Here is a 144,179-nt window from a genome sequence, read left to right as displayed (position 1 = left end):
TATCCTAGCCATGGAACTTTTGCCTCTTTTTCTTTTTTTTCCTTTGACTGCGGACTATAGTTGTATTGTTTACTAACCGTCAATTGAAGGTCTCATATCTTTCAATTTGGGACTTTTCAGGTCATGGTCCATGGTGGGGTCCATTAGTTCAATGGCCTGGATCACGAAGCAATGGGCCCTACATGCCAGATCAGAGGGTAGTACATTGCTGAGGCTCAAGCCACTCAATACCCTATAAATTCTCCAAGTACATAACTGCTATTACATGCCTTTGCGCTAGCATACTGCAGAATGACAAACACTAGGTTGGCAACTGGGTTGGGCTGGCATGCCTCTAGTCCAGCCACCTTGGGCCAGGTTTGGGCTGAGCCATGGGGCCCATTGATTGGGTCTGGGCATGAATTTTAGGCATGATAGCTAATTGGGCTGGACCTGCATTTCCATCTTGCCTGAAGGCCCGACAAGTAGGCCATACTGGCCTGACTTATTTAACATTGAAGAGCTGGATATTTGTCCGGAGGGCCTGGAACAAGCACAATTCCTTAGTTCATGGGCTGGGCTTGGCCTGGAGGCAGGTCATTGGTCATGGGCTGGACTTGGACACAAGTCGGCGCAACCTGGCCCAGGTGCTATCCTATAAAATGCTTAGCATTTTTCTAGTGGAACCTCCCCCTTGTCAAGGTTTGCATATTCCATGCTCATCTAGATCTGGGTGCATGTTGAAACACGTGTGTGAGATTTGAGCTATGCATAAGGTTGGAAATAATTGCTTAGATCCTTGGCCTAAAATGTTAGTTAATTTAACTTTTAAAGTGGGCCATAATGTACAAAGTAAATTAATGTCAGTGTTTGAAATATCGATATTGCTACAAGTTTCGCTTGCCAGGGATGCAGAAACAATATCGGTATCACTAGTAACCAGAAATGCGGGGAAACATTGGGAAAACATGGGGAAATGGTGGAATTTTTTAGTGAAACTCCAAGAGTTGCTAAAATACATATAATTGCATATTTAGGAATAAAAAATTTGCAAAAAGAATGCATACATAATAAGTTTCCATTTAATGAGGGCCTAAAATCACATGTTGTCATAAGAAATCAGTCCAACCATCCCATCTATCCATACAACCATCCCATCTATTCATCCAACCATTCATCTAACCATCCAAATATCTATCGATATTTCAAAATATCGACACAACATGATATTTTGCTAAGAAATCATTAACAACTTGAAATGAAACGAAAGATTGTAGTCTCGATATTGTCCATGTTGTAGTAACGATAATATCACAATATTATCATTTTTTTTTTTTGAAACCTCAAAATATTATCAATATTATCGTCGGCAAATTGAACACCGCATACAACCATGTGCCCATAAAAATTTTGAAATGGATTTTTTTTTTTTTTTTAATAAACAGAAATTTGGCAATAGCGATATATATTGGCGATATTATCGAAATATCGCTGATACACTGGCGAAACAAGCGACACCTAGAATTTATATGGTCGAAAGTATTGGTGATACATTGATGATATCGATACATTGGCAATGCAAGTGACACCTAGAATTTACACAGGTGAAAATATTGGCAATACATTGGTGATATCAATACATTGGCAATACTTAGCGATACATCATTGATACTTGGAAGTTTTGATATTACCAATGTTATCGGTATCGCTACCAATGTTATTGGTATCACTAAGTTGGAGACACGGATAATATTGGAGATATTTCGATAATATTAGGGATACTTCGAACAATGATTGATGTTTCAAATTTTTAGCCACCCATTTGGTTTGGTATGTTGTGGGTCACCTGAGGTGGGGAATGACCTTTTTTCATGCTATAAGATCTAACATTGTGTCTCACCTGATTGAAACCTCAGATCTCATACACGTGTTGCATTATGACACATGCACCTGCATGTGGATATGTACAGCTCCCAAATGTGTGTGGAATTAGCAAACCTCCTTTGTCAGTTCACATTAAATAAGACAAGTAAAAACTAGAAAGCCACAGATGACTCGGCATTCAATGCTGCAATGCATGCTCCAGTGGAGGCACTGTCACATGTAATACATGTGCTAACATAGCACATGAATGGGACATCTGATCTGTGAATAAGGTGGGCCTCAACTGCAGATGATCTGGTGCAAAAGTCCAGTAATTCCACATCAGCCACCTATCCTGTTTGAAATCAGTGGTTGGGGCCTCAAATCCTTTTACTCATTCAAAATTCAATCTTATCTGATAGTGGATGGGGCCTAGAAACTTCTCCAGTGGTTTAGATTCAATCATACATGTGTGGCCCACCTAATGACTGGACTGACCTGTTTTGTGCATCAGACGCCCTTCACATCAAGGCACCCATTATTGATAGATGTGATGTCCCACATGCATTCCATGTTGGCATGTGCACCACATGTATAAGCTGCTTGGGTAGAGTCGCACATGTAGGTCTAGCAAACCTCAAAGAAAAGAATGCTCTTTTCCACCATTGGGTCATTCTGCTAGCCTAATGGCTTCACTGAAATGGCATAGTGCCTTTCTAAATGACCTAATTACTCTTAAGATCTTGGCCTTTCAATGGTATAAAGAGTTTATAATGCGTGATTATGGGGAGCTTTTTTGCTTTGATATGAAGCGGAGTCCGTAATTCATTGAACAAATTTTATTTTCATTGCTTTGATATGAAGCAGACATAACTCAGTTCTGACTTTTGATGTGGCTCCTTGCAGGATGACGGCTTGCTTCATACGACATGTGGAACACCAAACTATGTTGCTCCAGAGGTGCAAATAACTTTTCTTACTGATAATGAGTTAGATATGTAACATGATGCTTGACTGAGAGACACCAAAATTTTCTCTCTGGTCCAGCAATGGTATTTGTGGTGCCCTCCTTTGGAAACATTAACCAATGATCTGGTGGGCCCCATCACAGAATGGGCCATGCCCCAATATCTCCCCTATCCTCCTATCCATCAGATGAAAATGAACACTGGACAGTTACAACCAAGGTGTTCCAAAACGGTAATGGTGGCCGTAACGGCCACCACCGTTACTGTTATGATACGGGCCGTAACGGCCGTTACAGTCCCTGTATCGGCCATTACGGCCCTTTTTTATTTTTTTGAAAAATCTGTTACATGATCATTGCAAGGCCGTTATGGGACTGTTACAAGGCCTTTACGGCCTTTTTTTTTTCTTCCTGTAACGGCCATAACCAGTTTTGAATACCTTGGTTACAACTGTCAATGTTTAATGGGGCCCAGATTCAGACGGTTAGTATCGTCTATGGATGAGATATTCTCCATGTGGCCCACCCATATGAAAGACTTTGGTCACCAAAAGGTGGACCTGCATGTACAGTTTGCTTGGCCAAACTCATCCTTGATCAAGAATTTTACATGATTTCTTTCTGCCTTTCATTGTTCTAAGACACCATATAATCTGCTCTCTTCCCCTGATCAGGTCCTTAACGATAGAGGCTACGACGGATCAACGGCTGATTTGTGGTCATGTGGGGTCATCCTATTTGTATTGCTTGCAGGGTACTTGCCTTTTGATGATTCTAATCTTATGAACCTGTATAAAAAAGTGAGCATTGTACCGATTTTTGGACTGCTGTTCTCTTATTCTATGATGGATGTTTGTTTATTAGATATGCTTTTGTATGTGCAGATTTCAGACGCTGAATTCACCTGCCCGCCTTGGCTCTCTTTTGGCGCTGCGAAATTGATTACTAGGATCTTGGATCCAAACCCCATGACTGTAAGCACTTCTCCTTAGCCAGCGATCAATGCTATAAGAAAAGGGGTATTGAAGGGTCTTCAGTATTGTGATGCATTTGGTCTGTATGTTTGGAGCCCATGGTTCAATGATCTGGGCCATTGCTGTTTTTAATCATCTATTTGTGGGCCATTGATCATATGTTAGGGGTCTCCTGATTTGGGAGACTTTTGTTGCATCCCCCATCCGTTTTAGGGGCCTGTCAGATCAATGGTCTGGATCATGGAATCAATGGCCCGGAGTGTATTGATTGGTTTTGGTCAGGGCATCTGCATGGTGGGGCCCACACGTGCGAATGCAGCCAAACTCTTCATGTGGTTTTGGTGCCTTTCCATCTAAATAATAAGGTTTTTTTTTTTCTCAATATTTTACACTTATGGATGAATTGGTGTGTCAGCTTTGACACGGTCGTGGTGTCGGATTCTCATACTAGTGTATGGTGTGCTGTAATGGCTGTTACGGGGCTGTAAAGGCTGTTACGAAAAGGTAATGGTGGCAACCGTTACACATTACAGGATGGAAAAATGACCTATAACCACTCTTACAGCCCCTTTACAGTCCGTTACGGGGCAAATACAGATTTTTTTGGGTTTTTTTTTTTTCCAATCAAGAGAGAGAGAGAGAGAGAGAGAGCCTAACGGCCGTTACAGGAGCCGTAAAGGTAACGGTGGTGGCCGTTGTAGCTACCGTTACCATTATGGGATCCGTAAAGGTAACGGTGGTGGCAGTTATAGCTACTGTTGCCATTACGGAATACCTTGGGTCTCACCAACCCCAACACTACATGTCCCACTCACATTGCTGATTCAATGATGATAACCTTACAGCTCAACCACATATGCAGGAACACCTTGCAATGGTGCTCCTAATCTAAATTTCTCCCTCAAAAAAAAAAAAAGGAAAAGAAAGAGAGAAAAAATTGAGCATGTGGCACAATAGTCAATGGTATCTTCCTATCTGGATCTGGAGTCGGCTCATGGGGAGTGTCCCATAGTGGATCAGCCATGGCAAAAATTCTCTTTCATTGAATGTTCTTAACTGTCCAATCACCAACCTCCAAATGGATGGTGGAAAGGAATAATGTCATTGGTTGGATTTGAATGGGAAATGGTCTACCTCTGGGATGTGTTGGATTATCCAATCTGTGAACGGATACTCATCCATGGTGGTGCCCGCACAGTGAACAATCTTAATCACGGACCGTTTTGCGCTGTGTTGCGGTGCACCAGATAAGGAAATTGGTGTGCCGCGCTCAGGTAAAATGTTATGATTGAACTGGGAAAACCAAAGCCCTTATTATTTTTTTAATATCTGGCAAATGCATGAAACTACCAACATTATTTAAGCAAATGTGAACTTACCATTTTCGTTGATTTGCCTGTTTGTGGTGGCATTTGATGTATGGTTATTGATGACAGCGCATTATGATCCCTGAAATTTTGGAGGATGAATGGTTCAAGAAAGATTACAAGCGTCCTGTATTTGAAGAGAAGGATGATACGAATTTGGACGATGTAGATGCCGTTTTCAAGGACTCGGAAGTGAGTTAATGACGATCTTCATTAACATCCAGTATAAGTTCTTTCTCGGTGTTGCTGAAGGCATTGTTTATGGAGGAATTATACAAATGTCTGATCCAGTACATTCGGGACCCACCTTTTGGCAATTCAAATACTTCATGTGGTGGGTCCCACAGTGGATGGGAGACAGCCCAAAAATCTCCCCCATTGAATGTGGTCCTGTTAAATGTGGACCATTGTTTATATTTCTCTATTTCAATTGGCTGCAACAATGCTGGGTTCTTTCTCCGTGTTGTTAAAGGTATTGTCCATGGAGGAAATGCACATCTAATCACACTAATGGACTCTACATTTGGGACCCACCTGTCAGAGATCCAAATGCTTCAGATGGCAGGTCCCACGTGGATGGGAGCTAGCCCAAAATTTCCCTACTGAATGTGGTCCTGTTAAATGTGGACCATTGGTCGTTTTCTGTAATTCAATTGGATGGTTTGGATCATATGACACAGGAGATATTTGGGCACAGCTCATCCATTGACAGGGGCCTCCAGCCTGATCAACTGTTTATGTTAAAGTGGGTGGATCCCTCCTGTACTGATTTTGGGTTGTACAAAAAACACTGAGGGTCATATATTACCTTATGAAAAGTGTTTTCAATGAAATGAATGTCTGCACCGTGTCAGGAACATCATGTGACAGAGAAGAAGGATGAAGAACAGCCGGCAGCTATGAATGCATTTGAATTGATTTCAATGTCAAAGGGGCTGAATCTTGGAAATCTCTTCGAGATCGAGCAGGTTTGTCTACTCACGTACTTTCTGTTTACTTGCTTACATGTATGTCCGTGCTGGTTTTTGAATTGGCAGTGCTCAGACTATATGTTCTGAATTCATTTTTAAGATTTAATTTTGCTGATGAGAGATGTGAATGGGACCCACATCCTGGGACTAGTATACATGTTAGTGTGGCACACAGTTGCAAGATATAAGCCGTTCATCAGATGGAACCCTGTGTTGATGCAGCGGCCCAAAAATCAGGTTTGTCTGCTCATCTGGCGGGCTGCTTCATGATGGGCCACTCTTCTCCGTAGAATGTGGACTGCTCTCCATTTTCTCCTACCATCCATTGTTTCTGTAGTACATGTGTGGCCTCTTGATGAGCAGACCGGCCTGCCTTTCTGGCCTGGACATCTACACGTGGGGCCTGCCTAAGGAGTGGCTTGGTTCTTGTGCACACTGTCAAATAACCACTTGCTCTAAAGCACGAGCTATTAGAGGATGGTGTATCCCCTCCCCCCATGTCAAATAACCACTTGCTGTAAAAGCTCGGGCCGTTAGAGGATGTTATATCAATGTATATCAAGGGACTTTAACACGCATGTTGTGTTAGCATGTTTGACTGTGGGTGCACCTACAAGTACTGTAAACGGCATTGTTTTTTGCAATAATCAATTGGGATTTTCCTTTTCTTCCAATGCAATGGAAGTTGCAAGTTTCCAGCTCATTTCTGATTAACTCATACATTTCATCCTTGTTAGGAATTCAAGAGGGAAACGAGGTTTACATCAAGATGTCCAGCAAACGAAATCGTTAGTAAGATCGAAGAAGCTGTAAAACCACTTGGCTTTGATGTTCATAAGAAAAACTATAAGGTATGGTTTATGTAGAACAGCAGAAGGATGCATTTGGTTGCGCCAGATATCCTGAAATTCTATGATATTAGACTTGATTAATCATGAAATTTTCATGATATTTGGTGCACTCAAATGCATTTATTTATTTATTTTCTTATTTTTAGTTTTCGTCTATCAGAAATTGTGTGTGGCCTTCATCCATATGCAGCTGATTGGGATACTTTTACCTGTTAGAATGCTGACAGTTGGTGGAACTGTTTCTGTTAACCACCCAATTGTAAGAGTAAAGAATCAGCCGATCATCGGCAAGGATTACCGGGCCTATGTGGATTTTGGGGTATCGCCAATCGATTGTAGAGTCCAACTGATGACTGGGTTGGATCTCATGCATGTGTTTTACATGAATGGAGACACGGACCATTGGGTGTTTGTGAAAACTTTGATATTTTTGTTTAGTACTAAATGCTTGCTCATGAATAAGTACATTTTAAATCATAGTTCAAAACCCAATAATTTGACTGAATACGTACATTTTAAATCATAGTTCAAAACCCAATAATTTGACTCGACTCGATGCTCAGCTGGGTTGGGTCAACTTGAAGATTCGACTCATCTTGACAACATATTTGATAATTATAAATTAAAAACATTGGGAATAGTAATAAATATTTAAAATAGTTATCTCCACCATCGGGGATATAAAATAGGAAAACAGACAACCGTGCAGTGCATAGCTTGCTGGCCTATAGCTCATGCAGAGGTTGCGAGTTCAATTCCTGTTGTCCCCCTTTTTTCACGTTTGTTGATAAAACAATTTGGAGAGGCAAATAACTTAGTCTGAGTCATCAGGAGTCATGTTGAGTTGATTTCGACGAGCCTTCCCAACTTGGGAGCGAGTCACTTCGAGGACTGAGTTTTCCAACAACTCTGCTCACCAAATTGAGTTGACTACTGAGTTTCGAATACAGTTGGTGAGTTTTAGAACTGTAAAATTCATGTCTGTGACATCAATGGGGTATCGTGATTGTACTTTCTGAGGTATTGCATGATGCTTGATCATAAGACATGGCAACTTCTCGTTCGCCCTCCAACCGAAGCCGATCTAGAGGGCATCATCATGGGATTTGCCTGTCCTAATATCTCATTTATCAGATGATCCTAGCCAGCCATGGTATTAATAGCCGTTATGACCCTATAATGCGTAACGGGGGCCACCATTACCGTTATGTAACCATTTTTTGTTTTTTCTATAATGGCCACTGCATAACTGTTTTTGCGTACCTTGTAGCCAGTCGATGAAGATCGGCAGTTACAACCAATGGTCCGTATTGGACAGGGTCCTGTTAGATGGTGAAATCATCCCAACCGGACACTGTTGGGCCACTGACCATGGGCCTATCATGTGAACTGGGCCAAGCTAATGCTAGTTCCAACATTGTACATCTTTCCCTTTTATTTTAATGTCCAATTTCTATGAAATGATGGTCCCTTATTTTCCTCTCAGATGAAGCTGGAAAACGTGAAAGCAGGGAGAAAAGGAAATCTCAATGTTGCAACAGAGGTTGTTTCTATTTTTGGTAAAATTCATTTCGCATTGACTTGATGAGTGCCATTTGGGTTCTTACAATTTCCTTCATATATAATCAGGTATTCCAAGTAGCACCGTCTCTTCATATGGTTGAGGTACGGAAAGCGAAAGGAGATACTTTGGAGTTCCACAAGGTATTTTTTGTTTTTTTTTTTCATGTTTTTCTCTCTCTTTTTGGAATATATGAATGATATTAAAGACTCCATACAAGATATCATGATCCTTGCTACATGATGTGTATATGCAATCCGAACGGTCCACTAGATGAGTCACCTCGTGAAACCCCTACGTCCCAAAACTTAGCCCAATCCAAAAATCTAGTGAGCCATAGCGAATTGAGAGGCAAATCAAAGGAGGAAATTACCTCTCACTTTGCTATGGCCTACCAGGTTTTTAGATCAGGCTAACTTTTGGGTTATGGGGGTTTATGAGGTGATTCATCCAATGGACCGTTCAGATTTTGTGCACACATCATGTGTCAAAAAAGTGCTCACGAGTTTTTGTGAGAGCCAGTTCCTATGTGATCACTTCACTAACTTCTAGTGCTCTAAAGGCATTGGAGCATTTCTAGGGAGATGATCCATTGCTCAAGCCATATTGTAGTTATAGTGCTCCTAGTTGCATGGGGACACTTGGGCAGTTCGGTTGATCGATCCATACTATACATTAGGTAGAGTATACATTCAATGGGCTACGATGCGAAAATCATAATGATCTGATCTATTTGTAAGTTGTCCTGTTTTATAGACGTCTGTTTTCCAAGCCATGGATGGGATGGTTCGGATTCATTGACAATGTAATGCTTTATATACTTAAGCAATCCATAAAGGGCTCTAATAGATTAGATGGCTCAAGTTGTGGGTTACGCCCATTTTACCACATATGACCTTGACCATCCATTTTAGAGACCTCATATCCATCCAATGCCGACACGTGTTGGGAAGACTTGACTCAATTCATTTTACCACAAATGACCTTGACCATCCGTTTTATAGACCACATATCAATCCAATATTCGATTTCCTGCCGGGTTGGATTGACTCGAAGACTCGATCAAATCTTTACTTGACTTGGTATGTAATAATTCAATACAAAATTTAGTGGTAGTTGTAAATAAGTACAATATAGTAAAAGAGATAAATAGCTAGTGTAGTGCATTCGTTAAAGACCTTGTCTCTCTTAATAAGGGTGAGGGTTTGAATTTTATCTGCCGCATTTTAATTTTGCTAACAAAGAGGTTTTGATGGGGCAAGTGACTCAAGCTCAAGTCATCGTGAGTCACGTCGAGTCGATCAATTCAACTCGATGAGTCTCACTGAAACTTGGCCGAGTCACACATGAAAGCGAGCTTTTCACTGTCAGCTGATTTTCGAGTCGATTTAGCTAGTTTTAGAACTTTGTTTGGCGTAGTTTTAGTGGGCCGCCTCCAGCTTTTTATTGATGGCATGCGTTGCATTATCCTCTTTGCAGTTCTATAAAAACCTTTCAACCCGCCTCAAGGATGTTGTTTGGAAAACCGAAGATGACATGCATGACGATAATAATCAAGGGTGATGTGGTTTGAAGAAGCCAGGAATATTCGTCTCCACATGGTATTTGCTTTTCAAATATTATACAATTGGGTTGTGAAATTGCTGTCGCGGAGCTTCCTTTTTTTTAATTTTTTTCCATTTACAAGACCTTATTTTTTTCTATTGTAAAAGCTATCGTGGACACGGCTTTTCATCCTTGTTTTCCACCTTGTTATTATTGTTGGAAAGTGACATAGGAATTTCGATGAGTTCGTGAAATTCATATTTCTTGATTCTCCACTGTTGAATTTGTGCAATGTAAGAGTATATTTGGGCGCCATGTGGGTGGAACTTTCATGAGATCCACCCGTTCCATCAGGCACACTGCCCCATGTTCCACTTCTAAATCCAAAATCATGATAATCTAGAACTCAGGTAGGCCACATCCTTGGAAAAAGTTGGGATGAGACCAAGGTATTCTGTAAAGGTAACAGCCGTAACGGCCACTGGCATTACCCAACGGTCTCCTTTATTTTATTATTGAAAAAAAAAAACCCTTCAAAAACCAGTATCGCCCCGTAATGAACCATTACGGCCTCTATGGGGCTATAACCGCCATTGCAGGTCTTTTTTCCATCACACCACATTGGGATTTCACCCACAATGGTTACTCGAACCCATGTCCTTGTGTTGAAACCCTTGTGAGTCTACCTCCCAGGCATGAGTAATGACCCTTTTTCAGTATTACTTACAAATAATGTAGGATTGTGGAGTGGAGTCGAGTTTTGTTTTTTCAAGTTCTTTCTGAGTTTAGTCTTATTTATTCGAGTTCTTTCCGAGTGTCGTCGAGCTTTTCGAGTTTTGTATGGGGTCATGACCAGATAAAGATTTTTGCGAGTTTTGATGAAATCTGGTCTAGTCAAGTTAAAACCGGCGAGTCGGCTCATGGGGCCTACTTGTGGCAACCACACGTGAGTTTTTCTCTGTATGTCCTTTTTTACCAAGAGAATAGAGGAGAGAGTTCCATATACAATCTGTCCTTCTGGCTCATCCCACATACCATCCTAGTTATTGATTGTAATTCAAAGCCATTTTAACTGTAGAATCAAAAGGGTAATCAGACCTTTCTGCTCACACAGTAGTTAAGGTGAGGACCCTTGGAGGTGCATCATACCTCTTCAGCATTTGTGAAGGTCCCAAGATCGTGTCGTGTAGACTGTCGGATCCTGTGGACCCATCCTGGCCGTCTTTCAGATCTAGCAGATATTTGGTTTTTTTTTTTTTTCCTGGTTGAACATTTCCATTTACTGAAGAGATTTTTAATTGTTGATTTGATGGTTACTAATTGAAGGGTTAGGATTTGGCTATTTTGGAAGCATTTTTGGTGCGTTGGCCTTCAACAGTCGAGCCATCAGACAAATGGTTTGGATCACTGAAACATGGACCCCACTTACGGTAGGGTCTAGGGGAGTCTGGGTCGGTTCAAAAGCAAAACAAGCGATCCATTGATTTTAGTGGTGTGCTCCAGCGGTTCTGGGGAAATGTGGGGCCCACATGAGGTATGCAAGACATCCAATCCGTCCATGGATGTGTGAGCTCATGTTACTCTCAAGGCATAAAAAATCTGCCTGATCCAACCCTAAGGTGGCCCACAACAGGGGGGAAAAGATAGGAGGTAACACCCACCCTTGATTTGCACTGGCCCCCACCTGAGTTGCAAAACAGCCTGATTTTCTGCCTGAACCTTCATGCCTGTGGTGTGGCCCACCTGAGTTATGAATCGGGCTGATTTTTGGGCATGGGGGTAACTAGAGGTCATGTATCTGATGGATGGGCTGGAAGTCATGAATAAATCGTGTGGGCCCCCCTTATTTCTGCTGGGACTCACCCCTTCTTTTAATAGGTGACTGAGACCATTTATCTCATGGGTCGGGTTTGGATATTGGACAATCCTATCCATACAAGATTTGGCCGTTTTTAATTAGATCATGTGGACCATTGTTATATTTTCCTAAGATGCCTATTTGATGGACACATATTGAAGAGCTTGAGTTTTCCTCATTCCTTCGCATGACCCATTTGCAGTGAGGTCAATCCTACCAACGGTCTGGATCACTGAATCATTGAGGCCCAATTGTCCCATCCAGTATAACTACCACCGTATTAAGCTAGGTGGGGCCCACCATGACTAGGCAGATCCAAAACTCAAGTGGGCCATACGACAAGAAAGTGGAGCCACAAAAGTTTTGGGTCAGTTTCAGTTCATCCAATGGGAATGACCTTATGAACAGTTTGGATGGCATATAAACATCACAGGTGGACCCCGGGAAGGTTTCAATGGTAAGCATTTCCCTCTCCACTATCTTGTTGTATGGCCTACTTGAGTGTTGGATTTCTGAAATCATTTCCTAAGATGAGCTAGCAAAATGGATGGATGAGGTGGATTTCTCACAAACATCACGGTGGGACCCATTTTTTCCCGGGTTTTAGTAATTATTTTATTTCTTGGACCCGAGTCGGCTGAGCCCATTTTAATCGGGTCCGAATTGGGTTCTCTTTAGATCTAGGCACTAGACAAATCGACTCGCCTAACTCAACTCATCCTTGACCCGAACTGAATGGGGTTAGTTGGTTTGAACCGAGTAGGCTTCACCCAATCCGACTCAAACCGAGTCGAGTTCGAGTTACCTAATAAGTCGACCCGAAACTCGATTCAATCACACCCAACTCAATCCGAAACCAACTCGACTTGGATTTGAGTATATATATATAATAGAAAACCCTAATTTCTAAGTATTTCTAACCCTATACGCCAACTCTGAACCCACCCCAACCCGATCCCAATCTCTCTCCCTCCCTCATCCTCCTCCTCTTCCAAGTTAGGCAACCACCCACCACCACCCTCCTCCTCCTCTCTCTCTCTCTCTCCTCTCCACTCCCTCCCTTTCCAAACCCAACAGCCACCTACCACCATCACCACCCTTCTCTATCTCTCTCTCTCTCCTCTCCACTCCCTCTCTCCTCTTCAAAACCCGGCAACCACCATCGCCACCCTCCTCTCTCTCTCCTCTCCACTCCCTCCCTCATCTTCGATCTGAATCAGTGCCAACTCAAACTAATTCGGTACTTTTGACCAGGTCGGACTCGATCCGGATTAATCCATGCTAGATCCGGACTTAGATGAGTTAAGGCATGCTGGACTTGGTACCTTGTCGAGTTGAGTTCGGGTCAAGCCTATTTCAAAATCGGATTGAGTCGGGTTAGCCGTAACTCAGTCCGAATCGATTCGCAGCCCAACTCTAGTTTTCTTTTAGAGGTCATGGACCCCGCCATTTTGTAACAGGGTTTTAGGACCAGATGAGCGCGCAAGTCTTTGTAGTCCAAGCGCTTCACTTTGGAGTGAAAGTGGGCCAGCGTTGTGACCAATGTTGCTTGGTCTAGACTTGGAATCAAGTTCGCAATGGGACCAGGCCTTCCCCAATCCCCAATACTTCGAGCCTGGCATGGGCCTAGCGCAGTAGGCCAAGCTTGGTCGGGTCTTGTCCAACTCGACTGGCTGGCCTAAAAACTGATAAATCCATATTCCACTTGAATGTTCCTAATTTATCCATTGATGAAGTAGGGTACATGTTGAGGGTCAAATACTGCATATTAGACCCCAATTATTACTCGAATTTACAAGTATAATACTGTTTAATGGCTCCTCTAATCGTATTTGTGATGCAGGTTGTATTTATGAGTTTAGATCGAAATAAGGTGCTAAAAGTATGGAGTTAACACTCGGAATTTATTAAAGGCAAGGGACGGACTCCAGGGAACAAAGATCGAAGGAATTACACGCCAAGGGTCCGAGAAAATTGAAAAACTGAAGCTCAAGCGGCCTGAAAATCAGCCAAAATACAAGATCACTGGGTTTCCATTATCTGTTTGGCTCGAAACTGCATACATGGCTTGAGGGCCCTAAATAAACCGTACACGTCAAATTTCAGTAGTTGGATCATCATGGAAGTGGTCCAATGGTCAGATCAGCCCATGAATGTGTGATTTGGGGCCCACTTGAGATCTGGATACGCTACAAAGTTGGTCTCGCCCCATTTTATGAGGTGACACAACAGATGGTCGGAGTAGATTTCTCGGAATCATCACCGTAGACCCCACCTGTGTTGAGTGTACATCGTGCACTATTGCACTAGCCGTGCACGGCATAAAAGAAAAGTCCCGCTCCGTCTTTGACCGAGACTCCTCCCCGCACACGGACGTGCGGACGGATCTTTGTGGGCCACACCATACATCAACGGTCAGATCCGGACCGTCTATGAGACCCACATGTCCCCTATCACTCAGGCCTAGGTGGATAGATTTCAAATTATTGCGTAGATTGGTTTTTCACCTTTCAAACGCAGCTCGGACGGTGGAATAAGAACTCTGGTGGGCCACTTCAAATACAATCCAAAAGCATCCATCTCCGAACGTTTTTTCGAGGGGAATCGAATGGACGGACTGGATTTCGAAACCGAAATCGATCATGGACCCCACCAACTTGAGTGATCCATACCGTCCAATGTGTCCACAGGGAGGCCAATATTCTAGCCAAGATTTCAGAATTGTCAGGTAGGTCGATATCACGCCGCAAATACACCCCAAACGCAAGTCGTTTTGCGTTTTTACTGCGCATACGAACTCAGTTGCGGAAACAAAGTGCGAAAGCTCTCCTGGTGCGGAAGGGAAACTTCGACCGAAGTGTTCAGGGGGGTCTTCTATAAAACAGGGGAGAGAAAGCATTGAAAGGAGTTTTTTTTTGGGCAGGGACGTGAGAAGCAAGACAAAAGGATAGAGAAAACGTGAAGGATCGGTAGAGAGTACAGGGGGCTGGACGTGAAGCTGGTTCTTCCTTGCCTTCTTGTTCTTTTCTTTCTATTTTTTTCTATCTTCATTTGCTTTGTTCAGCCCATTCATGTGTGGCTAAACCTCTTAGCTAGGGCTAAGAGGTGAAGCTTGTAGCGAGATGGGAGATATTATTTCCTGCTTTTCATTTAAATTCATGAACTGAAGTTGATTTGTATTGATTATTAAAGGAATATTTTCTTAGTCTTTAATGGTCTGTTGTGACTGAAATTACAATGGGTTTGCAATGGTTTTGAATATTTCTTTTTCCCCTTTGAAGTTTATGACGTCAGGAGGCCCTGTTGTTCACCATCGTCTCCTGGGCATGGTTGGATGGCGGTACCCTTCCTAACCTTCATAATCATCTGATTGGTTGGAAATTAGTATAATTCTGTTGTTGACTTTGTCTCCTGGGCATGGTTAGATGATGGAATCCATTCTAATTCATATACCTTTCATCTCTTGAAAACCAGATCAAGTAAGTTCAGTTTAAATTCAATAATTCTTGATGCAGGCATAAGATCTCCCTGATCTCTACAAGTGGATCCTCTGAATCCCTAGTTTTCTTCCTCTGAATTCCTTAAGTTTTCAATAATTATTCCACAATTATTCATTAAATTCTATTTGATTGAGAATACATCTTTTGCTAGCTCTAGATCTAGTTAGTTCCAGATCACGTACAAGTTTCAGTCCCTGTGAATTCGACCTCGGTCTTACCGAGTTTATTATTACATCACAACCCTATACTTGGGGAGTGAACAGTACATGTGTGTGTGTGTGTGTGTGTGTGTGTGTGTGTGTGTATAACATTTTAGAGGAATGAAACTGTCTACATTCAAGATGAATGGATTGCCTAATTGAGAATTGGGATGGCATTAGAGCTAGCACAGACAATTCGACTCGTTCGTACCTCACTTGACCCAAACTAAGAGGGTGTGTCAATATGAACTAAATAGACTTCGTCCAATCCGAACTCAAACTAGGTCGAGTTCGGATCATCCAGTAACTAGACTCGACCCGAAATCCAACTCAATATTGACTTGACTCGATTTGAAACCCAACTCGTAAATATAAAAGAAATTTAATTTAACATTTTAGATATGAGATACCATGTGGCTGATGGAAATGTTGCAATTCTGGCACGTGCACTTAGATTCTGAGCTATTATTTCAGCCCATGGATACCTGCCGCACCCCACCTGACTCGGTGCTGACTCGACCCGACTCAGTACCTTTGACCAGGTCAGACTCAGTCCTGATTAGTCCAGGCTACACCTGGACTCGGATTGGGTCAAGCATGCAGAACTCGGTACCAAGTAGGGTCAAGTCTGGTTAGCCCTAATTCAGTCTGACTCGACTGGATGCCCAACTCTAGACAGCCTAAAAACTTGTTCACACCCTAAGTATAGGGTTGTGATGTAGTAATAATCTCGGTAAGACTGAGGCCATATCCACAGGGACTGAACCTTGTATATAATCTGAAAGTAACTTGAACTAGAACTAGGCGAAATTGTAATCTAAATCAGGTGTATTTAAGAGAATAATAGTGAAATCTTAAACTAAAATTTGTAAAATCCAAAAGTAGAAAACTAGGGTGCCAAGAATCCACTTGTAGAAATCAGGAAGATTTACGCTTGATTCAAGAACACAATTGGATTTAGAATCCTATTTTCATTCATTTGGAAGATAATCCATTAAAATCAGCTATGATCGTCCTTTGATCTAGTTATCAATGGATAAAATATATGAGAATTAGAATTGATTCCATCACAAGGCCATGCCCATGAGACAAAGCAAACAATATAATTTAGCCAATCCACATCCAATCTAAGAAATGTGTGTGTGTGTTAAAGTCGAGCTGGACAGGGCTGAGTTGGGCTGGATTTTTCTTATTGACTTATCTTGAAGGCCCAAAAGGATAGACCGGCAATCTTAAAAGGTGGGCCCCTCTAGAACACTTTATGCAAAGTCCAGGCTTATTTATCCATCGTGTGGGCCACACCATCGAAAGCAATCAACAGCCACTGATCTCATCCAAAGAACATTCGTTGCCCATCTAATGACTGGATCGGCCTGATCTTTGTTTTCATGGTGGGTCTAACCTTTTGAACGATTGGCAGGCCTGAAAAGATCTCAGGCCCCATATTTTAAACGACAGGTATAAGCCTGTCCAAAATTCATTATTCTAGGATAGTTTGGCACATGGTATTAGAACATATTTAGATGGTATAGACTTTCCAATCCCATATTTTAATCCTACAAACCTGTTTGGATAGGACAATCAATTAATGACAAATCGAGGCTTTGGAAACTGTACGTATTCGTTGATGATTTAAGATGAATACGGTATATCAATATTGGATTTGCAATATCCACCGCCGCATCCAATATCGAAAGCCACATCCAATGGCCAACTTGCATTGAAATTTTTTTATTATGTATTGTGAGGTGTGCAGCATAATGAATGTGTGTGATCCACACCGTCTATCCATTTTATGAGATCATTATAATGCATGGACCCAAAAAAAGATATAGATCTGATGCTTAAGTGAACCACACCACTAAAGGCAGTGGGGATCGGATGTTTACCATTGAAAAAGTCTTAAGGCCCACTGAAGGTTTGGACCAATCTGATATTTGTTTTTTCACTTCACCCAGTTCTACGTGACCTAATGGACAGTTTGGATGACAAATAAACATCATGGTGGGCCCTATTAAAGTTTCAACGATATGAATCATTGTTCCCACCCCTTTTTGTGGTGTGGTCCACTTGAGATTTGGATCTGCCTCATTTTTTTCCTTATGACCTAAAATGATCTCTCCAAATGAATGGATGGTGTAGATATAACACATTCATCATGGTGGGACCCATATAAGTTGGTGACGTAAAGTACGTTGGTGGTGTGCAGGCAATCTGCTTCACGGGAATAGCACCCGCTCAGACTCGCTCGATGGTCTGACTCAGGGACTAAACACTCGAACTGAGTCAACTCAGTGTTTACTACAAGGAGCAAGGATCTATGTAGTGTGCTGAGTGCGGATCTACGTAGTGTGCTGAGTGCATGGGAACCTTCCCATGCATATAGTTTCATATGGACTCGGTGGCATCCACATCGGCTATCTGGACCGTCCATTGGGTCCAGTGCATTCCTCGTAGGCTTCCTTGAAAACTTCATAACTATCAAATGATCCAAACCGTGTAGTTAGTGGCATGCGAAATGGACGTACAAGATTGTTCATAGTAGATAGGCCATGCCACGGACGTTTACAACCATCCGATTGCTGTGATTTTGCTCCTAGTTGTAGAACAAGAGAGGCTGGACCCAATGGACGGATCAGAAAGGTGATGTGGATCCCAACAAGTCCAAATGTAACCATGTGCATGGGAAGGTTCCGAGGCACTCAACGAATACCTAAAACCCTGCTGTCCCGCTTTGGCCGTGGTCCAAAAACCGCCATACACGTGAGCTGTACAAAAGTCTAGATTGACACAACTTGGCCCGCTAAGCTAGTGGCTAATCTAGCTTGAACTCTGCTCGGCTTGGTCCTAAGCTTGATTGGCCGACTCAGCTCGGTTCGGTCAGCAACTCGCAGTCAGCACGGTTCAGTCAGCAACTCGTCCCAGATCGGCCGGAGTTCAAGCCTATGCAACACTTTTTTAAATACATAGAGTGCATCTTTATTTTCTCACAAAATACAAAACAATCACAATATTTTATAGATATTTCATCAAACACTTGGTGAGTAACATCAAAATCAAGATATGAATACAGTTTTATAATGTAAAGATTTTTTTTGTATCCATTCCTTCCTTACCACCAACTAATCCCATGGAGAATGTATGCACCTGAAACAACACTTTGTTAAGTCATTTCATTAAACATTCCGTGAGCAACATTAATATCAAAATAATGGAGTCACCGAGCCAATTCGATCCGAGTTGATTTGAGTTAAGGTTCAACCCAAATCGAGTCGAGCTCGGGCAAGCTCGAACTCGGCTCAAAATTTTTCGAGCTCTAAAATCCCGCTCGACTCCCGAATCCAATCTCAAGTCGAGCTTTTCCAAGTTGAGTTGAGCTGACTGATCTATCCGGACTCATCTACAACTAATAATCAACACGTGCCATGGTTGAAAATTCTAGGAATTCCAAAAAAATCATTCTTTACCCAAAAAACACCAATGCTCTTTGGGGCCAAGATATTGTATGTGTGAAATCCAATCTGTTCTTCATGTGCACTCCTAGATAATATGCCCCTGGGAGAAAGAACATCCAAAACCACAACTCAAGTGGGCCACTCCACAGGGAACAGTGGGGATTATGCCAACCATAGGTTTGTCTATGGATGCACCATACTCTATATCTCTCATCAAATCCGTTCATCAGGTGAGATTAGGGGTGTACATGGAGTCGAAACGAGTCGAGCTGGCCTTAGCTCAACTCGGCTCGGCCACTAGATGACCTCAGCTCGAACTCGTCTTGGCTCGGTCCTCGAGCCTGACTGGCCAGCTCGGCTTGGTTCGGTCAGCAGCTTGGGCTAGTTCGAGCCAAGATCGAGCCGAGTTCGCCATTGCAACATTTTCACAAACACCTGCATTGCACCTTCAAAACTCACTATATTTGAGGCAGCATCAATGGTTTTACAGGTATTTTATCAAACACCTTCTAAGCAACATAAAAAACAAGAAAAAAAAAAGAGTGTTGGTTTTATATACATACCTTCCTTACCACCAGCCACACTTCTTTGAGTCATTTCATCAAACACTTGGTGAGCAACATCAATATCAAAGTAACCGAGGCACCGAACTAGTTCAAACCAAGTTTGATTCGAGTTGGGTTCGATCCGAGTTGAGTCGAGCTGGGGCAGCTCAAACTCATTTTCGAGCTCAAAAAATCAGCCCAACTCGGCTGGAACTCAGCTTCGAACGGAGTCGAATTGAGCTTTTTCGAGTCCAGTCGAACGAGCTAACCACGAACGAGCTAACCAAGCTAGCTCCGTTCGTGTAAACCTCTAGGTGAGATTCACCACAATGATGGGAATAAACAAAAATCAGCCTAGTACAAAAATTAAGTGGGCCGCGACGTGTGAACCTAGAGGTTTTAGGCACACTTTTACATTGTTTCCATTTTTGTGGCCCATCTAAGTTTTCTTATCAGGCTGATCTTTTGAATGTACAGTGAAGATAATGGGTATAACATGATCGACGGAGTGGATTTCACATATACAATATAGTAGGCAGCAAACAGCCTGAGCTTTGCCTGCACTTCGGATGTCGAAAATTGGTTTTATTAATGGCATTGAAATTTCAGCCCTGCAAGCATCCGTACGTCCATGCCCCAATATTATTGGACAGTCCAAATTAAATTCTAGGCAAGTAAATGAATGAACAAGAACCTCTTGCCTGACTACAAACATGCGGTCATTGAGCACAACTTGGCGAAGAATGCACTCCATCCATCAAGTGGGCCACACTACAAGGAAGAGATGGGATAGGATGCCTGCGGTGGTTTATACATACCATCCAATCCATTCATATGACTCTTCTCATGAAGATGAAGATACTTTTCAAAAATCATACTATTTTGAAAATTAGGTGGACCACACTACTTGAATTTGTATGTTTTAGGAAGATTGTACATTGTTTTCCACGGTCAGGCTCACCTGTGTTGGATCAGCACAATGTGAGGATCAAGGCCCAACATGGGAGTGTATCTCACCCGCATGAAGTTGAGCTGAAGCGGATTGCCTACTCAGTAAACTCTGTGGGGCCCACCGTTATTTATATCTTCTATCCACACTGTCCATCCATTTTACTAGATCATTGTAAGACAGCATCTCAAAGTTGATGCTATCCAAAGTTCAAATAGACCACACCTCACCAAAACAATGTAAATTTCACGCTAACCGTTGAAAATATTTTGTGGGCCACGAAAGTTATGGATGATGCTGATGTTTTTGTTTTCCCTTCATTAATGTCTGTGTAACCTCGTAAACAAGTTGGATAACAAATAAACATCATTGTAGGCCATAGGAAAGTTTCAACGGTAGATATCATTATTCCCATTATTTCTGGCGGTAGTATGTACACTTAGCTTTGAAATGCTCCAATTTTGAGCTCATTTTCTAAAAGTATCTTTAAAAAATGGATGAAGAAAGTGGATAAGACGCATATATCCATGGTGGCTCCATAATGTTTGCTCAATTTGCAATCCACTTCCCAAATGAGTGATACATTGGTGAGCTTGGGATACTCGCTATCCTACCTTGACGTAGACATGACATGACAAGATTTGATTAGATGGATAATATTATAAGATGGCTTTGAATTGCGTCCTATCTCTACTTGCATTGAGGAATGGATTATAGCTTTGAGTGGCCATTGTGATGTATAGGTCTTATGCACACTGGCCATTTATTTTTTTTCTATATCATTTTGGGATATAGGCCCAAAAATGAAGTAGATCCAAGGCTCAAGTGGACCACACTACAAGAAGCAGCGGTGATACTAATTTTCACCTTTAAAACTTTTCTATGGCCCACCATGATGTTTATTTGTCATCTAACCTATTCATAAAGTTACATGGACCTTGATGAAGAGAAAACATAAATATTAACTCCATCCAAAACTCATGTGGCCCCCAATGAGTTTTCAACAGAGTTTAATCCTCATTGTGTAGTCCACTTGAGCCTTGGATCCACCTTATTTTTAGGTTTATACCCTAAAATGATATGAAAAAAATGGATGGACATCTCCATCCAATTTGTTCATAACGTCTCACAAAACATAGATGAAGAGAATAAACAACTATAAGATTGATCCAAAACTTCTATGACCCTAAGAAGACTATAATGGTAAACGTTCAATCTCCCATTGCTCACTACGATATGGTCCACTTGATCTTTGGATCTATTTTATTTTTGGGTTCAAACCACAGAACGATCTCTCAAACTGTACGGATAGTTTGAATATAACATGTACCTCATGGTGGGATTCACAAAACTTAGTGACATCAACACACCAGCCAGGTTGTTGGTGTAGTACACTAACCGATCTCCTTTCATTTGAAAGTTGTTCCGCACATACACTTACTTATGTAGGATTATTTTTCACAGCAGCCTATTGTTCAATTAAATTCTACTAGTATAAAAAATACCATTAACTTAATCATGTTGAGGGCATTTCACAGTGAGCCGGCTATGCTTCTTTCCCACAAGCGTTGCTATCCCATCCATAAAAAATGTGGGCCACATCAAAAATGTTATGGGGAAAATGGATCGGCTAATAAGAAAAGGTCAAGTCGGAACTTTAGGCATTCCACCTGGTTGGACAGCACCAAATATGACTAAAGGGTCAACCTCCTACTCCGAGACCAAGCAAGAAGTGAAGTTGAACTCTACCTCCCGCTAACAAATGTGAACATTCACCAACCTGCCCAACGTCGAAAAAAGCTCAACTACTCACCAAGAGAGTCAGGTCAGTATATTTTGAAATCGACACAACTTCAGGTCGGCATGACTCACCTTTTGTCAATTCCAACCTGGCCCCGACTGCCTTGATTCCAAATCACAGCCGAAGATTTAGGAGTTTAACCAAGATACGGATTTGCATCTCAGGAAGATTCTCGCGACGTGTATAGAATTTGAATCCTATTACGATTCATCCTTTTTTTCTTTTTTCTTTTGGTTAGCTTGTTAGTACACCCACTGTCAGTTCACACTTCACTGTTAGCCACCCCCTCTAGGGAATCGATACCAAGACCTCAGTGTTGAAACGAGGTATCTTTCACTCAGTTTACCACTTGAGCTATAGATCTTAGGTGCTATTACGATTCATCCATACTAAATAGGGAGATCTCTTCTACACCGCCGCTCATCCTTACTCATAAATAGGAGCACACCCTGTGATGAAAGGGACACACAATCTTTAACTCTAAGTCTTCCGTTCAACTGAGACCATGATTCCATTCCTGATTTAGGCATCGAAAGGTCTCTTGCATGAGCCAAGGTTTTCTTTGTCCGTTCTTTATGCAGGTTCATTGATCGAGAGAGGACTAACCAGATTTCTGCATCAACAATAAACATTAATTAGCGTCAAAGACCCATCTACGTATGTGGTGGCCACACCATTACACTGTGCCAGACCATAAGTTGTCCATTGATTCCAAACCATATGACCATCCCAATGAGTGGACCATCTCGAATTTCACCTCAAGTGAGTTTTATGGCATGGCCCACCTTTTTATATCTGTGTGTGTGGACATTTTTCATATTTTTCATTTCCAATAAAGACAAGACCTGATTAGTGGATTTGCTTTTGCAATAAGCTTCAAGTGGGAAATTTCCTCTTCTTTTATTTTCAAAGGGTCTTGATACTTCCCACCTACCTAATAATCTAATCATCTACCCCTCCAACTACTACCCGTTTGGACTTTTATGTGCAATTTTTTTATTGGGTTGGTGCATGCATGGTAGCGCACATGCATTATATGATCCTCAGCTCATGGATATGTATAGCATTTATGTACCGTTGATTCAGTCTTGATTTGTGTGCGAGTGTGAAATCCAGTCCATGCATCAGGTGTGTCCGGTGATTTTGAGCCATGGGCCAAAAATCAGTCTGGTCAATGTTAATAGGGAAGAGAACGCCAACCGTAGGTTTGTGCATGGGGTAGACAATGGTGTGTATATTCCATCCACTCCGTTCATCAAGAGCATCTCAACAAGATTAAGGGATGAGCAGAAAATCAGCCTGATCAAAAACTCTGTGAAGTTTCAGGCGTGATTTAAGTTTCTCCATGTTGTGGTCCACCTAAACTTTAGATTAGTCAGGTTTTTGGGATGTACGGTCAAGATGAGGGTGGATATATGATGTGTGTATTTGATTTTACATAAGCAATATTGTGGGCCCCACAGCACCGTAGAGGAATCTAAAACAACCCAAAGGACTGAGGATGAAATTCCTGCTTTTGTAGAGGTTTACTCGAATACATCCCCACGCATTGCAATACGATACATCGCAGCTTTAGCCGTTGAATCTGGGTCATCATCGAATGATCCGAACCGTTTATTAGACGATTCCCACATTGTAAGGTGGAAATTCAACAAATAAAAGCTTTTGGATTACTTCAACCCTTTGATAATTTGGCTTATTCGTTTGAACATGAACGGTCTCCATAACCCTTGTATAATCAAGGGCTTGAAATATTCATTCTGAGATTTGCATCACCCATCCAAGGGAAGCCCTGTCAAATGAACGGTTTGTTTCACTGAAATTTTCAGGCCCAAATCCAACGGCTGGAGTCCCACCCTATCTTACAGTAATACAACCGGATGTATTCGAGTAAACCTGGCTTTTGGATTAGTGCCAGGTGATCGTATACGCACCAACCATGATTATTGGGGAGCGGATTCCTGCGGGGCCCACCTTGATGTATGTGTTGTATATCCACGCCGTCCATAAATTTTTTCAGATTATTTTAGCGCATGCTTCAAAAATTGAAGCAGATCCAAATCTCAGGTGCAATATACCACAAGAACCCGTGGTGATTAACCATTAGAAACTTCTTGTGGGCCATAAAAGAGTTGGATCAAGCTGATATTTATGTTTTCCATTCTTCCAGATCTTTGTAACTTTATCAACAGGTCGGATGTCAAATAACCATTACGGTGTGCCCTAGAAATATTTTAATGGTGGGCCTTCAATCACCACTGATTCCTGTGGTGTGGTCCACCTGAAATTTTGATCTGCTTTATTCTTAGGCCCTCCCCATAAAATGATCTGGAAAAACGGATGGACAGCGTGGATATACAACATATACATCAAGGTGGGCCCCACGTCATATCCTAACGAATTCCTGTTGGCCCGACAATCCGCTCCCCAATTATTGTGGGTGGATTATTGGAACCTCAGGCTGAGGATACAAACAGTATCCTCAAGACCTGAGTACGGACAAGTGGGCCCCATTGGTTAGTGATCCAGACCGTTGATCTGATCGTACCCGACATGGAAAATCATGGCCCCTAAAAATTGCCCAGGCTGAATGCTCATAGCCATCCAATATTCTGTCTTTTGACTCTGCTCAAACAAAGACCGTTGCTCTATTTTCATCTTAACCGTTCATTTCATGCCACTGGAGGGATAGGTCGGATTGGATTTCTTCAATCAATACGACTCTTTTGGGTATCTCCCAAACGGTGGGGCCCATTTGGCTAACATTCAGGATCATCAATCAATGGGCCCCACTTATAATTGCTTTATTGTGAAAGTGCAATTATTTTGGTGATCCCAAAATAGTTAATATCCCTTAAATGGATATCATGAATCTGTGGTGGAGTCCTTACTTTCTGATTGATTAGATGGTGGGGCCAACCACCTACTGCGTCGTACAGAGCACAAAATGTCTCTCTCTGAGCACAATTAGAAGATCTTTCTCCTTTAAGAAAAACTCCGATGCTCTGGCAGAGTTTGATGGATGATACACAGGCACTTAAAATTACTTAAGAGTTGCATACTTGGCATGTACGTTAAATTAAATTGTCCAAATGATGTTTTCAATTTAGATGTATGGTGATCCAAATATTACACTTATTTGATTATTTAATTATCAGGGTCATATCTTGTTGGGTGAGGCTGGGGTAGCACCTAATCTATTTCCATTTATGGGTAAGGTTGTCAATGGCTGACGTCGGGCCTAAAAAGTAAGAAGTTTAAACAAAGCCAGCTCGAAAAGTTTACAATCCGGGCCAAGGTTTACTTGGCAGCGAGTGCCAGCCTATAAGACCTGGCTTGGGTGAAATCGGATTGACTACTGAGTACCTTAAAATCCCGGGATTATGAGGGATGGGATGGTAACATACTGGGACATGCCAAACGAGCCAAATAGACCTGATGAACTTGTCCCGTGATATGGCAAACCCATGGATCTTAAACCAATTCACTGACATCACCATCGTTACATGTGTGGATATAGCCCACACATCATGGTGGGACCTATACAACTTGCTAATATTGAGTGAAATTGGCATGGGACCCAATGCAATTCCATCTAATCTAATTCCAAGTTTTTCAATTCTTCCCAGGCATAGAATGGAATTGGCACAAGACCAGATGAATCCCATCTCACCTAATCCCTTCTAATCCAACTACCCAAACACACCCTAAAATTGATCCCATCCCTCCTAATGTCACTCAATCATGCCTGAGGCGTGTTTAGTTGGACAGATTGGAAGGGATTGGAAGGTAAAATCCCGGGATATGCCGGCATGCCAAACAGACTCGATGAACTTATCCCGGGATATAGCAATACCATGGATCTTAAACCAAACTATTACTATCACCATTATTACCTTAAAATTCATCCCATCCCTCCTAATCCCATGGGATCCATCCTGCCAAACAGGCCTTATTGTACTGAGAAAAATCTGTTGGGCCCACCTAAAATTGAAGCATATATGAAGCTCAAGTGGACCAAACTATAGGAAACAGTCTGAGTATTGATTTCCACAGTCAAAACCTTCCTATGGCTCACAATAATATTTATTTGTCATCCGACCTGTTCATAAGATCACAAAAACATGGATAAAGGGAAAACACAAATATCAGCCTAATCTAAACTTCTGGGCCCCAATAATTTTTCAATGGTATATGATCAATTCATAATATTTCTTGTGGTGTGGTCCACTTGAGATTTGGATATGTTTCATTTTTTTGGCTTAAGACTTAAAATTATCTATAACACTATATTTACAAAGGGGATAAAATACATGAATGACAGTGGGCCCCACAATTTACTCAGTCGACAATCTGCTTTTGGCTTGGGTGACCTGTTACTGTGGGCCCCACTGTGATGCATGCATCCACACTGTACATCCATTCTGAGAGCTCATTATAGGGCATGATCCCAAAATTGAAGTCAGATCTAAATCTCAGGTGGACCACATCACATGAAAGCTTGGTACCCTTATTTAAAGGGTTGTGAACTCGTTTTTAAGGAATCATCAATCAATTTCGATTTTATTAGAATTTATTTCTATTTTCTACTTTCTTTCCTCGTGGATTCGAGAAGTCTCTGTGACTAGTCGAGCTTGGGTGGACCCCTTACTGTGGGCCCCACTGTGATGCATGCATCCACACCGTACATTCATTTTGAGAGCTCATTATAGGGCATGATCCCAAAATTGAAATCAGATCCAAATCTCAGGTGGACCACACCACATGAAAAAGTGGTAATTTCTCATTAAAAACTTCTCATAGGCTACAAAAGTTATAGAACAAGCTGATATTTGTGTGGTCCATTCATCCAAGTCGTGACCTTAAATGACAAATAAACATTCCAATGGCTCCCAAGAAGTTTTTAATGGTGAGTATTCAATCACCTCGGGGTGTGGTCCACCTGAGATTTGGATCTATTTCATTTTTGGGATCATGCCCTAGAATGAGCTGTCAAAACGGATGAACGGTATGTATGTAAGGCACATATATCATGGTGGGCTCCACAGTCAAGGATCCTTGAGTATGACTTCCCATTTAAAAGGCGCGTTTGGTTGCACCAAATATCTCAAAATTCGTGACATTTCATCTGGTGCAAATCTTCACAAACACACCTTTTATACTCTACAAATGATATGGCGAGACGAACCAAACGATCCTCCACTCGAGGATACAAACAGTAGTTTGTACAATTAAGACCCACGGTTCAGTATTTTAGACCGTTGATCTGATGGGCCCCAATGTCAATGGACAATGCCCTAAGAGTCTCCTCAGTTGGATAGTCCAGCGCTTTGATTGGTAGCCTGCAAACATACCGTTTAAGGAAAAGCATAGCAATGGCATATATTCAACTGATAAACTAGCTGAAGATTGGACGGCTATGATCGTCCAATCCAGGAGATTCTTGGGGCGTGGTCCTTCCACAATGTGACCCATAATATTAATGGTCTGGATCATCGGACCATGGGCCCCACTTGCATAAACTGAAACCCAAAGAAACTATACACATATGACATATGCTCCATCAAAAAATATTAGGCCGATGATCTAACAGGTGGGCCATAAATATAAAAAGATAGAGGCATTTCCTAGGGCTAACGTTCAATGTTCAGTTGACCCACCTCATCAGTTGACCACCCTTTGATTTTGGGCCTAGCCGTTTCCATGTGGGGCCCTCTCTATTCACCGTCCTTCTTCTACCTGTGTTTAAATTTCAAATTTCCTACTCTCAACCTAGACGACATCTCGGCCGTCCTTCCTAGCACCGCTAACGGCTACCTGCGAAGGTCCTTGGAGAATCCCCCAACGGTCACTTGCCAGCGTCGGCGAACCTGTCTTGAAGTGGAAACGGATTGGCTACTCCCCCTGTGGGCCCCACCATGATGTATTTGTTTCATCTATTCCGTTCATCCATTTTAAATATCATTTTGGAGCTCAGCATAAAAAATAAAAAGGATATAAATCTCAGGTGGACCACACCACAGGAAAACAATAGTGATCGGATATCCATCATTAAAATCCTCTTAAGGCCTACTGTACTGTTTATTTGATATCTAATCTGTTTTTTAGGTCATAAAAGCCCAGATGAAGGGAAAAAACAAAGATCAGATTGATCCAAAACTTTTACGGCCCCCAAAAGGTTTTTAATGGTTGACGCTTATTCAACACTATTTCCTGTAATGTGGTCCACTTGAGATTGGTATATATCTCATTTTTGGTCTCATATCTTACAATGATCTGCAAAAATATATAGACCGCATGGATGAAACACATACATCATGGTGGGGCCCACAGAGCACCGACCGCTAGCCATTGGCTGGTGGCAGGGGAGTAGCCAATCCGTTTCCGAACTGAACTCTACTTGAATAGAAGCGTAAAGTTCACACGCTCGCGTGCATCTCGTAAGTGCACTCGCATCACACGTGGATAACAGGCACACGTGTCTGCACTGGATCCTTTGATAAATTGGTAATAAATACCAACTTTGAATTGGATGTAATTTTTGAAAAATAGGAACGATCTATTATTATCAGGGCAGCACGTGCTCCTTAAATCTGCACCGTTCGTCGTCGTTTACGAATGTGGCCACCTGATTATCGCATCCGTGCCGTTCACATGTCACAAACACATTCTGGATAGTCTTGATGGGTGGATCTCCTGTCATACACGTGTAACTTATTCCCACGAGTTAGGCAGTGCACTTACAAACTGAACTCGAGCGAGTGCACTTACGCACGTATCGGTCCGCGTGGTTGGTGTCGAGACCCGAAAGCAACATATCAGGACCCATCTCGAGGGCCCCTAAATTTGAAGCCGACTGCTTTTAAAAAAGCGCTTAGGCGATTCGCGCGAGGAGAAAATGAAGGGACGACTGGTAGCACACATGATCATTTGCACACGTGTTTTAGTTCAGGGCCATTCATTAGGGGGCCATCGTAAGCATTCACTGTACAAAAAATAGGCCTGTCCTCTCGTCAGGTTTGCACACGTGCGAGAAATGGACGGTCAGAGAAAGTAACAATGGCCTGGACACTCATCAGATGTGATGGAGACCACAATTTGATTGGTCTGGATAGCTATACATGGGCCACATTAAGAAAAGCTTTAATACTCTGGCCGAGTTTGATGAATGATACGTGGGCATTTAGAAATTTCTTAGAGGTTGCATGCTTCGGATACAAGTAATTCAAAATAAAATATTCAAATTACAGGTCTCAGATTAGATGCACGATGGACCAAATCAAATCTATTTGTTTATCCAATAACCAGTGGGCATAAAATGGATGGTTGAAAATGTAAATTATCCATCTGTCCATTTCAAGGCTGTTTGGATAATGGATTGCCAGAGCCAAGTACTATGGCATAAAACTCACATCATTATTCTTTATTTTTACATTCCATATTACTTATTGTCAAATCACCAGTGCAATTGATTCGCCAGAGTGTGTACTTTTGCGGGCCAGATTATATATATATATATGTGTGTGTGTGTGAGTGTGTGTTTTGTATTCACACCATCCATCCCTCTCGCGTGATCATTTAATGAAATGGGACAAAAAAATAAAATAAGTCTAAAAAAGACATGGACCACACTATAGCTAGCATGGGATTGAGGTCCTTCCATTGAAATCTTTCTTGGGTCATACAGGTGTTAAATCAAGCTCATTTTCATGGACTTGCCTTAAAATGATTTTGCTAAATGGATGGACGGTATGGATATAACACATATTAACATAATTATATGTATGTATATCTAGCTAGCGAAATTACTTCACATTTGAAAATTGGAGATGCAAGACTAGTATTATATACCATCACTACTTTATTTACCTTTGGATTACAATTGCAATGATAATTATTACTTTTTTTTTTTTTTTTACCACATATAACTATCCATTACCATTGGAATCATTAATCCAAACACACTCTCAAGGGTTAGAATTGATCAGCCCGTTTATACCCTATTTCTAATCATTTTTAGGAAACCTAATTGGAAATGACATATGTTATTGTAAGGAAAAGATATAACATGCTAAAAATCTTAAAGAATATTTACTTTTTACAGAATCACTATTGACAAGATGATAAGACATGGAGCAATTAAGAGGTATTCAAAAGAAAACTAAGTGGTGGAGAGGCATCCAGGAGGTGGAGCCGAGAGGTATTTAAAAGTAGACCGAGCAGCTAAGAGGTCTCCAATAACATACCGAGAGGCTGAGAAAAGTTATGAAACAGAATGCAGCCAAAAAGCTCGGTCGAGTGGAGTGCAAGTAAGCGACTAACAAAAGAGATGTAACCAATGTATGATTGAAGGATGAGTGACGACTAAGAGATATAGAGCTTGGCTAAACGGAAGAGGAACAATCACAAAAGAGAAACGTAACAAAAGAATAATCTATATAAAAGAATTATCTAGAAAGACTTCAACTACCGTCGTTGCAGTAATGGAAGAACAAACTGCAACAAAAGTCTATAAATAACAGAGGAATCCAAAAGAGAAAACACCAACTAATCAAACCAAATATATCAATCTATCTTTTATCTCAACTTATCGTAAGAGTAACGATAATCCAATAGTGGTAATTCTTAACTATAATATTTAATTTTAATTAAAATCTATGCTTATATATTGGATTTGTTCTTTATCCTATATCACAACGTTCTTTCAAGAGACACATTCTTTCAGTTGCTCCAAGCGACCGATTGTGAGTTTTTTCTTTTATTTGATTGCACTGGTATTTTGAATTTTTATTTTTTATTTTTAGATAAAAAATCTCCCCCTCCAATTATTAATCACCTGATCATTATCAAATTCTGCAGGTGGCTAAGTAAGGAAGCCGCTACATGGATTATAGACCATACGTGACTGAAAACAAACCCAAGTGCCAACACCGCCAATATAATATAATTTCTCGGCAATAAGTAATTTATGCTAGGTTTCACAATCTTAATTGGTTAAATTTGAATTGATGTATGCTAGATGTACCATTTCAATGCATGCATGTCAAGTTTGGTATGACTTAGAGTATCAAATAACTCACCATTCTTTAAAGAGGAGGTATTTAATAGTTGTGCTGAGTTATTTTATACTCTTGATTGTGTATGATGCTTGACGTGGGAGCACTTGGAAATTGAAAACAAATCATAAATTATCTCAAATAAAACTCTGACTAAACTGTAAATTCGTTGTTGCTAAGACAAAATTCCAAAATCAGTGCCGTTTAAAAATCCTAACCTATGATTCTTGGGCACTTGTTTGTTAAAATAAGTAGATGGGATACTTTCCAATTTGAGTCGTCCAATAATTGTTCGCCAATCTGATAATCATACAACTGCATTATCTTAAATTTTGGGTCACGATTATCTAAACTGGGACCCTTGATTTGGAAATTTTAATTGAAATTATTTATATGGTGAGTATGTAATTTCTAAGTGCCTGTGTATCATCATCACACTTTTACAGAGTAAGAAAGTTTTTAAATTGGACAATAGATTTTCATGTGGCATGATGCAAAGTACCTAGTGATGTGCTGAGTTGCCAAGTTCAATGGTCCCCACGAGGATGTATGTGTTATATATATCCACACTATCCATCCATTTTGCGAGGCCTGTTTGGCCGGGCAAATCCCATGGTATTAGGAGGGATGGGATCAATTTTAAGGTAAAGATGGTGGTGTCAGTGGATTGTTGGGGATCCCATGGGATGGACCAATCTCGGACCGCATGAGATTGGATGTTTGGGACGTCCATGGGATGTGGGCCATATCCCGGGATCAGGGAACTCATACATGTTTGGTTAGGCATGGGATTGCAGTGATCCCTCAAAAATTCCATCTCCCATTTGTTTGGCCTGGCGGATATCATCCCAGGATGGTATTCCTTCCACTGCTTCAAATGGAAGGCCAGTTGGGCGGTAATTCGGATTGCCTACTGCCACTGTCATTAGCCACTGGTTGGTGGTCCGTGCTCTGTGGGCCCCACCATCATGTACGTGTTTCATTTATGCCGTCCATCTATTTTTCGTGTTCATTTTATGGTATGAAACCAAACAAGAGGTATATCCTAAACATGTACGGACCACATTACATGAAACAGTGAGATGAATGAGCGTGGACCATTAACAACATTTTGGTAGCCATAAAAGTTTTAAATCAAGCTGATTTTCGTGTTTTCCCTTAATGTGGGCCTGTATGATCTAATAAACAGGTTGGATGTTAAATAAACAATACAGTGGGCCTTAGGAGGACTTTAATGGTGGATATCCAACCACTATTGTTTTCATGTGGTGTGGTCCACCTGAGATTTATATCCACCCTCATTTTTGGGAACAAGCCCTATAATGATCAACAAAACTGATGAATGGTGTGGATGAAACACATAAATCATGGTGCGGCCCACAGAGCACTGACTTTCAGTCAAGGGATAAAACCCATAAAATCAAGGGATAAAAAGCTGACAATATCTAATATAAGTAAATATAGCAAAATCATACAATCAAAGAAAAAAAATCCGTAATCATCCAGTTACATAACCTTTATAGTTAAAATTTAATAATGATAAGTAAAGAGAAGAAAATAACAACAATGGCAATCAAAAGTCCACAGAAACTCTCCCAACAAGATGGGGCAAGATCAACAATCGTTGTGGCCCTTGAAACCATGGCCTGGGTCGTCTGATGGATAGATGTAGTTGACGAACGATGGATGTCAACCTCGTCTGAATGTGCGGCGACATGAATCGCATGAGATTCTGTGGCAGGCCGCAACTGTGCACTAATTGGTCCAAAGTAACTCTCCCAGCAGGAAACCGCTTCCCTCTAATTCTTGAATGCCCGGTGTCTCCCTTTGTTGAATCCCTCTACCTCTAACCTAGTATCGTCCCACGTCAGATAAATGCCCAGTCGACGGCCCACGAGAACAACATAGTACTTCTCTTTTGCCATCTGCATTGACATGTGCATTATTGGCATGAGATTGGTGCGGCAGGTCAAAATGTACGTTTACTAATTACGAAAAATTGTCCCATGACAAAAAAAAAAATCTTCAAGTGAAAGATTTGAATTTCAAATAACTAATAGTACATACCCTTTGTCCATACGATGTGTGTGGCTTTATCTGTGTTAATGTGCTCAGTAACAAGCATGTGGAAGCATATTTATAAACTATATTAACGCATTAAAATAAAGTCTTCTCACACCCTTTAAATTGGTATACACTATATAGCAATTGTCTCAATCCAAAATATTCATATGGAAAAAAAAAAAGGTAAAACAGTCACCAGCGTATAAAAAAGTTATTTCATTCTCACAAAATAACAGATCATTAGAACGATGGGTAACAACATGTCAGACCGACCCAATTCCTGCATCACTAAAGTTCTTGCAGAGTGTTCTCTTTAACCACTTGACACGCCTCTCGAGTCAGAGACTGACAAAGAATGATGTCAGCTTCTTGTCCTTGCTCAACAGCTGACCAACTTTGATAAACTCTGAGTTGGTCAACCCTTGCACCTCTTCAAGTACATCAAGTACCTTACTAGTTCGATTGACCTTTTTGCCTAGGCTAAAATCACGCATAACTTCTGCAACAGTATTAAGAAAGGTCCTGAGTACATCGTAGGGACGAGGAGGCCGCATACGTTTCTTTGATGCGGAACCACCTCGGCTACTATCAGAATCAGGAGTCCGAGTAGGAGTGCCACGGGTTCCGCGTCTTTCCATCGATGGAGTCTCTGATGAAACATTCTTGCCTGATGAGTCCGCTACGTGGTCCTCAGAGAGGTCAATGGTATCCCCAAAATCATCTTCAGCGTCTCTCCAAGCCTCGTTGAGATCATGCTGAATCCGAGAGGATGACGTGACCATAGTCGTACTTCCCTGCACATATCGTCCCATTGCTTGATCGGACTTGACGATAACCGCAAGGTCATCCATTCTATCAATTCTTTTGTCGCGGAGATGTGTAGCATGCGGGTGAGACTGCAGTTCAAAAATCAAAGATTTAAGTGATAAAAAATACTTATGATAGATGGGTTTGTGAATTTGTTTTGGAATATGCACGCTATATAAATTATACCTTCAGATATTCCTCCCAGACTTCATCCGGGGCCGTAACCACCATGCGTTCATTATTCCATTCAAACCCACTAGCCGCCAGCATGTTCCTCCCAATAATATATTCGCGCTTGTAATACCTCAACCGGTTCTGCACATTCTTCCAATTTATGGGTATGTTCGTATGCTTCGCGACCTCTTCTGCCGTTGCTTAGTAGGCTTTCCTCTTGAAACCATTATCTGTCTTACATCCCAAAGCAACCTGTTCTAACAATGCATCGAAAAGAACTTGATCTATTTCGACACTCTATTTAATCTTAGCCGCTCGAGATAAGGGCTTAGTGAGGGATTTGATGGTCTTCCCATGTGGCGAACTTCGAGTTAGCATCACAGGTGTCCTAGCCGGTGATTGCGTCGGTGTCGACCTATCATTAAACCTTAGGTCTGCCATGTTACCTATGTATGTAGCACGTGTCAATTACATATGAATTATATCCAATCTCAACTTTTTTCGTTGTGAGATTGGATAATTGTCGATCAAATTTTTTTTTTGGATACATTTGCAAATTATCTAAAATTCCATAATTAATTAATTAATAGTACGATCACCTAAGTATTATTCTTCCTCAACATGTGAAATTACATAATCATAAAGAAAAGTAATGGAACTATCTACTCCTATTGTTTAGGTGCGCATCTGCCCACATTCGAGAAGCAATATCATCCCGCACTCGAATCCAAGCATCTTTTTCTTGTTGAGTGACAGGTATTATCCAAGAATGTATCTAAACGTGTCTTATCATGTTCAACTGAATCTGAAATCTAAAGTGTGAAAATGAAACTAAAACATGGAAATAGACAGTCATAGAAGTTCACACTGTATCTGAAATATGAAACTGAATCTGAAGTTGAATTTAAAACTGAAACTGAATGCAAACATCTATGGCCGTGTCCAAAATCAGCCATAATTTTGAAACTGAAACTGAATCTGAAATCGAAAATAAAACTGAATATAAACATCTATAGCAGTTCCAAATTCAGATATAAATCTGAAAATAATACCGAAAACTGAATCTGAAACTGAAACCACAAGTGAAAATGAAAATGTAAACATCTATGGCAGGCCCACATTCAGCCTTACATCTAAAACTGAAACCGATTCTGAATCTGAATGTAAACATCTATAGCATTTCAACATGAGATCTGAAATATAAAACTGAAACCGAGAATGAAACTGAGAGTAAACACATAAAGCAGTTCAAGCTGATTCAAATTAGTATTCTTCAAGTGAACATGAAAATGAAACATGAAAATAGACAGCTATAGATGTTCATAGTGTATCTGAAATATGAAACTGAAACTGAATCTAAATCTGAAGCTGAAACAAAAAGTGAAACTTAATGTAAACATCTATGGGCGTGTCCAAATTTAGCCATAATTCTGAAACTAAAACTGAAACTGAATCTGAAGCCGAAATTGAAACTGAATAAAAACATATATAGCAGTTCCAAATTTAGATGTAAATCTGAAAATAATACCAGAAACTGAATCTGAAACTGAAACCAAAAGTGAAAATGAAAATGTAAACATTTATGGCAGGCCCACATTTAGCCTTATATCTGAAACTGAAACCAAATTTGAATTTGAAACTGAAACCGATTCTCAATCTGAATGTAAACATCTATAGCAGTTCAACATGAGATTTGAAATACGAAACTGAAACCGACAATGAAACTGAGTTTAACTAAAACTGAGACTAAACACATAAAGCAGTTTAAGCTAATTTAGATTAATATTCTTTAAGTGAATATGAAACTGAAACATAGAAATAGACAGCCATAGATGTTCACAGTGTATATGAAATCTGAAACTGAAACTGAATCTGAATCTGAAACTGAGAGTAAGCACATAAACCAGTTCAAGCCGGATCTCAATTCTGTGCTTGAATCTGATACTTAAACTTGAAACAAAAAATATATAGCAGTGCAAATAATATCTGTAATCTAAAACTGATTGTGAACATGAAAATGATTCTAATCATGTACACGAGTGGATCTCAAATCTGAAACTAAAAATGAAACATGAAGCAAAATAGCTATACCATATCAACATGAATCTCAAAACTGATATTTGAAACTGAAACTAAATTTGAAAATGAGACGATATGTATATTACAATTCAAGTGATTCTGAAAGATGAAACTGAAAATGAAACCGAAACATGAAAATAAACAGCCATAGAAGTTCGAACTGTATATGAAATCTGAAACAGTTTGAAACTGAATTTGAAACTAGGACTAAACACATGAAATATGTCAAGTAGGATCTCAAACCGAGTTTCAAAATCTGATACTGAAACTTGAAACCACTAATATACGACAGTGTGCACATGTTTACAATTCAATAACTGAAACTAAATGTAAAACTAAGACTAAACATATACACGAGTGGATCTCAAATATGAAACTGAAACATGAAACAAAGTAGCTCTACCATATCTAAATGAATCTCAAAATATAAAATTGAAACTGAAACTGAATATGAAAATGAGAGTAAATGTATATCACAGTTCAAGTGAATCTGAAAATGAAACCGAGGGACTGAAATTCACAATTCAATCCTCATTCATATTGAGGGACTGGATTTCAAAATGTAATCATGTTACTTACAAATTGATATCCTACTTAGTTTCAAATACTGATTTTAAGCCACTTTTCACCCTTTGCCTGACTTTTGGAATAGCATGATTGTTTAGGGGTGTCCATGCATATCTGAATGGATTGAATGGCTTGTAAAAAGAGTGGGCCCCACAGGCAATCTAGAAGGATTTTAATGGTGTGGCACTCCTAAATTTTCAATTGGCCTTAACTTTGGCAGCCAGTGAAACATGAGAGGGCACATGTGATAAATAGATCAAATGTTATTTTTACATCACAGTGAGCCCCACAGATTTTTTTGGTACCACTAACAAAACAAGACTGGCAAATAGAACTGACTGAATCCAAATCTTAGGGACCATCTAATTGTTGGCCTGAAAACAAACAACTAATGGTTGGCAACAATTAGATGGCTATTAACAATCTAAATGTACTTATACAACAGGAAAAATAACCAAATCTTAAACTTCTGAACCAATTCTACTTATCTGTGGAATGTAGAACTGTTTAAAGGAAATTGCCATGAATTTAATCCAAATTGACAATAACACGCCAGTATATACTACTGTTGAAAAAATCAGTAAGCATTTTCAGAACATTGGATGCAGTGTAAAAGAACCTAGCAACTCGGTTCCATAGCGACTCTGTTTTTTTTTTTTTTTTTTTAAAGCATCTAATTTCACAAAATTTCACAAAAAGCTCAAGACCCATGAAGACATTGTTGTAACAAAAATAACAGAAAAAATATATTCTTCATTTCTTGTTGTCAACAGTTAACAGATCATACACTGTTTAGAAAATAGTATTTATTTACTTCTAGAGTTGACCTGGCATAGTATTGAAGAATAAAACAAAGAACCAACATAAACCATCCATTCCATTTCATTTTCACTATTTAAGGCACGAAAAAAAAATTAGAATGAAAAAAAAAATCATTGAAAGAGGGAAATCACTTGTTCAAAAGGCTGCATAGACATAAATAAAATGGGTGCAAGTCTATAATGATATAACAAGTAAAAAGTATATGAATATAGCCTCAGAAATAAATGACAGTTAAATCCGTTAAAATAACTGCCCAAAACACGTTGTAATTTTCATAACGGATGATCACAACATGCAGGAGGCAAAAAACCTAATTTCTAGCAGAAATAGAAAATTCGGATAAACATGAAGGTTGCGGAACCACCATTATGATAGCAGTAACTATGCAATCCCTCAAAATAGAAGTGCAGAACACATGCAGGAGGCACAAGCCCCAATTCGTACCAGAAAATGGTAGTCGGACCGACATGCATGTTGCGGAACCATTGTTAGAATATCTATAACAATGAAATCCCTCAATTTAGAAAGCTAAGAGAACACATGCACGAGGCAAAAACCTGATTTTCTATCAGAAATGGGAAGTCGGACCAGCATGCATGAAGAAATCGAGCCTTTCAAGAAAGTATCAGGCAAGAAATGTTAAAGGAAATATATACCTCGTCCTGATCTTCACCACTGCCAAATTATAGTGAGGAAGACGAGCACCATGGCCCGGTATTTGTACACATACCTGGTTGGAAAAACCTTCACGCCAGAAAATTTTCTCCCACCATCTTCCTCTTTTTTCATGACGGCTTGCTCACCTCCATCCCGTTGTCCGTACGACGGGATGGGAGAAATGTAAAGTCCCGTCCGACTAACACAGTATCCTTGGGCGTCCACGTAGGAATTGTCGCAGGACCCTTCATTTAAACCACTTGTGGTAGGGTACGACACGTAAATTAATTTAGGATTAACCTCACTGAGTTGACCAGACGGGTCACGATGGAACCTGGTGTGGGTTGCCAAGCCAGAGGGCCTGTTTACATTTAACAACAGCCCGTGTGGGCCACCCAGTGACCTAGGAGGGTAAAAAAAATCTAAAAACTGAGGGAACTGAAGATCTCACTGGGCTTATGGCCCACGGATCTAGTGGACACCCAGAAGTGGAATCTGACACTTGTCAAATGCGCCCCGCCAACGTCAGCATTGGAATCTGGCACTTGTAAATAAAACTGAGACTCTGGGCTTTCTAGCCGTCGGATCTCTTCCATGTTTGCGGTGAGGGTCTAATGTATTTTCCTATGCCCATCCACAAAACCTGGGACCCGATCATGGAACGGTGACCGTTGATCACAAATCGGGCTCGTACGACCAAACCCCATATCCGATTGTCTCCAAATTTTGCATGGCCCTTCATCAGGCCATGGAGTATCTATCCTATAAGTTTCATGGCCAGAGGGCTACTAGAACCGCTTCAATCACCAGAATGGACCCCACAGGGCCATTTAAAGGTCGGAATCGCTTACTCAGACCCTATATCCGTTCATCCGTTTGTCCCCAAATTTTACACGGGCCCTAATCGGGCCATCAGACACCAACACACCGAATTTGGTGGCCAAGGGGGTGTTAGGGCCACCCCAACTTCAATAGGGAGCCCTAGAAGGCTAGTTTGGGTAAGTGTGGGAACTTAAGGCCAAAGGGCCCAAGTCTAGGGAATAAACCCTAGCTCTCTCATAACTCTCACATTTACCGCAACCACCAAAGAGAAAAGGGAGAGCAAGAGAGTAAAGGAGAAGAAAGAGTAAGTGAAGAAAGAGCTTGTGTGGACCCTAGATCGAGGTGGGGCCCAAGGGAATTCAAACCCCACAACTCTCTACCTCTTTTTTAAGAAGAAACTCTCCACTACAACCACACCATTCATTCCATGATCGTCTAGGTAAGATCATTTATCCCTTTTTCTTGAAACCCTTGAGTAGAGAAGAGATTTACATGGGGTTCTAACCTACAAACGTATGCTTTAGGGAGCCATTCAACCCTAAAGATCAATGCTCCCAGATCGTTCCCAAGCCTTCAACAAATCCGAAGGTACGGACTATTGTTCTTAGGTGGCCTAGTACCAATTTTAATATGAGTTTAATGATTTTGATTGCTTGGATGCTATACTTGGAAAGTCTAGAGAAACCTTAGGAATTTTATAGATTTGCAAGCTTAGCTCTCAAATTGGTATGGATCTTGCCTGTCACATGATATTATGTATGGATGATATTTTGCTCATGGTTGTTGATTCCTTTCCCTCATATGTGTGCTTTATTGGGTGAATGATTTACTACCATTGTGCTCATGATTTCTTTAGTTGGAGGAAGTGCTTAACTTCTTCACAAACCCACACACTCACACGCACCTTGTTTCTTGATAATGTTTACTTGCTTGGTAGGAGTATTCGTTTGTATGATGTGAGATGCATGAGAATATGATATTGTTATGTTAGTTGATAATCTGGATAGTTGACACGTTATGGATCACCACTATTCTAATGGGTTGGTCGGGAACATGATGAGAGATAGTAGTCTCATTGGTATGACTATGCTATGGCTAGACCTATGGGTTTGGGCAGGTGTGTTCGGGTGGCTATAGTTCGACTACATGGGTCCTTTGTGCCCGATGTCACTCATCTCACGCTCGCCTGACTCATGCGGTCTAGCCTACTGTCTGACCAACCTTATTTGTTAACCCTGTTTGCTCACTTATGTATGGAACCTGATCTACCCTACCACCATTGTAGCCCATCAATAACCCACGTGAAATTGGTCCACAGCCTAGTGAGCCGAGCAGGGTGGAATGAGACACTGTGTCCGAGCTGTCGGCCTATGCTGGGGTACCGCGCTTCCCCGTAGTGACCGCGAGCTATCCCTTTCTCTCGGCACTCCTCATGTGCTTGAAGTCGGGGATGAGGAACCTGATGGGATCACGGACTGCGGGGTCTCGGCCTCACGCATTGGGGGATCTTGGCCTTGCAACCAGTTTATGGCATTGATACGTGGGGTGTACCAGGTTCCCCAACCTGCTGGATGAATGGACTTAACTAATAACTCGGCTAATACGATCGCATTGCATCGTACTAGTTAGGGTGGCGACTCGGCAGTCGAGGTCGCTCTGAGGGAGTGTTGTCATATACGATCGTTAGATGGAGTCGCTCGAGGGAGCGTTGTAGCGAGGGCATGCATTATATCATCTTATATGCATGCACATTAATAAGATTAGTTAGATGTTATGATTGACTATTTTTCATTAAGATCATATTATAATTGATGCCTGTGATAACTTAAGATTTATAGCACCCACTGAGTTGATCACTCACTCCCACTCTGGGACAGTGTTTTAAAACACCAACCAGACCCGTTCATAGTTGCAGGTGACTCAGGGCTTGAAGAGCCTGGGGAGGCGAGCTTCGAGAAAGAGGACGAGCTATCCTACTTCCAGTTGATGGATGACTCTCCGTCAGCTTGAGAGGCGGGATTGGATTGCTGAGCGGGGGCTCAGCCTTATTCTTTTGGATATATCATTCTTTTGTGATTTTGTTCGGTGACACCTTGGGCGACCCGTTTATATTCTTTTGGATCTGTATATATGTCATGGTTCACTTCCATTCCAGTAGACTTGTATGGTTGTGCTTCATATTTCAGGAAATTTCAGGCTGTGCATTTAGATCAGATCAATTGCATATCAATGACAACCGGATATAAGTGACACTCGGGAACTCGGGAGTCGAGTGTATGCACGACCCCCGATTTCCAGAGCGTTACAAGAAATTTCAATGAGATCGGCTCGAGGACACAGTGGGATGGCAGCGAATCCTATCGGGATATCTTACATCCCTCACCCCGTAGGCTGAAACAATGAGGTGAATCCCGTGGGACAGCCGACTTCCGCGGGTTATAAACCTACCCAAACAAACCCATGGGATGGGTGGGTAGGATATCACAATCCCATCCCTCCTAATTCCACGGGATCTGCTAGGCCAAACAGGCCCTAAGGCACCTAGCATTAAAAACTCTAGGGCTTAGAAGTTTTGGATCAAGCTAGTCTTTGTTTTTTTCTTGAAACCACTACCGTGTGATCCCATGAATAGGTTAGATGATGGGACATTTTAATCCGACATGTTCAATCCACACTGCTTTCTATGTAGTCCATAGTTGAGCTTTTAATTTGCTTATTTTTAGCTCATGCTTTAAAATTATCTCCCAATATATATATATATATATATATATATATATATATATATATATATATATATATATATATATATATATATATATATATATAAAAGAATGCTCACCTGCACACTTTCTTACATGAGCACCCATGCGTGCCTTTACACATGTGTCATGACATATCATTTGAACAATCCACGTGGTAAAGCATTCCTTGAAACTTTATTGGCCCAAATTTTTAGCCTGATTTAAAATTCCAGTGGGCCATGACAAAGAGAAATGCAAATCAAGGGAGGAATTTGTTTTCTTTTGCCATGGCCCACCGGAGTTTTATATCAAGCTGAAAATTGGGTTGGTGAGGTTGCATCACGTGTACTGTTCAGATTATGTGCCCCATGACACGTGTGCAAAGGTGTGCATGGGTGCTTGCATAGCCGAATGCTCAACTGTGCACCAGCTCACACGGAACTCGTGTGAACTTTTTGAGAACTCATCACACGTGGTGTGAGTCCAAACTGTGAACGGTCCACGTGATACGACACCCCATGAAACCCCCATGGCCCCAACTTTTACTTTGATCCAAAACTTAATTTGGTGAGCCATGAAAAAAGAAAACAATTTCCTCCCTTGATTTGCATCTCTCTTTGCTATGGCTCAACAGAGTTTTAGATCAAGATGAAATTTGGTTGCTTGAGGTTTCATGAGATGCTGCATCATATGGACTATTCGGATTAGACGCCCATGACATGTATGCAAAGGTGCGCACGTAAGCATGCCTCTATATATATCATGATGAGGCCTCATGAGTTACTCTTTTATCACATGGAGTAAACTCTAGTGGGCCAGCATGAATGTATGTGGTTTATCCATACTGTACATTTATTTTTCCATTTCATTTCAGAGGTTAAGCCCAAAACAGAAGAATATGGAAAGCTCAAATGGACCACACCACATGAAAAAGTGGGAATAATGAATTTCACAGTTGAAACCTTGTTAGGCCCCCAGTAACATTTATTTGTCAGCCAACCTGATCCTAAGATCACATAGACATGAATGGAGGGAAAACACATATATCAACTTGATCCAAAACTTTTGTGGCCCCCAGTAAATTTTCAACGGTAGACCTTCCATTCACACTATTTTCTATAAGTGTGGTTCACCTGAGCTTTGAATATGCTTCGTTTTTGGGCTCAAGCCTAAAATGATATGATAAAATGAATGAAAGGACCGTATAAGTTTCATAAATCACAGTGGACCCCACAGAGTTTACTCACTGCGCAATCGTCTTCTACCAAAGTCAGTTGTGTGTGGCCCACCTCTCAATCCGCGTCCCTCTGCCCTTACCTGCGGACGCTCGAAAGTCAACAGATCTACCCGCCTCACCCGGGTTGACTCCGGTCGCTTGTCCTGTAAATGCCACTCGCGCGAAGATAGCGGAAGATTCGTTCATGACAAAAAAAGGTGCGATGAATCCAGGCCATTCATCAGCTGGGCCCACCGTGAATATGGCTTGCCACAAAAGCCGGCCAATCCAACCATCAAGTGATCCGCCAGAGTACCAAATTTATGGACTGATGGAAAAATCAGACCAGCGGTTTATATTCGACGTATACCTCTGGCCCAGCTCATGAAGTAACCATCACATCCGTCCAACATATACATATAGTTCACCTCTTGCACCGTCCAATCAGACGTGTGATCGTCAATGCAGACCATTCAACTGACTTATTGAGCGGCTGCGATCATCTGTGCAGTGAGATTTTTATCTTTAGATAATACCTGAGGTGTCCGTGCTGTTGAACGGTGTAGATGCTGTGATTTTGTTGAGTGAACGTTAACATGGTTCACCCACGTGGTGGCCGTTAGAAGAAACCCGTCTTGGGAATTGGAATGCTGGGGTCTTCAATGCGTATCCAGGCCGTCGGTGCATGCACCACGAGCGGAAATAATTCAAAAGGGGAGTTATCTGATGACGCTACTTGCCTGTAGCCCGGGTTTACACGGCTCCCCGTCACTCATAGCTCTGTGGGGCCCACCAAGATGTTTATGTTATATCTGCTCCGTCCATCCATTTCTTCTGATCATTTTAGAACATGAGCCCGAACATGATAGAGATAAAAAGCTCAGTGGGCCATACCATAGCAAACAGTAGGGATGAAAACATCCACCGTTGAAACTTTTCTGGGCCTACCGTGATTTTTAGATGGCATCCAACCCGTTCATAAGGTCGTGGATGAAGCGAAGGAGGAAATATAACCCTAATCCATAAAAAAGAATTTGAAACCATGGTGAGAGTTCAATATTCACTCATGTGGCCCTATGGAGTTTTGGATCTTCCTAATGTTTGGGATCGTTTACTAAAATGAGGTCAAGAAACAGATGGACGGAGTGGATGTAACAAAAACATGGTGGTGGGCCTCACAGAGCTTTGGATTACAGGCAAGTTAGGTCGGTTATTTGATGCTCTGGCAGCGTATGACGCTTGATAGGTAGGCAGCGTATGACGCTTGATAGGTAGGCACTTATAAATTGTATACGTGCCATGCAAAAACTAAAATTATACGTACTAGGTTGTGAACACATATTTCCCAAGAAACAGATTGATCTAGCTAATCCTAAACACTGATTCGTGGACACTCGTTTGTTCCTGTTCATTATCAGCCGTTCAATATATGCCTACCAATCCTACAGTAAGATAATTAAATAAGTTTAACGGTTAGGTCATGATGCAAGTAAAATGGGACCCGTGATTTAGACAGTTTAATTTTAATTATTCATAGAAAAAATAATATCAATTTCTAAATGCCTGCGTATCATCCATGTTCCATGCGCGAGTATCAATTCAAATCAGAAAAGGACTCGGTCAGGCAGGGGCTCGGTGGGGCCTACTGTGATGTTTGGGTTATATCCACGCCGTCTATCCATTTTCCATATAATTTTACGATATAGGCCCAAAAAATGAGGCAGATCTAAGGCTCCAGTAGACCACTACACAGGAAGCAGTGGTGATAATGATTCCCACCGTTGAAACCTTCCTAAAGCCCACCGTGATATTTATCTACCATCCAACATGTTTATAAGGTCACGTACACCTGTATAAAATAAAAACACAAATATCAGCTTGATAAAAAACTTCTGCAGCTTCCAAGAAGTTTTTAATGGTGGGCGTTCAATCCCCACTGTGTGGTCCACTTCAGCCCTGTATCTGCCTAATTTTCGGGTGAATACCCTAAGATTATCTGTAATAAATAATAGACGGCGTGGATAAAACCTATTCATCACGATGGGCCCCACCCCTTTGCCTGGACCGATTTCGTTCAGGCCATGAAACACTACAGCTATCCACCGGATGACTGGGTAGAATCTCAACCCGACATGTCACATTGGCACATTGCACCTAATCCCAACCGTCCAAGACTGGGGACCCACTTTTTATGGCCGTTAGGTGGACGGACAATATTCCTGTCCAAACTCAATGAGAAAAAGTCTATTAGATAATTAATATATCTAGACTGTTGATATTTTCCATGAATGTACCAGATTTGAAGATCCCATCCATCAAATCTTTGGGCTTTGAGAGCCACGTGGGCGGAACTATCATGAGATCCATCCCGTCCATCGAGTACGCTTCCTCATATACCCTTTAGAACCCAAAAATCAAACTCTGCTATGTCACATCCAAGCAAAAGGCTGGATGGACGGCCACCATTAATTGTGTAAAAGCCTACGGTGGTTTTTAAATACATCCAATCCATTCATCTGATTTGCTTCATCAGTATGAAAGAATACCTCAAAATCACAGTACTTGAAAACTTAGATGGGTCATAACGTGTCAATAATCAATATAGAGGTTTTAGGTATAATTTTATGGGGGTGGCCTACGTAAGCATTAAATGGTCTTGATTTTCTGGGATCACCCGTAAAAAAGGGTGATGCACCTGATGGACGGGGTAGATTTCATGCACGTTAAGTCGTTTCCCCACGTTTGAGAAGGTGACCGCGGTAGGTATTACGCGATGTACGCAAGGGTTTTCCGTCTGATATAGTTCCGGTAGATCCTGCACCTGAAGCTGGGGGAAGCGGATTGCCTTTGTGTGGGGCTAAGAAAGATGTCCGTGATAAATCCACTCCGTCCATCTGTTTTGCAAGAACAGAATAGGTAAGAATATAAAAATCAGACAGATCGAAAACTCCTGTGGGCCATACCACATGCAATAGTGGGGATTGAAAGCCTAGGGACGACTGAAGTTTTGTATCAGGATGATATTTGTGCCTACAGTTTTTTGGGTTTTAATAACCCTATGAACGGTTTGGATGGCATATAAACATCATGGTCAGCTCTCGGAAGGTTTCAACGGTGGACGTTTCTTTCCCACTGTTTGATTTGATGTGGCCCCCGTAAGTTTCGCATCTACCCGATTTTTCAAGTCCTGTCCTATTAATCTTTAAAAACAGATGAACAGAGCGGATTTGTCACGGACAGCTCTGTGGACCCCACACAGCCCCGGCACAGGTAACATGCAATTCTCTCCCTGGGGACATAACATCAACGGTGGGGATGATACGGAACGATGGGCCCCATTTGTATATAAGGTGCATGTGAAGATACTATTCACGTTCCGACGCATCTCATCATTCCTCCCTCCTAATTACAACGTCTTCGGAGTAATCCGCCTATAAATACCCACATCAGAGACAATAACACGTCATCTCTCTCTCTCTCTCTCTCTCAATCATCTCATTTCGCTCTTTGAATCGCAGCAGCGGAGAAATTTCAAAGCCCTGGCATTTTCTCTCTCTCGGTCTCTCACCGGACTCGGAAAGGTGAGCGATTTCTGCTTCTATTTTCTCCGATTCTGGTCGAAAATCTCGATTTCCTTTGAAGAAATGAGATCTTTATGTCGTGATTTTGAAACTTCTCGCCTTACTGCATTTTCTGCCTTTTGCTTTTGTTTCTGCATGGTAATTAGAGGTTCAGGGTTTTGTTTACGTTTTGCGAATCTTCTCCGATTCTCGATCGAAGATCTCGATTTTCAGTGAAGAAATGCGATCTTTCTGTCGTGATTTTGAAATTGCTCGCCTCATTTGCTGCGTTTCCTGCCTTTTTGCTCTCGTTCCTGCATGGTAATTGGAGGTTTGGGGTTTTGTTTATGTACTGCGAATCTTCTCCGATTCTCGATCGAAGATCTCGATTTTCAGTGAAGAACTGGGATCTTTCTGTCGCGATTTTGAAATTTCTCGCCTCATTTGCTGCATTTCCTGTGTTTTTGCTCTCGTTTCTGCATTTAGGGTTTTGTTTATGTTCTTAGAGTCTTCTCCCATCCTCGATCGAAGATCTCGACTTTCTGTAATGTATTTTCATTTTTCTGCCATGATTTCGGATTTCTCTCCTTGTTTAATGCATCTGCTGCATGTCTTTATTTTTCCCGATTTTCTGATGCTTGATTTAGGGCTTCTTTCGTATTGTTGCTTTATTTATTTGTAATCGCTTGAAACTTCTGGAAATCTTCAGTCTTTTTTGTCTTTCTGTATACTTCGTTTTTTTTTTTTTCCCTTCTTCCTGTGCGCATTGTGTGGTTGATTTCTGTAGAAGTTTGGTGTTTGTGTGATTTTTTAAAAACAAAGTTCGGATCCTTATCTTACGATTTGGGTTTTCTTACATCGGTTGATGCATTTCCTGCGTTTATTAATGTATGTCTGCCTCCTGATGTGAGATTCAGGGTTTGATTCTACATTTCGTCTTATTTCTACCTAATCGCTTGAAATCCATGCAAATATTTTGTTTTCATTGGTTTTTTTAAAAAAAATCGGGTTCTGTTTTTATGGTCTGTTTGACTTTTTAAAAAATTACGTCCTTTTTTTGTGGGATCTTTTGTCTTTGATTGATGCATTTAGGGTTTTGAACATCTGAAATTTGATCTTTCTGTTGTGTTTTTGTAATTTACTATTCATGTTGCTTCATTCCTTATATTTCTCTCACTTCTTTGTATTTTTTTTTGTGTTTGATTGTTGATTTTTGTATTTTGGCTTTATTTCTAGGTATCTTGATGTCCTTGGATTTCCTTTTTTTAGTCAAACTCTGTTTCTTATAATTATTCCTTTTTGTAAGGATTTGATGTTTTGGTTGCATACGATATAACTACAATTTGGATTGGATTCTTTTGAATCCAATCTTTTTGTCATTACTTTCAAATTTCTTGTGTGTTGTTTGGTGCCTCGCTCTCATTTCCTTCTTCTGATGATTTTTGATTGAGTAGTTTTGTTTCGCGTTACTTTATTTGTCTGCAATTGCTTATTTGAAATCTTTGGTTATCTTTTGAGTTTTCAAAGTTGTTTTCCATTTTTTGGTCACCTTTTTGTCCTTTCGGGGTAGATGCGATTCAAATATCCAACATTTGATCACTCTGTTTTCAGTTTGGAATGTTTTGCCCTGCCCCTCTGATGCATTTGAGGCACTTTCATTTCAATTTCTTGTCCTTCCGATGGCTTCCATTTGAGAAGAGTGTTTTGATCTGTTGGTTTCTTTCTCTCTATCTGGTCAAATCCTGAGGTTTTTATTGGTTGATCCTTTCTTGGTTTCAGGAGATCAAATTTCTCTGTTGGGTGGATTTCTGTAGAAATTTTTGCCTTAGTGATTTTTGGTGGTCATTTGATGGTTTTGGATTTGAACCCTAGAAAGATAGTTTTGTTTCCTTTATTGTTGGCTGTAGTTACAAATGAATTTTGTTTGTCTTTGTTTTGCTGCTTTATTTTTTCAGCAAATGCTTGAACTCTTTGGTTGTTTCTGTTTCCTTTGTCTTTTGAGGTTTACATTTTTTACATTTTTTTTTTTTTTCTGGGGTTGCTCTTGTAGAAGCTTGGCGGCTTAGGATGTAGATTAAGATTCTTCATTATGAGTAGCTAGATTTATACTGAAAGGAGAAAGTCATAAGAGAAGATAAAAGTAGAATCTGTTAGAAACTGAGGATGAGTAATCAGAGAGAAATGGATCTTTTGATACTCTCTCTAGATAGCAGGACAATCATCAAGTCTCCGTGATGAAGTTTCTTCATGTTATCTTGCTTTAGGTCTGTGTAACCGTGGTTGAAATAATGATTTTGGTATGTGCCTCACCTGCAGATTGAAACCTGTACAACTTGCCCTGCCTCGTTCCACTTTGGAACTGAGACAATTCAGCTGAGTCAACTTGGTTTTGGATGCTCACTTTAGCCGAGACAACTTGGTTTGGACGATGTCTAGAACCATGTCTGTAACTGCTTTAATTCTTTCGTTCTGATGCATGAAGTAATTGCTTCTGATATCACCATTGTTGTTTCTCTGGTTTTGGTTCTGGTTCAGCCTTTACATTTTAGACTAGTATTTTAGCTCTTCTGGTAAAGATTTGGCGTCTTTCTGTTTTTTGTTATTATTATTATTTTTTTCACTTATACAATAGGTTAGGTTACTAAATCTATCAATGCTGATGTTTGACCTGCAACCTGTGATCTTTGATCAATTAAGAAGAAGGTTAAAGCTGTTTGGGGCATCAAGATTGTTGAGTCACTTCTTACCATAAATTCATCAGTTTGCCATTGATCGTGTTTTTCCGATTTGGGGAAAAAAGTTGATAAAGTGGCGGCAAAAGTCTTGTGATAAAAGTTTGTCTGCTTGTTTTTATTCTGATTTGGGGATACAGTTGCTAAAATGACTGCAGATATTGGCAATTTTTGGATTTATATAGTCCTCTGGCCTTGTGATAAATTTGTTTGGTTGAGTTAGATTCTTCATTTTTTTCTTGTTTACCTTTTATGGTTTAGGGTTAATGGGCACGGGAGAAGGACATACTTCTGTGAGTGGTCTTTTTGAACCGTTTTTCTTTCTTTGTTCTCGTATAATGTTAGTTGCTTGATCTTTTGTTGGACCGTTTTCCATACATGAATCCTTTGTTTATATTTTCACTAGTTTTAGAGCATCAATTGAGTTGTATTGCATTCATACGATTGACAGCACATGGCTTGTGGTATTACTGCTGCATGTTTGTGGAGTATGTATTACTGCATCACCCATTTTATGGGGGCCCGATGGAGACATTTTAACAGAAATCTTTACCTTTCTTAAAAGTATGCTGTGAAATAGAAATGTGGAAATACTTTATACTATATGTGGGTCCCTACTCCCTACTCTACTAGAATGATAGGCAGATTGAAGGTTGGCACGTAGATTGCGGTATTTACTGCTGTATGTTTGTGGAGTAGTATTACTGCATCGCCCATTTTATTGGGGCCTGATGGCAACATTTTAACGGAAATCTTTACCTTTCTTAAAAGTATGCTGTGAAATAGAAATTTGGAAGTACTTTATACTATATGTGGTTACTACTCTCCTAGAATGATAGGTGGAACGAAGGTTGGCAAAAGCTGGGACTTGGACTGGACTTGTTTAGAATCTACATGTGATGTGATTTGAGCTTTATAGGAAAGAATAATTAATACAAAGTTTACAAGAATAATCACAAACAGTAGAGCACCCCATGGATGCAGACGTGTATGAGACCAAGGAAGTTGATCAAGCAGGCCCCTTGCAAAACTGCCAAATCCTTAAACTAGTTGAAGCTATAGCAGTGTTTCAAATAGCGCTTGTAGCGTGTGCTATGTAGCGAAGTGTAGCCATAGCGCTACATAGCATACTAAATAGCGTAAATCCCTTGTAGCGTACGTAGTGTATGCTACAAGGGTTGTAGCGTATGCAGTGTATGCTACAATGTATTTTTTTATTATTTTATTTATTTATTTTTACGTTTTCTTTGTATGTGACACTTGTATTGTATTTAATGCTTTTAACATGTGAGATTTTTATTTCTTTTTGTACTCGTGGTTTCAATTTGATATTATTAATTAAAAAGTTGATGTGATAATTATTGGATTTGGTTTATATATTCGATTGGTTTTTGATAAATGATAATTTATAACTTGTTTGAACATGCTAATACTTGAAAAAATGATTCATCTTTTAGGCATTTTATAATTTTTTTCCCTGTTTTTTTCCCTTACTACTTATCATATTTTCCTATCTTTTATTTATTTTTAAAATAAAAAATAGAAGTATCATGAGGGCTAAGCAACACTATGCAACACGCTACCACTGTTTACAACATCGATCCATAGTCATCCGCTTGTCCCTTGCTCGATTGCTGAGTCTACTAGGTCATTTATCTTGCCTGAGCTGGGACTATATAAGATGGAATGGAGTTGTAACTTCTATTGAAAAGAAAGAAAAGATGAGAAAGAGAACCTCTGACTAAAATAATATATCTTAATAGTTTCGTGATGATGTTTAGTATAATGCATGTGGTGGGACTTTCATGTGTCTTTCCTAACAAACAACAGCACATGTCTCGGCCGAGTCACTGAGTCACGAAAAAATGGAAAAAAAAAAAGAAGAAGAAGAAGCTTGCCAGCTTCACATCAACTGTGTACCCTCAGCAAGTCTACACCTTTTTTTTTTGGTGATTTACTGATGCATCAAAATTGGGTTGACATGGGCGAATCATGTGAATTTGTGGTTAGACTCTGCTGCCACTGTTGGATGTGCCTCCAAATCAGGTTTGGTTTGGCACTTTCCTGAATTCCCAAGGCCGGTCGCATTTGGCTTGTTGGAACTTGCAAGACAGCTAGTTATGGTTCAATCTTTCAAAGAAGCCGAGTCACTGAGCCTAGTCTTATGTTCTTTGAAATGTCTATGATCTGCAAGAAGGAAGATTTGTCCCGCATTGATTACTTATGGTTTTTTTGGTCCTTTTCCTCTCTGTATGAGGGCGTTGATTCTTATTGTTTTTACCATTCAACTGTATAGAGATGTAGCTATTTCTTTTTCTTCCTATTTTCAAGTTTATGCAGATCAATGCACATAGAATAGAAGTGGTGATGGTTTGGTGATGTTTCATGCAGAAACTTGGTCAGCATTGCTGCGGTGTTTCCAGAGATAGAGCATGAAATTGTAGTTAACTGTATGCTTTTATTTGAATATTAGAGACCTTGCTGCATCATCCATCAGAAGGTTCCGTTGCTTCTCAAGCACAGGAGGCAGGAGTTTCTTTTGACACCGTTCTGTTAACTAGCCCCTTCCTTTGGCTGATGGTAATTCTTTTACTGTATTGTTCTCCAATGCTTCTATCTATATGAGTCTGCATACATCGGCAATCTGCATTCTAGTGCATACATTCACCTCTCCCTTCTATGCATTATATGATTTGCATCTGTTGGTATTTTGTATGGTTTGCTGCATTGTTCCCAGAAGTTTATTTGACACTGGAAGATCTATTACGGGTTTGTTACTTATGGCAGGCAACGAATGAAAATCTTCCACCGAATGTGGTCAAACAACTTGCCAAGGAATTGAAAAATCTTGATGAAATCCCACCAGAGGGCATTAAAGTATGTATACATGATGATGATTTCTCCACTATATTTGCCGATATTGAGGGTCCTGGTAGGCGACTTATCATCAGAAATCCCTTTCAACCCTGTATTCTTCTTTACAAACTTGACTAGAGGGCATGGTTTAACATCTTGTGCAGCTGGAACTCCATACGAAAATGGCATTTTCCGAATGAAGCTATTATTATCACATGACTTCCCACACTTGCCACCCAAAGGTGCGATAATATACGTTTTTCACATTTTCAATGATATTCTAGTGACAAAGTATGTCATGGTCATTTCACTTCCATGTACCTCTCCTGTCTTTGTAGGTTACTTTCTGACAAAAATCTTTCATCCAAACATTGCAACTAACGGCGAGATCTGCGTCAATACGCTGAAGAAGGATTGGAATCCAAGCCTTGGACTGCGACATGTTCTGCTTGTAAGTCCATAACATGCACTAGCTCCTCTAACCTGCATGTTTGTGGTTTTAAATTTTTGTTCCTCTCTTGATCTGCCATTGCAATGAAGATTGTTATTTTGGAATGCCAACTTCATACTGCCCGCTGGCTGTAGGGGTTTATGCCAGGACATTGGGTCGGATAATTAGTTCGGTTATGAGTTCCAGCAGAAATGCATTGGTTCCCCTTAAAAATCTGTCTCCAGCCCCTGGAGAACCTGTACAACAAGTATTTGATTGAAAAATGCAGTATTGGTATTTTTTAGTGGGCCATCCAAACACAGCCATACTCTCATGGTTGGCACCTTTCTGCGGGCAGTAGTTCAATTCATTACGAAATAGAACACCAAGACAATTCATGTGAGGAGAGATTCGTGGGACTGTTTGCAAACATGGCACACATGAACAAGATCCAGACCACTAATCAGATATATATGCCATAGCAAAAATATGCCCTGGCCAGGCTGGTCCATTCATCTGGCAGGGCAGCATGTGTTTGTGGAAAACGGTATGAAATTAGATGAAACAATGGTTAATTCAATGCACTCTTGTGAACCACCTGATGAATGGACCTTGATTTTTTAGCCTGGCATTGTTCACAGTGATTAACTGTTGATGGCCCAGCTATACCCCGCTATATATGGGCCCCACCTACTTAGTACCCTAGATATTTGGTTCAATGTTCCTGATTTTTTCAGTGATTTGGCTGATGATGGCAGGTGGTCAGGTGTTTACTGATAGAGCCATTCCCAGAATCGGCCCTGAATGAACAGGCAGGCAAGATGTTACTTGAGAATTACGAGGAGTATGCAAGGCATGCCAGGTAAGACCCCAATTTTATCTTGTAACCCATGCTTCATCTTTTTTGGTGTGTAATTATTTCCCATGAATGCCAGAATTTGGTGGCCTCTCTGAGATAAAACGACCACCAATTCCTCAAACTCCTCTCTAATTAGCTATTTTGCACCGATTGGCCATCTTTCGTCAGGGATGACCATGAACTGCTGTACAATATCAGAGGCATATGATCGCCAATGTATGCCATTTTTAGATAAAATTTTCTCATTACCTTTCAAAGAAAGAAAAAAAAAAGGAATTTTTGGTCTATTTGTGGTCCAGTGACGGAGCCTTTTGGGGGAGTGGATTAGGTGAGACCCCGGACTTATGCAAGACGCTGCGTGGCCCTTACTGTGGGGCCCACCTTGATGTATGCACTCTATATCCACGCCGTCCATCCGTTTTTCCAGATCATGTTAGGGAAGTATTCCAAAATTGAAGCAGATCCAATTATCAGGTGGACCATACCATAGAAAACAGTGGAGATTGACCATTAACGGGCCACAAAGTTTTGGATCAAGCTGTTATTTGTTTTCTTCATCCAGGCTTGTGTGACCTTATCAACAGTGGTGATTGAATGTCCTACCGTTAAAAACTTATTAGGGCGCACCTTAATGTTTCTGTAGAAGTTTTAATGGTAGGATGTTCAATCACCACTGTTTTCTACGGTATGGTCCACCTGTTAATTTGATCTGCTTCATTTTTTGGATAATGCATTAAATGATCTGGAAAAACAGATGGACGGTGTGGATACAGAATACATACATCAAGGTGTGCCCCCATGGTAAGGGCCACTCACTGTCTTGCGTGAGGCCCGGGTCTCTCATAATCTACTCCCGCCTTTTGATGAGCAAACAGTTAGGAAACATCATCCTGCACAGCCGTAACTGCTGAGATTTGAAAATCCCATGGTATTGTCCACAAAACAATATAATTGTATATTGTGAGATATTTTTTTCGTGATATTAACACAAAATTTATCTAAACGTTGAATAATTCATTACATACATATAATATGAAAATTATTTATTAAATTTTAATAAATAAATTGCGAAATTCTTGAACTGATAAATTGCTGAGAACGAGATTTATCACACCATGTAGAATATCCCAAAAATCGATGGTAATATTTATTTTAGTTAAACATGAGAAATAGGTTTTTGGACTAGCCATGTCTTAATAGTGAGAAATGGCGACATGTCATTCTATATGCTACAATATTAGACTGTTTGGTGCCATATTTTTCATTTGACCCAGTGTCGCCATTTTAGAGGCCCACTTGCGGGGAGTTTTCAGACTATATAACCAATTTTCAAGCCAATATTCACATAGCTTGGGATTTTCTGGCGGAAGCCAGGTCGGGGTAGACGAGCCGAACTGAACCGAGTTTTACCCAAGTTTCGTTTGGCTTGTTTATGTGACACCCCCTGTTTTGGCTTTACGCGAGCGGAGCTTCGAGCCTATCCCTACTGTTTGAACTTAGTTTGGTTTGGTCCAAATATCCGAGCGAACAAGGGTTGGCTCAATTTTATTTTAAATTTTTGTTAAATAAACAATATGCATAATATGAACTTTTTTTAATACAAAGATAACACTAGGGTCTACCGTAATGTTTATACACCATCTGTAATGTTTATTCACCATCCAAACTGCTGATAATGTCACGTAGATGTAGATGAAGGTGATTGACCATGAAATACTTTGCATGGACCACAAAAGTTTTGGATTAAGCTAATATTGACACTGATAATTTTAATGGTGGTCATTCAATGATCAATGTTTCATGTAGTATGGCCCACCTGATATTTGGATCTACTTCGTTTTTTGGCCTATGCCATAAAATGATCTGGAAAAATGGATGGGCAGCATGGATATGCATCACATACATTGAGGTGGGCCCCATCACAGGAAAACAGTATTGCTCCAAAAAACTTGTCGCCCAACAAGTTTGGATCCTGTGTTGTGGTCAACTGGAGGTTTATCTTATTTTTGGTCTCATACCGTAAAATGAGCTGGAAATTTTGATGGACGGCTAGATAAAACACATATGGTGGGGCCTACAGTGCTTTGACACCAGCTACGTGGCTGTTGTTGAGGTCACCAGCCAATTCAAATCTCGCTTTTAGAGTACCGAGTAAACTTTGTGGGGCCACCATCATGTATATGTATTATCCATGCCATCCATCTGTTTTTACATGTGGATGCTGGTGTTGAGGTCACCAGCCAATTCAAATCTCACTTTTAGCATACTGAGTAAACCTTGTGGGGCCACCGTCATGTATATGTATTATCCATGCCCATCCATCTGTTTTTACATATCAATTTAGGACATGATCCAAAATTGAATCATATCCAAAGCTCAAGTGGACCAAACCAAAATTGAAACAATGTGCATTCATATATGTATTATGTATTATCCATGCTGTCCATCCATTTTTACATATCATTTTAGGACATGATCCCAAAATTGAATCATATCCAAAGCTCAAGTTGATCACATCACAGGAAATAGGTGTGCATACAATCTATGAGCCGAATCGAACTGAGCTGAATCAAGCACAAAGCTTCGAGCCGAGCTTGGTTTGAGATTTGTTTGTGTTTTTAAACTCTAGAGTCTTGATTTGGTTTGAACTTATATTCGAACCAATCCAAGCTGAACTTTTTCAAACCAATCTGAACCGAGCTTTCGAGCTGGCTTGGTTTTGTGTCCAACTCTAAGGGGGCCTACCAGATGTGAATGATTTGATTTCTTGGAGATGGGCCTCACTGGCGTATGTAAAGAATGGTTGTTGTTCAGGTCGAGCAATTGTATATTTCCTTATGCATATAGCCTTTCGATGCAGGCTCTATACTGGCATTCATGCCCTTAAACCAAAGCCCAAGTCCAAGTCAGGTGCCATATCCGAGTCCACAACTGCTCTCAATGTCGACCAGACGAACATGGTTTCCAACACAGCCAAGCTGCCACCTCCCCCATTGGTGAACAAAGGAGGCAGTGGAGGGATCAACAGCCAAGATCAGCCTGTGGTCGCTGCCCCATCAGTGGAGACCACAGCAGCAGCTGTTGAGGCGTCGGCAGTGGTTCAAAAGAAGGAAGGTGTAGCCGCGGCTGCAAAGGTCCACGTTGACAAGAAGAAGATGGATGCAAGGAAGAAAAGCTTGAAGAGATTATAAAGAGGAGGGGGACCAAAAGGGCCTCCAAACGAATGTAAGATGAAATTGGTACTGCCTCACTCAGAAAAGAGGAACTCGAAAAAGGCTGTATCTGTGTGATATGGGGTTATCGTTATTTATTAATTGGAGAGGGATGATAGACGGGTGGGAACAATAACATGGGGAGGATGCTGGACTTTTTCTTTTTCTTTTTTTGGGTTCTACAGCTCGAATGGATATATATATATATATATATATATATATATATATATATATATATATATATATCTGCACTCACCGTTGTCTTAAGACTCGTCTGAGTCGGGTGTGACTCGGACGAGTTGACTGGGATATGGCACCAAGGGTTGGATGCTGACTCCAAAGTCAAGCAAGTCACAACTCTGAGTCTAAAAACGATGATTTACAACACACCCAGAGTGCATCCGTGCATGCTAAGCTGCCCTGTGTTTTCATTTTATACAGGTGGGGCTACGTGGTTATTCCGCTACTGATCTCATAGGCCACATGCCTAGTGGTGGGTGCACCATGCCTTATCTATTCAAGAAATCGATTGAGAAAGAAGACCCATGAGACTGGATGGCGAATGTGGTGTGCTGGGGGGTTTTGGTCCATCTAACGGGTATTGGGGGCCTCTGCGCTAGAATGAGATGTAAAACTCATAGATGCGCTTTTCATATCCTCAGGTCGGAAGGGGACATGATCAGATTAGTTAAAATGGCAGGGCTTCCATTGGTGGGCGATGAAATTTGTGACATGTAGGGGTTTCGAGCTGTGACTGCCCTGAATCCGCATAAGCAATACAATGAGGTGTTGAATGTGCTATTCATTTCCTCCCTTGCATTCTCCTATTTCTAGGAATGGAAGACTTGGAAGAAAAAGGGTTTCAATACAAATTTGTAAATTTTTTGAAACAACATATGAAACATCACTTGCTACTTTATTAGTAATTAGTGAAGGAAAATGTAAGGATTACTGTGGATGGTGCGCTTCTTGATCAGAGCACTGCACATCGTCCCTTTCGGCGCTTACGCTTAGGGGAAATGTTGGTGGTTTTCTCGCTTCGACGTTCTTCAGCCCTCTTCTGCCTTTTTCTGCACAATGAAGAAGATAACCAGGAAGGTCATCAGAAGACTGTTGGCATCTGTGTAAAATGTGGAGAGAGAGAGAGAGAGAGAGAGAGAGAGAGAGAGAGAGAGAGGCTTGTGAATGCATTTTCCCACTAAGCAGCAAATGGACGAGGCATGAGAATCATATAATGTTTTGAAAATGACTTTTGAAGATTCCTCTCGGCCCAACATGGTTCCCTCACAAACAAACCCACGCAGACATCTCTATCTCCCTTGCCCATCCAAATCCATCATCATCCGTGCACAAGGAAAGGTGAGGAATCTCTTATGAAGTGTGGCCCACCACTATATATGCTTACGCTACTTTTGTGGAGTCCCTTTCAACATCTCCATGTGCTGCTCATAGGCACATGTGCCATGGCTCACCCTCAGAGCTAGCTGGCCCCTGTATTTCAACTCCGCTCCTTACCCTTAGGGTGGTTGGCCTGTGCCTGATTTGATATAACCAACCGATGGTTACTTTCAACGAGTGGATCTGCTCACAACGATATACAAGTGATCATCCCCTCACAACATCCCTCCCTTGTGGCCCACACAGACAATTGTACGCGCTAATGAGAGAACACACACGTTAAAAGATTCAATTTGTTTAGTGTATGTCGGTTACGACCACTTCAACAGGGCCGGCGAGCTGAGACGACTGTCAAAACCAACCTTTCTAGCCATCCAAAAAACATGTTTTCAGAATGGAGGACCAATCCAAGCCATACGTCTTATCCACATATGGTTAAAAACCCTTCGCTGCACAGACGAACCAAAAAGGAAGGGGGAGGGGACAATATAGGCAGACTAAGCAGATAACGTGACCCTTTCCGGAACAGCCATGAACGGTTGGGTTAATCGCAACCACCAAAACTAGATGTAAAAAAGAATAAAAAAATTTCTTGGATTCAAACAAAAAAATGGATTCTCACAAATGGCCAACATGCCACACCCTATCATTCCTAACCGCAAGCCCAACACCACACACCTAGGAAACCCAAGCCCATGATCAGGCAGCAGGTGGGCATCACCACTCCTACAAAACCCTAAGCCCATGATCAGGCAGCACCATCATCGGTCCAAAGTTGCATGCATGCTGGCAACAACAACCCTAGCTGCAGAACATCCGAGCCCATTGATTAAGCTTTCTGAAACATCCACATTCGAATAGGTTTGTTTCGCCTGACTGACTCTTCTCCCACCCATCTGATCCTCCCAAGGCATGGATCCTGACAGATAGTGGCTTGAAACTTGTGAAGGACCATTTCTCACATTCGGGGATCAAAAACCATTCTTCCTGAATAGAGAACACCAATTCACATAATTTGGCACTCAAGGCTTATTGTGTCTCACTTAACTGAAGAATCTGAGCTGTGAAAAATGTGGGCCGTACCATGAAGATCACCGTGCCCCGAGCAACATCGGCTGCGTACCAAGCCTGTTGTTGAATGGACTACCTAGTTTTCACCTTTACATGATCTTAATCATAAATGCGGCCCACCTTCTTCACGGCTCGGATGTCTCAGGAACGGTTGCACATTGTATCTATCTGGAAGTTGACACAGAGAAAACATTTCAATTATTCAAAGGAAAAGGGAATTTAAAATAGAATAAAAATAACAATAAGATTTCAATCAAATTTGAGTCAGCCCCAGAAGAACAGAAACATTCAAGTTTGCAATTCAGAAGAGGGAGGAAAAGAAGAAAAAATCCAGAGAAAATGACAAAGCAAACCAACGGAATGAAAAAAGCGGAAAGAAAACAGATACATAAACAAAGCAGAGAATGACGGTGAACAGGTTGGACCAGCAGGCAGGCAGGCAGCAGCAACCACAACATAAAGAGACACCCTACTAACCCTTATAAACCTTTTTTTTTTTTTTTCCAGATCTCTACCAAATAAATAGCCTCCTAGGTTGAAACAAAAATCAACATTTTTTTTTTTTACTTATCTGCCCTTTTTTCTTCATTTTTTTTTCTTTTTTATTATTGCGTGGGGAGGTGGAGGTGGGGTCCTCACTTGGCCATCATGACTTTGACAAACTCCTCATAGTTGATCTGACCATCACCGTCTACATCGGCCTCACGAATCATCTCATCCACCTCCTCGTCAGTGAGCTTCTCCCCAAGGTTGGTCATGACATGGCGCAGCTCTGCTGCAGAGATGAACCCATTCTGGTCCTTGTCAAACACCCGGAACGCCTCCTTGAGCTCCTCCTCCGAGTCGGTGTCCTTCATCTTGCGAGCCATCAGGTTGAGGAACTCAGGGAAATCAATGGTCCCACTGCCATCTGCATCCACCTCATTGATCATGTCCTGGAGCTCAGCCTCTGTTGGGTTCTGTCCCAGTGACCGCATCACAGTGCCCAGCTCCTTGGTAGTGATGCAGCCTGTGATCATCCAAAAAATGATTTATTAGATCAATTAAATCATCACAATTTCACCAAATGCATACTAACTATGATTTTCCTTCAGAAGTAAACAACAACTCCCAAAAATAAATGAATAAAAAGGGTGGCCACAACAGCAGACAAATGTTAAACCACGCTCAGGCAATACAAACATGATATTACAAAATCAAATGGGACTACTTACGCCAATTTGCAGAATGGAATTGCAATAACTAGTTGAATAAATTGGAAATGGCTAAACACCTTCCTTTGCATCAAGGTCATCAAAATTGTACGATTTTTTATTTGAATTGTGGCATTCATATATGATGCAATCCACAAGAATCACGAGATTATCATCAACCACATAAATGGGGACCAAAATTACTTCTAAAGATCTTTTACAAGAAGGGATTTTTGAAAAGCTTGAACAAAATAGAAATCAAGATATCATTTTCAGTGGTCTATCCGAATGGAATGCTTCCAACATGATTCTACACTCTGGAAAGGGACTGGGACATAAATAATTAAAGAAGGATTCTTCTGTCTTTCAAGAATCCATTAATAATGTCCCGACATCTACCCAATAGAGAGAGTTACACAATATCACGATATATATTACTTTGTGCATATTGATGGGAAATGGATGATGAGTTTTTTTTTTTTTTCTGACTTGACAACTTTCAGAATATTTTTTTGTAAGGGGAAAATAAGGATTTTGATACAATCACTTTGCATTCATATTGAGAGCTCCAAAATTGCAATGTGATTTGCTTTCAAGTTGGACACAAAATGGATGCAAGCAAAACAAGAGGCTAGTTGCTCATTATCAACACCAGAAATAAGCATCAACATCATCAAATATCTGTTTTGTTTCTTCAATTGATGTTCATAATTCAATTAACCTGTGCATCCAAATGATGCCAGAATTGTTTTGTTTCTAAGATCAATCAAACCATAGTGCAATTTTGAACATGAAAAGGAGTGGAAACGGTTTATTTAGGTCTTTCTAATTTTGAATAGTTGCTGGGGCTTGGATCGAGGCTTATGGTGTATATTGGTAGGTTCTGGGAGTAAATTTTGAGGCCCGACAGCATGGGGCTGGGGATTCGGCTAGCACTTTGGAGTGGGGCTTGGCCAGGCCAGGGTCTGGAATGTAAACTACCAGGAAGAGCTGGGTCTGACTCTTTATAGCCAGCTCATGTACTGCACATGGACAAGCCTCACCTTGGCAGATACACCTCTGAAATCTATCTCATTTGACAATCTTAACCATCTGATTTTGCCTAACTGTTAGAATAGGGGATCAGCCACCATTTTAACCATCATCAACAGGTGGACACTCAGGATTGTCCAATCAGCATGAATTTCAGGTAATGCTCCTGTCACAATGGGGACCACATTTAGACAGTTGGGAATTGAGTTTATCCATGCCATAATATATGGTGAACGCATTGCATTGTGAGTGACAGAAAACCTTGTTAACTGTCTACCAACTAATCTTTGAAATCAGTGGTTAAGACCTTCATCAAATAACTGAATTAAAAAAAAGTAAAGAAAAACATCAAGAACTCAATGTGGAGCACACCCTTCGGCTGACACAATATGATCAATGCCATGAAACCCTCGACACCTTTCTGTTTCTTCGCTTCTTTTTACCTCTCCTCGTGTTATTGCTCTTCTATGCTTATTTATCCACCAAACTCTTTCTATTCCGCCCAAGTCACGAAAAACCAGGAATGTTGATGCTTACGTGACCATGATTTGCTCCATATTTGTATTTTTATTTGCATTTGGCATTTTTCCTGTTCTAAAATTAGAGTCCCCATGACTCCCCATTAAGAGATTCCGGATGACATCTCTAAGAAAAGAATTTTATTCAATTGGCTACTGAGAGAGAGAGAGAGAGAGAGAGAGAGAGAGAGAGAGAGAGAGAGATGAAGGTTTCTGAAGGGGGGCTTGATATGGCTGTACATATGGGTATATGGACTGCTTATTAAATGAGACTCATATATATCAACAATGTTGCAGACAAGACCCACACCACATGCACTTCTGTCTGCATCTTCTCTAAAAGATGTCCCACTCAGTTTCTTCCTCTTCCATGGCCGGAGCAGACATGATTCTGCCCAACCCACCAATGCCGGCCATGTGGGACACCAACTATGTGGTGTGGGTAGTAGATTTCAGCTTTCAAGAGCCAGTTTAGGATTTGTTTTTTTTTCTTTTTTTTCTTTTTTTTGCCCGGGGGGGGGGGGGGGTATTTGTGGGGTCTGTAAATTGGTGCTGCATTTGATATTTTCCATGGACCACCGAATTTTGCAAACCAACCAAGGTGTCCTGTAACAGTAACGGTGGCCGTAACGGCCACCACTGTTACCGTTACGGCCGTTTTTTATTTTTTGAAAATGTCGTTACTGGACCGTTACGGGGTCATCATGGCCCGTTTTTCTGTAACGGCCATTTCGACCCCGTAATGCGTAACGGTTATGACCGTTACCGTTACGTAACCAATTTTGAATACATTGAAACCAACAGACAATTATAAGTGGTGATTAAGAGCTTTGAGATCTACTCAAACCATGTGATTGATTTAGTTCGTTTGCCTGTTTCTACCAAGATCTATGATGATGCCAATATCCACGACTGGTAGGCTAAAATATGCAACAAGTAGAAACAAACAATGCCAAGTAACAGTGAACGAGCACAAGATGAAGGGTCATTGAATGTGTTGTACAGAAGGGTTGAGAGGCATGAGATCTTCTCGTGCACAAGGGTTGTGGTAACTAATTTAAGATTCCATTCCTGCAACCAATTTAAGATTCCATTCCTAAAAGGCGAATCGCTCTCTTTCTCTCTCATGATTAAATGAGAATGTTAATTTGTGCTTCCATGCTAAATGCATCTCTACCACGGTAGGTACTAATTCCAAGCATCTATCCAATTGAATGCTCTATTTCTTGACCCATCCTACAGTGAGTTCTCTTGAATTTTTATCATAAGTATAAGGTCACCCAATTCCGAAGTGTTTCCAGTTTCCATCATATCTTTGTATGGTTTTCATCATAATAATGGACCCATAGACTCTTCTCTTTCCTACATGGATACAACCAACTTCAGGACCTCTAAGGAATGGTAACACTCAATCTAAAGTATGCTCTGCATAACATTTTCTAGTTGTAAGCAAACAGGCTTTAGTCCAACCTAGGAATCTAGGCTCTTAAAAAAAATTTGATCCACGAAATATTTTGATCTTAAACAAACCAACCGTTGAAAAACATATTTTGCTAATGTTGTAGTTTTCGCATGTAGTGGTCCTAAATGAAAGTAACATAACTGCAATCTATGAGGTAAACCTCCAACCACCAGAGATAAAGATATTTTATTACATCGAGAGCAAATAAAACAATATTTAAGCAAACTTGCCTCGCCAAAGATGGCCCAAGAATAATAACCTACAAAATCAGGAGACAGAACCTTCTAGAAATCTCATGATCTGAAATGGGTAATGTCTTGAAGAATCCGAATAAATTTAGCTAGCAAGGGAGATTCAAAATGACACAATCCTTCCCACTTCTATATGCTCTTCGCTTGTCATGTATTCCTTTCTTTCGTTATTTATTATTATTATTATTTCTGTAATTTATTGGGACACCCTCAGTTCGTTACCTCGCCAGATCATCACAAAACTTGGTAGCTAAATTAACCACTCAAATATTGTAATTAGTAATTTTTGGCGCTTCTACTGTTATATGATATCAATTTTCAGATGATCACATCAACGGCATTTGCTAACATCAGATTTTTTGGGTGTTTAGCGATAGCTGTGAGAATTGCTTCATTGTTCATGCATAGTAGCAATAATATATTATTCTTATCATCATTATTTCTATTATAATTGTTATTGTTGCTATTATTACTATTTTTTCTTAAATTTAAGGCAGTTCTTGGTGAGAATAATAAAACCCAAGTTTCAATATCAACGTAACAGATATATCTTGACGTGTTACAGGGGAAAATCCATTACATAAAGCTCTTTTATATATATATATATATATATATATATATATATATATATATATAAGAGAGAGAGAGAGAGGAATGCTCACCTGCGCACCTTCTTAGGTGAGCACCAGTGCCCACCTTTGCACACGTGTCATGGGCATAGAATCTGAACAGTCAATGTGATGCGGCACCCCTTGAAACCTCACGAGCCCAACTTTCAGCCTGATACAAAACTCTAGTGGGCCATCAAAAAAGGAAACAGTTTCCTCCCTTGATTTGCATTTCTCTTTGCTATGGCCCACTAGAGTTTTGGATCAGGCCGATAATTGGGCATACAGAGTTTCAAGGGGTTCCGCATCACGTGGACCGTTCAGATTCTGTGCCCATCACACGTGTGCAAAGGTGCGCACGGGTGCTCACGTAAGAAGGTGAGCATCTCTCTCTCTCTCTCTCTCTCTCTCTCTCTCTCCATAAAGATGAAGAAGTTGTCATTATCACAACCCGTTTAATGGATAATCGCTACGGCTATGATGCAGTATGAAAAAAATGATCAAGATCCGTCTTACAGGAAACAGCCCGTACATACATCAGAACTCTAAAATCCAACGAAGGAAATGTAAACTGTAGTTTCGAAACCGCAAATATATATATATATATATATATATATATATATATATATATATATATATATATATATATATATATATATATATATATATATATATCAATTAGAATTTCACAAGAGAATCGAATCCACGCATGAGGAACCGCAAATGAACATCAACATAGAAATATATGATTCAAACAGAATTTTTTTAAAAAAATTTAAAATCCATCTCAAAGAACTGCAGAAGATAAAGATGCAGATCTCACATGCTTCAAACAAATCAACAGCTCAAAATCCACAACACGAAAAAAAAAACGAAAAACGAAAAACCAAATAAATGATCTTTCACGAAAAATCCACCCGATCTGAAACAATCCCCAGCTAAGATATCACAAATCATAACACACACACACCCCAAACGAGAACGGATCAAACCCTAATTTTCTAGGATCCAGGCCAAAACCCCACTGATTTCAACGAATCCACGCAATACACCATCATATCTGATGAAATCAACATCAAATCAAACCAAAAAACCCTCAATCGCAAAAAAGCCAAAAAAAAAAAAACTCATAAAATCAACAGATTTTCCAGCAGAAAAAAAGGGGCAAAGCAAATATCGAAGGGATCTGACCGTCTCCATCCTTGTCAAACAAGCTAAAGGCCTCCTTGAACTCAGACATCTGGTCGTCCGTGAGCTCATCCGCCATTTTTTCTCTGAAATCGAGCAGAAAACGAGAGAGATGAAAGGAGGAAGAAAATCGCAGCGAAGGAAAGGGTCCCTTGCTTATCTCTCTGTTTCCGGACAATTAGGGCTTTATACTGCGGGAGGTTGCGTTTAAGGAAATCGTATGATACGCTGCCGGAATCTTTTCATATCGTACACGTGTTCTTTATTATGGTAAAATGAGCCTACTTTATCATAATCAGAACCGTTGATATATTTTATATTACTTTAGATTAAAGATATATGAAAAATATTTCTTAATAGAAGCATCTGGAATTTCCAACTTTCTTCCAAAGCATAGACTATATTAGAAGGGAAGTACAATGCTCCATTACCTTTCCACGTGTGAGTATTTAGGAAAATCTCAATTGGTGGGGAACACAGATCAACGGTGTAGATTACTTAATAATGGGCCCCACTTATCACAATTCAAAAGCAGCCTGTACTCGTAAAGATGCGGGCCACGTAGGGGATGTCTCTCGTCGCATCTGATGCTCCAATGACGGACCTCAATCGCGTTTTTGAAATTACTTATAAATGCCCTTGCTTTCTTTGATGGGAGCCACGGAGAGTCAGTTAATGACGGTTTTGCCCTTGTACTTCTTCGGAGGTACGACGAGTGCGGTGCAGCTGCGGAACATATGAGGATCTAGTACCTACACGTGGCACATTAACAAATCCAAACCGTTCAAATGGTAGGGCCCAGTCTAGATGGGTTACAACAAAAATATCACAATAAATCATTATCTTAATATTTATCTAATGGACTGTAAATATGAAGTAGTAAACGGTCAAAATTAAATATATATATATATATATATATGTAGATTAATCAATGGTCAGGATGGTCTAATCATTCAATTTTTGTTAAGTGACCAATCTAAATCGGTCCCACCAGTTTGGGCAGTTTGGATTTGAAGCATACGTAACGTGTACGTACGGACCCACACGTGCCGACTCAATCAAAACCCTGCGGAGAAGGGAACGGATTGGCTACTCCCCCTGACCCCAGCCCCGTGGCTGGTGGTCGGTGCTCTGTGTGACCCACCATGATGTACGTGTTTCATCCATTCCGTTCATCCATTTTTATAGATCATTTTATGGCTTGATTCCAAAAATTAGAGGTATATAAATCTCAGGTGGAACACACCACATGAAAACAATAGTGGTTGGATATCCATCATTAAAATTCTCCTAAGGCCCACTGTAATTTTTATTTGGCATCCAATATGTTGATTAGGTCATACAGGTCCAAATGAAGGGGAAAAAACAAAAAGATCCTAAACTTTTATGGCCCCAAAATGTTTTTTAATGGTTGACGCTCATTCAACACTGTTTCCTGTAACGTGGTCCACTCAAGATTGGGATATATCTTATTTTTGGTCTCATATCGTAAAATGATCTGTAAAAATATATGGATGGCATGGATGAAACACATACATCATGGTGGGGACAACAGAGCACCGACCACCAGCCATTGGCCGGTGTCAGGGGGAGTAGCCAATCCGGGCCCGTTTGGATGGGAGTATTAGGGTGGAGTCAGTCGTAGTAGGTTGGATAGGATAGTCTTATCCAACAGAGTATGGGCATCTACCTATTTGGATGGGAGAGAAATGAGAAGGGTGCCGTGTCCTGCTGGATTGACTACTGGATTGCTTGAAATCGTCGGATATCCTACCCTCTCTCTCTCTCTCTCGTTGGATTTGCTTGGATTCGCTCCTCTCTCCCTGGATTGGCCTCGAGCCCATCCCAATTCGTTGTACGGACTGAGGGATGGGATTGAAGGTCGCTGGATATGGCGGGAGCGGTGGTGGGAAAGACCATTTCCCCATTCCAATCTTATAAATCTCAGGTATTTTCGACGACTGAGTCCATCACAACCATCACCGTTGCTGCGCTCAGGTACTGCTTCTTCCTCCTATGGCCTTATTTAGTGGCATACAGTTCGGAATCTGTCATGCATGTCATCCCTCCACCCTGTGAGAGGGTCGTTGGCTTCTGATCTGCATGTTCGATGTTACAGGCTCCTGGATTTTGGGAGTTCCTATGCAATCTGATTTTTTAGGTATTGTGCACTTCAGAAATAGAGGGTTAGGGATTTTTAGAGTGCGATGGCTTAGTATTTGCTGCATGTGAGAATCCAGGAGGGTTTGTTTGTGCTTCAATCCTTCTGTATTCAACTTACTGCTTCCATTTTCAGAAACCTCTTTGCTTTTGTTTATGGTTTTTGGAGGTTTGGCGAAATCAGATTTGTAACGATGTTGTCTTCTCCAGATAACTCCCATGTAAGCAGTTTATGGGGATTGTGGCTTTTTTTAATTTCGATTCTTAAATTGGATTAATGATTCTTCTTCAAACAGTCCGTATTCAGTCCTATTATTGATTTTCGGAGATTATTTTGATCTTGGTATCTGGAAATTGGGGGTTTTGTGAAATCTTAATTCTACTCTTCAATCCGATTCTAGATAACCCTTAATTTCTGGATTTGGGTTATTTTCGCAAAATCTGACATGGATTGCCGCATCCAGGTGGACTGATTTTGCTTGAATTTGTCTCTATTGAACTGAAGGATTTTAATTTTCACCACTTGTTTGCTCATGGTTTCTGGATATTAGGGGTTTTGTGAAATCTTCATTGTACGTCTGGGAGGGTTCTCTAGAAAATAAGGGGTTTCACGGTTTTCGGTTTTCATTTAATTTAAAAAACTAACAGCTTTCTTATCCAATTCTTGATTTGCTTCCATTTCCAACTCAGTGTTCATTGATCTCTTCCATTGGCTTCGGTAAAGACCTCTGGTATGCTCCATATTATTTTTCTTACCTTTCCCCTCTCTCATTTTTAGCATTTTCTGCCTCCATAGCTAAAATTGATGAAATATTACAGTAGATCACTCTTTACTCTTTCTCACAGTTTGATAAACAATGCAATATCCCTGGAAATATTATATATGTTATCCACTATGCTATCTTCATGGAATTTATTTATTTATTTATTATTATTATTTTTTTATTCTTAAGGACAAGCTTATTATGAACCAAGTTACTCTGTGCATTTCTGTTTGGGGCCCAGTTGTTGATGCACATCGATCCAAAAATTATATGCAATTGGTGAACCATTTGACCGGACAGTGATTTCTCTAATCATGAATGTGATGCTGAATGCTTACCAAATCTGGTTTACTCTTGTTGCATCAGTGATTCAGATTCTGAGATTCGAATGTGCTATCAGTAATTTGAGGTACTGGACACCTTAATCTCATTTTTGGTTGTTAAGAACATGACCTTATGTGCGATTAGAATGTATTTCAAAACCCGCATACACCAGATAGAGGAAGCTTGCTTATTTATCATATGCCACTGATCATTTAAATGAGTTTCGGATAGTTGATTCGTGAGTATGAAAGTTTAACATAGCCCACCTTGTTGCCCAAATGCATACATTTGGACCTCTTTTATATAACTCTCCAGCTGTGAAATTTGTATGATTTCTGAGCATCTGAATATATACTTCTATTGTGAATTTATTCTAAGATTCAATCATAGTGGTTCACATGCTTGAAAAACTATGTTTCATGAGAGACTGCCATGTCGGCCTCTTCAGGGTTCATATTTAGTTTGCTTCTTAAGGAAAAAGCTTATTATGAAACAAGTTACTCAGTCTATTTCTCATTGGGACCCAGTTGTTGAGGCACATCCATCAGTGATTGCTTGCCAAATCTGGTTTACCCTTGTTGCATCAGTGATTTAGATTCTGAGGTTCGAGAGTGCTATTAGTAATCCGACATATTGGACACGTTAATCTTATATTTTTTTTAAAAACAAGATGACCTTATGTGCATGTGTCATGTCCTTCAAAACCTACATACACCGACAAAGGAAGCTTGCTCATTTTTCAAATGCCACTGAAAATTTAAATGAGTTTTGGATAGTTGATCAGTGAGTATTTCTTGTTTAACATATCTCACCTTCGAACCCAAATGCATACATGCACACCTCTTTTATATAACTCTCCAACTGTGAAGTTTGCATGATTTATTAGCAAGTGAATATATAATTCTATTGTTTATGGTTCTTTTTGTTCTTTGACTTTACACGTATGAGGTATTTGCTTTTTTGATTGGTTTTATCAATTTCTTTTTATTATTTTTGGGTAGTTCCTGTTTGGATTTTAATTTCATTTCTTTCAATGACAACTTTTTTATTTCTAGCCAACTATTGGGGGACTTTGAAACTAGGGGTCTCTGATGGAAGCTGTCAAATATTGGGTTCTCTAGTTGTTTACTTTTCACCTGTTCTCTACATATTGCTTGACATTAATGTTTCAATTACTCTCATTAGCTTACAATTTTTTGCTACTCTGGACTTGTTTTTTTTTTTCCCCCAATTCAGGTTATTTACGGGAATGCGCCTATATGTCCTATTTAATTCAAAATTTCTTTTTTTTGACATGTAATAATTTAATGACTTTTTTTTAAAAAAAATCTTCTTTCAAATCTTCATCTGATTATGTAGGGAAACCAATTAGCAGAGTCATATAATTTGCCTTGCATTCTCTCGTTTCCCTGAAACTAGATAAATGGATATGGTATGTTTCTGTTTGTATTCTGTAAGCTCTCTCCCATTTATCATGTCTTCTTCTTGTTCCTGTATGGGTAACTGGTAAAGAATATTTAGGGCTTGTTTGCACAGGAGAAATCTTTTCATTGTGTGCAATTAGGGCACATGGTTCAATTATCTACAAGTTCATCTAACTTTGTTTTTAACCCCACTAGATGGGCCATAACCCATATATACATCTGCATGGAATTTTTAAATTTTCAGTACGAAAGTTAATGAGTTTTGGTCAATTTCTGATGTGGGTTTTTGATATTGTTTGTAATTTTATATGATTTTCAGAGTTATGGTATGTTTTCCAAAAACTGCTATTACAACTGCATGCCCAATTATCCCCTAAAGTTATGCCACAAGAACTGCAGAAGCATGTCTTCGAATCGTCTTTTAATATACCAATTCATGTAAAACACATTTGCCTTTTTCTTCTTTGTGTGAATTTGGAAATCATTGAAGCCAGATGTGCCCAACTGGGCATTGGAGTTACCCATCTTCCATTATCATGTACCATGTATGTGACATGAGTCTCATGGTCCATACCATCCATCTGGCTTGCGCAACCCCTGTCGATCTTGATGATGACATTGATGGAGTTTCTGTTCACTGAATGTTAACAGTGGTCATTCATTTCCCATTTCTCTCTTATATGGTTCAGACAGAACCATATAAATGAAAATGTCTTCTTCCAAATGTTTTTCTGTTTTGTGTTTCAGAAATTTAGGATACTCATACAAGTATCTAAATATTTGCATATGTTTTAGTGGGCACATAGGGTGCTACATGTGCCACCAATCGTTATCTTATCTTCAAGTACTCCATGTACTTCATGTGCTAATCTGATACCTACACCATGTGCTAAACAATAGTGAGAAAGATGTTTCATATCATTTGGTTGGATAACATATACACAACACACTAGGCTCCCAATGAACATAGGGGTGCGCATCCTATGTCAAGTGTCCTTATTGTATGGTCCAGTTAAACCAGTACCTAATTTTGGGGCCATGCTTAAATACGAAATGGCCTGCATGATGGTCAAAGTGGATGTTATCAATACATCACAGCAGGCCTCATGAGGCCGTTTTCACCAAAATTATGGGGAAAATGCTTGCACTCCACCATTTCTCTTTTTCTGTTAATGAACAAGTTCAACATCTTGTCTGAGGAAGGATCAAGAAAATAGTAAATGAGAAATGCTCAGCCATCATAGCACATTGTAAGTTATAGTGCTTCTAGTTGCATTGGGACACTTAGACATTTCAATCTATTGATCTAGACTATTAATCAAGTCTAGCATAGCTTCTATGGAATAACATGCAAGCATCACTAGCAATCTTACAAATTGATGGATGGCCTTTGATATGGACGGCCAAGAATGTTTACAGAAAATTAGTCCAATCAACAATCTGATCCATCTATTTGTTAGGGCCCACAATGGATTTCTTATCATTCTATAGAAAAATTTTGTTCTTTATGGATTTCTATTTGTTGGTCAACCGCCAACAGTGGAAGGAAATTTACATCCTTCCACTGTTTTCTTCAACAGTTCACAAATGAATAGATAAAATAACTTGAAGAATCATCTCTGTATCTTATAAGTCTTTGTTATCTCAAAGTTGAATTAGAATTATAGTTCCTTCTATGGTCCCCTTTAATTTTATTCTACACATACAATGATTTATCTCAAGAATAATTAAGCAATGAAAGAGACGTGAAATGAAAATTTCTGTGCTGATCCTTATTTCCACTTTACTTTTCTACCACCTTTCATTAGCCATCAAATGACTGGTTGGATTTTCTTTCTCAACAGGACCTACAGATAGTAGGCACTGCTATTGTTGACACTTTTCTATGCATGCCTTTGATGGTTGCTCTAAACTTTTGCTCTAAACTTAGCTAGGACTCATAGGGAAGCATTATAGCCACTGTTAGAGGCCAACCATGGAGGTCTAAGTAGTCATGTACATATATACCTTCGTCTAAAATTTATATTTGTACCCATTGTTGTTTGTAATTTATATTTATGAGAAATATATACGTGAGAGTGTAGGTTATCAGTTGATGATGGATTCTTCAGATGAGGAATCGCTCGATAGTACAATTGTCTTTCAAGCGGTGGCAGCTTGTGTACAGGCTGTTGGGGAATATTGTCGTATGTACATGTTCAAACAACCAGCGCGTTATGGGGATGATGAGTGAGCAAGGTTCATCAATTCTATTATTCGGGCTAGCGACGGAGATTGTGTAGATCAGCCTAGGATAAATCGAGAATCATTTTTTGAACTATGTATGCTACTACGCGAGAAGATACAACTCCGTGATTCGTGCAATGTTAGTCTTAAAGAACAAGTAGTTATTTTCCTCCACACGTTGGGGCACAATGTTCGTAACTGGGTCATGGGTCACAGATTTATTCAATCGGGTGAGACAATTAGTCGACACTTTCACCGTGTGCTGCAGACAATTATATCAATGTACCCTAATTTAGTTAAATCGGCTGGCATAGAGACGCCGTTAGAGATCCAAACAAATCTAAATTGGTTTGCTTACTTTCAGGTATATTTGTAATGGGTATATTTTCTATGTCCGTATTTTTTATTTCCTTCCAATGTACGGTCACTTCATGATCATTGATTTTTCACATTTAGGATTGCATCGGTGCAATTGATGGTACACACATTCTAGCGCATGTGTTGGTGGTTGACCACTCGAGCTTTCACAATCGTAAAGGGGTGCTCTCCCAAAATGTACTGGCAGCGTATACTTTCGATATGAAGTTTACATATGTGTTGGCCGGTTGGGAGGGTTCTGCTTCGGATGCGAGAGTGCTACATAATACATTGACCCGATCAGATGATCCCTTGCTTGTGTCAAACGATATTGTATATCTGTTATGAAAGTGTCAATCTAATTGTTAACTATAACTGTATCTAGTTTTAGTCTTAATATAACCTTGATCCGAATGTATAAGAAAATATTATGTTGTCGACGCTAGATACACTCATTCACCTGGATTTATGGCTCCATACCAGGGCGTTCGGTATCACTTACAAGAATATCGAACCGAGAGAGGTCCTGCGAACATGAAGGAGCTGTTTAATTACCGAAATGCACAATTGTGCAATGCAATCGAGCGATGTTTCGGTTTATTGAAAGTCAGATTTTCCATCTTGAAGAGCGCTACGCAGTACGAATTTCAAACACAAGTCGAGATTATGATTACTTGTTGTGTCCTACACAATTATATACGTCGCCAAAATGAGTCTCCACAGGACTGATTTTGCTGTTATATCTGGTGCCGATGTGGAGGGTATCCCAACGCCACAAGAGCTATCAAGAAATGACGAGAGGCAATGTTACTTCGAGTAACGTAGCGTGAAAAAGATGCTTGGAATCGAATGCGTGATGACATTGCAGCCAGAATGTGGGTAGATGCTCAACAAAATAGTAGGAGTAGATGATGATACTTTCTATTTAATTTTCATATATAAGTTGGTGATGCTATATTTAAGGTTTATTTAACTTCGAAAACTAGTGAATTATGGTCACCGAGTTACACACTTGGTGGTTTGTTGGATACTTATAAGGACCAGTGAATTTATGTTACATAAGCCGATCTTAATATTTGCTGTTTTAACGATTAGTTGCAATTTATAAAAAATCATACCTACTTCATATTCAGGTGAAATGATAGACTCCTTTAATGAAACATCCACACCGACCTAGTCACCAGTAAAAACACTGCCGGTAGCCACTCGATGCTCACCACGTGCCAAAACCATGAAATCTCTCCCGGAGCCTTCATCTAAAGCGCCGAAGATCAAATGGACAAGTGCTATGGACCAGATATTGTTTGACACTTTCCTCGAACAGGTCGCACTAGGCCGTAAGGCTGATAACAGATTCAAGCGAGAGGCGTACCAAATTGCGGACATTGAGGTAATTGTCACATGGCAAAACGTGTCCAATCAGGTAAGATATTACAAGCGTGAGTATATTGCAATGAAGGACATGTTGGCAGCAAGTGTCTTCGGTTAAGAATCTGAGAGGATGGTTGTGACAGCCCCTGATGAAGTCTGGGAGCAATATCTCAAGGTACGTTTTACTGGTTTTGAATTTCCTATTATCCATCTCTATGTAATATTTACCTATTATTACATCTGTCTTATTCCTTTAGCAGTCTCACCCAAACGCTATAAGACTCTGCGGTAAACGAATCGACAGGATGGATGACCTCGCAATGATATGCGGATCCGACCAAGCAACGGGCCGCTACGTACGAGGCAGCATGAGTATAGCTGCATCGGCATCTTCTTCTCGTCTGCAGCGAAACCTTAATGAAGTATGGAATTCTGTTGATGACGATGTGGATGATACGATAGATCTATCAGATGATTACGTCACAGACTCTACAGGGACCATTCCATTACCATCGGATAGTCCTGTGATGGGACATCACGGGTCCCGTGGCACTCCCACTCGCACTCCTGATTCTGATGGTACTCGTGGAGGGATAGTAACAAGGAAACGATCGCGCTCGCCTCATCCATGTAATGTACTCGGGGCCTCATTGAATACCGTTGCCGAGTCAATGATGAAATTTGAGCTCGGCAAACAGGTTAATCATACTAACAAAGTACTTGATATGCTCGAGGAGGTGAAAAGCCTGACCACCAAAGAATTTATCGATGTTGGTGAGATCCTGAGTAAGGACAAATTGTTGGCGTCGTTCTTTGTTAGTCTTCGACCCGAGCGCTGAGTAGAGTGGTTAAAGGAAAAACTCCGTGATCACTTTGGTGATAGAGGTGCTGGTTCTGTCTGATAGGGTGTGGTCAATGGGTTTGTTATGTTAGTTCTATTATGGGCATGTAATAACTTATATTGTTGTCATGTTTGTTTTCATATACTGACAGTTTTTTTTTCCTTCTAATATTTTGGATTTTTGTGTGATGGAATGGTATGCTTAATGTATACCAATATGACTGCTATTTTAATGACTAAGTATATTATGGAAACAATTCGGTATCTCTACTCACATGCTTGCATTACTCATATTATGTAATGACCCAGGATTTTAGTACACGTGCATACACATACATGTATGTACAATTGCCTTTATTGGAGTATACACACATAGACCCATGCATACATCCACGCACCCATGCACACATGCATCTATCGGCTCATGTAAATTGTGACCATTGATATGTGTGATCGCTTTGCTTAGTGCGAATTATTAATTAATGTCATTAATGATTACATGATTTTGGTAGAATATATATAAGTTTCTTTATAATGCACTCTCTCAACTCATGTACTTAAGACCACGTGTTTAATTATTAACTAATCCAAATCTAGCCAACATCAACTATTGACTGTGCACTGAGATTAATCTGATCTTAACCAGTAGATTGTTGTTAAAAAATAAAATAAAAATTGAGAATAACCCATTTTTTTGTGGGACCAACCCCACCGTCCGCTTGTGTGTGGCCCACCTGAGTTTCGGATCAACCTCATTTTTTACCTTATATCTTCTCTTGGCCAGGCCAAGATGATGGACGGAGTAGATTTAAATTATTGTTAGTGGGACCCATCATATCTTAAAAAATAAAAAAATAAAAAAATAAAAGTTATATCTTCCACACGACTAAACCACTTTCTCCACTTTCCTTCCTTTTTGTACGGTAATGGCCGCCGAACCTCTCGCTAAATGAAACCATCCCATAATTTCTACTCATCCATTCCATTACGCATCCATTTATAAAAATTTTTAAAAAAAGAGAAAGAATCGAAGGAATCAATCAAATTAAAAAAAATAAATTTGAGTGAGGGAAAGAGAGAGCTCTGTAAATCGAGAGAGAGATATTAAAGCGGGGTCGGATCATCAGACTTTAAGGTAGGTGATCTTAACCTAAATTTTTTTCATTTTCAATTATTATTATGTTTATTTAATTCAAATTTTCCTATAAATATTATTATCAGTTGATTTTTTTTTATGTAGGGAATCTACTCATTTAAGAATTTCTATTTTATTCTTTTTTAAATATTTAATACTGAAATAATTTATATATAAATAAAATAAAATAAATTTACAGAATAAAACAAATAGTTTATTTAAGATTATTTTATTAATTCTTAAATATTTTGTAAGAAAAAAATTATTAAATTAAATTTCAAATAAATTATAATATCTTACAATATTTTACAGTACAAACAGAGTATATAATTAATTATTTAAAATATTGATGATTCATTATACAGAATTGTGAATATAAGTGATGTAAGATTAATAAGTATATATAAGCAAATATGATTATGAAAATAAAATAAAAATATATAATAATAATAACAAATTATAAATTATATAATTGTAACATGTAATTAGTATTAATATGATATATAATAAGATATATAATAAAATAAAATAAAATAAAAATGTCTATAAGATCATTAAGGTATAGTAAAATATAAATATTATGTTTCATAATAATATAGTAGTAATACAATATAATTGTAGGTTACAAAAAAAAAAATAATGACAAAATATATAACATAATTAAAGTAAACATGTGTAAGATAACATTGTATTACATAATTAATACATAAGTATTTAATATTATTTATATAATTATGTTATAAGTAACAAAATAGAAAAGTTTTATTTGATAATATATAAAAGTTGTAATAAATATAATTTATTTTTTAAAAATTTATGTAAATGATGATATTAACAATTTAACATAAAAGTAATATAATAATTATATTACATGTATCAAACAAAAGTAAATTTATTAATTTAGATAGTCAATTATAAAACAAGGTTAATCATACTGACATAATATTGTAACAAATAATTTATATAGCAATAATAGTATCCAAAGTTCAAATTAATATCTTCCTTAACCTTATTCAATTTAGATTTAAAAATAAATAATAATAAAATTCTGAATTTAGATTTAAATAGTTAGATAAAAAAAAATAATAATAAATTTTAAATTATTAAATAATAATTTAATTACATTATTAATTTTATATTATAGAAATCAGTGTGATAATTTTTGTTCTGTAAAGATTAAAATCTAAATTTTAATTCTAAAATTTGAAGAGTTAATCAAATTAAATTTAAATGAACTTAAGTTTAAGAAAATTTTCAAAATTTTGGAATTGAAACTAAATTGATTAGATTTCTATATTTTGAAATTCTAGTGATTAATGTATATTTAAAATTTTATTAAATTAAAATTTTAATAAAGTATAATATTAGATTTTTAACTTAAAAAAAAAAAATCTTTTCCTTGTAGTTCAAAATTTTTGTTTAAATTAAAATTTAAATAATTTATCGATTAAACCTAAATATACATTTTCAATGAATTATCAAAGAGAAATTAAAATTTATTATAAAATAATCAAGTTATTTCAATATATGTGTGTGTGTGTGTGTGTGTGTATGTGTGTGTGTGTGTATTTGTTAAGTTTATGTAATAAATAAAATAAAAATTTTAATTTTAGAATTTAGTGAATAAAAATAGTAAATATTTTTATACTAATATTTAACATTATTTAAGTAAAAAAATTAATCTAATTAAAGTTAGAATTTAAATAAAATTTATTGTACATTATTTCATTGTAATTCCTAAATTAAATAATAGTAAAAATAATATTCTATTTAGGTATTTGAATTATTAAAGTTTTAACAAAATGATATCTAGAATTATTAATTAGAAATAAAAATTTATATTGTTGATATTTTCGATTGTAAACAGTGATTCATCTTACATACCATATCAGCCCAACAACACGAACAGTAGAAAACTTTGATTTGAAACAGCCATGATTAAATAGACTAACCTGAAATCCAAACCATTCATCAAATAGACCACTTAGGTGTTATTTTCTTTTGGTAGATAGTGTCCTGAAATTCAACTTCTCACGCATCCAGCGAGTGTAGACTGCAAGTTAATGTTATGTGTTGCGTCAGTGGGAGAAACTCGTTGAGAGCATAAGCGTGGGTCAGGTTTAGCATGCGACGCTAAGTAGGTCGTGGGCGTATGGTTTAATCCAGAAATTGACGGTACAAATATCAGGTGGGTGATTCTCCTCCATTTATGAACTTTCTAATTTTATGTATTTTAGAAAATTTATTTATTTGTTTATTTTTTTTGGACATAATAACTTCAAATTAATATTGTCAAATTCCTTTATTCCTAATATTTACTTTTCTAAATTTTAGTATTTACTGAATCTGATTAACTTGTAGAGTTAGATTTTAATCTAACTTTTATTTCTGAATTTGGTGTTAAGATTTAGACTTTAAATCAGTGTTAAAGTAATTGACTTAAATTAATTGGTTTGAAATAATATTAATTAATTTAATTCTAAATTTTGGTTTTCTTTTTTTTTTTTTAAAAAAAAGGGCAAAGAAAATAGCTTGATGTTTCAGTAAATTTCAGGAATTGGATTTTTACGGCATCGAATTTCTACACATTTGTATAGAACTTACATTGTTGTATCGGGATTTAAATAATTAAATTATTTCGCTACTGATTTTGAAATAATTCATGACATGCATTCATCTCTACTGATTATGGAATTATGAAAAAAGAAAGAAAAATGAGAAAATGATTGTGGTATTAGCAAGTAGGACAATCGTGTCCCTTGGGTGAAAGACCCTAAAACCAGCAAGTAGGGCAATCGTGTCCCTTGGGTGAGAGATCCTAGAGCTAGCAAGTAGGGCAATCGTGTCCCTTGATGAAAGACCCTAGAACCCGTTAGATCCTTCGGAGTCTCCTTTGTGTACAACGTATGAGTACAATTATGTGCGCGAACATACGTTAGAGGTACAACTGGAGCAGCAGTTTGACCAGCTAACGTATAAATGTGTTCCTCACCATGAGGTACCAGTGTGTGGGCGTTAATGCAATGTGACCATACACCTAGGTATGGTGTTGTAAGATGTAATGATTATTTAATTTTATTATTGAATTCATGATATTGTAGCATTCAGTACGTCTTTATGATTCTAGTATCGCATTCATGTCATATTTAATATTCAATATTTTGATTTATGTTTTGAATATCAAGAAAGTACTTTTATTATTTATTTGTTCGATATAAATATAGAAATTTCAGATTTGGTTAGATAAGATCCCACGAGCGGTTGTGCTCATACCCAAAATAACAGTGTTTCAGGGCATCAGAGTTTAGTCAAGGGCAAAGTAGAGTGAAGATCCAATCATCAATTTACTTATCTTTTATTTGTACTGATGGAAAAAAAAGTATAATAAGAATTTAGAAGTGAGTTTAGGCTGTAATAGTTAAAGGTTGTATTTGATGAACGTTATTATTGTAATGAGATTAATTAAGTGTAGTTGTAAATGTTTAATATTAAATCATGACCTGCAATTCGGACCTGGGTCTGGCCAATTCGGGTACTGAAATTCAGGGCCTGACACATTAACTCAGATTGGATTAGTCAGTTCATATAATGCAGGAAGGGTACGTACATACGACTTTGATATTCAGAAAATAGGATTAGTATTGCTTATTTAAATTACGGATGTTCATTCTTTGATATATCAACTAAATAATCCATGCATGTCATTACAGATGGGTAAAGAAAAGTTGTACGTTGTCCTTGTCAGACGACGCCCTGGGATATATAACACTTGGGATGAGGTGCGAGTAGAACTTGAGGGATACAGTGGCAGTAGACACTGCGCGTTTCGGAACTGGAAGGAGGCCATAGCCTGCTGGGATAATTTTTTCCATAAGGCATGTGAGTCATCCAGACCACTGCCAGAGTCTCCGTGTTTACAGGTTGCCGTTGCATCTGCTGAGATCAAGATCCAGCACGCTACGACTGGGTCTACCCATCAGTCGACTCGGACGAGACAGGAGGTGATGGAGATGGCGACATCAACTGATGATCTTGCTCAATCGGATAGTGAGAAAGTCGTTGCGATGTTCGTGGGGCTGCTGGTTCTATTTTTTGCATTGCTTATTATAATTAAAATTTAAATATTATTGTTGTTACTTTGATTATTTCTTTCGACTTATGTTTATGGTTTTTGTGGACTATAGCCGTGTGATGGTTTAGTATATTATAGGCTGCGTGTATGTTTTTGGAATTTCTTTGTGGTATTGATATCTCTCGACATCTCTAGTTTTAATTTTGACATGCATCTCCCAATTTTATCGGTTTGAAATGAACGGAATGGATGGAACACATCCATGAATGTGCGACCCATATTTGACGTGGACAGTCCCCTAGGGGTTGCTTGAAATCGCTTTGCATACTAAGATACACCTTAATGCCTCTAGCGTTTACAGAGTGGGCCCCACCATAATGTTACAACTTTAGATCTCGCCTACGTCTTTTGTAGATAATGATTATTTTGAAATTTTCAGATCCATTTTGTAGATGGGCAAAGACCAAGTGGACTACACTGTGTTTACGAGTTTCTGAATTGACCATCTGATATGTCAATATATATATGGACGGCGTGGATGACATACTGGTTTGGACGGTACCCAGTGAACGGCTTGGATGAGACACAGACATCTTGTACCCCGTGGAGTACCCAATCCCATTGAATGCACCCTTTCAAGTACAGAGAGTGACCGTCAGTTATTTTTTCTAGACCGTCCAAACACTCCAGCCGTTGGATTGCATGGGATTGCGGCCAAACATCCACCGCATCTGCCACGGTTGGATTTGCTTAACCGTCCAAACGTGCACACCATACGAGCGTTGGATTGGCTACTCCAATTGGATAAGAGACAATCCACTGTTCTGCAACAAATGGCTTCGTTTTCTGTGCACTCCAACCCACTGCAATGTACTCCACCCTAATACTCCCGTCCAAACGGGCCCTAATTGCACAAGTTGGGTGCACTTTTCTCACACGTGGATCAATTCACACGTGTCTAAGATCCGAGTGGCCGTTAATGTTATCCAGTAAGAAGCAGATTGGCTAGTGTACCACACACCAGCTATATAGCTGTTGTAGGTACGTGTCGTGCAAAGATGAGCACTGACCCTCCTCGAGCTCCGAGTTATACAAACGGTTCAAATGAGATCAAAGTTACATGGGCCCATAGTGATGTATTTGTTATATCTACACCGTTCATTTATTTTTAGAGATCATTTTAGAGCATTATACGAAAAGCGAATCATATCCGAAGTTCATATGGACCACACCACAAATAGCAGCGGAGATAATGATTTTCACGGGCCTACCATAATGTTTATTTTCCATCCAATTTGTTCATAAGGTCACAAAGACCTGAATGAAGAGGAAAAACAAATTTCATATTGATCCAAAACTTCTTTGACCCAAAAAAGGGTTTCAATGGTAGACGTTCAATCCCCCACTGCTTTTTGCATTGTGGTCCACTTGATGGTTAGATATGTCTTATTTTTCGTCTCAAGCCTTAAGACGGGCTCGCCAAATGGATGGACGGTTTGGATATAAACATACCTTATGATCATACCCAAGGAACTTGCTGACGTCAATACAACAACTATATAACTGGTGTGAGGTACACCAGCCAATCCTCTTCCCATCGAGTATGCTATTCAGACATAATCTGAACAGTTGGTAAATTTCTCTCAACGGATCAATCACTTTGTGCAGGTGCAGCCCACTTGACGTGCATGTGGGTCTAGTTGTTTTGAACTAGTATCTACATTGTTGGGATTTCATGATGAACGGCTCTGATTTGTCCCATGTATGCATCATCTCAATGTGTGATGCGAGTGCACTCCTAGCGATTGTAATTAGCATTACTCGTGTCATTTGGCTCAGATTGATTTTGCTAGTACCCACTGGAAACGGATTGGCTACTCCCACTGTCACCAGCCAATGGCTGGTGGTCAGTGCTCTGTGGGCCCACCATGATGTATTTGTTTCATCCATGCTGTCCATCTATTTTGTAGATCATTTTAGGGTATTATACCAAAAATGAGTTATATACCAATCTCAAGTGGACTACATTACAGGAAACAGTGTTGAATGAACGTCGACCATTAAAAACTTTTCGGGGCCATAAAAATTTTGGATCAAGCCGATCTTTGTTTTTCCCTTAATCTAGGTCTGTATGACCTAATCAACAGATTGGATATCAAATAAATATTACGGTGGGCCTTAGGAGGATTTTAATGGTGGATATCCAATCACTATTGTTTTCCTGTGGTGTGGTCCACATGAGATTTATATACCTCTCATTTTTTGGATCAAGAAATAAAATGATTCGTAAAAATGGATGAACAGCATGGATGAAACACATACATCATGGTGGGGTCCACAGAGTAGTGCGCACCAGCTGCCGGGCTAGTGTCAGGGGCAGTAGCCAATCCGTTTCCGTACCCACTTCGCTATTGGTCATGTTATGTGGGCCCACTACAATGTGTGTGTTTTAACTGGATGAGAATTTCCTGTAAAGGCCTTTTGCAGTAAGTTCCTTCGCTAGGTATGACTCGCTATGATGTTTGTGAGAAATCCATCTTGCTTATTCATTTTGTTATTTTAGGACATGAAACAAAAATCAAGTGGATTCAAAACTCAAGTGGGCCACATGAAATAGTGGGGATTGAACAATGCATTGAAACATTTGTATGGCCATGGGAACTTTTTTATTCAGGTAAGTTTTTTGTGTTTTCAGTTCATTCCAATGGGAATGACTTATAAAGGGTTTGGATGGCATATAAACTTCAAGGTAAATCTTAAAAAAGTTTAAACTATAAATGTTTATTTCCTTAGTTTTTCTTCTAGTATGGCCTCCATGGGTTTTAGATCCACTTGATTTTGTTGTACCATGTTCTAAAATGATCTCACAAAATGAATAGATATGGCTGACATCTTCATCTTACAACATAAATTAAATTATGAAAGAAGTTTTTCTGTCATCCTTGGTGTGTTGTAGTTCAGATAGGTTTTGATATTAGTTTATCTACATATCCCCTGTAGAGCATCTCTGTCAGAAAATCTCCCTCTTTTCTCTATCTCTGTCTATGATTATTAAGTAAGTTCTTAATTAGTTTTATTTGCTAGCTATAATATTAGTTGTATATTTTTCATCTGGACCATTTATAAAATGTTTGACCACAACCAATTGAATATGAGATTACGTGTCCATGATGAGAACTATCTTAAACATAATCTTCTTAGCCTAAAAATGATAGGGAAATAATTTTGATCTTATCAAAATCTAAGATCTGTTTATCCTTATTAAATAATTTTTTTATTCTAGAGTTAAATTGTTTGAAAAAATCTAATTATATATAGATCAGTTGAATGATTGATAAACATGACTTATCTTAGGGTTGTCAATAATATATTGTTCTTTAACATTTGGAGGGCAAAATATTCACATACTTTCTTTTGTTTACCTTCATGCATATGGAAGTAATGGTAGCTTACTTATATTATGAGCTTTCTAACTTTTGTGTGAATTCCTAAAAGAAATTAATGTTTGGATGATTGGATGATTTCCTTTTATTTAACATAAGCCACATGACATATATGAGAAAGTAACATTCTAAGCATTTACATATCTCTTCTCCATTGATGGCTTCTATGCCTTATTTACCTTCAACTAGCTTGACCAGTGGCGGTTAATCAGATCTTCTCACATCACCAATTATAGTACTTGACAGTGGATTTGATGAGACCCCAAACTCACTCAACATTTTCAACTATTTAATTGGCCTTCAAGTTTTACATGTTTTGTTCAAAATATATTCTTACCATTTTTATGGCATGATTTTTTTCATTTTCGAAGGATAATGAAACATGATTAAAAATGATTGTAGAATTATTTGTGTTGGCCTATTACTAATTCTTTCCATGTAATATCCTAAAGTAGTAAAAGTATTTCATCAGTGAATTATGGACATCTTGTTTAATGAAATTATATCTAATTCTCATTTAGTTAACAAATATTAATGTTCAAAAATAGAAGTTACACCTATCTATTTTCTAGTCTTTAGACTCCACCTATAGAAGTAAACACTCGCTAGTAGAAATTAAAGACTTTCTCTTCTCAAATTGTAGGTGATAGATAGATGATGGAAAATGAAGATGAGGAAGAGATTATAATGTTTGTCGTTGTTCTCGCGATGGGAGCTTGTATACCTGTAGTTGGAGAATATTGTTGGGTTTACATATTTAGATAACCGACACGTCACGGAGATGATGAGCGGGCGAGGTTCATCAACTCTATCATACATACGAGTGACATAGATTGTGTTACTTAGCTCAAGATAACTCGAGAAGTATTTTTTTCAACTTTGTATTAAAGTACACGAGAAGGCACATCTGCGCGATAGTCATAATGTTAGTTTGGAAGAACAATTAGTAATTTTTCTACAGACAGTAGGTCATAACATGCATAATCAGGTAATAGGACACAAGTTTATACGTTCAAGTGAAACTGTTAGCTATCACTTTCACTGAGTCCTATATATTTTTGTCTCTCTTTACCTTGAGTAGTTGAACAGGCCGGTCAAGAAACCCTCGATGAGATTCAATCAAATCCATATTGGACTACATACTTTCAGGTATCATTTTCAATATTGCAGACATTTTTCTATATATGGTTGTTGGTATACTTGTATTTATATTGACTTAGAAATGAAGTTGGATCAAATCTATATAGGATTGTGTTGGTGCAATTGACGGGACGCACATTCCTGCTCACGTACAACCATCCCACCATGAGAGCTTCTGCAATTAAAAAAAAAGGATCTTGTCTCAAAATGTATTTGCTGCTTGTTCATTTGATATGAAAATTTTATACATTTTAGCTGGTTGGGAATGTTTTGCTTCAGATGCAAGAGTCCTACATAACATTCTGACATGAACTAATTATCCACTAATTGTCCCAAATGATAATAATTGTTCATTCGAACTATGACAATAATTTTTAACTATAATTTATGATTCAATACTCGTTGAATACGACTTTCATTCAAAATTTATAGAAAACTATTATGTTGTCGACACGAGATATGCTCATTCGCCAAGATTTATGGCTCCCCATTGTGGTGTTCGATATCACTTGTAAGAGTATTAAACCGGGAGAGTTCCCACGAAAATGAATGAGTTATTTAACTATCGACATGCACGACTGCAAAATGCAATTGAACGTTGTTTTAGAGTAATGAAAGGCAGATTCCCAATCTCGAAGACGACAATGCAGTATCCATTCCAAACATAAGTGAAAATTTTTATTGCTTGTTGTGTGTTACATAATTTCATATGATTGGAATATGAGTTTGATCAAGATATACGTGATGTTGGTATACATCCCGTGGAGGACAGAGTAACCTAACACCGTATGAGGTATCAACAAATGATGAGAGACAATGGTTGGTTTGAATTACTCAACGGGAGAAAGATGTGTAGATCAGAGCGCGCGATGAGATTGCCAAAAAAATGTAGGCAAACGCCTAAGGGCCTGTTTGGATCGCTCGGACCCAACTTACTGCATTGTTTTAAGTTGAATAAATACAATATACTGCGTTTGAATTGGATTTGGAATCTGTGGCAGTATGTGGCATGCAAATACAGCGCTGAATCAGAAGCGCGTGGACATGTGGTTTGGACGTACATTACGAGGACATTGGGCAATGTATCGATGTCATTGCACTGCACCGCCTCTCACAGCAGAGAACTCTCTCAAACCTCTGCGTGTTTCGCGCGTCCATCTCATCTTCCTGCGTCATCTTTCTTCTTCTCTGTCGTTTTCAACCCTCTTGTAAAAGGAATGGATGGGTTTACGGGCACATCTTAAACGTAGACGCAGTTGCTTGCTTTGTCTTCTTCGCCTACGTTGAAGATGGGATGTCCTCATCTTAGGGCCATCATTCCATAAACATGGTAATCAGATCTTTAATTTTCAGTATTTATGTTGTGGGTGAGTCTGTGCTGTGTTTATGTGAAAGCAGAATCTTAATTACCCACTGTTTCGTGTGAATGGCATCTGAGCTATTGAAAAAGTTGGCCCTATCTTGGAGATCATTAGGTGATGAAATCTGGGCGATGTATAGACCAAATCAAAGAAGGCCAACCTAATAAGTAAATCAGACCGTTATTGTGGGTGCATAGTTTAAAAGTGGGGTACTAACATACACCGTCATAATGTGGATGGTGGATTGACTCATTCTGTATGTTAATCTATATAAGTTGATTGATGGTTTGGATTAAATCTTTAAACCATGATGGGGCCTACATAGATATTACGTGATGGTTGATAGTGTAATGAGTGTATGTGGTGAAGACCAGGTCCACATAGATCGATCCTTCAACAAACATTGAACATGCATACATCCATTGATTACATATGCAAAGCCAGTCCTTCCCAAACAGTCTGATCGAAAATGAAAAGGGCACTCGATATAGTGTACATCCGCCGTTGTACTACTGCTGTATTGTATAACAATGCAATACAATCTTATACGCGAATCGAAACAGGCCCTAAAATAATAGTAAAAATAGATTGGCGTACTTTACTTAATTATAATTTGCATCTACTCATTTAAAATATTAACTGTTTTGTTTTATGTAATAACAACTATGCATGAATTAGAAACTTTTTTCAAGATGATAATTTGGCTTGAACTCCTTCTTTTTAACAAGTCTTTTGCTATTGTCATGTATATTGTTTGAAGTATACAATTTAGAAAACTTTCTTTCGTAACTCTATGTCGTATGCATAAGTGGGATGTCGGACATCTGGACGAGTCTTACACCGACACCAACGTAGTTGCCGGTTAAAACTTTAGTGTACTTCCAACTCAATTTTCACCCCATAAAAATCCGGTCAAATCCCTTGCTGAGCCTCAATCCCGAGTAGTAAAAAATTAAATGGAGTAGACCTATAGATCAAGTATTATTTAACACATTGCTTGAGCAAATTGCATTAAGACGCGAAACTAACAATAGTTTTAAGAGAGAAGGTTATTAAGTTGTAGCTAACGAGGTGACGAAACAAACACAGGTTGTTATGTGATATTACACTATGAAATGGATCTATGGTGTGGATAAAGCCTCTGGATTCGATCTATGGATATTGGGAGCCTATGTCCGTTCGCAGCATGCTCGCCAGCAGGGAATCATATACAATGGCCAGATGGAGAGGTGAATGTGATCCACTGTACCCATCCACCTTAACACAAAGTCTTCAAGTGAACCAAACACGCCCGCATGCTCTTCCATGTGGTATCTCAGTTCTTCCACCCCTTCCAAACACTCCCACATCCTTTCCCATCCAAACATGAATTCTTAACATCCACGTTTATAGCAAATCCATGACATCCCCTCACATGTGTGAATGATTGCTTTTATGTAATTCCATACCGTCTAATCCCATTGAATTTCACGTGCCAAACATGAGGATTTCAAATCTAGGGGGTTAGCTCCCAAACGAAGCCCTTAACTTGATTGGACCAATTTTTTTTCACTGTGGGTCCTATGCTTGTCACTTTTTCATGGAAGTGGATTGCTGACCTTGTTAGTCATGTGTTGACCTGACAGAATTTTGTAGGCCCCATCATGATGTATGTGTTGTATCCACACTGCCCATCTATTTTGTGAGATTATTTCAGGCATAAGCCTAAAATTTAAGACAGATCCAAAATTCGAGTGAACCTACCCTTGAAACCTTCCTAGGACCATTCATGTGTTTATTTGACATCCAACCTATTCATAAGGTCAGGTTGACCTAAATGAAGGGAAAACACAAACATCAGCTTGATTAAAAACTTCTATAATACTTAATAGGTTTTCAATGGTCGGCGTTCAATCTCAACTGCTTTTTGGGCAGTTGGAAAACAGCATGGTCCATTTGAGCTTTGGATCTCCCTTCTTTTTTGGCCCATGCCCAACAATAGTACCACAAAATGGATGGATGGTATGGATATAATACACATATCATGGTAGGGCCCACAAAACTAATGGACGGTGTGATATAGCACATATCATGGTGGGGCCCACAAAACTTGGTGACATCAACACAATATTGAGCTTGGTGATCATGTGACACACCATGCAGTCTGGGGTCATCCACCTCATTGCAGTGGATTGGACAATATCATTTAAATTTAAGTTCACGTATGCGGTGTGTATAATTTCTTAATGCCTAAGTATCAGGTGCCATACTCTCTTAGAGTATTCTATAACTACCCTCGGCCGGAAGGCACTTGGGTAATTTCATCTAGTTGGGCAGCCTGTTTGATTTTTCATGATACCAGTAAATTCCTGTAAATAAGTAACTATTACTTTTTCACTTGTTTAAAGATGAGTGAGTAATTCCACCTAGAAAACGGGTCTAAAAATGTTTGACTTAAATCTGTGGGCCCCACCATGATGTATATGATATATCCGTGTCATCCATCTATTTCATTAGAATATTTTAGGGCAGGTTTCATTATGGCTCCACGCTCAAAGTTAGGTTTCATTATGGCTCATTTTGGCTTGATTTTTGAGGCGTCTAACTTTTACAATGGAACCACTTTTTTGCTAGACAAGTGTAGATTGTATAACATATTGAATAAACTTGTGGGGCCCACCATATGCGTCTTATACCCTCTGTCCATCCCTTTTATCAGCTCACTTTAGAGCATGAGCCTAAAATTGAATCATATTCAAAACTTAAGTAGACCACACCAAAGGAAATAGTAGAAATGGAATACTTATGTTGAAAATTGCAAGTTTTGGATCAAGCTAATATTTAATATTTGTACTTTACCTTAAGAATTGGTTGAATGACAAATAAATGTTATGGTTGGCACTTAGAAGGTTTAAATGGTCGACGTCATTATCCATGCTATTTCCTTTGGCATAGTCCACCCTTTGTCATCTTAGGGCCAACAGTAATGTTTATTTATCACCCAACCGGCTTGTAAGTTTATACATACATGGTTGAAGGGAAAATGCAAATTTTAACTTCATCTAAAACTTGTGTGACTCACAAGAAAATTTTAAAGATAGGTGTTCAAATTTCAGGATGCAAATTGGGTCCTACCCTCGCCGGTCTCTAGCCACAAATGAGCGGTGTGGGCGAGTCCACAACGATGTATTCGTTTCTCCACGGTATCCATCTCTTCTCTCGGATCATTCCAATGCTCAAGTGGACTACACCAAATACACCCAGATCCATAGCTCAAATGGCAGAGTGAGTGGAGATACCTCGTTTCAACACTTGAGGTCTTGGTATCGTTCCCTAGCGGGGGTGGCTAACATGGAGTGTATGTACTGACATGGTTGTGTACTAACAACCTAACTTGATAATAATAATAATAATAATAAAAAAGTTGACCACACCAAATAGTATGCTTGGGTTGCATTAAATGCGCAAAGCAATAAATGTAAGAGCCATCTTTGATGGGTCCATTTGAGCATTGGATTTTTTTTTTTTTTTTTTTTGCACCTACCTTAAAATATGATCTAAGAGAAGGGATGGATGCCATGGATAAACAAATATATCGCAGTGGTCCTGCCCACAGAACTGCTGTTCATGGCTAGAGACGGGGTACTAGGAAGCAATCCGTGTCCAAAATTCACTGTTTCTGATGGTGTGGCCCACTTGAGCTTTCAATATGCTTCAATTATGACTTTATGTCCTAAAATACACTGGTAAAACAGGTGAATGGTGTAGATAAAACATATACATCATAATAGACCCACAGAGTTTATTCAATACCTAATATGTGCCCTTTTGGGCAGGTTAGATGCCATCACAAACCAGGATAGTCTCATGGGCAACCCTTATATGCTAAATTTTTGCTAAGCTAACAGTGTGTATAAAGCTACTAATGCATAGGCCATTTCATGTCTTTGATGTATATGTTTTATATCCAAGCCGTCCATTTATTCCATTAGCTTATTGTATTCTAGTGAATGAACTTACAAATGAAGCAGATTGGTAATTCAAGTGGACCACACAGGGGAGATAATGACACCACTATTAAAACCTTCCTAAGGGTCCCTTAGTATTTATTTACCATCCAACCTGTTGATAAGGTCACACGGACCTGATGAAGGGAAACACAAATATCAGCTTGATCCGGGACATGGGCTTTAAGAATTTTTTTAATGGTAGGCATTCAACCACCTGTTTCCAATGAACTGGAGAAATGGATAGATGGTGTGGATATAAAATATACATACATCAGTGGGCCCCACAGAGCCCAACACATCACTACACCACCGCTAGGTGTGGTGTGGGCAACACCACCTGATCCGCGTCTCCAAACCATGTACTGAATGTCTTTTTGACAACAGTTTACAAAATAAATTTACGGTTGAAAATAGTGGTTGAAGTTTTGTTCACCGTCCAACTATTTCTTCCAGTGTGGTCTATTCACTGAATGGACCTGATTTATCTTTGGCAGATAAGATCTACATGGTCAAAACCACCTTATGGATGGCTTGGATATTGCACTCGCCTGCTACACAGGCCCATGTGGTGGCACGTGCATTAATGCACGTGGGCTTAACAAAGCTTTGTATAATAATCTTATTTTACAAGAACTTGCCGAACAACCGGTCAATGATTTCCAAATGAGAAATATTCAGGTACAATCTTACAATCTAGTGATGTACGGTACAGATTTATTCCCATCAAAGTGTCACTCGTGTAGAAAATCCGTCGCTTTAAAAAGGTTGGCAGCACCATGGAATGCTTCATACCCGTACATCGAGTCAGAATATCTTCTGTCCATCTCCATCTATTTCCATGGCGTAGCCGTCTGATGATCCTGATTTTTTCCGTAGGTGATCTTTATAGTGGGGTCCACTTTTTAGACGGTTCAGATGTTCTAAAATGCAGTGAGTGTGAAAGTTGTTGTGCACCGTTGAATTCGACCATTTATTCTACGAAAGTTAACCGGACGGTTCGGGTTGAAAGAGCACCTCTGGGCCGGGACATGTAAATGGTGGGGCCCACCTGATATACGGCCTGCTATCTACTCACGTCTGACACTCATGCGAGCAGCCTTTCTATTTTTACGCGGAAAGATAAAAACTTTGATACTATGGCAGAGCGATGGATGATACGCAGGCACTTATAAATTACTTAGATATTGCATAATTTTATATTAAAAAAAATCAAAATTAAACTGTCCAAATTATATATTTTCAGTTTAGATGCATTATGAACCAAAATATACATTTATTCGGTTATCTGAATATCTGATTGGTGGACATTTATTGGACGGTTAAAAGCAAAACATCCAACGGTCCTATTTTAACAAAAATACGTAAACGAATCAGAGGTCAGGATTTTTTTACTAATATGATTTTGGGCTTGTGACTTAACCTCTGTAATTAATACAATTTAGTCGGTTTAATACGAGTTGATGAGTGTGTCAGTTACAATTTCTTAGTGCATGTGTATCAAGTGTCGTACCGGCCAGAGTATCATCCTTAAAAGCTCTCGCCAGACTCCACCGCAGCACTTTTTCTCTTTTTCTGGTGCGCGGTGATTGGTTTATCCGTTCCTACGCGGTTTCAGCGCGGAACTCGAAGCTTCACCAGGTGACTCGCACGAGTGCATTTTAAAAGTGCACTCGCATGGTACGAAAAATTAAGAATATGTGTAAAGATCGGATCCGTTCATCAGGTGAATTTCAATATAAAAATATTACTTGTAAAAAATGGACCGTTTAAACGGTTAAAATTTGATGTGTATGTATGCCCCACACGAGATTTAGATTCACCTCAAGTTTGATATGGAAGCTAAATAGTAGAGATTACCTAATGAGCGGTTCAGATCTTTCACTCATATGCTTTCTTTGCACACGTGAGGCTTCTGCACTGAGCGCTTATTCAGGACGTGTGTTTGCATATGTTGTACGGAAGACGCGTCGTGCCACGTCGACAGTTGTCGTTTTCTCGGATGATATCATCCGTCCATTTCGTACAGACAAAAGGACGCGGTCTGGACCGTCGCGCAATAAAATACTCTTACGTTCGTTGCCGTTCAACCTTACATGTGGTAATATGATTCTTGCATCTGGACCGTCCATCTTGCGAGTCCTACTGTTGATGGCTGGATGTAATAGAAGAAATCAAGAGAACGCCAATGATCCAGATTTTAAAAGGGGAAAGTTCTGCAAGGGGGTGTTGTTACTGTTTCGTGGGACATCAGTAGAAGGGTCTACCAGATGAATGGTCCTAATTCACCAAACATGACAGGATTTTAATCCCCTTGGGTCTAGATTTAGATATTTTCTTTATTAATTTTGTTCTTTCTTAAACGGTGGATTTAGAATAAAATGTGAATAAAAACAAGAAGAAAAGATTATTCTTTCCTTCCTTTCTTAGAACAGATGAAGTGGACATCCATTACATATTTAATTCTATCATCTTTTCGTGGATGAAACAAAGACGTTGACATGAAGCTTTAAATATTCAATTAAAATAGAATTAGTTACTAGTTCCAATTCCATGATTATTTTTAAAATTATTTATTTACTTATTATTATTATTATTATTTTTTAACAATTTGGAATTGGTGGGAATATATTCTTTTCTATTTAGTAGATTTTTAGTTCATACCATCAATTACATAACTTACTAGTAAAAAAACAATTGTAATTATTTATGGAAAGGATTTTAATTAGTTTTTGGAGAGTACTTAAAGGAAAGAATATATATATAGGCATGCCTACCATCTAAATCATAATCTCCATGGGAGCTCCTAACCTTTTTCTTTTTAGATACTGGGAATAAATCAACAAAGAGATTCTGCCAGTTGCTTGATCATGAAATTAAGATAAAGACATTGGTTACTGAATAAGAAAGCATCATTTAGGCCAGCTAATCTCCACTCTTAATATTGAATTAGTAGTTTGGATTTGGATAGTATTTAAAGGAAAGAATATAAGCATGCCTACCATCCAAACCAGATGCTATGAAGGTTTTATTTTTTATTTTTTGAAAAACCTAGTAACGGAAAAAGATGTCTTAAGGAAGAGGAAGAAAAGAAAAAGGAAAAAGAGAAAAAGACCTTTTGCATATAATCCTATATGATCTCAAATGTCCTTAGTTGTAATATTCTTTCTAATACTATGTTCACATGGTTAAAGTTTAACAACTTGAAATTTAGGCACAACATGACATTCTTTTTACCACCATGTTTGTTGAATAGTTGACAATTCTTCCGTAAAACACTGGGTATAAATAGCATGATTAGACCTTATTGTTGAAAAATGTACGTTTCACCATTTTATTCAATGCTAAATCAACTACGTAGTGAATAGAATAAGAATAATTTTTTGAAGGAAAAATATAAACCTTTAATGGTTTGGGGTCCCATGATTGAATTGGATCATCTAAAATAGGAGATTTAGGGTATGATGCATCAACTAGCAAACTCATATAACAATGGTTTCTGTTGGGGGGAAAATAGATTAACTTATGGAATAGACCAACTCTATACACCAGCACGGACCCAATAGGGTTAAAACCACCTAAAAGGCATCTACTGTAAAGTGAAGGTTGACCTTTAAGTAGGTCGATGCAACTATAAGACCACTTAAATAAGATATAACTGTAAGTCCACTCAAATGGCAGATTGCCGACCTAAACTATAAGTCGGCTATAGGTCAATTATAGGTCGGTCATAGCTTAGTTATAAGTCGGTATAACCTTTGAATAAGATAAATATTGATCTAACGGAAAGCTCAGTATTGCTTGTGCCTACTGTATCTGCCACCTCTATCACCTGACCTTTTCCTGAACAACCAATCCGGGAAACCCTCCAATGGCCCGAAGATCTCTCCAAGGTCTTTAAGAGATAGAATCAGATCCTGAGGATCTTGGACAACCACAATCTTAGGGAGATCCCGGATAGATCTGGAAACCTATGCGGGAAGACCTCCTACATATCAGGAAAGATTTCCTACGACATGGTCTTCCTTCTCTTATAAATAAAGTTACCTTTAGCCGATGTAATGTACGCATACTCTATCACAAAATACGATTGGTGACTCTTTTTCAAGGGATCATCTCCTACAAAAGACCTAAGGTCCTGACTTAGGCATCAGAGGGTTCCCTGTACAAACCAGGGTCTCCTTTGTCTCTTACTTTCTCCTGTGCAGGTCCCGGAGGGTTAACCAAGGATGGTCCACTGGAAAACTGCATCAACAATTTCGAACCATGGGCCAACTTATGAGAACTGCAAACACATGAATACCAAGTAAAAATAGGTCATGTATGGTGTAATTTTATCATCAAAAGTTGATGGCGAGGCTTAAGCTAGGGTAGATTAACTAGAGACTTGTTATTGTTGTTGTTCTTGAGAGTTGTAGTTTGGTAACAATGAAACAATGTTATACATATTGTCTGGCTTGAATTTGGTTGTGTGATATGTGTGTTGTGATGGTATATCAAGGTCTAATGTTGTTTGTTTCGAGCCGAACAAATTGGTTGATTAGCTAAGAAACCAAAGGCCTCGCCGATTAGCTGATTAGCTGTCGAGATAGACTGAGAAACCAAAGACCTCTCTGATTAGCTGTCTATTCAACCACTTGTTAGAGAAATCGATCATGAGATTTGTGAAGGGTATGCATTGTCTTTCTAATATTTATTTATTTATTTTTTTTCATTCTTATCAACCAAAAGGACTTTTTGTCACAATTATAACAACACTTAATCAACAATAATGCAGCATGAAAGTAAATAGAATAAATGAAATTTGCATTTGAAAATGTTTGCAACTATAAACACTTAAAAACAAAAGTTCTTTGCGATGCAAAGACTATGGCATAGATGATAAAGTCCTAAAATTATGACTTTCCTTATTCCAGATTGTGGCATAGATAAAAGGAATTACATTAAACTAAATTAAACTTGGTCCAACATGGTAGCATAAACGAATGGATTTACACTGAATTAAAGTCAGTCCAGTGTAGTAACATAGACGGATAAGATTAAACTAAACAAAAGTCAGCCTAGTGCAGTAGCCTGGACAAATGAACTAAAGAAAAGCTAAGGCCAATCTAACATGGTAGCATAGATGGACAGGATTACACTAAACTAAAGTCAGTCTAGTGTGACAACATAGACGGACGGGATTACATTAAACTAAAGTCGATGACTAAATAGTTATAGCCTTTTTGTATTCTACCAAATGTAATGAAAGGTTGTTGCCGATTTGATCATATGTCATGCATATGAGAAGAATGTTTACTTAGAGTTTGTGTGAGGCTATCTTTAGGATAAAATGGTCCCCACCAATGATATCCACTATCAATGGTCAAATTAGAGGATGATGGCCATGTAAAAATGTAAAAATTGGAATGAATGTGAGGTCACCAATTGTCTATATTATTACTTTTTGGTCTTCTGTAATTTATTATGGACGCTTAAGGGTTCCATAATTCATTAATTGATTATATTTTAGGGAACATCTTTTACTAAGGAGAAATGATAAATTAATTATAACGTCTTGGATTTTCGCTATTTTGGATTTCGAAAAACCCTTGAAAATTTTCATTATAGTTAACTTATGTTGTCGCTTATTGGTCCTTAACGCTCGAAGTGAGCGTAAAAACGGGTAGTATCAGTAAAGAACTGCACAAATGTGATCAATCAACCATAGGAAGCTAACGAATCCTGCCGATCACTTAAACACCGAATTTAGCCATGTGATTTGTTCACGTAGAGTCCAAATCTAGCCGACATATCACTAACTAACTGAGACAAACGTAACTAAATAAAGATCTACCCAAAGTTGAGACAAGTAGAGGTTAGATCTTAATTAACAAACTAAATCAATCAGTTACCCCTTTAACTTAAAAACCAACGGCTTAGGCTGACTTTAACTAAAACTGCATTTTCGCTAATTGCGAATAGGTCACACTACAAACTTAGCTAATCCAGACCCTAATTATTACGCACGAGAAATCTCACTACCTAATTCATTTCAGAAATGCCCCGATTTTTCAAACAAGCTCTAGACCGCTCGTTAGTGGGCCACTAGTTCTGAAACTATACAATAATGTCTGTCTCGCTGAGCTTGACGTCCATCGTGGGAGTCGGACCTGGGTAATGTCCAAAACCGCTCAACTTGAGCCGAGGGACAAGTGCATGAGAAGTGCAAATACCCTAAAGGAAGAAGTTGAAACTTAAGTGAATTGGGTCGTCCACTCTTACGCAAAGTTGAGGATTTCAGACTGTCGGTTTACGACCAAACTTCACATGTAGAATAAGAATATTTTCCTGCTCATATTCGTATAGCCACGGCCCCGATCGACCATCGATAACCGTTGAACAGACTTCTGATCATATCTATCGATCGACGCATTCAAATGGCGGGCCAAACATGTTTATACGTAGATCATCATTAGGGCTAACTATCCTATGGTGTATATCAATATGTACACCCCATAGTGGGTCTTAGAGGCTAGAAAAACCTTCACATAGGGCTATTATAGTAAAAACCCAACCCTTGGGGATATCTACACCAAATTTGGCATTATAAAAGGGCCTCATTTGGGCACCCCCTCTCCACATACAAATTTTTCCTAGAGAAAAGAAAGAGAGAAAGAGGGAAAGAAGAAAAAAGAGGAGAAAGAGAGAAGGAGAGCTTGGAAGCATGAGGGTTTGTGCACCTTCACCCTCTCATCTCCTTTATAGCAACACTATCCTTCATTGGTGTTGATTCGGCGACGATTAAAGGTAAGTATGGAGTTATGTTTGTAGGTTTAGGTCTTGGATTAAATTTCTTCAAATTCTTACAAGCTTGTATGCTTATTTAGGCATTTCAACAATGATTTTCTAACACCATAACCCTACGGGCGCTGTGGATCGAGCGGTTCATTAAAAGGTGCAGACTATTATCCTTAGGTGGCCCAACACCAATTCTACTATAAATTTAATGATTATGAATGTTAAGATGATGTGTTCGAGTAATGTAGAGAAAACCTAGCTAAGACCCTACATGATAAGTTTTCCTAAATCCCATGAAATGGTTAAGTGTTGGTTATTTATTCTTCAACATGATTGAGCTTGATTTTGAGTGGCATGTTTATTTCATATGTGATTCTAGTATAACCTTCCTTGTGACATGTATGATTGCATAAAATTCTTATTATATGTTTGTGCTTGCATAAATCCTTGTTATATGTTTTATACTATGAATGATATATAGCTCTTATCTCTTCGGTAACCCCACTCAACACACACACGCGTAAATTTCATATTTTTTTTTGTTAGTAGTTGCATTATAGAAAATCTGAAATTTTATATTTGATATATGAGTGCCTGACTTTCTAGTATTAGAAGGCAAATTCAGAATCGTTGGAATATTATTGAAGGTCATAAACCCCTGGGTTGGTAAGGGAACTGAAGTGGGAGAAGGTGGTCCCGTTGGTAAGACCATCCTGCGCCTAAACTAGCGGATTTGGACGGATGTGAATGAGTTACAGTAGTTGGACTACATGGGTTGCTTATACTCAATGTCGTCTGTCACGTACTCGCCTGAACTTACGCGATCTAGTTCGCTTATTGACTAACCATGTTCGTTAACCATGTTACTCACGCCTGTATGGAACCTAGAACACCTTTCAACCATTGAAGCCTATTGATAACCATTTGAAATCGATCTACTGACTTGAGAGCCAGGCATGGTGGAATGGGACACTGTGTCCGAGCTGTCGACCTACGCTGGGGTGATGAGCCTCTCCGTAGTGACCGCAAGCGATCCCTCTTCTCAGTACACCCCATGTGCTTAAAATCAGGGATGGGGAACCCGATGGCATCAAAGATCGTGGGTTCCTTGCCTTGCACGTTGAGGGACCTTTAACTCGTAACCAGTTGAGGACAATGATACGTGGGGTGTACCAGTTTTTCCAATCTACTGGATGAACGGAATTAACTAAATGTTCGGTTAACATTATTCATGCATCACATTAGCTAGAATTTGGCGACTCGGCAGTTGAGGTCGCAATGAGGGAGCGTTGGTCATGTGTGATCGTTAGACGAGTCGCTCAAGAGAGTATTATTGCGAGGTCATGCATCATATCATAATACATGTATATGCATTAACAAGACTATTTAGGGATCTGTGAATGTATCTTTTTCATTAAATTCATCATATAATTGCTGCTAGTTGTAACTTAAGGCTAATAGTAACCACTGAGTTAGTTACTCACTCCCACTATGGGACGGTGTTTTAAAACACCAACCAGACCCTTTACTAGATGCAGGTGAGGTGGAGCTCGACGAGCCGAGCGAGGTGAGTAAGGATAGGGAAGAGGAGCTTCCCTACTTCCAGACTTTCGACGGATCCTTTTAGTTTGAGTTCGGGCTACCGCGGGATATGGACCAGAGTCCTAGTCGCTTTGGGTCATGTATGGGTGGGACTAGTTTCCTATTTAAATGATTTTGGATTCGTGGTTTGGATATTTTTATATTTAATAGCAATTGATACTGCTTTATGACGTATTTATGCTTCATGCCTTGTTAAATCCCTCATTGTTTATGAGATCATCCAAATATAATTAAAATATGAAGCCTATTAGGGCACCCATAACACCTGGGAATTCGGGAGCCAAGTTCTTACACGGCCCCTAAAAACCCGGGGTGTTACATTAATATAATTAGAGGTGTACACGAACCGAGCTAGCTCAGTTAGCTCGCTCGACTCGACTTGAAAAAGCTCGATTCGACTTGGTTCGAAGATGAGTTTGAGCCGAGTCGAGCTGATTTTTTTTGTGCTTGAAAATGAGTTCGAGTTGGCCTTAGCTCGACTCGACTCAGATCGAACCTAACTCGAATCGATCTCGGATCAAACCAGTTCGGTGACTCGGTTACTTTGATATTAATGTTGCTCACTAAGTGTTTGACGAAATGACTCAAAGAAGTGTGGCTGGTGACAAGGAAGGTATGTATATGAAACCAACACCCTTTTTTTTCTTGATTTTTATGTTGCTTAGAAGGTGTTTGGTAAAATATCTGTAAAACCATTGCTACTGTCTCAAATACAATGAGATTTTGAAGGTGCAGTTCAGGTGTTTGTGAAAATGTTGCAATGGCGAACTCGGCTTGATCTTGGCTTGAACTCGGCTCGAACTGGCCCGAGCTGCTAACCGAACCGAGCCAAGCTGGCCAGTCAAGCTCGAGGACCGAGTTCGATCAGAGGTCAGCCTATGGCCGAGCCGAGGCCAGCTCAACTTAGTTTGACTCGATGTACATCCCTAAATATAATAGGGCTCCAAAAACTAAAATATGGAAGATCCATCTCCCCACAACATGTGGCAAAATAATGCATTAATCAGAGGCATCCATCGATTGATACTGAACATGGATGGCTTATGTTTCTATTAACCGCTTTTTTCACATTAATCCATTGAATGTTGACCGTTTATCGATTTTATTTATTGTCATTGCTTAAATGACCACTGATTAAATGGATAGAAGATGTTTATTTTGAACCATTTTGCCATCCAACCTACATATAGCTAAATAAATAATCTCAATTGATATGTCACCATACCACGTGTTGTGGAAAGATGGCTCTATCATACTGTCCTTCTACCTTGGAAGCCTCCTTGCTAGGGTGAAGGAGAACCTATGACATACCACTATCATCTAGAATCTCAATAATTCAAGTACTTGTTACTTCATAACAAATGCTTAGAAAGGACTGAGAATGATCCAAAATGAGAATGTATCACAGAAAACTAGCTAAAGATGAATATTTTGCAGTCAGTTTGGAGTCAACTTACTGGTTTCGAGAGTAATTTTACATTGTTGTGTGGTCCATGTGAGTTTTTAATTAGGCTTATCTTCTGTATATACGGTCCAAATAATGGTTCTCACTTGATAAACGGAGTGGATTTTATATATGCAACATGGTGGGCTCCACAAAGCTTGAATGTTTCACTATAGGAGTTTTTTAAAGGGTGAAATGACAAAATATCCAAGTTTATTTCTTCTCTAAAAAGAGTCTTTTTCATAAGTAAACTAATGTTTCATAATAAATGATATTTAATGCATTTGTGGCATTGATTCTTTTATTAAATGCATAAAAGAAAGTGTTAAAACATGTAATAAAGATGATATATATATATATATACAAACTATAATTGTTTAAAGGTGTTAGACTGTAGTTTTTCACTATCCAAAACGAGTGGCTATGCTTTCAAGGTGCCAAAGCAACAGACACGTAGCATCATTGCATCTGTACCAAGTCAATTCAACATTTAAAAGGCAGACCAACTGGTCAAAAGCTATTAATTTTAAATCTTAATCGCAGCATAAAGTTATGAAACAAAGATTCTGGTTCGACACACCATTCACCAACTTTACAAGTGGGTCCATCTTTTCGTGGTCCAGACGGCATATTCATAACCTCGATGTGTAAGTAAAATATCCCCACATTCTTCTATTATGATTTCCATATTAGAAAATGACGTGTTAGATTAGGAAGAACCATAACATGATTGATTCATGTCTCGGTGGTTCATATGTAGAACACATGTATCAATGAGGTCCATCCATATTTTAAACCCAAGTTTGAATATTTTTAAGTTACACCTATCAGTTAATTTTGTTTTTACAATTAGTGGCCACTCATGGGACTACAGAAGAAGAAGAAGAAAAAGAGAAGTTACAAGGTTGTGAATGGGCTAGGTTGGCCCGTCGGGCTTGGGGTGGAATGTTAGGTCTGAAGGTTAGCTTGGGCTTAAAATTTGGGCTTTGTTAAAGAGTCCATCAGTCGAAACTAGTCTGTGTAGGATTTCAAGGGCATAGTTGCCATATGGCACACATTTAATTAGGGCTATTAACGCCCAGCTCGGGTTGCTCTTGACCTGGTTTTGAATTGTTCTCAGCTAGGCCTATTTAAAATTTTGATTTTGTAAGCCTATTATGTTGTATATGTAAAATCCACTTCGTTTATCCATCATGCCCGGAGTCAATGATAAAGTGATGAATTTTATGAATCAAACAATTGCAAAACATGTAAGATAATATTCAATCTTCTTAAGTATCTAAAGTGTCTATCAAGTTTAACTCACTAGGATGAAGGAAAAGAAAATTACAAAAATCAAACTTATCCAAAACTCAAGTGGACAACTTCAAGTGAACTTAGAAGTTTTAGTAGCTAGACCTAGGTATCGAGTCGAGTAAGAGCAAGTTAGAGCTAACCCACCCTGACCCAGTTTTTGAAATAGACGTGACCGAAATTTGACTTGACTTGGTACCAAGTCCAGCATGCCTGACCCGATCTGGGTCCAGATTTTGCCTGGACAAACTCAGACCGAGTTAAGTCAAATCAACACTAAGCTTGGGTTGAGTGTGACAAGTAAAGTTAGATTGGATTTAGGTTACACACACACAACTTGAATTGAGTCAAGTAGGGTTTTGGATCAAGTTGAGTTAGTACCGAGTTAAATTTTGGGCCAAGTCAAGTCAAGTCAAGTCAAGTCAAGTAACTGGATGACCCGTACTCAACTCAGTTTGAGTTCAAATTGGGTGAAGTCTACTCAGTTCAGATCGACTCACCCACTTGGTTTGCACCAATAATATGAACAAGTTGCCTGAGTCGAGTAACCCTGTGCCCAACTCTATCCGTAGCAATTTTACGTTCTTTCCATTTATGTGTCCCGCCTGAGTTTTCTATAGCTGAACTTTTGTATCGTACGGTGAACATACTTCATTTCACCGGATGAATGGAGTGGATTCTACAAAGCGACATGGTGGCTCCCATAGAGGTTGTGTGTTTCACCGGCTGCATAAAACAGGCATTGTAGATGATTCTGGTCCTAGATCAATGGATAAGATCACAGAAAGATTGCCCACTGTACATCTAAGATCAGAAAACTCAATTTAGTTACATCAAACAATGTAAGTTTTCTCATTTCTCACAATTCAAACTTCCCTATCAAATGATACTAAAAACAAAGCCTTTTCCTACATACTTCAAAGGGAAGTGAAGACTCTTGATAAAACCCCAACTCTCTCACAATCTCTTCAATCAATTCTCCAAATATATCACTTTCTAAAACTATTCCTACTCTCCCCAATTCCCATCTTTCTTCCAAAATCCCTTCCATCCACACCTCATTTACACTTTCAATCATGGCTTTGCTACCTCGAAACGACGTTCGATGCTTCACCATCAAACTCAAATACTTGAATGGGCCATCTCCTTTCTGGCCTGATGGACGCCGCAATGGTTCGATCATCCTGTGGAAGAATGAACTATTGAGATCGTCGTCTTTTAGCTTCTTACATTGGCTTCCTGCATCAATAACCTCTGATGTTATCACTGGAAGAACAATGCAGTTAAGTAGGATGATTAGAACTGTTGATTTGGTGGGGCATCAAGTGGGTCCACCGTCACCCTGTTGGGGCCCACTAAAATGGAAAATGAAGAAAAGTCCAGCAAGCAGACCTTAAAATGAATGGCTGCTTATGCATGGCAATGGGTCAGTTTGGTTGGGTCTGGGTCAGCCCAAGCTAATCCGTTTACTAAAGGTAGGCCTGGCAATGGCCCATCTTGAGCCTGAATTTTGAACAGGTGGGCCAGTCTTTCTCACTGGCCCTGTTCAAAATTTTAACTTTGCTGAGCCCAGGCCAGGCCTGTTGCCAGCCTTACTAAAGGGGCGAAGAATTCTGGCCTGAAGCCAACTTAAAATTCTTCGAAGATTGACCTGGGCCCAACTCGTCCATTGTGATGGGTAAAGCCTGACTAACCTGACCCAACCCGGCCTGACTAAACTCAGGTTTAAAAATGACATGTGGGGGTATGAGGTGCGGGGTTATGGATTAACATAGCTCAGTGGTAAATAAATTGCGTAGTACCGAGCTAATCCTTACATAGCTCATTGGTAAATAAATTGCGTAGTAGGTCATTGGTTTGTGAATTTTTTACATGTGGCCTATGGTAATGTTTATGGCAAATTCATCGCATTCATCCGTTTTGCAAGCTTATTTTAAGACATGTGATAAAAATGAGCCAGATCCAAGACTCAAGTGGACTACACGAGAGGTAAAAACTAGAGAAAGAAACCTTCTTGGGCTCCACCTTGATGTTTATCATCCAAACCCTTAATAAAGTCATTCCCATCAGGAGGATGAACTGAAAACACAAAAAACCTTATCTTGATATAAAGCTTTTGTGGTTATATGAATGTTTCAACAATGGTTATTCAATTCAATTGTTTCCTTTTTGTGGCCTACTTGAATCTTGGATTTGGCTCATTTTTTAGTTGCATATACTAAAATGTGCTCGCAAAACAGATGAACGGTGTGGATTTCTCACAAATTTTATAGTGGCCCCACCTAGCTTCCCGACACAGGATCTTAGCATCCGGTTCCGATGTAATGTGTGGGGGTAATTTTTTTTTGTTTTAAAAAACATTATATGGGTGGGCCCAGATGAGTAAGGTTTAATTACAGCTATGGTTATTTTTCCATAACAGCCGTTAGGATGCCAGGATGACAATTAACAACTGCTGTTGGATACCTTGGACCCAACCCTGCTACGGGAATAATCCATTTCGACTAATTTGGGGTCATGGCCCATCTGGCAAGGGCCATGAATCAAATCTCCAGGCCACAACTGCACGTATTGTGTCCAGCCCTTGCCAGGACCAACTTGGTCCTGGGAGGGGCTCCATTGGGCCCACCATGGTATATGTGTTTTATCCACACCGTCCATCTATTTTGACAGATCTTTCTAGGGCATGAGCCCAAAATAGATGCAGATCCAAGGCTCAAGTGGACCACAACTACGGAAGTAGTGATCATGATGACGGCCACCCACCCACTGCGATGCGGATTGCGTCCTACTCGCCCGGACAGTTCTGTTAGCGGGCCCACTGTGATGTATCTGTATATCCACACCGTCCATCCTTTCTCTCACATCATTTTAAGGTATGTGCACAAAAATGAGGCAGATCCAACGCTCAAGTGAACCACACCAAAGATGACAGTTGCATTTAATGTCTTGAGCATTTAATGCAACCAAGCTTATTATTTGGTGTGGTCCACTTAAGGGTTGGATCTGCCTTTTTTTTTTTCACATACCTTAAAATGATGTGATAGAAGGGATAGACGGCTTGGATATACATATATGTCACGGTGGGCCCGGCCACAGAACTGCCCGTACGTGGCTAGAGACGGGCCGGGTAGGACGCAATCCGCCTTCTTAGGCCCACCGTGATGTTCATGCATCAAACCTGTGACCTTATTCAATCTCCACTTGTGGTCCACTTCAGCCTTGGATCTCTCTCCTTCTCGGAATCATAACCTAAGATGAACTGCCAAAACAGATGGACGGTGTGGATAAAACACATACATCATGGTAGGCCCCACATAGCCCTTTCCTGGACTGAGTTTGTCTTGGCAGGGGGTCATCTACTTCTCCAATGAGCGTTGTTCGGTTGGTCTTTTTGGGAAACGGATTGGCTACTCACCCTGCCACTAGCCCGGTGGCTGATGGTCGGTGCTCTGTGGGCCCCACCATGATGTATGTGTTTCATCCATGCTGTTCATCCATTTTTACAGATCATTTTACGGCTTGATTCCAAAAATGGGAAGGATATATATCTTAGGTAGACCACACCACAGGAAAGCAATAGTGATTGGATATCCACCATTAAAATCCTCCTAAGGCCTACTGTACTGTTTATTTGACATCCAATCTGTTGATTAGGTCATACAGACATAGATGAAGGGAAAAAAACAAATATCAGCTTCATCCAAAACTTTTTTGGCCCCAAAAAGTATTTAATGGTCGATGTTCATTCAACACTGTTTCCTGTAATGTGGTCTGCTTAAGATTGGAATATTCCTAATTTTTGGTCTCATACCTTAAAATGATCTAGAAAAATAGACGGACGGCGTGGATAAAACAAATACATCATGGTGGCCCACAGAGCACCGACTAGCAGCCATTGGCTGGTGGCAGGGGAGTAGCCAATCCGTTTCCGTCGTTTTGGCCTCCATTTCTCTGTCTGACCAACAACGGGGCAGTGGTAGGTAAGGTGGGGATTCATCTCACCGTTCACTCTGCAGCGGATTGTATAAATATGGACCGTCCATATTTTGGTCCCTACCATGGATGGCCTACATTTGGAAATATGGTACAGAATTCTGTGATTTCTGTAACCCTCAGTGGGCCATCATGGACAGGTCCAACTCATAAGTGTGCCTGCCACGTGTACATTTCCCCATCCTGAAAACTACGAACTTATGATACAAGTGGGGTCACTTTCGTTCATCAAAACCGTTCATTCGATGGACCAGTTTGGGATGAACCATATCTGTCCATCTGATTGGTCGCTTGGTACAACCAACCGTTGGGATCATTCAATTGGTACCGTCGGTTCGATCGTCAGAATGTTGGTCCACATGCTCCACACGTATGCATGCATGTAAGCGTAAGTACCTTTGTCCGATCTATCGGACCCTTTTTTAAAAGGCGAATAGATCTCCTCGAGAACGGAAACCGGACTCGGCTGCTCTCCGTTAAACTCCGAACATCGCTTCTCTACCGTCGTCAAATCTCCACCGTCCAATTTCCTCAAACCGCATCCCCGCGCTTCCAGACCCCGGATCCGGGCCGCCGCCACCGATTCTCCACCCGATCTCAGCCGATTCAGCGCCACCGGCTTCGGCGGAGATCTCCGGCGGTCCTGCGACGCCTGTACGGCCTCGATGATCTTCTTCAGCGACTTCAAATCCTGGTCGCACTTGTCCAGAGCTCCCAGCAGCTTCCGCCGCTTCTCCGCAGCGGATTCCGGCCACGAAGCCGCCGGAACCTCCTCCAAACCCATCAGGCGCGCCACCAGCGCGGGCGGCCGGCGGAAATTCCCCGGCGAGTTGACGGAATTCGACCGGCGGATCTCCGGTGGCAGCGTTGGACTTCGCGGCACGTCGCACGAGAGCCGCCGGAGATGTCCGTCGGTGAAAGGTTTTTCCGGCGGGCTGTAGGGCTTCGTCTCCTTCCTGTCGCTGGGAGTTACCATCGGAGGTTTAGGTTTCTTCGGAGAAATGACGCTTTTGTCCTTCTTTCCTGCTGAATATAGACAAAAGGAATAAAAGGAATTTGCTTGTCAGCAATAATAGGGCAGTATACGTTTTCGGTTCATCGCGTCCCTCACTGCGTACTTACAGGATTAGTTTCTCAAACAGAAAGCCACGTGGGTGTAACTTTCACGAGATCTACTCCGTCCATCAGGTAGGCTGTCTCGTAGAAACCATTGTAGCCGAAAATCCTGATCATCCAAAACTCATGTCGACCACACCATTGGTTGGGATCTAGTTTTGTGCAGGCCCACCGTAGTGTTTATATGCCATCCAATCCATTCATCTGATGGGCCTCATCAGGATGAAATAATTACCTATAAATCACAGTATTGCAAAACCCGGATGGGCCATACTATTTGAATTTAACAGTTTTAGGTAATATTTTTTTTGGGGTGGCCCACCTGAGTCTGATCCTTGAAGTAAAGGGCAAAAAAGGTGAGCTTTAGCTGATGGACCGCGTGGATTTCAAGCACTTTAGGGTGCTTGTCCCACGTGTAGAGAAAGTAATCCGGTAGTACGGGGCATGAGGTTCACACGCGATTCCCATAAAGATGGATCTTTGGCATTGGAGTTATTTCATTGTCTGGCTGTTATTATGCTTGATACGCGGGCTTTAGAAATTGTTCACGTGGCATGTATTAAACTAATCAAATTCTGATAACCTAAACCTCTGGCGTGAGGACACTTGTTTCTTGAAATAAGCCAGTTGGATATTTTTCAATTTCAACGCTCAAGTGACCACACCAAATAATAATATTGGTTGGGCCTGCTGCGATGTATCTGTTTATCCACGCGGTCCATCCCTTCTCTTCGTAACATTTCAAGGTATGTGCACAAAAATGAGATAGATCCATCACTATATTATTAATTAAATGGACATATGTCCATTAATGATATCTTAAAACAATTAGATTATTAATTACATCACTATAATTAAGGGTCAGCACTATCCAAACATTGTCTCACCCGAGACTTGAAATTTCATCATTTTTCAGTGGGCTTATTACAACTATTGTGTCAAACATTGCATTCGTTCACTTTAGTGTGGTTCACTTGAGCTTAAGATTTACCACATTTTATGCACATACCTTAAAATGACATGAGAGAATAGATGGATGGCATGGATAAACAGATACATCACGGTGGCCCCCCGCCCCCCACGTAACTGCCCGTTCGTTGCTGGAGACTGTGGGCAGGACTCAATCCGCGCCCATTTGTATGAATCCCGTGCAACACACGTGCTCTATGGGGTCCATCGTGACATATGTCTGATATTCAGACTGTCCATCAGTTTGTCCATTTGATTTCCACCGTAGAAAACAAAATTCAGCTCGATCCAAAGCTCATGTGGGCCACATCACAGGAACAATGTTTTTCACGCCTAAAACATGTGTGTGGCCCACATTAGCTTTGGATTAGTTTTATCTTTGGAGGCCTCTTTTATCCTAATGGGTCTCACGTGATGAACGGTTTGGATGTAATATAAACAACACGGTGAGCCCCCAACAAGGTTTTAGGTGGGCCCAACTGGTGGACGGACCGGATGTCATCCAAACATCGCGGTGGGCCCACATAGCTCAGGGGTTGCATGAACTTCCTACAACATGTGGCATACATAGTTGCATTTGCATTCGCTGGCATCTACGTTACCTAACCTGGTCCATCCACCAGGTTCAGTCCAATCTTCACCATTTAAAAAGGACACTGATCGGATGATCCTAACCGTCCAGCCAGTCATCTGTAGAAATAGGTCCAGTCAAGGATGCCTAGGAGCATCCAATTGCTCTGATTTTCGCAGAGTACCAAAACGAAAGTGGATTGAACCTAATGGACGGTCCAGATAAGCGATCAGAACGCCAACGAATCGAAATACCAGTGGACTGCGTGCCTCGCGTAGTACCTAACAGAGTCACTTTCCCAAACGTAGGTAAGCGATTTAACATTCATGAAATCCATACCGTTCATCAGGTACAGCTGATTCAACACTCAGGAGAGCCACACATCATAAAGTTATACATAACATCTCTAAATTCACATAGTGTGGCCCACCTGTGTTTTGGAAAAGTGAGTTTTTGGGCAAATTCCTTCATCCTGATGAATGACATCAAATGAATGGATTGGATGGCATATAAAAGCCATAACGGGCCCCAAATAAAACTCACGCTGGCCATCACATCCTCCTACAGTGAGGCCCACCCGAGTTTTGAATCATTACGATCTTCGGTTGCTAGTGTGATAATGAGTCAGAGTATCTGATGGACGGGCTGGATCTCATTAAAATTCCTTCCACGTGGCGTTCGGTCAGCAATAGGGACCTACGCGAGGGAAGCCAGTGCGATAACGATGATAGTTCACCACATTTATTTTTAAATGGTGGTTGCCTTACGGTGAATCCAGTCCGTCCAATTCGTGGGGATCACAGAACTGAAAGAGATCCTAACCAGCCAAGTGGTGCTATCATTGGACAACTATGAAATGGTCAAAACACGGCCCAAATTCCAACGGGAACCGTTCGAATTTAATGAGAGAGATCAGATATATAAGATCTTCCAATCAGTGTCATTTTCCGTCCGAGCTCAATCGGTGGAGGGACCCACGATTTGGACGGTCTGGATAGCGGATGAGTCATCATCAACTTGGAAAATGGAGGGTGAGAGAAAGATGAGTAGGGAGACCTGACGTCAGACGCTTCCGTGAGTTGTCGTGGTGGTTTTGGAGGAGGCGGAAGATGCCGGACATGCAGCCGATCTTCTTCGATTGGTGGTTTTCCGGCATGGTTTCACGGCGAGATGATGACGACCGCAGCATGTTCTCCATTCTCTCTATCTCTCTTTCTGTGTCTCACTCCACGAAGAATACCTGTTTATATCTATCAAAAGAGGGGGTGGGAATATCATCTCTCTCTGTGAAGGAATGGAAGAGTTTGGAGAGAGGAGACTGGGATTTGCACGCGTAGATGGACGGAGACAATTCTCTTTTTGTTAACGGAAATCAACGAGAAGGCCCTGAATTTTCCAACAAATTACGAAATTACCATTCAGGATCGGACAAAAGGAATAATAGCCCCGGCTGGGCGCGGTTTGGCTAGCGACGCTGCCACTGACAGGTGGCTAGTGGTTGGTGCTATGTGGACCCCACGATGATGTATGTATTATATCCATGCCGTCCATCCATTTTGAAATATAATTTCTGTAAATTCGGTCATAAAGACTTTGATGAAGGGAAAAAATATATATCACAGCTTGATTTAAAACTTTTGTGGCCCCAAGAAGTTTTTAACGGTGGGCGTTCAATCAACACTGTGAGATCCACTTAAGACTTGGATCAATCTAATTTTTGAAATCATAGCATAAAATGATCTATAAGAATGGGTGGACGGCATGGATGAAACACGTACAACATGGTGGGGCCCACAGAACACCGACCACTAGCCATTGGCTAGTGGCAGGGTGAGTAGCCGATCCGTATTCCGACCGACCGGTGGATTTATGCACAGTATAGTTGCTGTTTTTGGATTGTGTAAGTGGGAACGTGGGACACTGATCCAGACCGTTTGATTGTTTGGTCCAACGAGGGATGGTCCATGGCTAGAAAGGATCTTAATAACCGTTCCATTTGGGGCCTGAAAATAGACGGTCAAGAATAGAGATACAGCAAACTGTTTAAGTTTAATTGAAAGAAGACCTAAAACTGGTGATTAGGACCTTAGAGTACGAGGGAGTTTTGGGGCACGGTCCATCAGTGGTGGAGATCAACTGAACATCGGTCTGGATTAATGGATAAGGTGTCCCACTGAGTATGGACGGTGGATATCCACCAATCTACACAACAAATCTGCTGGGGCCCACCGTTGATAGTCCACGAGGACCACGACTAAATAATTCTCCTCGTAGGATAGTCCCATATTTTCAGTTTAAGGCGGCTACAGTAAATAAGGGACGCGGATTTCCTGCCAAAGGCTTTGGCGGAAGTTCCTGCGCAAAGATGCTGGGCGGCGCCAACCGCTATGTTTTTGAGAAATCAACTCCGTTCATGTTATTTTGAAAGGTCATTTTAGGGCTTTTGATTAAAATGAAGTGGATTCAAAACTCAAGTGGCCGACACGAGAAGAAATAGTCTTAGATTTAGTCAGCACCGTTGAAACATTCTTATAGCTGTAAAAGTTTTATTATCAGGATATTTTTTGTGTGTTTTCACTTCATCCCCTTATAAACGGTTTGGATTGCATATAAACATCAAGTGGAGCCCAATGGGTTTCAACAGTAGAAATTTCTTTCCCAAATTTTCCCTCTAGTGTGACCCACTTGAGTTTTGGATTCACATCATTTAAAAAAAAAAAACTCTAAAATGACCTGAGAAAACGGATGGACCGAGTTGATTTCTCAAAAATATGTCGTTGGCCCACCCAGCATCCTTGAGCTGCAACTTCATGCAAAAGGCTTTAGCAGGCGTCCGTAAAGAAGGGACGGATCACGTTCAACTGAAAAGTAGGAACAAGATTGGTGGGTTTGATCTTTCAGTCTTAGTGATGTGTTGGGCAGGAGTATCATACTTCCATTTTTTTTTTGTCGGCTTGGTAGTGCACCGCATGTAAGTAGACACTTCAGTGTTAGCCACCCCCCAGGGATCGATACTAAGACCTCAATGTTGAAACGAGGTATCTTTCACTCAGTCTACGTATATCATACTTCCGTTCTCTAGGGCTTGGATATGGCCGAATGTGGATGGAGCATGATACAATTATCACACAGATGGGAAGAACTTAACCGCACAAATGGTGGCCGTAAAATGGATGGATTAGATGATAATGATCCAAATTCGACCGGAAAGTCAGGCCGTTAATATCATCCAATCAGCGTGATGGGCGTTCATGTTCCTTGTTTTGTGCTTCTCATCATTGAAGAAGTGGCCACTGGACCCGTCGGGCTCGTTTGTTGAGGTTTGCTAACGCCACACGTCGGGTGCAAGAAATATTATTCACGCGCCATGCCACGTGCCAATTCTGCACGTGTGTGAGATCATGTCGGTCCATCAGTTTGGTCCCACCATTTAGATGCCACTCCCCAAATTAAGCTAGCCTATTCTCTTGTATCCTAATCCTAGCAATTATGAGGAAATGAATGGGAGAATGACACGTGGCAATACACCAGGGATGAGAAGTATAAAAAGATCTTTCAAGGTTTGAGAGCTTTGTGTGGGATTGCAGATAGTCGAGTTATGCCAATAGAAATAAAGCATGCCGATATAAAAAAGAAATGGCACACAGGATAAATCAAGAAAGGGTTATAGGCTTTAACTAATGCAATAATAGAAAAAGGGTATGAAATAATAAACCAAAATAGAAATCTATAACTAACAAAGATATGTAACAGAAAAAAATATTATATATAAATCTAATATATTATTAATAAGTAATAAACAAACTTATTTATTAATTTACTTTACTCAGTTGATCCTATCAGCAGCGGCAATCTATTAGTGATAATGCATAACTTTAATTTGTAGTTGTAATCCAAGTCTATGTTTTTATTTGATAAATTTATTCTTTATATGATATAAGTAGTTTTTTCAAGAAGTTCTTTTTTGTAGTTGCTTTTATTGAATAATTGTGAGTTTTTCCTTTTATTTGATTTGCATTAATATTATGAAAGTTATTTTTTAAAGGCACAAGGTAACCTATCTTCGAAGGAAGAATGATCTATCATCTGATTATTGCCTGATTGTTATAAACTTTTTTCAAGTGACTTAGTAAGCAATCGGTATTTTTAGAATCTAGTCATACACATTTATATTAGACATATTTGTTTATTTTATTACTTCGGATCAAAGTTAATCGATTTGGATCGAGTTGCTATATCGATTTTAGCATGCTAATTAAAAACAAACCGATCAGTCAATATACTTATTGGGTGAAACGATGTTAGGAAACTTCTTTACCTTCTAAAGGATTTAAACCTTCTTTTAGATTTGTCTCGTAAGCTCAACTTAATGTTGACTACACATGCTTGATTAGGAGCGAATTAGGTGAAACCTTAGATCCACTAATTTGGGTGGGATCGCTGATGGTGGGGCTCACAATGATGTATGTGCCATAAATCCATACCGTCCAACCATTTTGAAAGCTCATTTTAGGGTATGTTCCCATAAATGAACCTTACTCAAATCTTAGGTGGACCACGCCACATGAAACAGTCGTGAGTGAATCCCTACCATTAAAAACTTCATGGATTCTACTGAAATGTTTATTTGCCATCATAGTGGTTGACAAGGTCACAAACACTTAGATGTGGAGATCACACATATCATCTTGATCCACTGCTTTTGTGGCCCATAAGAAGTTTTTAGGGGTCGTTTGGCACCATGGATTTGAGGAGATTTGAGGGGGGTTTCAAATCCCTTGGTTGTTTGGCAGCATAAAATAATTAGGGGTTTTAAATTCCCTCTTTGAGTTATTTTAATAGTTGCAATGTAACATATGTGTTACTATACTATCATTCTATTGGGTACATGACCCACTAATGATGATCAGCACCTTCCAAATATCATCCATGTACATCAACGATTAAAAATCGTTGGTTAGTCACTCATCTTATGCTCGTGGCCTATTCGAGACTTGGAATTTCATCATTTTCGGACAAATCATATATTTCAATGGACATATCATAACCATTGTGTTAAAAATTACATATCTCACCAATTAGAGATATTAAAGTTGATTTAGTGATTAAATTGAAACCTCTGTAAATATACCGTGCATTGTTACTTTTGGATTAAAGTTCATTCACGCTCTAGGGTGCCGAACGCTCTCTGAGGATTTCAAATCCAGGGGGCTTCAAATCCTGTGGGTTCTGAATCCTACTGGTTCCAAATCCATGCTCCCAAACAGGCTCTCAAGGGTCAATCACTACTTATTTCTTGTACCATGGTTCATTTGGAACCGCTTCATTTTTCGATCATGCCCTAAAATTCAGTTTCAATCTCCAGCTTGATTACCACTTTTGGGCGTCGGTGTGGCGGGACCATATGATGGACGGTCTGGATCTTACTCACGTATACCACTTTCGTACATGGCGTGGCCGATAGATGATTACTTGTATAGGCGAGTAGCCTCATTCCACCGGCAAGCACACGTGTTTCTCATGGATGCTATTTCCTGTAGCCAGCCACATGCAGGACCTACTGTGATTGTTATATCCACTCGATTCATCTGGTGGTCTGTCAACTCGTTTTAGGACCCATAGATAAGACATCTAAAGCTGAAAGGTGCTTGGTGTGGATAAAGAGGATATTGCTTCTCTTTTAAGAATAGCTTTTTCTTTTTCAAGAATAGCCCTTAAACATGTCCGCATATATATATATATATATATATATATATATATATATATATATATATATATATATATATATATATATATATATATATATGAAAGTAAGAAATATAAATCTTTTTAAAATATTAAATTTATTAAAAATTATAAATCCTATGACATATTTTTAAAACACAGTTATGCGGTCCATTGATTTTTAACTTTTTAACTAGGTATTAGCCAAAGATAAAAATTATAGCAAGCTATAGTGCAAGATAGATAATCTTATCCGTCCAATCACCATTAAAATCTTCTTGGAAGCAAAAAAAAGAAGAAAAAGAAGAAGAAGGAAGTATTGAATTAAGTTGATTTTTGTATTTTACCTTCATCCAAGTCAAAGTCACATTGGTTAGATGGTAAATAAATATCTTGGTAGGCTAGGGATGATTTTATAAGTATACAATATTATTTAGACTATTCTTGTGGTCCACTTTACTTTTGGAATTGCCTCATATTTGGGCTCCTGCCTTAAATTCAGGGACCAAACATATGTACAGTGTGGATATAACACGTACATCAACGGTGGGCCCCACAAAGCTTAGACCTGCGCGAATCTATTTCTTTTAGTGTTGTGGGCCTCACAATGATGTACGTGTTTTTACCATGTGGGCCATTCATTTGCCAGCTCATTCTAGCCTATTACTTTAAAAATAAAGTAGATCCAAATCTCAGTTGCACCTCCATCATACGAAATGTAAATAAATGCTCACTAATGAAACTTCCGGAGGCTACAAAAGTTTTGGGTCAAGCTGATATTTCTGTTTTCCCTTTATTACACTATGCCCTAAGAATTATTAATGGTGGCTGTTCAATCACTACTGTTTCCCTATGGTGTGGTCCACTTGAGATTTGGATCTGCCTCATTTTTGATCTAATTCTCGAAATTAATGATTCAAAATGGATGGACGGCGTGATAATACAAGTACGTGAGGGCCACATAACTTTTCCAACACCAGCGAGTACCGAGATCTCGGTACCAGGTTAACTGCGGATTTCCTGCAAAAGCCTTTCGCAGGAAGTTACTGCCCAACGATGCTGAGTGGGGCCCACCTTGATGTTTTTGTCAAATCCACCCCGTCCATCCGTTTTTTATCTCATTTTAGGACGTGCAACCAAAATTGAGATGTATACAAAACTCAATAGTCCACAAAAGAGAAAATAGCGGGGATTCAGCGAGCACCGTTGAAGCATCCCTATGGCCATAAAAGTTTTGTATCAGGCTATCTTTCTGGTTTTTTCATTTCATCCCATTGGGAATGACCTTATAAAAGGTTTGGATAGCATATAAACATCAAGGTGGATCCCAGGAATGTTTCAACGGTAAGAATTTCTTTCTCCAATTTTTACTCTCGTGTGACCCAGTGAGTTTTGTATCCAGCTCATTTTTTGTGACACGTCATAAAATGAGCTCGCAAAACAGGTGGACGGAATGGATTTCTCACATACATTGAAGTGGGCCCCACTTGAGGTCGCAAAACACATGGACGGGATGGATTTCTCACCTACATTGCAGTGGGTCCCACCCATCATCCTCGCGCGGGAACTTCATCCCAAAGGCTTTTGCAGGAAATCCGCGTCCGTTCTTTATTGCCTTTTAGTTGGTGGGATACGTTGGTTAGATCTTCTGGCCTAAAAGCTGGTTGCTTTAAACAATCGAGTGGGCCACAACATGCAGAAAACGGACGGCTAGAAAAAAATGTCTTGACTGCGAGTCTACTTTTCGCATATTGTAGTCTACCAGAAGCGTGAGGTTCCCTGATTTAAGGCAAAAGAGCTAACCATTACTTCCAACCAGATGGAAAGCTCAAATCGCGAGCAGATATTCAATATTGGCGTGTATTGTAGAGTAAACATATGCTGCCTACACGCAGGCACATGTGCTAATTTGGAATACGTGTGCGTAATCCAAGCCGTTCATCGAGAAGAATCATAAGATCTAAGCTTGAGGGACCCCGCCTGTACCAGCTCAGAACAGGCTGGAGATCTGAGAGGCTCACCTGATGTATGGGTTTATCCAGACCGGCCATCCATTAGCCATATCATTTTAGTATAGGAGCTCAAGAATGAGGGACATTCAAGACTCAAGTGGATCACACCACAGTAAGTAACTAGGGGTGATAATTTACGCACGGAAGGATGCGTAGAGGGCGAGCACCTCCTTAACCTTAGGAGAAGAAACAATAAATTGGAAATAAATCCTTAAAAAATCGTGATATGATTGATGTCTAAAATAAATGAATTTACGGCCCTTTAAATAGGGATATTAAGCACTTTTAATGTTGTTCGCAACTCTTATAGCCCAACAGATCAAGAGTTATAACAAATTAAAACTTACTATAAATAGTAAAAATGAAAATAAAACAAGTATTTGGCCATTGATATGGCGGAATCTTGCAAATTTGCCCTGCGAAACTCAACATGGTGGGGTTGGATGGCTAAAGTAGCTCGTCGTACCTCAAAATCATACATGGTTCGTCGAATAACTCATTTCAATTTGCGAGATACGACCAATTTAAAGTCCTGATAGTCCGAATTACTTCTGCTTACGATCGGGCCTCTTCTGGTCCATCTTAGCCATGAAAGTATTCACAACCCACTTTACATGAATAATGATTCCCACAGTTGAAACCTTTCTAATGCATACTATAATGTTTGTTTGTCATCTAACACCTTCATAAGATCATGTAGCGAGGTTGGAATGCGTGCATGAAATAATGAGAAATATCCTTGTCTTGCACAATTCATTGAAACTTTGAATCCATAAGATATAGTTTTTAATCCACAAGAAAATAAAGGAAGGAAATTCAGAATTTTATTAATTAATAATTTTCTCATGTACATGCATCTCAATTGCACCATTAATTAAAATAAATCAAGATTTGTAACTATAAAAAATAATAAAATTTTAATCCTACTAAAAGTTCTAATTATACAACTTTTGCTCAAAGGGTCATGACATGATTACAAATAAATAAAAAAATAAATGAAAATCTAAAACTTTAAAAATAAAAAAATACTATAAAAATTGACATTATTAAAAATCAATTTTTTTCTTCTAAAATCGTGTTTTTAAGCTAAAAAACAATGTGCATTTTCTTGCGATATGAACCGACACATGGGTCAGTACACGTCAAATGTGCCGTTACAATAAAGATTGATATGTTTTGCATTAAAATATCCTAATTGAAAGTTATAATCAATTTATAATTCACCTTTCTAATTTGGTCCAACCATGCTAGGAATGTGCTGCGTACTACTCACGTGGCTTTCAAGAAGGTTTTAATGATGGGCATTTAGACCTATTGTGTGTTCCACTTGAGCTTTGGATCTGATGGGAAGGTAGGATATTACGCGTGTGGTTATGTGTGCACGTGCAGGTATGCACGTGGTTTAGCAAGCCTCTCCATCTCTTAAGCCATTCGAATCTTACGAATAACTCGTGGATGTAGATATTATTGTATATTGGCATATGATCGTGAGAAATGCTCGAGTAGACATCTATTATGTCCCTATGTCACACGTACAAAGGATCTAAGCTTTTCATTAGGTGAATTGTACTGTTTAGATCTTATGACATAAAAATCAGGCTGTTTCACTCCTCAGGTGGGCCACGGCTTATCAAAACAAATGAATGGCTAGGAAATTTAACTGTCAATTTACGTGCATGTTGTAGCCCACCTTAAGAGTGAAATTGCCTGAATTAGAAGATATAAGAAATATTGCAAACCTTATGGAACGCTCAGATCTAATACACTTATTTCATATTTGCACGTGCTGCACGTGTGGATGTATACAGCTTTACACGTGGAATCAGCAAACCTCTTTTCTTATATTTTGGTACAGTGGAGCCCTTTGAAGATACGATCCTGCTGCTGCAAGAAATGTAGCAGCGAAGGTGGGCCCAAATGTAAAAGAGGAAAGTACTACTCATCAGCAAAAGTGGGATTGCCTAGGCATGAGCCCCAAATTGAAGCAGATCCAAAATGGAATTTGGCAGCAAAGATCCAACGTCCACGGTTCAAACATCTATGAGTATGTAAATGTTCCGACAAGGTTACAACTTTTTTATTTTCAGTTTTATCTAAATAGTATGGATGGCAGATAAACAATGCATTTTCCTGCCCACTTTGGGCCGCAAGGATGCTTTGATGATATGCATTTCCTGTCTGCCTGGCTTGAACACCAACTCGAGCTGACTTGAATCAAATTAGCTTAGTGACTTGGTCATTTTAATCTTAATGTTACTCTATTAAGTGTATGATAAAATACCACAAGGAAGTATTGTTTATTGGACGGCCTTTATATCAAGTATTCTTGAAATTTTTTTAAAAAAAAACATTTTAGGACTATCTTAATTTCTTGATGTTGATATTGTTAACCAAATGTTTGATGAAATGACTACAAAATATTCTTCCTAATTTGCATTCGAAGTATGAAAAATTAAAAATTTATGCATTTAAGAAAAAATGTCACACAAGCTTAAATTCGGTTTGAGTGTTGATTGAACCAAGCTAAGTTGGCTAATCAGGCTCAAATATCAAGCTGACCCACGTTCAAGCTAGGGTTGGCTATTGGCCGGTTAGAGGTGAGCTGTGCCAAGCTCCATGCATGTACAACTCTAGAGCTTGGTAATGGAAAAGCTTGATAAGCCAATCATGATGTATGTGTTTTATTTATGCCGTTTATTCATTTTCAGAGCACATTCTATGCTAAACTCCAAAAATGTTCATTCATTTTTAGAATACATTCCAAGTTAAGTCTAGAAAGAGCATATCCAAATCTTAAGTGGGCCACAACAGGAAGTAGTAGAAGTAGTGATGCACACGGTTGAAACCTTCCTAGGGCTCACCACAATGTTTATTTTCCAATCAAATGGTTCATAAAATTCATGAATGAAAATAACAAAAATAAGTTTTGCCCATAAAAAGTTTTCAACGGTAGGAATTTAATTGTCACTGTTTCATATGGTGTAGTCCACTTCAGCTTCGGATCTACTTTATGAAAAATTAAATGGACGAAGTAGATAGAACAGAGACATCATGATGGGGCATAGGGACCTTCGACCAGGTATTGTCCAGTACCATGGTCCCCTGCATGTGGTGCCATGGTCCAGTGATCCAAACCGTTGATCAGATGAGATGGACAGCTGAGGTGACTTGCCCTAAAATCTTCCAGAATTCGGCAAACGGATTCTACCATCCAGTATGTAGAGATAGGGACCTGTGATCCATGCAACGTGGCATGCTAACAGGGGTGCCACGTGTCATCCATGCCACAAGCTACCTGAAATATGCACGGTCCAGGGGTTTTTCATTTGGGCGAGTGGGTCCATATCTCAGAGATCTAGACCGTCCGTGTTCAAAAATCTTTTACAGCATGGTAACTTTGTAATTTTCCCGAACATGGGTGTGACTTTGATTTGTTGTATAGTCGCTTTTGGGCCAACGGTCTAAAAAGGCTTTTGGAACGGTGGGCATGATTTCGTGGAACATGATGTGAGATAATCAATACAGCAGCGCCGGAAGAACTTGCCAGTGCCAGCTCTCCACAGCTAAACACGTGGCAAGTGATGTGTCAATCAGATCCATCCATCCACTGGGCCCTAGCATGGACCACTTATATGCTAAAAAATACAACTATTAGACAATCCAATCCATCTGATCGTTGGTTTTCAAAGAGACGGTAGAAAATTAAAGTAGTTATCGTCGGTCACGTAAACTGATGTATAGGATTTTCTAATAAGTTTGTTTGGAACATAAATAGATGGACTGATCCAATTGATCCATCACCCTGCCACGTGTAATGTGGATAGATTGCTTTACCATATTCCTGTTTAGATCTACCGTATATAAAATCTGGACTTTTGATTTTTCATTCCTTGGGTTTTGGGTAGTCTGAGATGATGATGGGAATGAGGTGGGCCTCTGTCAAAGCTGCAAATGAGACATCATTCTCAGGCACTAGCATCTGCACCCAAAGCATGGGGCAAAATACCTTTGCTTTTAAAGGCACCTTCGCCCTCGATGTACGCAAATTCCACACGCGTGCAGGCCTATATCTATACACACGCAGGAAAACTAGGTGATGTATGATATGTGTGGAAGATCTGAACTTTACATCTGGTTGGTAACAAGGCTTAGATCATCTTCATCGAAAATCAGACCGTTTAAATCTTCATGTGGGCTACAATGTGCTAAGAAAATTAAATGGTTAAATCCTAATTTTCTGACCGTTTATTTGTTATGTAATTCTGGGGCCGTATAAGTACGAAATGATGTTCTATTTTAGACCTGGAGATTTAAAATTCTAGCTAACCTTTGGGAAAGATCCGATCATGCACACGCATCTCAAATTAGTTCATACGTTGAGTGTGTAGCAGCGTAAGTTGCACACGCGTGTGGAATTAGGCCACCTCACTCCTTCACTTTAGGGCTCATGTGCCCTACAAAAGCAAACAGAACGCACAACGAATGGAAATCATCATCACCATCCACATGGCATACGTATGAGATCTCGAGCATTTCATCATGTGGTTGGGGTCTAGTGGGGCCCATGCCTTCGGTAATCCATGCCACTGGTATGTTGTCTTTGACCGTTGTTGGACCATGCGCCTACACTATCTTAGATTGGAACATCCTAGCCACTAATTTTAGGATGTTTTGTTCGGAGAATTTAGAACGTTTATTTGTAGGACCAAAATATAATTTTTACAATTTAATGGAGAAATCGTTTTTGCATATAGACTATCCATAGAAGGAAAGAAAAGATCAACGGTTTAGATTACATAAGCCGGGCCCAACTTGGAAGAACTGAATGCCGGAGTATCGTGCGCAGCCTCAAGTCGAGTATCACGTAGCCCCTCCGCATGTATTGATGCAGGGCGGTAGGAATTTTGAGATGAACGGTGCTAGCGTACACCGGCGCTTGGTCACTCTCGCTAACCTAGAGCCATGTGGGTGGAAATTTCGTAAGATCCACCCCGTTCATCAGGAACGTTGCCTCAGTTACTATTTAGAAAGAAGACATAATGATGATACACTGAGGTGGGCCACGCTATAGTAAACAGTTGAAATGGGAGGCCCAGTGTACTGTTTATATGACATCCAATCCATTCATCTTAAATTTCTCTTCATGATGAAATAAATACCCAAAAATCACAGTATTCTATGACTCAGGTGGGCCACACCATATGAATTTAGACTTGTCGTGTATAATTTTTGGGGTGGCCCACCTGAGTATTGAATCAGCCTGATTTTTTAGACAAGATAGAAAAAAGAAAAGAAGGCGTGGTGGAGTACCCGATGGACGGGGTGGATTTCATGCACGTTAAGTCGTTTTTCCCAATTAAGACAAATTAGTACCTGATGGGGAGTGACGTGATACTCTGGCAGCATAGGATGTTGGCTACTTAGGTTTCCAGAAGTTTACAAGTGGCAGAGGTTAACTCCAAACCGTATACATTTTTGATCCGACTGTCAGTAAATCACATCATCAAAATCATCAGAATGGTAGAAGAATCCTAACCTTTGAATTCGTGTACATTTGTTTGTTAACACTGGACCAATCCATATTTTTCATTTTCAACCATGCAAAATGTCCACCAATGCAATAACAATATAGTCATCTAAGTATGATTTTTGGTCCATGATACATCTAAACTGGTTTTATTATTGGACAGCTTTAAATTATGCTGGGCTTAAATGGGAAATGGAATTTGAGGAAAATGAGTTGAGAGTAAATGGCTTATTAAGTTATGTTTGCAAGAAGTAAATAAAATGAATTTAAAGTCCAAATATTTTGTTTGGATGAGATTGGGTGAAATGGAAATGCATTAATTTTTTTTTTATAAAATATATTTACAAGAACATATGTGATATCTTAAATCAGCTTTAATATCACAAATTAGTATACTTATGTTATATTTAACAGAATAGTACATAAGCTGATTAAAATGTATACTTTATCCAATGATGAGAAAATTTTGAACCTTAGCTGGGTCACAAACATATGGGCCACAAACATTTGCAACTTGTCAATGTTTTTTAACCTCCATTTAGATGGCCAACTTTTAAAAAGTTTAAATTATTTTATTAGTGTAGTTTTAATGATATAGTCCGTAATTGAATTATTTTGGTGTATCAATAGTGTGCCATTTGTTTGACATACATGTGTGCAATGCGATCTTTGTTTACTCATGCAACTCTTTAAGAGAACTTAAAAAGGCATTTCACCCTGTTTAGTTTCGAATATTTTATTGTTGAGAGAATTTCGTTTAAATGTTTATTTACTACCATTTCATTTCATTTACCTACATGTAATTTTATCCAAATACACTTCAAATACCATTTACCTCAATCTACTCTAATTTCCCTCAATTTACTCCATTCCAAATGGTTATAAATAAGTAATTTTGAATTGCCCAAGTATCATCAATCACACTCAACTAAAGTATCAAAGTTATTCTCTTACGTCAAGAGGATCATACTTTTTGGCTGTCTAACTTCATCTACAGTCCCTACTGACCAGTAATTGCAGAGGCAGAAAGAGTATGATCGATGGTTCTATCCTTAGATTTTTTAACCTTTTGCTTGAAATTGCAGTGTTTTTGGCAGGCGCGTCTTGGCTGTTGACGGCCTAACACTATTGGTTGGTGCTTTGTCGGCCCTACCATGATGTATGTGTTTTATCTGCCCCGTCCATCCATCTTTTCAGATCATATTATGACTTGACACTAAAAATGAGGCGTTTCTAAATCTCAGGTAGACCATAGCACCAGAGAACAATAGTTATTGAATGTCCATAGTTAAAAACCTCCTAGGGTCATCCAACCCGTTGAGTAGGTCATATAGACCTGGATGAAGAAAAAAAAAACAACTATCAGCTTGATCCAAAACCTTTGAAGTCATCGAGATGTTTCTAACGGTGGGTGTTCAATAAACACTATTTCCCCATTATGTGGTCCACTTAAGATTCGAATCTATGCCATTTTTGTCTCATAACATAAAATGATTTAGAACAATAGATGAACAGCATGGGTGAAACACATACATCATGATAGGGCCCTCATACAAATTCACCCCATTCTTTAGTTTCTCCAGCTCATTTTATGACATGATCTCAAAATAAGGCAGCACATAAGTTTTGGAACAGGCTAACATTTGCGTTTCAAGTTCATCCCATTTAGATTGATCTCATGGATGGTTTCAATGGCATATAAACATATTGGTAGGCTAGGATGGTTTCAAAATCAAAACTGGCTAATGTTCGCGTTTCAAGTTCCTTCCATCTAGAATGACCTTGTGGACAGTTTCAATGGCATGTAAATATCTTGGTAGGCCCACTCTCTCCGTGGTGTGTTCTACTTAAGTTTTGGATCTATCTCAATTTTAAGAACATGCCATTGTTGTACCTTAATTTTTACAACCTTTTAAAATTGTCAATAAGAAAATGATATGTATCAACATTACAAAAAAGAGAAATAGCATACAAACGATCCATAGAGATATTTGGAGTTGAAGTTAGTTCACAAGAGAAGAAACGTTTGAGTAATTAAAGAAAGATGCCGAAGAGTCACCATGATAGTTAGGAAATGGATCATTTAGATGGGGGTGTCAACTGCAGGCATCATTGTCTTCACTGTTTTCTGTAATCTAAGTCTATGCTTATACGCTGGACTATATCTATTCTCAATACAAGGCAGCTCTTCGCTTAGACATGTTTAATTTCTTATAGTAAGTATTTTTATTTTAATTCATTACTGCCGGGTAGTAAAAATGTCTTGCAAGTTACAACTTATCTTCGAAGGAAGAACACCACCCTTTGATAATTGCTTAATCACTTTATTATAAATTGTGAGTGATTGAATAGGTACTTAGATTCGATCATATAGTTAAAGTTAACTAATCTACCTACATTATAGCTTGGGTCAAATTGTTCAGTTAGAATCGAGCTGCATAGTCAGTTTTAGCACATTGGCATGCACCACACGTGACGAAACCCCTAATTGAAAAAAGTACCTAATGGACATGGATTAGCGATCTTGCTAATGAAGTAATGTCACCAAGTTTTATGGGCCCACCATGATGTATGTGTTGTATCCATACTGTCCATTCATTTTGAGAGATCATTTTAGGGTATGAGACAAAAAATAAGTCGGATTCAAAGATCAAGTAAATCTCCATATAGAAAATAGTGGGGATTGAATGCCTACCATAAAAAAATTGATTAAGAGCCACGGAAGTTTTTGATCAAGCTGATAAGTGTGCCATGTCTTTGTTGGGGGCAGATTGGATACTGACAAGGTCAGTAGCCAAATGGCTACTAAAGTGACGTCACCAAGCTTTGTGGACCCCATCATGATGCGTGTGTTGTATCCATACCGTCCAACCATTTTTAGAGATTGTTTTATCGCATTACAAAGAGAACGAGATAGATCTAAAGTTCAAGTGGACCCCACCATAGAAAATAGTGGGGACAGTGACATACACCGTTCAAAACTTCTTAGGTTAGGGGCCACAGTAGTTTCCGATGAAGCTGATAGTTTTGTTTTCACTTCATCTATCTCTATGTTAAACTATGAACAGGATGGATCTAAAAAATACATCACTGTGGGCCCTGTAAATGTTTCAATGGTGGGTGTGACGGCTCCCACGGTTTTCTATGGTGGGTCCCCTTGAAATTTAGATTTATCTCATTCTTTTTGTAACGCCGTAAAATGATCTCTAAAAATGGTTGGACGGTATGGATACAACACATGCATCATGGTGGGGTCCACAGAGCTTGGTGACTTCACTTTGGCTACCGACCTTGTCAGTATCCAATCCGCGCCCGTCTTTGTTAGCTTATTAACAGGTTGGATCTCAAATAAACATCATGCTGGCCCTAGTAAGGTTTCAGCCGTGAGTATTACTGTCCCCACTGTTTTTTGTGGTGGGGTCTACTTGAGCTTTGGATCTGTCTCATTTTTTAGCTCATGACCTACAACGGTCTCTTCAGATGAATAGATGGTGTGGATACAACACATATAACATTGAGGGGCTCACAGATCTTGATGATGTCACTTCAGTAGGGAATCTGGGTAGCTAATCCGCGTCCGTGTATACCAGAATGGATTTCTCATCCCAAGCAACCCGCATAGGTTGTTTCCATTGGGCCATTTAAACGATTCAATCCATTAACCTTGACCGTTCATTAAGTTCAAGCTTATTTCAAGGGCTACCATGCAAACGTCATGCTGATCTAACCATTGCTGACCATCTAATCAAACATCGACGGTCAGGATCATTTACACACAAATAGTTCCAATCTACAATTCAATCCATGTTTTTTTCATAGGCCCAACATCCGTTGCTTATGATTGTAAATGACCACTTTTCGTAGGCAATTCTAATAATCTCATCAATGGCTTAGAAATGGATTGCTCTAAAAAAACAAAAAGCCAACGTGAATCATCTGAATGGTATGCTTTCTGTGGAAGCGATTACTGAAATATTCCCATGCCCTTGTCTATTAGATGTTAACCTAATTGTGGAGCCCACCTTGATATTGTGCCATATATCCATGCCGTCCATCCGTTTTTCCACCCCATTTCAGATCGTGTTTTTAAAAATTAAGCAGATCCAAATCTCAGGTGGATCACACCACATGAAAGTAATTGAATGGGCACCATTAAAAACATCCTAGGACCCACCGTAATGTTTATTTTCCATCCAACCCGTTGATAAGGTCAATCTGACATGGATGGATGGTAAATACAAAGATTGTCTTGATCCAAAACTTATGGGGCTCACAAAAGTTTTTAATGGTCATTCACCACTGTTTTCAGTGGTGTGGTCCACTAGAGATTTGGATATACACAAGTTTTGGGATATCTTTCTAAAATGAGATGAAAAAATTGATGGACTATGTGGATATACAATACATTTATCAATATGGGGCCTGCACGGTAAAGGTAAGTGTTACCGGGACAACACCTGATCCGCTCCCTGTTGTCAGAAGCTGTGTGGGGCTCACAGAGATGCCGATGATAAATCCATTCCATCCATCAGTTTTGAAAAGACCATAATAGAGTGGGAGTCTAAAAATAGGCAGATCCAAATCTCACGTGGGCCATACCAAACGAAACAGCAGAGATTGAACGCCCACCGTTGGAAAATTTGAGGGGGCCACAAAAGTTTTGTATCAGGATGATATTTGTGCCTACAGTTTAGCTGAGTGGTAAAAACCAGATGAACCGTTTGGATGGCATATAAACATCATGGTAAGCTCTAGAAAGGTTTTACTTGTGTAGGTTTCCGTTCCCACTGTGTCGTTTGGTGTGGCCCATCTGAGTCTTTGATTCACCCGTTTTTTAGATTCTTGTCCTATCATAGTCTTACAAAATTGATGAACGGAGTGGATTTATCATGTGCATCTCTGTGGGCCCAGACAGCTTCCGACAACAACAGGGGCATAGGAATATCTGTGTCCCTTTTTTGCATTGTGGCCCACGAGATGTAGGGTTCAGATTGATTGATTGGAGTGTCCAAATGATCCACTGCAACTAGGAGCACTGTAACTTACGGTGCTCCCAAAGCACTCGAGCATTTCTCTTTGAAGGGAGCTTTTTTATTTTTTATTTTTTATTTTAACCTTTACTTTTTTCTCCTTTTCCGATTACCCGAACCTAACAAATGTCCGAAACGCGTTTAATGTAAAAAATGATAACATACATTCGGATGTATGGTAATTATCACACGTTCGAGCTATGTGGGGCCCACTTATGAAGTGTATTTGTGATCCATATTATGCATCTGATGCACATTTTCATCTTCACCGTACATCCCAGGAATGATCCTGATCTAAAACTCAGGTCGGACACACGGTAGGGAGAAATGTGCAGTCACACCTAAAACCAATATACTCACGTGGTGTTGTCCACCTTAGTTTTGGCACGTGACTTCATCCTGAAGGGGCACATCCGATTACTGAGTTGGATGGGATACAAACAACGTGGTGTACATTTCCATGATGAACCTCACCATTTTAAGGCACCCCATTTCCCTTGGATGGATGTTGCCCACCCACTCCCAGAGTCAGATCATGATGGATTTCTGGATCTAGGCTTTTTGGATTTAATTGACAGTTGGAAGGTGATCAGACATTAGGGTGGTCCACACAACTTGAACATAGGTTAATTATTATTGAGAAATTTACCACTGTACGACCCATTTATGGCCCATTTACGCGTAGAAGCCCACCGCTTTTTACCTCACCAGAATAAGTCCCAGCTGCACGGAAGACTTGCCAAAGGTAGAAAATGCCCCTGCTTTTTCAGCGTTTAGAAAAAAACTAGTGATCCCTAGAGCTACAGATTATAACCGTAGCCATAGCCGTAGCATCAAAGACCTGAACTTATAGCTACGGATTAAAACCATAGTGCTATGCACATCTCTCTCTCTCTCTCTCTCTCTCTCTCTCTCTCTCTCTCTTAATTTTTATTTTTTACATAGAGAACTTTATTCTACTTACATTTTTCTCTAATACATATTTATATAAATATGTATATAAGCATATAATTTTTTTTTCTCTCTCTCTATCTTTTTTTTTTTTTTTTTTTTTCATTTCTTTCTCTATTCATTTAATAAGAATATCTTCTAAACCAAAATTAGTTACTTGACATACCACATATGATTTTGGGGTAGCAAAAGCTACTTTAGCCATCCAACCTAGTTATTTTCCAAGATTCCATCAGGTTGATGGTCGAAAATCCATTTCATTCACTTCACTGTCAATTTCAATCAGTTCGCGGTCAATTTTATTCACTTCGTGGTCAACTCAATTCATTTCACGGTCAATTCCATTCACTTCACGATGAATTCCATGCATTTCATGATCAATTTCCTTCACTTCACAGTCAATTTTATGCATTTCATGACCAATTCCCTTCACTTTACGGTCAATTTCACGCATTTCGTGGTCAATTCCGGCGATTCCCTTTCACTTCACAGTCAATTCCCTTCACTTTACGGTCAATTCCATGCATTTCACGGCCAATTACGGTGATTCCCCTTCACTTCACAGTCATTTCCATGCATTTCATGGTCAATTCCCTTCACTTCACTGTCAATTCCATGCATTTCATGGTCAATTCCCTTCACTTCACGGTCAATTCTGGCAATTCCGTTTCAATTCACGGTCATTTCTATGCATTTCACGGTCAATTCCCTTCACTTCACGGTTATTTCCATGCATTTCATGGTCAGTTCTGGCGATTCCGTTTCATTTCAAGGTCATTTTCCTGTATTTCATGGTCAATTCCCTTCACTTCATGGTCATTTCCACGCATTTCATGGTCAATTCCCTTCAATTCACGGTCATTTCTATGCATTTCATGGTCAACTCCCTTTACTTCATGGTCATTTCCATGCATTTCATGATCAATTCTGGCGATTCCGTTTCATTTCAAGGTGATTTCCATGCATTTCACGGTCAAATCCCTTCACTTCACGGTCATCTCCATGCATTTTATGATCAATTCGCTTCACTTCATGGTCATTACCATGCATTTCACGTTCAATTCCGGTGATTCCGTTTCAATTCACGGTCATTTCTATGCAATTCACGGTCAATTCCCTTCACTTCATGGTCATTTCCATGCATTTCATGGTCAATTTCGTTTCATTTCACGGTCATTTGCATACATTTCATGGTCAATTCCCATCACTTCACGGTCATTTCTATGCATTCCACGATCAATTTGCTTCACTTCACGGTCATTTCCATGCATTTCATGGTCAATATCAGCGATTCCGTTTTGATTCACAGTCATTTTCATGCATTTCATGGTCAATTCCCTTCACTTCACGGTCATTTCCATGCATTTCACGGTTAATTCGCTTCACTTCACAGTCATTTCCATGCATTTCACGGTCAATTCCAGCGATTCCGTTTTGATTCACGGTCATTTCCATGCATTTCACAGTCAATTCCCTTCACTTCACGGTCATTTCCATGCATTTCACGGTCATTTCTGGCGATTCCGTTTTGATTCATAGTCATTTCGATGCACTTCACGGTCAATTACCTTCACTTCACGGTCATTTTCATGCATTTCACGGTCAATTCGCTTCACTTCACGATCAATCCCGGCGATTCCGTTTTGATTCATGGTCATTTCCATGCATTTCACGTTCAATTCCCTTCACTTCACAGTCATTTCTATGCATTTCGTGAGAAATGTATGGAAATGACCGTGAAGTGAAACGAATTGAACAGGAAATGCATGGAAATAACCATGAAGTGAAGCGAATTGACCGTGAAATGCATCGAAATGACTGTGAAGTGAAGGCAATTGACCGTAAAGTGCATCGAAATGACTGTGAATCAAAACAGAATCGCCAGAAATGACCATGAAATGCATGGAAATGACCATGAAGTGAAGTGAATTGAACGTGAAATGCGTGAAAATGACCGTGAATCTAAACAGAATCGCCGGAATTGACCATGAAATGCATGGAAATGACCGTGAAGTGAAGCGAATTGACCATGAAATGCGTGGAAATGACCGTGAAGTGAAGGAAATTAACCGTGAAGTGCATCAAAATGACCATGAATCTAAACGGAATCGCTGGAAATGACCGTGAAATGCGTGGAAATGACCGTGAAGTGATGCGAATTGACCGCGAAATGCGTGGAAATAACCATGAAGTGAAGGGAATTGACCATGAAGTGCATCGAAATGACTGTGAATCTAAACGGAATCGCTGGAAATGACTGTGAAATGCATGGAAACGACCGTGATGTGAAGCGAAATGACCGTGAAATGCATGGAAATGGCCGTGAAGTGAAGGGAATTGACCGTGAAGTGCATGGAAATGATCGTGAATCTAAACGAAATCGCCGGAAATGACCGTGAAATGCATGAAAATGACTGTGAAGTGAAGTGAATTGACCGTGAAATGCGTGGAAATGATTGACTTCACGGTCAAATCCCTTCACTTCACAGTCATTTCCATGCATTTCACGGTCAATTCGCTTGACTTCACAGTCATTTCCATCCATTTCCCGATCATTTCCACGCATTCCGTTTAGATTCACGGTCATTTCCATGCACTTCACGGTTAATTCCCTTCACTTCACGGCCATTTCCATGCATTTCGCGGTCAATTCACTTCACATCACGATCATTTCCATGCATTTCATGGTCATTTCTAGCGATTCCTTTTATATTCATGGTCATTTCGATGCACTTCATGGTCAATTCCCTTCACTTCATGGTCATTTTCATGCATTTCACAGTCAATTCGCTTCACTTCACTGTCATTTCCATGCATTTCACGGTCATTTCCGGCAATTCCATTTAGATTTACGGTCATTTCCATGCATTTCATGGTCAATTCTAGCGATTTCATTTAGATTCACGGTCATTTCGATGCACTTCACGGTCAATTCCCTTCACTTCACGGTCATTTCCATGCATTTCGCGGTCAATTCGCTTCACTTCACGGTCATTTCCATGCATTTCAAGGTCAATTCCTTCGATTCCGTTTAGATTCACGGTCATTTCCATGCACTTCACGGTCAATTCCCTTCACTTCACGCCATTTCCACACATTTCACGGTCAATTTGCTTCACTTCACGGTCATTTCCATGCATTTCATGGTTATTTCCAGCGATTCTGTTTAGATTCACGGTCATTTCGATGCACTTCACGGTCAATTCCCTTCACTTCACGGTCATTTCCACGCATTTCGCGGTCAATTCGCTTCACTTCACGGTCATTTCCATGCATTTCACGGTCAATTCCTTCGATTCTGTTTAGATTCACGGTCATTTCCATGCACTTCACGGTCAATTCCCTTCACTTCACGGCCATTTCTACGCATTTTACGGTCAATTCGCTTCACTTCACGGTCATTGCCTTGCATTTCACGGTCATTTCCAGCGATTCCGTTTAGATTCACGGTCATTTCGATGCACTTCACGGTCAATTCCCTTCACTTCACGACCATTTCCACGCATTTCATGGTCAATTTGCTTCACTTCATGGTCATTTCCATGCATTTCACAGTCATTTCCAGTGATTCCATTTAGATTCACGGTCATTTTGATGCACTTCACGGTCAATTCCCTTCACTGAAGCATATTATGCATTTGAAATGTAAGCTGTGATAGATTGTTGAGGTTTTTCTTTCCATTTGATCATAATTATATTGTTCATGCGTTTGGAGGTGACTTGTTGTCTCTTGCAAATGTGTTACTTTCAAGTTGAAGTAAAAAAAGGTAGCATCAATCTGTTACTTTCATGGTTGCTGGTGCTTGATGACCCTACTTTGCTTGCTCACGCTTTGGGACATGCATGCAACAGTCAGACCGGTGGCTGATATTGGGCCGGATTTAGCTGCATGCAAGTGGTGTCAATGTGAGTTCGTGCCAAGATCCAAATTGTAATTTCACACTTCCTGTGGTTTGAGGACAACTTCCATATTGCGAATACCAAGAAACATCATTAGAACTGATACTTTCTGCTTTATGAAATTGAATGTCTACAGTTGAGTAAACTTGTGCATCCAAATAGTCTCAGCCACTAGAAACAATGGGATTGCTGAACCTGAGCTTATCTATGACATAACTATCATTTGGGAGTTCGGGTAACGCTTCACAGTCATTCCCATGCATGGAAATGACCGTGAAGTGAAGCGAATTAACCGTGAAATGCATGGAAATGACCGTGAAGTGAAGGGAAATGACCGTGAAGTGCATGGAAATGACCGTGAATCCAAACGAAATTGTCGAAAATGACCATAAAATGCATGGAAATGACCGTGAAGTGAAGCGAATTGACCGTGAAATGCATGGAAATGACCGTGAAGTGAAGGGAATTGACCGTGAAGTGCATGAAAATGACCGTAAATCTAAACGGAATTGCCAGAAATGACCGTGAAATGCATGGAAATGACCGTGAAGTAAAGCGAATTGACTGTGAAATGCATGGAAATGACCGTGAAGTGAAGGGAATTGACTGTGAAGTGCATGGAAATGACCGTGAATCTAAACGGAATCATCGGAATTGACCGTGAAATGCATGGAAATGACCGTGAATCTAAATGGAATCATCGGAATTGACTGTGAAATGCATGGAAATGACTGTGAAGTGAAGCTAATTGACCGTGAAATGTGTGGAATTGACCGTGAAGTGAAGGGAATTGATTGTGAAATGCATGGAATTGACCGTGAAGTGAAGGGAAATCGCTAGTATTGATCGTGAAATGCATGGAAATGATCGCAAAGTAAATGAAATGAATGAAATTGACCACGAACTGATTAAAATTGACCGCGAAGTGAATGAAATGAATTTTTGACTATCGACCTGATGGAATCTTGGAACATAACCAGGTTGGTTGGCTAAAGTAGCTTCTCCTACCGTAAAATCATATAGGGTATGTCAAATAACTAATATTGGTTTAGAAAACGTTCTTGTTAAATGAATAAAGAAAGAAATGAAAAAACAGAGAGAAAAAGTTTTATATGCTTATATATACATATTTATATAAATATGTGTTAGAGAAAATTGTATGTAGAATAAAGTTCTCCATGTAAAAATAAATAAATAAATAAAATTTTGTAAAGATTGCTGCCGCGGCAGTCCGTCTTTGGCTATGGTTATAATCCGTAGCCATAGGGTTGCCAGGTGGGCGTGGCCCGCCGGACAGGCCAACAACTGGGGGAGGGCGCTAGTTCGGCGAGCCCACCTCGGACAGAGCGCACTAGTTCGGCGAGCCTACCCCGGACAGACCTTCATGGCTGCGGATTATGGTATCTATGGCTATGGTTATAATCCGTAGCTATAGGTCTGTCCGTATCATAAGACATTACCATTCTGCTTTGAACGTCAACTGTTGAAACCCTTTTAGGGGTCACAGAAGTTTTGGATCATTATGAAAATTTTTTGTCCTCTTCATCCAGGTCTTCGTGACCTTATTAATAGATTGGATGGAAAATAAATGTTATGGTGGGCCCTACAAAAGTTTCAACTGTGAAAATCAATTTTCCGTTGCTCTTCGTGGTGTGGTCCAGTTGATCTTTGGATATCTATATATATATATATATATATATATATATATATATATATATATATATATATATATATATATATTTGATAATGCTCCAAAATGATCTCGAAATATGGATGAACGTTGTGGATATAATAAATACATAACTGTGGGGCCCATGTAACGTTGATCTCTTTTGAACCGTTCGATACAACTCAGAGCGTCTGCGCTCATCTTCGAGCACCAGCCGATCCGGGTAAAATCAGGGGCATTTTCGACCTTTGACAAGGCGTCCGTACAGCTGGGGCTTATTTTTGGTCAGGTAAAATGGGGTGGGCTTCATCTGGTAAATGGGCCATAAATGGGTCGTACAGTAGAAAATTTCTCATTATTAAACATTTGGACACATGTGATCATTCTCTTTCAAGTACACTTGATATCAGCATTAAAATTAATAGCTTGTTTGATAAGCCCTTGTTTGAAGGGAGCGAAAATGGAAAAAAGAGAAAGTAAAAGTAAATACTTTACACGTGACAGAAGTTGATTACCCTAGAAAAGCTAATAGGTCGTTTGATACCTTCGGTTTAGTAGTAAAATAGTGTGTTTCAAATCAAGTAACTACTTTATGTGTTTGGCAGCTTTGGATGTGGATGTAATTAATGGAATAAGAGGTATTTCAAAAACCCCATTTTGGTGTATTTTGAAATCTCAATAAAATATTATGATTCTCATGTAATTCAAATGAAATGCCTTGTTGGCACCTTTTTGAAGGCATGGAATCAATTTGGGTCCTTGCTCTTGCTCCGGTGGTAGACTCTTTGGAGTTTCAACTCCTGGTCAAGGGTTTGAGCATCCATAGGTGGTGAAATCCCACTCCAGTAAGAGTGTGTGCGGGTGTGTGTGCATGTATTAAATAATAATAAAAAAATGATGCATGAAAGTCTCATGTATGAAAAAGATATCGCTGGGTTACTAATTCATTGTACACATGGTATGCTTATGATATTTCAAAATAATTTAATTATCGACTGCAACCATAAAATCATATCAATAGAATGATCTAACCGTTCAAACATTGGGCATCTAAATGGATGGTTAAAAAATATCATTGAGTTGCTTATTTGTGATCAATACATTTGTGGCTCACTTAAGGCTCAAAATTTCCTCATTTGTGACCAAAGTATAATTTTAATGGGCTTATTACAATTATTCTATCAAATGTCACATACGCGCACACACACATAATAATAATAATTTGAGATATAAAAGTTGATTTAGTTAATCAAATCTAAGCCTCATGAATATACTAAGGAATTCCAATGCATTCCAAATATAAGCTTTCAAACGAAAAATTTGCATTTAGTGAATTTCAACCAAACATTATTAAGGATTTGACATCACCTTGATCCCAATGTAATTGTTATTTTAGATTCCAATACATTTCAAATCTAAGCTCCCAAATGAGTAATACGTGATTAGAATTGTTCTACAAAAATAAAAATTTCACTTGTCATCCATGCAAGAGCCTTAATAATAAAATTCTTGGTTCAATAATATTACCATGGAATCTTTGAAATTTATCTTGAATGATTATTATACTTTTTTTTTGTTTTTCTTTTCTTATATTTTACTTAGTGTTCTCCCAATTTAAAGAAAAAACAATGAAAATTTAATAATAACTTTTTCAATCGTAGCCAAAGAGTAGATTTTAAAAATTGAGTTATATTTTATTAGAAAGAAAAATCATATAAAATCTCTTTTTATCATACAATGGTTGCATTATATCTTATGCATCAGAAATTAGATGTGAATAAAGTCAATGATGAGATTGTGAAATTCATAAATTAAAGATTAAATAGGAAAAAAATGTCGATCAAGAGAAATTGTTTTAATGGTCCATCGTTTGTGTTTCATATATGGTTTTAATTAGTTTTTTGTTCACCCCATTGTGTTAGTACATGCAAGAATTTCTACCAACGATTCAGATCTTGTGCATTATTACACTGGCCTTAAAATTCCCTAGAGGCTCTTTCACACTGTGGGGCTCTCCTTTGATGATTTAGATATTGCACTGTCGCACTACTTTTCTCAAATAATTTTTGTGTAACATGGCTTAAAGTTGCTTTTATGCCGTGCTAATCAAGTTGGCAAGTTAAAAATGGATACTAGAATCCTATGTGTTAGCTTTATTGTGTTTTTATAATAAAAATAAATTTTAAAAATAAAAGTTATTTTTAGTAAGTAAATAAATATATTAATTATTTAAATTTTTCATAAAAAATGTATATAGCTAGTCGGTAAGAAAATGTGTTTTTGCTTATGCAATTAGGGTTCAAATCTCCTCCGTCAAGGATGGCACAAAGCACCGTCCGCGGCCGCAACGTGGGCTATAGGGCACTTTATAAAGGTGCACTTTGCACGTAGACATCGTCCCATGGAGCAAAAATACTATAATCTAGAAATACATTACATTCTCTCCATTTTTCAAATAAACTATCTATTGTGAAGTACTTTTGAATCTAATTTCTTGCTATGTTTATTTAGAACTTTTTAAAGCCTTATCGGTGTCAAAATTAGAGATTTATTTAGCACTTAAATGTGTAAATTTTCATGTTAAAATTTGGATTGAGAGTTCATTATATTTGAATGCAATTTCTCTTTGCAGATCACTGGGTTACGGTGCTCGATCACTGGAGCATTTCTCTTTGACGAGAGCTTTGGTATTTTTTTATTTTAAACATTACTTTTTCTTTTTACTCTGTCTCGGACTAGCCATAGCCAAGGAATGGAATGTGGATTGCGTCCTAGCTAGAGCCGGGCGGGGTTGGATGCAATCCGCATTCCATGAAAGTAGGAAACGATAACATACATTCGGATGCATGGTAACTACCGACACGTTTGAGCTGTGTGGCACCCATGTGTAATGCGTATTTAAGTTCCAAAACATGCATCTGGTGTGCATTTTCATCTTCACCGTACATCCCAAAAAATTAGGTGGGATACACCATAGGGAGCAATGTACGGTCACGCCTAAAACCAATATATTCACTTTGTGTTGTCCACCTTAGTTTTGAAATGGTCTTAGCTTTGTCAGTGACTTCATCATGGGGCACATCTGATTATTGAATTAGATGGGATACAAACAACACAGTGTACGTTTTCATGGTGCGCCTCACCTTCCCTTGATGTTACCAACCCAGAGTTACGGATGATGATGGATTTGAGGATCTAGGCTTGTTGGATTTAATTGAAAGGTTGGATAACATTCACACATCATGGTGGGCCACACATTTGGGTGGTACTCACACATCATCGTGGACCCTACATCAGCATCTAGGCTTTTTTGATTTGATTGAAAGGTTGGATGGCACTCACACTTCATAGATTTTAGGATCTAGGGTTTTTTGAACATAGGGTAATTATCACACATTTAGACATCTAATCAGGGTAATTATCATATATTTGGACATATGTGATCATTCTTTTTTCAAGTACACTTATATCAGTATTAATTAAGGGATTGTTTGATAAGCGCAGGTTTAAATTGAGGGGAAATGGACCAAAAAAGAGAGAGGTAAATACTTATGACCATAGCCAATTTCTACGCCGCTAGAATTGTCCTACAAAAATGAAACTTTCACTTCCTATTCACACAAGAACCCAATGATGAAATTGATGGTTCAATAATACTATAATTTCTTTTTGAAATTTATTATTAGATAATTATTTTACTTTTTTTTTAAAAAAATTTTAATTTTAATTTTAATTCTCTCAATTTAAAAAAATTACAATTTTAATGATGACTTCAACAATCACAATGAAAGAGTGAATTTCAGAAGATAAGCAGTATTTTATTTATAAAGAAAAAAATTATATAAAATTTTATTTTATTATATAATAGTTACCTTGTATCTTATATTGAAAAAATTAAATGTAGATAAAGTTAAGGATGATATTGTGGAATTCATAACTTTCCTTGCAAATTAAATAGGAAAATATGTCAAATTCAAAAAAAATATTTTAATAGTCCATGGTCCACATTTCATATAAGGTTTTAAGTAGTTTTGTGTACACTCATCACATGCTAGAATTTCTAGTAATGATTTAGATCATGTGCATTATTTCACACGGTGGGGCTCCCCTTTGACAATTTGGATATTGCACTCATGAGACATATCCACACTACCTTCCTCAAATGATTTTTGTGTAACATGTCTTAATGTTGCTTTTATGCCATGCTCATCAATTTATCAAATTAAAAAAAGATGCTAGACTCCTTATGTTAGTTTTACATAATTTAAAAATATGATCCGCCTCACATGTGGCATCAATCTACAACTATCTAGACCATCCAAATCATGGGTCCTACTATGAATGAAGCATATCTGTTAAATCATACAAGTCAAAGAATCCTAACCATCCAATTCATGGCTATCAAATGGATGGTTAAAAGTATAATAGCGACCAGTCTACATTTTAAGGGAAAATAATAATCATAAATTCTCAATGCAAATTTTCTGTTACCCACCATTAGTTGGGTCAGCTATTTGGACAGCTTACGTCTCCACCATTTTCTTTTTTTTTTTTTTAACATCACGCAAAACTAGCATAGAGTCTTGCCCTAACAAATGCTCAAGCTTGAACTGGCATGAGCTAGGTATTGGTGTAGCTAAACAGGTGTGAGTTTTTATATTTAGAGACGGTGTAGATCAAACCCACTAGCATTTTGATTTGACGTAGACCGTTCGACATCTTCGTGGATGGGTCTACCTTTTGCACACCACAATTAGACATTATAAATTGGTAGGGTACTCTGAATCTTTAGAAGTTACGGCCATAGGTGTTGGTTTTAAGCTCAATGTAGGTATGGGTATGGGTGTAGTATTCATTTACTCATATGACATGAGAACTCTTGTATTGGGCTCATTGACGCACCTACAACTAGACTCTCTTATCCATCTACTCGAGGCTTGCTTTACAAATAACCTTCCGAGAAAGTTAATATCTAAAGCTCTATCTTCAGTAAATGCTTATTTTTGCTAGAAATCAATAAAAAGTTAAACTTTCTGTTAATTAAAAAAATCTTTAAAGTAAATGAAATACTCTAATTATGGTAGAAAAGAACACAATGTTGCTTTTAACAATATTTGCCATTTTCAAAGTCCAAGGAAATCATCATCATATCAAATCACTATGGAAGACCATGGAAATCATCATCATGTCAAATCACTATCAAAGTAGGAATGTCCATTAACCCAATAATACTCAAGAGAAACTTGGGAAGATATTATTTCAAAATTGTTTCCACCTTGCAACCAAGGGAGCATTAGAGAAAATCCATTTCACATTTTATCCACATCTTGAAAACAATACAACCATCACATTTCTCATCTTAGACTAAACATCTTAAGAGAATCTCCATCCCATCTCTAACTTACATAAAAAAGGGGGAGAATCTAGGCTCCCAAGAGAAAAGACCATTTCTTCAACACTTATACCATTCCCCAACTCCAAATCCAAAGAAATGAAAACCACATTTGAAGGATTTCTTTGCCCTATACAAAAAAAATGGTGATGGGCCATTGTACTAACCAACGGGCTGCAATATGAACGATGGATCTTAGACAAACCACAATGTAGGATATTCTTTTCTTGTCTTTACCTTTTCAAGAAGAGTGAGGGAAGCATTATTCAAAATAGCAAAAGCATAAACAACAGTTCAACTTACGAAGGAGAATGGATGTGAGAACTCAATGCATAGCTCAGTAGTAGATGAATTGCATTTTAACATTGATATCATGAGTTTGAGTGCCCATGTGGGTTTTGTATTTAAAAAATAATAAATAATAAATTAAAAAACTCTTTTGAAATAACTACATAAACTCTCTCTCTCTCTCTCTCTCTCTCTCTCTCTCTCTCTCTCTCTCTCTCATATCTAAGACCTGAAGCCTAGTTTGGCCAAGTACCTTCTCTCGGGGTGTGTTGTCTATAGAAGGAGAAACATTGTTTGGCTAGTACTATACTCTCTTGGGGTGTGTTGTCTGTAGAAGGAGAGACACATGTATATAAAGAGCAAGGCAAAATTCCTTCAACGGAGACTTCCCCAGTGATTGATATTTATATGTCGTGGGAGAATGGGAGAGAGTTGAATCTAATATTTTTTATTTATGTTGTTTTAATAAAGAAGAAAGTTACCTATTGTTGCCCCATGGGAGTAGATATATTGTCGCACTACGTACATCTCAGTGTCTTTTTTTTACTTGCATCGACTGCGTATGAGTGGGTTTTTACAACAAAAAACATATTTTGCTTTCTAAATGGAATTGAACTACAATTCACAAACATCTCAAATATGGTCCATTCTAATTAATGGGTCAATGAGTAAGATATTAATGTACTTCTAATTATTAAAAAATATTGAATATTTAAATCAAAAACTACAAAGCAGATGCTACCTTGTGGAATCTAAACCATTCATCTATTGGGTTTTTGATTGTCTATGATATAAATAACTTCCTAAGGAATAATCCAAACAATATTAGTGGAGATTTCATTTAATGTGGATCATCATATATATCCTCATGATTAGGGCTATTTTGTGCAAGAGATTTAGGAAATGGTCGATGGGGGCTACCAGAAGGACAATCTTGACTGTTCAAAGATCAATATTAATTACATAAATGGTTGCCAATGTCATGGTCAGAGTTAATATTCTTTGTTCTTTCTAAGAACTGGAATTTGCACTTGATTCATCCTTTCAATTTGTGATGATGTTGGTTTCTCATGGTCTATTCTTGCATATTGAGGAGGAATCAATAATCCTTATTAATTGAGGTCTCCAGTCTAACCAGTTGAACTATAAGTTATGGCCCACCCAATGTATAACTTCCAACCTTTTATGTGCGTGAGACATCTGACCCATTCAATAGGTTGGCACCATGACAAGGATCACCTTATGCAAAAATTGGCCACATCCATTTATTAAGTGGACCACACTTCTAACTTTCTATTTATGACTGGCTAGATATTGGTTTTATGGTGTGGTCGGCCTGATAAGAACATGGGGTTGGTATTTTCCTGGGTGATCCTCATGAGTTTTTCATTTACTTTATTAGTAGGAAGTCATCCGTTGGATGAACCTGTAACTTGGGTCCAACGGGTTGGGACTTAAACCACCTCCTAAGGCTGGCAATGGGCTGGGCCTGGGCCAACAAATAAAAATTGAATAGACCGGCTGAAAGATTCAGCCTGACAAGTTCAAAATCCAGGCCTAACCACCTCCTTACTAAAAGGTATAAATATGGCATGTGATGGCACTTGATGGCCCATCTTTAAAAAATCATAAGGCAGCGATCGACCGTACCACAAGACGGCTATCCAAACTTGAGAGAAAAAGAGCTCTCTTACATGTACCATACACTATATATATATATATATATATATATATATATATATATATATATATATATATATATATATATATATAAGGGGCTCCACTTACACATCCCGTTGAGAATCTTAATTTAACTCAAAATGTCATTGCTCGAATCTAGTTGAATCCGCAGCTCCACTTATAGGCTGGTAAGTACCTACACCATTAGAGAACAAGGGACAATGGGGGCGCTGGTTGTAGCCGGAGACCCTCCGATGCCTAAGTCGGGTATATGAATAGAGTAGGTGTGGTTGGAGATAGATTATTTTATTTTATTTTTTTATTTTTTTATTATTTTTTTGTGCATACCCTCTCCTAAGGCAAGGAGAGTATTTATTCCAAACTGAATTTCAATAGTACTCTCGTATCCATGCTGCCTCATCTCTAAACTCAATGTTTGTTAACTAAGCGGGACACTTCCAAACTTTTTCTTATCAAACGTTCATTGCCCTTACCAGGCTTAGGTTCCTTAGGAGGTCCGCAAGTCTTAATGGATTTATCAGATACGTTGAGGTCCATATTCAAGTTGGAATCTGCTTTCGAAAATATTTTTTGATCCCGCCTCAATCGGCATGATTTTCCGTTAGGCTCTCATTGGATCAATCCTGGCCGGTACGATGTAGGATTCTCTCAGGACATTCCTCGCTTGAGGTCAAGGTCAGTCAGGTCGGGTTGGTTGATGAATCATATTACCAAGCTCCGAGCCTGAGCAATTCAGCTTGCGGGTGAGTCTTTCTCTAAGGCTTAGCTCAGCTCTCCCAGGTAGTCAATACGTTGGTGGCTTTGGGGACCCTGTTCTATCGATTCTTCGTCAGCACTGTCTTGGCACCTCCTCATGAAGTGCACATGTCGTTGTGGTTTAGTTCGGTTTTCCCCATAAATAAACAATACCATAATACGGACTATAATACATGAACTATTTGTAACTAAAGCCTTTTTGGATAACACCGAATAAGTTACTTTTTCTACTTACTGTAGTAGATAAGTAACTTATTTGAGAAATGCAAGTTTGATTTATGATTAATTATATAGTGACTATTTTTATTTAAAGTTACTTGATCACTTTAGTTTAATAAGTAAAAATTAAGAAAAGTTACATGAAGAATAAGCAACTTCTCTTAAGTAACTTATGATCTAGCCCCCTAAATGACTTCATGTAAATGCAAATTATAAGTGATTAGATTTTCAAAACAAAACCAGGAGCCATTTTGTTTCACCAATTACTAGGTAACGTAAAGAAAATGTGTAATAGTTACAGATTACTTATTTCCTGCATTTGATAGCCTATTCTAGTATTTGGTTTAGTATAGTAAAATTGTAATGATGGTATCTATACAGTATTTTAATATTTAATCATCACTAAAATACACAGATATTGTGGTTTGGATTCAAGATTTTTACAAGAATTATATAAAGAAGTGCAATGATTATAAATTTCTTGTCATTTTAATATCTTAGCGGAAAATTGAAAATTGATTGTACTGGTCTCATTGTATGGTCAAATTCCCTATAGAGATTCTAACTTTCACATATTCCGAGGGTGGCCTTCTGACAAGCTTTCGAAAATTACTTGGACCAAAATGCCCTTTGTTCTTGGTTAAGTAGTTATACGGTTTTTCAGTGAATAAGAAGTTACGTCATATTTAATGACGTATACGGAACCCTTTTTTGGGCGTGGGCAAGGTCCAACTCATGGGGCCCACACTGATGTATGTGTATAATCCATGCCGCCCATCCTTCTTGCCATGTCATTTTAGAGCTAGGGCCCAAATATCAGCCTGATCCAGAGTTAGTGTGGGCCACATGATAGAAAATGATGGTAATAATGTCACTCACTGTTGATACTTTCCAAGCTCACTGCGATGTTTGTTAGAAATGGACACTGCACAAGGCGGGACTTTTTGAGCCCACGGCGAGCTAGTCGACAAGGTAGATAGAACAGATTACTCCATTGTGGGCCTTAGGCTTTGGTACCAATGGCTAGGAAGTAAGAGATGAGAACACGTGAAAACTACGACCCATATAACATGACAATCACAACCCATATGACATGACAATTATGACCCATGCAAACCATGACGCATATGGGCCCACATTGATGTGTGTGTATAATCCATGCCGGTCATACTTCTTGCTGTGTCATTTTAGGGCTAGGCACCAAATATCAGCCTGATCCAGTGCTCATGTGGGCTACAAAATAGAAAAAATGATGACTGTTGAAACTTTTCTGTCTCACTATGATGTTTGTTAGAAGTGGACACTACCCAAGTCAGGACTTTTTGGGTCCACGGCGAGCTGGCCTACAAGGCAGATGGATCGGATCACCTCATTATGGTCCTTAGGCTATGGTACTAATGGCTAGGTAGTAAAAGAAGTGAACACATGAAAACCACGATCCACGACCCATATAACATGACAATTGCGACCCGTGCAAACCACGACCCATATGGGCCCACATTGATGTATGTGTATAATCCATGCCGCCCATCCTTTTTGTCGTGTTATTTTAGGGCTAGGGACCAAATATCAGCCTAATGCAGTACTCTTGTGGGCCACAAAATAGAAAATAATGGTGACTGTCGAAATTTTCCATGCTCCCTGTGATGTTTCTCAGAAGTGTACACTGTCCAATTCAGGACTTTTTGGGTCCACGGTGAGCTGGCCGACATGGTGAATGGTTCGGATCACCCCATTCTGGGCCTTAGATTATGGTACCAATGGCTATGTATCAAAGGAAATGAACACGTGAAATCTACGATCCATATAACATGGCAACCACGACCCATATAACATGACAACTACAACCCATGCAACCATGACCCATATGGGCCCACATTGATGTATGTGTATAATCCATGCCGCTCATCCTTTTTGCCGTGCCATTTTAAGGCTAGGGACGAAATATCAGCCTAATCCAGTGCTCACGTGGGTCACGAAATAGAAAATAATGGTGACTGCTGAAACAAAATAGAAAATAATGGTGACTGTTGAAACTTTTCAGGCTCACTGTGATGTTTGTTAGAAGTGGACATTACCCAAGTCAAGACTTTTTGGGCCCACGGTGAGCTGGCCGATATGGTGGATGGATCGGATCACCCCATCGTGGGCCTTAGGTTATGTTACCAATGACTAAGTAGTAAAGGAAGTGAACACGTGAAAACCATGATCATGACAACCACGACCCATATAACATGACAATTACTTCCCATGCAAACCACGACACATGGGCCCACATTGATGTATTTGTATAATCCATGTTGCCTATCCTTTTTGCTATATCATTTTAGGGCTAGGGACCAAATATCAACCTGATCCAGTGCTCATGTGAGCTACAAAATAAAAAATAATGATGAATATTGAAACTTTCCAGACTCACTGTGATGTTTGTTAGAAGTGGACAATGCCCAAGTCAGGACTTTTTGGGACCCCGACGATCTGGGTGACAAGGTGGATGGATCGAATTACACCATTGTGGGCCTTAGGCTATAGTACCAATGGCTAAATAGTAAAAGAAGTGAACACATGAAAACCATGATCCATATAACATGACAACTAGGACTCATATAACATGACAACTACGATCCATGCAAACCACGACCCATATGAGTACATATTGATGTATGTGTATAATCCATACCGCCCATCCTTTTTGCCATGTCATTTTAGGGCTAAGGCCCAAATATGATCTTAATTCAGTGCTCATGTGGGCCACAAAATAAAAATAATGATGACTATTGAAACTTTCTAGGCTCACTGTAATGTTTGTTGGAAGTGGACACTACCCAAGTCAGGACTTTTTGGCCCACGGCGAGTTGGCCGACAAGGTGGATG

The 144,179-nt window shown here is 39.3% G+C and overlaps 6 protein-coding genes across 12 annotated transcripts in view; 3 read left to right on the top strand and 3 right to left on the bottom strand.

Moving 5' to 3' along the window:
* Positions 1-10,353, top strand: part of LOC131251052 (CBL-interacting protein kinase 32-like) — a 16,523-nt gene extending 6,170 nt beyond the window's left edge. For 3 of the 4 annotated variants that reach the window (XM_058251518.1, XM_058251519.1, XM_058251520.1), the window contains 8 exons: positions 2,749-2,802; positions 3,484-3,783; positions 5,220-5,342; positions 6,005-6,118; positions 6,859-6,972; positions 8,459-8,515; positions 8,602-8,676; positions 10,013-10,353. In XM_058251518.1, coding sequence (XP_058107501.1) covers positions 2,749-2,802; positions 3,484-3,783; positions 5,220-5,342; positions 6,005-6,118; positions 6,859-6,972; positions 8,459-8,515; positions 8,602-8,676; positions 10,013-10,096 — 921 coding nt within the window. In that variant the 3' untranslated portion in view covers positions 10,097-10,353. The remainder of the gene's footprint in view (positions 1-2,748; positions 2,803-3,483; positions 3,784-5,219; positions 5,343-6,004; positions 6,119-6,858; positions 6,973-8,458; positions 8,516-8,601; positions 8,677-10,012) is intronic. The other variant, XM_058251521.1, reaches the window with a different exon arrangement.
* Positions 10,354-33,386: 23,033 nt separating this feature from the next.
* LOC131251970 (uncharacterized protein At2g29880-like) lies at positions 33,387-34,646 on the bottom strand. The gene is made up of 2 exons (XM_058252945.1): positions 34,500-34,646; positions 33,387-34,402 (listed from the first exon to the last, which is right to left on the bottom strand). The coding sequence occupies exons 1-2, from the start codon at positions 34,581-34,583 to the stop codon at positions 33,845-33,847; spliced, it is 642 nt and encodes a 213-aa protein (XP_058108928.1). The 5' UTR covers positions 34,584-34,646; the 3' UTR covers positions 33,387-33,844.
* A 12,164-nt stretch (positions 34,647-46,810) lies between these two features.
* Positions 46,811-57,182, top strand: LOC131251051 (ubiquitin-conjugating enzyme E2 22-like). Of its 2 annotated transcripts, none has more exons than XM_058251515.1 (7): positions 46,811-46,972; positions 52,075-52,263; positions 52,471-52,615; positions 52,704-52,781; positions 52,878-52,990; positions 53,728-53,831; positions 56,689-57,182. In XM_058251515.1, exons 2-7 carry the CDS (start codon positions 52,261-52,263, stop codon positions 57,017-57,019), a joined length of 774 nt encoding a protein of 257 aa, XP_058107498.1. In that variant the 5' UTR covers positions 46,811-46,972; positions 52,075-52,260; the 3' UTR covers positions 57,020-57,182. The 2 variants fall into 2 exon arrangements, with proteins under 2 accessions (XP_058107498.1, XP_058107499.1); XM_058251516.1 differs by having other exon boundaries at positions 46,838-46,972; positions 52,157-52,263.
* Positions 57,183-57,885: 703 nt separating this feature from the next.
* Positions 57,886-65,933, bottom strand: LOC131251050 (calmodulin-7-like). Of its 2 annotated transcripts, XM_058251514.1 has the most exons (4): positions 65,765-65,933; positions 60,149-60,518; positions 59,630-59,677; positions 57,886-58,110 (listed from the first exon to the last, which is right to left on the bottom strand). In XM_058251514.1, exons 1-3 carry the CDS (start codon positions 65,838-65,840, stop codon positions 59,674-59,676), a joined length of 450 nt encoding a protein of 149 aa, XP_058107497.1. In that variant the 5' UTR covers positions 65,841-65,933; the 3' UTR covers positions 57,886-58,110; positions 59,630-59,673. The 2 variants fall into 2 exon arrangements, with proteins under 2 accessions (XP_058107497.1, XP_058107496.1); XM_058251513.1 differs by lacking the exon at positions 59,630-59,677.
* An 8,584-nt stretch (positions 65,934-74,517) lies between these two features.
* On the top strand, positions 74,518-75,226 carry LOC131250551 (uncharacterized). The gene is made up of 2 exons (XM_058250839.1): positions 74,518-74,562; positions 74,648-75,226. The coding sequence occupies exons 1-2, from the start codon at positions 74,518-74,520 to the stop codon at positions 75,224-75,226; spliced, it is 624 nt and encodes a 207-aa protein (XP_058106822.1).
* Positions 75,227-102,294: 27,068 nt separating this feature from the next.
* LOC131251049 (uncharacterized) lies at positions 102,295-109,455 on the bottom strand. Of its 2 annotated transcripts, none has more exons than XM_058251511.1 (3): positions 109,193-109,455; positions 105,877-106,506; positions 102,295-102,723 (listed from the first exon to the last, which is right to left on the bottom strand). In XM_058251511.1, the coding sequence occupies exons 1-3, from the start codon at positions 109,332-109,334 to the stop codon at positions 102,374-102,376; spliced, it is 1,122 nt and encodes a 373-aa protein (XP_058107494.1). In that variant the 5' UTR covers positions 109,335-109,455; the 3' UTR covers positions 102,295-102,373. The 2 variants fall into 2 exon arrangements, with proteins under 2 accessions (XP_058107494.1, XP_058107495.1); XM_058251512.1 differs by having other exon boundaries at positions 105,877-106,503.
* Between the last annotated feature and the right edge of the window lie 34,724 nt (positions 109,456-144,179).

This window comes from Magnolia sinica, chromosome 7 (assembly GCF_029962835.1).
Source record: "Magnolia sinica isolate HGM2019 chromosome 7, MsV1, whole genome shotgun sequence".
NCBI lineage: Eukaryota > Viridiplantae > Streptophyta > Magnoliopsida > Magnoliales > Magnoliaceae > Magnolia > Magnolia sinica.
Note: the sequence above shows the minus strand (reverse complement) of the source record. Positions and strands in the feature narration are given on the sequence as shown.

Excerpts from the sequence above, each read along its gene's own strand:
- LOC131251970 (XM_058252945.1), bottom strand. The coding sequence starts at position 34,583 with ATGCTGGCGGCTAGTGGGTTTGAATGGAATAATGAACGCATGGTGGTT. Across the intron at positions 34,403-34,499 it reads TCTGGGAGGAATATCTGAAG|TCTCACCCGCATGCTACACA; the intron begins GTATAATTTATA and ends TTTGAACTGCAG.
- LOC131251051 (XM_058251515.1), top strand. Across the intron at positions 52,991-53,727 it reads GACTGCGACATGTTCTGCTT|GTGGTCAGGTGTTTACTGAT; the intron begins GTAAGTCCATAA and ends TGATGATGGCAG. Across the intron at positions 53,832-56,688 it reads GAGTATGCAAGGCATGCCAG|GCTCTATACTGGCATTCATG; the intron begins GTAAGACCCCAA and ends CTTTCGATGCAG.
- LOC131251050 (XM_058251513.1), bottom strand. The coding sequence starts at position 65,840 with ATGGCGGATGAGCTCACGGACGACCAGATGTCTGAGTTCAAGGAGGCC. Across the intron at positions 60,519-65,764 it reads GTTTGACAAGGATGGAGACG|GCTGCATCACTACCAAGGAG; the intron begins GTCAGATCCCTT and ends GGATGATCACAG. Across the intron at positions 58,111-60,148 it reads GTCAAAGTCATGATGGCCAA|AAAAAGGCAGAAGAGGGCTG; the intron begins GTGAGGACCCCA and ends TTCATTGTGCAG.
- LOC131250551 (XM_058250839.1), top strand. The coding sequence starts at position 74,518 with ATGGTTGTGACAGCCCCTGATGAAGTCTGGGAGCAATATCTCAAG. Across the intron at positions 74,563-74,647 it reads TCTGGGAGCAATATCTCAAG|TCTCACCCAAACGCTATAAG; the intron begins GTACGTTTTACT and ends TTCCTTTAGCAG.
- LOC131251049 (XM_058251511.1), bottom strand. The coding sequence starts at position 109,334 with ATGGAGAACATGCTGCGGTCGTCATCATCTCGCCGTGAAACCATGCCG. Across the intron at positions 106,507-109,192 it reads ACGGAAGCGTCTGACGTCAG|CAGGAAAGAAGGACAAAAGC; the intron begins GTCTCCCTACTC and ends GTCTATATTCAG. Across the intron at positions 102,724-105,876 it reads GTCCGATAGATCGGACAAAG|GAAGCCAATGTAAGAAGCTA; the intron begins GTACTTACGCTT and ends TTATTGATGCAG.